A 144,179-nucleotide genomic window follows, 5' to 3' on the forward strand; every position below is an offset into this window, starting at 1 on the left:
GTTGATTTTTGCTCTGTAGCACTAAAAGCCCAAGTAGTCATATCTCCCTGCTAATTCCATGGGGAAGGAAGCAATCCCCCTCAGGCAATTCCCTCACTTGAAGAGATAACAGAAAAAGTGATATCCAAAACCCAAGCCCTGACTGTGACTTACAAATGATGCTGCCCAGTTGTCCAGTAAAGGAAGATATATTGCACTGGTGGTCTCATGAGTAGAAATCCCAGGGCTCATTATGTGTAACACCAAAAAGAAAAAAAGAAAAAAAAGAATGGATATTGTACACTGGCTAACCTCAATTTGGACTCACAAATCCTGGATGCACCACAGTAAGAGCTAGGGCAGGTTCAGTAACCAACCCTTGGAAATGGGCAGCCTGTAATTTAAAGGAAAACTATGGCTGTGAAAAATTTTGGGACATGTGCTTGCTTGAAACCTGACTGGAAGCTCACAGAAAGTGATATCTGAAGTCTGAAATTAATTGGCATGGAAAATTGGATACTATAAAATTCTTACCAGAACTTTCCCCTGGCTGCTAGACCTTCATGGTTGAAAGCTGTTGGAAGCCACTGAAGGAATCCTTTTCTTTTGCCTCTATCAATGCCTCCCCTTTGCATTAGAAAATTAAAAGCACCCATTAAGGCTCCCTGATCTGATCAATTTTAATCTTTTGCCAAGAACTTGTTTCAAAACTCACGTTTTGAAAAAAAAAGTAGGGATTGTAGGAAGTTTGCACCCACCCCTTTCCTGGAAGAGTGAAATATTTTAGGAAATATGAAAAAGGCAGAATATTATATTTCCCTGGATGAGAAATATGAGAAGCATATTTTACAGACAAAGCAGCTCCCACCTTCCTGCCCCCACCCTTTGTCAATGGGCCATTAAGGCCTGGGCCAGTCTATTCTACATAACAAAGATCTGCCTCCTTCAGGCAGAGCCATAGTAGGAATTGCCAAAGATAGGATTAGCCCTCTACACAATAGCAGCAGAAACTCACCACATGTGACCTGGGAAGCACATGTGACCATCAGCCAGCAAGGCCCCCACCCCCTGGGAGTCTGACAACCAATCAGGATACTCTCTCGGGGCCCCAAGAAATGCAGAGCCAGAGAGAGCATAAAAACCCGAGGATTTACTGTATCTGCCCTTTTCTGTTCAGGAACTCAAGCCATGTGATCTTGTCCACCATTAAACCATCTTTCCAAGCAGTCTCCATGTTTCCAGTGTCTGTTTCCCCACTTGGAGCAGAACCTAGAAGGATGTTTCTTCCAACAATACCAAACTAAAAGACTGATTTGGTAATTTGAGACTGTGATTCGATTGGAAGCCTCAAGGTAGTGGAGTTTAAAATCTTTCCTACTCCCAGAGCCTAAACTGAGTGAGGTGGCAGTGAAGTTAGTTGGCAGTTTGAGAAGATTATCAACCTTGGATTATAACTGATTACTGCGATCTGATTTCACCCTGTTTTTAAGACTGGTGAATTTTGAATTTTGACTTACTGTTTGGGAATGTGATCCCCCACAGACCTTGAAAGAAAGAGTGCTGTGCTTCCTTTGATTTTCCTATCTTTGACTTAGTACTAACATTTTCTGTTTTTGAAAAACGCCATTTGTATGAGCAATCACTTTTGAATTTGCTTTTGTTGCAAGAAGAGCTGGAGAACTGGAGAAGTTGGTGTCTGCTGCCATCTAGTGACCAAAATTGCTAACTACACCTAGATTCATTATAGTTGGACTTTTCCACCACCACCCCTTTTTTTTCCCTTTTCCTTTCCTTTCCTATTTCTTTTTAGATAGCCAGTAGGAATTAGATACCCAGTAGGAATTAGTGAGCAAATTTACCCCTAGTATGGTTTGGACATTGGACATAGCGAAGTAAGAGTGAATTTTGATAATAGGTGGTGAAACCATTTGGTGTTGTATGATTGCTTGGAAAGACTTTTTAGGAATATCCAAAATGGCTACCATGACTACTACTTTGAAGAAGAAGGCAATCACAACCTCTTTAGCCTCATCTCCAGCCACTACCTCTGTGACACTACGAAGATCATCTGAAGATGTGGCTACTCCGGGAAAAGCATCGACGCAAGATATTCTCCAGTCTATACAGGAAACATTGATTAAAAATCAAGATTCAACATAAAAAACCTTGGAAGAGCTGAAGAGGAATGTTGAAACGTTAACTATTGAGACAAGGTTGTTTCATGCAAAGTTTGAGGAGGTCCAAAATACTTTGACTAATCATGAGGAACGGATTCAAGCTTCCGAGATAAAGACCGAGAAGGTGACATGTAGGATGGAGAGGCTCAAACTCCGGCAAGCCTTGGCTAATAAAAAAATTGAGGAAGAGATTATCTTCCTCGAAATGGATAGATCTGGCTACTTCTTACAGTTTCAGAATGTCCCTGAAGAGAAAGGTGAGTGCTTGGATGTACTAATGGGAGAGATCGTTGCAGAAATTACTGGAAGAGATTTTGCAGAAGTTTCAAGAGATATTGTCGATGTGTACTGAGCATATACCAGCTATGCTCAGCACAACAAGCTCCCTAAAGAGATCCATGTTCAATTTACTAGAACAGCACTAAGAGAGTGTTTCAGAAAACGAGGGACCAAGCTTTTACCTACAAAGATAACTGACTAACAGTATTGCGCCAGCTCCCGAGACGAGTGCTAGACATTCAGAGGAAATATGACTTTTTGACAACATGGCTGAGGAAGCAAGGGACACGTTATCATTGGCTTCTACCGGAAGGCCTGATGTTTACCTGGCAAGAACAAAGGTTATGATTGGAATCCGTACAGGAAGCACAGGATTTCGCGGAAGCCTATATTAATCTTAGTGACCAAGAGAGTGAAGGTGGTAACCTAGGTAAGAGCCAAGAAGAGGTAGCCCAGGAAACAACAGCCACAGAGCATATTGGACATGACAAAGACACAGCCCAATCTGGAGAAGAAAGAGGAACAAATTTCCAAATCAAGACCAGATCCCAGAAACTCAAGAACGCAGGTAAGTAGAGGTATGGATGAGGTGCTCAACCTGTTTTCCGTTAACATCAATGGCCTGAATGCTCCCACTAAGAGGAAAAAGGTCTGGGCTAAACTTCAAAAAGATAATTATGATATTATATGTTTACAGGAGGCCCACATAAGGAAAGACCACTCTAAGATTTTAATTTATCCTAAACTGGGGAAGTTGTATGTATCCTTGGCCGACCAGAAGAAAAGGGGAGTTGTTGTTTACGATCAGAGAGGCCTGGTGAAACGTCAAGTATATGCAGATATAGAGGGTAGGATACTGATGTTAGAGATTAGTATTGGCCAAAAAATAGTATTGTTAGTAAATATATATGCCCCTAATGTTAACCAAATGGGTTTCTTTAAAGATTTGTATAAGAAAATTAATGAATTAAATTACGAGCATGTATGCATAGTAGGTGACTTCAACGCGATTGCTGATACTTCAATTAATTATGATCCAGGAAAGGGCTCTCCTAAATATAAAAAAGGGCATAGGAAGGTACTCCCTAAAACATGGGATAACCTAAAAACAGAAATAGGGTTAAGAGATGTCTGGCGAGACTTCCATCCTATGCAAAAGCACTTTACATATTTCTCCCCCAGGCACAGATCATGGTCTCGGATAGATATGGTCTAGTCAACATCAGATCTGAAAGAAGACATAAATTCAGTTGAAATAGGGACGAATATATGGGCAGACCACCACCCCCTGGTAATAAAATGGAAGGGGTCCACTAGAAGAGCGAGATGGTCTATGAGGGCTGAGATCATGAAATACGAGGGATTTATAAATATGATTAAAAAAAGAATTAGATCATTTTTTTACCGAAAACAAGAGAGAAGATACTTCCCTTCAAAATATTTGGGATACTGTTAAAGCAGTAGTTAGGGGATTGGTAATAAAATATACAGCTACCAAATGGAGAAAGGAGAAGGCCAAATGGATTGAGTTAATGGCTGAATTGGAGAAAGCTGAAGGAGAGCTGCGTTTAGATCCGCATAATAATTTGATTAAGGAGAAAATTGACTTGATTAGGCATGAGTTATCTATCCTAGATCAAAACGATTTGGCGAATAAAATTTGGAAATGTCGACAAAATCAATTTGAGCATGCTAACAAGCCGGGCCGGTGGTTGTCATATAGATTAAGAAAAGAGGCAGAATCTAGAAAGATTGAATTTTTACAGGACTCTATGGGAAATTTGGTAGGTACTACAGAGCAAAAAGCAAAGGTGGCCCAAGATTTTTATACTTCCTTATATAGCCAAGAAATCTATCAGGAAGATAAACTCAAGAGTTATCTTCAGAATCTACAATTGGAGATGATTCCGGATCACTGTAAAGAAATTTTAAATGCAGAAATTACAGTTGGGGAAATAGCAGTAGCTATCAAGAAACAAGCCAATGGTAAAACTCCAGGACCGGATGGGATTCCTAGTGAATTTTATAAAGGAGTCTTTTGTTGTGGCTCCGTTACCTGAGCCTGTGTCATCGGCAGGAGAGGACTCCGAGAGTGAAGGAGAGGAGTTGGCAAGGCCTCCCTCTCCAGAACCCTCCTCTCTGGCAATGCCTTCGGTGTCCGCTGAAGGGCAAGAGATAGGGCTGGGGCCAAGCACGTCCACGCAGCCACAGATGGACAGTGATGAGGGTAATGAGCCTTGGCTGGATCCACGCCAGCGTCGCAGAGATAAGCGTGCGCAACAGAAGAAAAGGCGTGCCCGAGATTAGGCTGAATCACTGGACCACACCCCACAAGGTATAAAAGGGAGCGTGGTGGCCAGTCAAACCTTGTGATGAACAAAGCTGAAAGCTTCCACGCCATTCTGCATTGCCAGACTTTTGTTATAGACCTTGTTGGATTATCTCTGTAATTGACTCTGTAATTATTGAGCTGTTTCTTTTGATGTACCAGAAGTGGGGAGAAGTTATCTCTCCTCTTCATAAATAATAAACTCTTGGCAGGCAGCCACTAGGTTGTTGCCAAGTTCTGTTATCATAAGGAAAAGGATTTTGCCGGCTGGTTTGGTCTTTAACTCTTGAACGTCTATTGGTGTGTGTGCGTGTGTGACGGGGACAGAACATCTTTGACTCACTTAGTTTGCATATTAAAGATCTATTTAATGAGGTTTTACTATACTCTAAGATACCCCGGTCCTGGACGCAAGCCTACATTTCCCTAATCCCGAAACCCGAAACAGATAAAACTCTGATCCAGAACTATAGACCAATCTCGCTCCTGAATGTGGATTATAAAATTTTTGCGACAATACTAGTTGAGAGACTCCGGGTGTTCCTGTCCCGATTTATCCACCAAGACCAGAATGGTTTCCTGCCTCATAGGCACCTAAGAGATAACGTAAGGGTAGTATTGAATGCCTTAGAATACTATGAGACACACTCTGATAAACCAATGGTAATGATTTTTCTGGATGCCCAAAAGGCTTTTGACGGAGTCAACTGGAATTTTATAATACAACAATTGGAAGTGATGGGTTTTGGGCCTCAATTTACAAGGGCAGTTCAAGCCATCTATTCTAAACAATAGCAAGGCTATTGTTTAATGGATCACTATCAGATGAGATACAGATTTATAAAGGTACCAGACAAGGATGCCCTCTTTCACCGCTGCTATTTATTTTAACACTTGAACCACTTCTTAAGACGATCAGGCAGGATTCGGAAATTAAGGGCTTAAAAGTTAAAGGGGAAGAATACAAACTCCAAGCATTCGCCGACGATTTGGTTTTCATATTAGAAGATCCCCTTAATATGGGACCAAAATTACTTACTAATTTAAAGTAATTACCAAAATTACTTACTAATAATTAGATGAATACGGGAAGGTAGCGGGATTAAAAATCAATAAGGATAAAACCAAAATGTTAACAAAAAATTTGTCAGGTGCCCAAAAGGAACAGATCCAAAGTATTATGGGGATTAAGTGGGTCAAAAAATTTAAATATTTAGGTATTTGGCTTACAAATAGATGTTCTTCTATCAAAGAGCTCAATTATTCTAAATTATTAATAGACACAGCGAATGAAGTGGAGAGATGGCGGCATATTCAGATCTCATTTTTGGGTAGAATTGCCGCGATAAAAGCCCATGTTTACCGAAATGGATCTTTTTATTTCAAACGGCTCCTGCAAGATTGGATAAAAAATTTTTTTAGGAAATTAGACCAAATTCTAAGTAAATTTATTTGGCAGAGTAAAAAACCCTGTATAAAAAGAAAAATGCTGCAAGAGCACAAAACAAGGGGCGGCTTGGGGCTCCCTATGTGGGAGCTTTATTACCAAGCTTCATCCCTGGTTTGGATAAAAGATTGGGTGATCCTCTCAAGAAAGCACATTTTAGCAATTGAAGGATATGATTTGCAGCAGGGATGGCATTCCTTCTTGTGGTCTCAGAAAGACAAACAATCCAAATATTTTACAAATCATTATATTAGAGGAATTTTATTAAGGGTTTGGGAAATGGTAAAGAAGCAAGTTTACACACAGATTCCTAAATGGGTGTCTCTGTTAGAGGCAGTGACCCTTCCGACTGCACAACACAAAGAGGAACTGGGTTTATGGTGACTTGTTGGATGAAGTCGGGAGATTTAGACCTAGAGCCGGTCTCCAAACTAGAGGATTAGATATAGATTGGTGGTCCTATGCGAAAATTCAAACTAGATTCGCTAGGGATAAATAGGAACATGGTATTTCCCTTCATTTACAAACTTTTGACAAACTTCTCCTAGGTGGCTGAAGGAAATTTATTTCCAACATTTACAATTTTCTTCTGTCCAATTTTATGGTGGAGGAGATTGTAAAGGACATGATGATTGCCTGGGGGAGAAATATTGGAACAACAATTCAGCTTGATGCATGGCAAAATGTATGGAACAAAACTATGAAACTGACCCTTTCTTCCCCGTTCAAAGAAAACTTTTATAAGAAGATCTACCGTTGGTATCTCCCCCCCGCCAGAATCGCTAAGATGTTCCCAGGATCCTCTGATAGATGTTGGAAATGTGGGTCGGCCAAGGGTACTTTCTTCCATCAGTGGTGGATTTGTCTGTCAGCTAGACACTATTGGGGGAAAATACAGCAGTGGCTGCTGGAAATAACAGGTGTGAGCTTTCCCCTTCACCCAGACCTCTACTTACTCGGAATAAGACCGGACCACATTGACAACAAGGATTGGTATATATTTGTCCATGTCTCAACAGCGGCGAGAATGGCATTTGCTCAACTGTGGAAAGATGCAGATACGCCCCCTGACCATCTGATAATAAATAAGATTCTTTGATGTGCTGAGATGGACAGGCTAACGTATATCTTAAAAGATAAGAAAGATTCAACATATAATAGAAGTTGGGACAGATGCTTTGTCTGGCTTAAAAAAAGGTTAAACCTAGGAGATAGGTAATAAGATCGTCTAATTAGATTAAATAGATACTTAATAGGCTATATAATTCTTTATAATTTTGAAAAAAACAGGCCAATTGTTTTGCAGATAGTTAAAAGAACTTGATTGTATTGAAATGTTTGGTTAGGATGATATTAGTTAATATTAATTGGAGAATGAGCTTAACTCTCGGTTAGTCATGTTTGTTGTTTCGTTTTAGTTTTGTGTTTATGTGTTCCTACATTTCACTTCTTATATTGTTTTCCAATCATTATTATGTGTTAATTTTACTGTAAATATTTAATAAAGATATTTTTTTTAAAAAAAAGAAAATGTCTCATCCTGTTTACAGACGTACAAATGTATTTTATACTTATCTCTCAGAAAGCTCATGAAATCAGCTTCTCCAGAATATATTGATTTTATTGCCTTCATAGTTCATACCTTTTTGCTAGCATTTTAAAGTCAGCTGATTGAAACTTTGACAAATGTCCATAAGACATCAGAATTTTGTTTTGATACAGCAGTACAATGGAGTCATATTACAATGATGATAACAATCACTTGAAATATTTTCATTTTGTAAATTATCCTTGGATCCAAATTCCTGAAAGAGCATCATGTCCATTTATAGAGGAAATAAAAGATGACCTGGCTAGAAGTGTGGGCATTGTAGTGCAATAATAAATGAAGCCCTCATTTGGGAGAATCTAACCAATGCCAGACTGGGCTATTGGCAAGCAGTACTTAGTTCTTCTTGTGTGTAGTAATTATGCACAATTGTGCACAAAAAGAAAGAGAGGAACTGCACACTTGGTGAAATTAAAGCCCTTCTTCAAAGGGCTGGACTCACCAATATGAGTCCATCCAATATGAGTCCATGAGTCCATCTCGGTAATCTGAGGTCATCTAATGACCACTTTTCTATGTACAGCCAACATATTGAGAATTCCTCTTATTGTAGTAATGGCCTTGCAGAGAAGACTTTTTTGTAACAAGGAACCTTAACTAAGTAGTGGGTGATACTGATACCAGATGTATTAAATAACCAATCCTCAATTGCTACAAGGTCTCAAGAGTTAAAACAGAATGTTAGACCTGTTTGGGTTCCAAATCAGATGTTCCAATCGTTATTTCTTTGTTGAAAATGTTGTATGATTCTCTCTTCATTCTAAAGTGGTCCACAAAATAAAAAAAAGCCAGGTGATCTCTGCCTTTTGGCTCAGAAGTTAAATATGATATAAATGCAGAAAGGAAAGAGGGATGGGAAGGAAAGGAAAGGAAAGGAAAGGAAAGGAAAGGAAAGGAAAGGAAAGGAAAGGAAAGGAAAGGAAAGGAAAGGAAAGGGGGGAAAAACAGAAGATATTTCACATCTATCAGACAGCTGGAGGCAGGGCAGAAGAAGAAAAGCATCAGTGTAATAAACCTTAGTGTGGCCGGCTTCACAGCAACTTTTTGCTATTTTTAGTTGCCCAAACAAAACTAAAGCAGTGGCAGTGATATGATCTCACCCGATTCCCTTGTTGTCTCTTTCTATTTCTGGATAACAAAGCTAAATGAAGAAAATTAGTTTAAACCCTTCTTAGATCCAGGGTTGCCTGGATTATACTGTTCATATAACACATCAGCCCTCCAAACACATGTGTCAACGCTGGGAGTAAATGAACTATCCTGAGTAGGCCTCCTCCAATGTAAATCATGCTGAATTTAAGGCTAACTCAATTACAGTGGAAATGGGCAGGCTGGCAAACCAAGTTCCTCTTTGTTGTCTTTAATAGGCAACTTTTGCATATATTTAAATCTTTCATCTATAGTAGATGGTCAGCAGTTTCCTGGAAGTTTCAAACTCCAGGTGGGAAAATGAATAAGGGAGATTGTCACAGCCCAACATTTATCATTTTCTTCCAAAGATCCTTTCCAGACACATATTTATTATCCATTCCAATTTGAAAATTTTGTAAAGCCTTCACCTTAGACAAGATGGATACTTTCTTGGATGTTTTAAGAGTATTCCTATGCACAGGAATTTATAATCCATGTGGTGATGGTTCAACAGAAACTTTAGATCATGGGCTATTAAACTGTTTCCTATAAACAGATTCTTACATATCCTGTCTTGAAGAAATTTCTAAGAAGGGATATATACTTTTATTCAGTATCTTGTTTGTACAGTATCTGGGCTGTATTACAGTCACAAGGCTGTAATAAATAAATATTAAGGGAGATCTATCACTCGTAAAAATCTATAGTTTTCCTTCAAAAATGCACAGCTCATATTTCACAGGCAATGTTCCTGTTTTGCCAAAACAGAAAGGAAAGGGGAAGGGAGAGAAAGAGACAAACACAGAGAGAAATATTGCTGCAACTAAATAATGGAATACTGGTTTAGCCCAGCCTTTGTTTGAAATGGCAACATTGCTCAAAGACACACTGGCACTAGCATATGGTAAGTCCCTCCTCAAACAAATATTTGAAAGCAATGTCACATATTTATTGTTGTTACAAAATACTCATTGTTTTCAGTGGATCTTGGGGTTATGTGCCTAAGACATGAAAGATTGCAGGCTCAGACTATAAATCTATATGAATCCAGTTTGTGTAGGTACAACAGGGAGCAGGAAAGACATTTGGAGGGACAGGAGCACTTGTTTCTTGGGTACCTCTTGGGACTTGTAGGAGAGGTAGTTTCACGGTGGCAAAAATCCCTTTTAATAAAACATACTGGTCAAAAAAGATGCTACTAAAGCCCTAATTTTTGGAAGAACCAAACACAGCACCTGAATTAATAATGCTGTGAAAGATAGTCTTCAACTTGAGTCAAATTCCAACACTGTTATTCTGTTTTTTAAAAACAGCTCCTATTTACTATGTAGATACAGACAGTGGTGGGTTCCTCCCAGTTCCGCCGAGCCAGTAGCGGTGACGATAGGACATCACTGAATCGGTTCTGCCCCCCAGCCCCCCCTGCATTATTCTTACCTTTTATTTGGCCCCACCCCCAATCTATTGCTGCCTCCTGAGTCCCAGCTGATCGGCTAGAGGGGAAAAAACTGTTTAAACTCTTGCCATGGGGCTTCAAAGGGCCGCCTTACAGCTGATCAGTGTTAAAACAAATGAGTAGACTGGTGCCTGCAAAAATAAATGGGTAGACCAGTGCCTGAAAAAATAAATGAGTAGACCAGTGCCTGCAAAAATAAATGGGTAGACCAGTGCCTCCAAAAACAAATGAATAGATTGGTACAGCTCTGCAAGCAGTTAAAAGCCTGGTAGACCAGTACCTCTGCTAAATCCTAAAGAATTGTCACATGGCCATCAAGCCACGCCCACAAAATAAGCCATACCCACAGAACCGGTAGTAAAAAATTTTAGAACCCACCCCTGGATACAGATATTACTTTTCTAGCAGGAATGCAGAAACAATCTGCCAACACCTTTTTCTCAGATGTTTTTCAACTGCTTTGTGGTCTCCTTTCTAAGCATTTACCAGTTCTGATTTGGTTACTTCTCAAAATCAGCTCAAGTTTGGTAATTTCACCTGCAATGATTTTACACATCATGTTTTCTCCAGCCCTTTCATCCATGTTCAGATAAGTTTTTAATCACAGTTGGGGCAAAAACCCTGATAGGAAAAACTTTTTTTAAAAAAAAAAATCTCTAGTCACTGCATCAATCAAATTCTTTGCTGTGGTAATTTTAAAAAAATGAAAACTAATCACACAGAACTATCTTAGCTGTTGGTAGATGAATATCACTGTGAATTGATTTTAAATGCTGCATGAACCATCTGAGAACTGCCTATATATTAGAATGTATGAGACATAAATATTTATATATATAAATAAAATATAAGAGACAAGGGATTTGATTTCAGGGCAAGTGAATCCATCTCAAGAATTTTATCTTCTGTTAAATATAATTTTGCCACATGAAAGATTCAGTGTGCAAACTATTCAGTCGTGACCTTGAGAAACAGGATGCTATTATTTAGGCCCTTTAAAAATTATTAATGCAATGTTTGCACTCCAACCCGCTCAAAATTCTTTCCTTATTTCTCTCTTTTGCCAGAGTTGGTGATGATGATGATTTTTCTACCAAAACTATTGAAACCTTGTAATGCACATGTCTAGAGATAGGTGAGATTCCCTGCCTTTGTGACTATAGTTGATCCAATTTTCAACCTTCCTTCAGTTCTCCCACACATGCACACCCCTTCAATGTGTGGGTCCCAAAACTACTAATTCTCTTCACTTTTCTCCTAAAAAAAAAAACTAGGCCTTGCACAATACATAAGCAGCAATCACAGCCAGGCTGAGAAAATGGATGCCAGACAGTGCCACACAGTCTCCAGAATGAGACTAAGTGGATGGATTTGGAAACGGCAAAGAACGATAACAGAGAAACAGCATTGGAAGTGACCTTGGTGGTCTTTTAGTCCAACCCCCTGCTCAAGCAGGAGACCCTATACCATTTCAGACAAGTGGCTGTTCAGTCTCTTAAAAACCTCCAGTGTTGGAACAACCCACAACTTCTGAAGGCAAGTCGTTCCACTGATTAATTGTTCTCACTCTCAGGAAATTTCTCCTTAGTTCTAGGTTGGTTCTCTCCTTGGTTAGTTTCCATCCATTGCTTCTTGTCCTGCTTTGGAAAATAGGTTGACCTCATCTTCTTTGTGCCAGCCCCCTAGTTATTGGAAGACTACTATCATGTCATTCCTATTCCTTCTCTTCATTAAACTTGAGCCTAGACATACCCAACTCTGAAAACCATTCTTCATATGTTTTAGCCCCCTATTCATTTTTGTTGTTCGATGGAATAAACCACCACTAGGGGGAAAAGGATTTAATGAATTACATGGCTTCATGGTGGTGACCTTTCTCCATGTTTATTCTGCAGCTCATTAGATGGGACACCCATTGTTTGCCAAAGCTGTGATCAGCAAAGTGTGACCCAAACAGGTCAGATTTGTTTGATGGTGGATTACAGATGCAGCCCAGTGGGTAGAGGAAAGTGCAAGGTCTTCTGTGGAGGGGTTGATCTCAGTGAACAGTTTGGCGTTCACATGTGGTGTCTGTCATTTGTCCCAGTGAAGAATCTTCCATTTCAAGACATTTCAGTCGGTTATTCCTTTTCCCCCTGCAATCCACTGATTTGGGGGGATTCAGTTAGTCCTGTGTGACTTAATTGCAGGAAATACCATGTCACACATCTTCTTGATTAGGCCTGAAAAATGTCTACGTGACACCCTGTAGCAGACATCAACGTGACTTCCACCATCTCCCTTGAGATCTGGCAGTTTCCTTTCCACCTCTTCACTTTTAATCCATAGATTTTGCAAACTTCTATCTTCTGGCATCACCTTGATACAGTACTTTGAGTCCCCTGGAAATACAACAGCTATGATTGTATACTTTAAAAAATGGCAGCTCAAAGGAGCCCTGGACTTGGTTTCGAAGTGTGCCCACCTCCAGAAAAAGAAAAGGCAATGGGAAACAGGGACAATAGTCTCAGTCAATTGATGGGATGCAGGTAAGGTATTGTTATTGTGCGGGAGAGGGTGCAGGATGCAACCCTCTTTGTCTTGTACAGAATAAAGGAGTAATATAAATCTAATAAAGAAAGGAAGAGTCGCCAGGTCCCTTGGCATAAAGAGCTGGAAAGGTGATCCTTTTAAAATATCAATAAAATCGGGATTCTCCACCTCCATCAGCCAAGCTCTGCCTTCCATCCAGAATACCTGCACCGCGAGCGATCCTAAGCGCAGCAACGATTGATCAATCTTCTTTTCTTTTTCTTTCTTTCTATTTTCTAATCCTCATTCTTCGTTGTTCCTCTTTTGGTTCGCAACGCTATAGGCTGGAGCCACGTTCCAAGACAGCCAATCCCGACCCACTGCTTGGCTACTTCAAAAGCGAAGATGCTAATCGGCTCCTCTCGTCGAGGGCCCCGATTGGATGATTGACTGGGATGGGGCGGGATTGACCAGGCGGAGGGTCGATTTCCGAAGCCGTGTGTTGGACGCAACCCCGAGAAAGGAGCTGTAGCTCGGGTCGGTCTCTTCGCTGTGGCTCACTTCGGATTGAGCCGTTCGAAACAGCCGCCCGTGGCCGAGCTGCAATAATCTCCTTCGGAAAGTCTGCCCCGGGGGAAGGAGGATTCCCCGCGATTGGAATGCTGCGTCCCGCTCCAAGGCTGGGCGGAGGACGTGGGCAGAGCGCCTGATAAAGCGAGATTGTCATAGGCACCCCGCGCAGTTCGGGGTATTGTTTGCCTTTCGTTCCGCCAAGCAGCTGCTCTGGGGCCTCTGATGCACCCCTTCCAGTGGTGTAACGGTAAGTCCGCTCGATCCCCAGCAGGGATTAGGAAGGGCAAGCAAGCCCCCTCGCAAGACTCCCATGAAAACACCCTTCTCTTTCCTCCGTCCAGATGGAGGAGGCAGATTCACTCGTGGGAGGGAGCTTCTCCTTTATTGGCAGAGCTGCTAGCCCAAAGGGTGTGTGTGGAATCCCCCCCCCCGCTGTATTTAGGAGATCAAAAGGGGAGCTGAGGCTGGTGGAGGGAAGAGTGATGAGTCCGCCCCTTCCAGAAGCAGATCGGCCGGGTGTTCTTTGTCTCCACTTAAGAAAACAGCACCGCCTTGAGGTTCCCCAACCCTTCCGAACAGCGAGGCTGGAGCGGGTCTATGCGTCGCCGAACGGACGGAGTTGAATGTCTTTGTTGTGGGTCTCCGGCTAGTGTGGCAGGATTAGGGTTCCCTATCCCTATCGGAGGGCAGGTACTGTATGTTCCTATCCACCCTAAACACTGATTTGCGTGGGATCTGCGCGACCCTACCACCAAAGCCTTTGAAGCCAATCCTGTGGTATAGTAACCTTACTAGGTTAGGACTGCAAAGTCTGTACACCTTTGGCACATGAAACCCACATCCAAAATATGCTTGGTAGCTTTGCGCAGCATGGGAGCTCTTGGATTGGATGACCTGGTGTTTATCTTGGCCTGTTAGCTTTTACCACCTTGTGCAAACCCAGCCTTTTTAGTTTATTTAAAATTCTGTATCAGTACAAACTACATTAATCCAGTAACTTGGTTCTGTTGTTCAAAGGTAAAGAAAGGTTGTCAGATAATTAGTCAGTTCCTTTGGGTGCACATTGTTCCCTGTTGAATAGTATCTAGTGCTGCCAATTTTGGACTATGACTCCCATCAGCCACAGCCAAATATTTAAAGAACATGAACACTGAAGTAAAAAGTGGACATGAGGCTGCAGGCCCCCTGATCCGATTCTTTCCCTTAATATTATTTAGTTCCTCTTGATAAAAACAATAAAGCTGGATTTTCTTACAGAGAACTATGTGCAAAACTTTTTTCCCCGTCAAACAAGACAGCAAAGCCAAGCACTTTGAATAGATCCACCAGCCACAGTCTCAAAATGGCAATTGGACAATAAAAACAGCGAAAGGAGGATCTAATGAGATCAGCCAATCTTGTGAATTTTATCCTGGCACTTGCTGCTTAACTACTATCCTATATTCACCTCCAAAAAGTTGCTGAGCTGATCCCATTTTTTGGTTGTTTTTACTCCAAGGAAGATTGCTTGGCTGGCTGGCTGGCAGGCAGGCAAGCAGGCAGGCACATTCCTTTTGCTCAAACTTTTTGCATTTGGCTTTGGGATGTTTCTTTTCCTCCCTCCAAATGAGGAGAGGCAGGTTATAATGAATCCATCTTGGCTGAAGACACAAAGAAGCACAAAACTCTCCCACCCTGGAGTTTAGCCGGGGAAGTTTCTTAAAATCCTATTTTGCGTGTTGCATTTTGTAGCAGGGTGAAGATTGGTTCCCTTCAGAAGCCTAGCAGATGATGACTGCTTTTATCATCAGTTAATTATAAGGGTAAAGCTGAACTTGGGATGAATTACTTCAAGCAGCTTTTGTTGTGTGGCTTCCTTCTTCATTTCCTCTTTTTTATCCCTCCTTCATCTCACCTCTCTATTTCATGAAATTTAACAAACCCACAATCTCTGAGCCATGTGCTTCCCAGACAATGGCAGGGAAGGGAAACAGAAGGAGAGATGGTCTCTTCTGAGTATCCACAAAGACACAGAGTGAAAGTCAGAGACTCAGTTAACCTCTTCTGCTTTGCTTGAAGCAAAGTCAGCTTCTTCCACCACCTGCAGCTTCATGGATAGGATTAGAACAAAGCTGGTTTGGGACAAAAGTCCCACCTCCCACTGTCAGGATTATTTGCAAACAAGATGCAGTAAATAAAGTATGTTTTGGAATCTTTTCAGTAAAATCTAAAACAGTTGTTTTTCAATTGTAGGTTTGCAGGTCTGCTAGCTAAATCAATTTCATTTTTTTTTTCCTTAGGAGGACATATGTTCCTTGTGTTAATCAAGGACTATTTCTATTCTTCCAATTTTGATGGTGGCCCAGCTAATAATGCTTGAACAATCCCCCTTCCTCCTTCCTTTTTCTTCTTCTTCCTCTTCTCTGAATGATACAAATATTAAGAGCTATTATGTGATCAGGACTATGATCTGTCACTATATGTGTGTTTCATGTACAACAATCCTACAACGTAAACAGGTTATTTCTTGTTATTGAAGACAAGGATAAATATGTAAGAATTTCATTATTTTTTTAAAAAATAATAATAATAATATGATCTTATCAGATGAGGCAAATTTCTTCCTTAAACAGGATGAAAAGAAACAAAGATTTGACTATTCCAGGCAGAGCATTTGAAATCTAATTTTTAAAAGTCAGAATTGGAATCATCTTTATGGTGTGGAACAAGAGTTGCTTTCTCTTTTTATCTCTCAGGCTTCTCACCTTTAACAGCTACATGTCAGACAGGAACACCCTGGTTCCTTCCATGCTGAAAGCAATTGTCATCTATTTCTCCTTGGCACTTCAAGGAGGATGAGAATTTAATACTTGGTGATACTAAGATACCATCATTCAGAAACAATTTGAGGTTTTAAACATTTCAGTGGAGAGTAAGCAAAACTCTTTGTGCTCAACTACAAAGTGAGGGATGAAGAGAAAGTTGCTTAGAGTAAAACTAGAATTAACTTGTTCATGGAGATTCTCAATCATCCAGATCATGATTATCCCAAAGGTGCTGTTCAAAAAGCAACTGGACTTTCTCGGTTTTTCTCCTTGAAAACATTTCATTTCTCATCCAAGAAGGTTCTTCAGTTCAACTGAAGAATTGAAGAAGCTTCCTGGATGAGAAGCGAAACGTTTTCAAGGACAAAAACCAAGAAAGTCCAGTTGCCTTTTGAACAGCACCGTTGGGATAGAATTAAAATGATAGAAGTCCAGCAGCAGACACTCATGAGCCAGATGGTGTTCACACATCATCAATTCTTTAGTTTGGGGTTAATGTATCTGATTGATTCATTGAACAATAAATCATGACTTAAAAGTATGAGTTAGCCAGGCCAGATTCACACATACCCCAAAGCTGGTATCAGCATCCTTGGAAGTGAGAGAGTATAGGGCTTGTATTATGACACCATTTTTTTAATCCAGAAAAGGCTACTTACAATTTCCAGAGATCAAGACAGTGACACAGTGACAGTGACTCTTTTACTAAGGATTGGTGATCAGATCAAAATCAAAGCTCTCTATGGTTGCTTTAAAGGGGAAAATGGTTCTCCTCTTATAGATTATCCTTTGTATATCTGGTAAATCTCTTAGAAGTAAAGTCCTGGATAAAACATTTTGGCAGCATCTAAGGAGCTTTGAATAACTGGAGACTGTAAATCTGAAAGACTGGGGAACAAATGGGCTTTTAAGAAATAAGATGAAGCTCAGTGATAAAACAGCAGGTTTCAGGGTAGATCTTGGCTTCTCTAGATCAAAAGGATCAGACAGTGGGAAGATCTAAGAGCTGCTGCAGTTGAAAGAGTTAGAATTGGGTCAAGTTGGTATAATGCACCTTCCAAAATGCCAAGATAAGGAATTACTACAACCAGGCCACAGGACATTTATCCATTGTATCTTGATTTACATTGCTCTTTGTCCAAACAAGCTATTCAGCCCCTGAGTTTTAGAAGTAAATATAAATATGGGCTGTTTTCAATACTAGGGTAGATTGAGCTTGACAAGTATGTTGACAAGAGTCCTTCTTTGAGGTAATGGCTAGTTTTAAAACCTTTGATAGATAAATAAATATAATTTGTGGATTGCCACAGTACTCGGTATCTCTTCTGGGAAGTCACTTCTCCCTCGATAAAGTCAGAGGAGACTTGGTCCTTTTGCTAGAAGATCAGAATGTTCAGATGAGGAACCATTAATGTTTGGGGCCTCAGTCAAGTTACTGTCCTGATCCATTACAGAATGGACTTCTCATCTCATAAGTTTTTTCTCAAGAGGTGAGATTTACTTTAGGGAAATGAAGATGCATCACCTGTCCACCCATGGACAAGCCTACTGTATCAATGTCCATCTTTTTTCAGGCTTTCTTTTTAAAAAGCCTATGGTTCATTCCTGGCATTGTAGCATGGTGACTATCTTTGAATTTGACATTTATTCCACCTTAGTTTGGAATTAGCTAAGCTTATGCTGTGTCCAAGTCTTATCTGGAGTTTATATGAAATTACTGTCTGGATGATTTAATCTGTTGATATTTCTTCTGGGTAGGAATGCTTGGAAGTAGCCTTGCAAGGAACTATCAATTGAATCCCCTCCCCACATTCTGTTGGGTAGAAACAACTAGTTAAGATTGCCTCGCTTAACCCTGAATTTGTCAGTTTCATTCTAGAAAAGAAGGAAGGCCTGGGAAAGAAGAAGTAACACAGGAATGCTCAGTTACATATTGGCTGCAGTCATGCTTTGCAATAAGCCATACTGTGGCATGTTGGTTTTGATTTAGTGGTCTGGGCAAGCCCCGCCCCTATGCTTTCTGATTCACTGACACATCTGAATCATGCTCCTGTCATTAACTCCTATCAATTACTAGTCTCTTGGTCTCTAGTCTAGTCTCTTGGTCTAGTCTCTAGTCTCAATGTGCACAGATGCTTTGTGAAGTCACTTGGGGACAAGATCAACTTAAGGGCAACTTTGCCTTTACAGTTTACATCAAAATTGTACAGCAATTCAGTTACCAACTTTTTTTCTTAAAGGTGATAAATAATGGAAGACAGACTATGCCAAAGCAATCAGACAAACTTCAGAATCCAAAAGAAAATAAAAAAGACATTGTTACTCTCAATGCTGTGTTACTCTACACATTGGTGATCTGAAAGGAACTCTATTTTCTCCCAATTAACCTATTTTTAAGAGAGTCAGAGTGGAAAGGAGGTGGTATCTTAAATTTTCTGGAAATATAGAAAAAGAAAGCTATACATTCTCTAACTTTCCTTTAGGAGAGGTTAATGTTACATTCCGTTCTTTTACCCTGAATTACACAGGTAAACTTTATTGTTGCTATTAAATCATATAGACAAACTGTATTCAAACTGGGAAAAGAAGGAAACTCCTTCTTGTTCCTTGATGCTATACTGATGAGGCAGCCTGCTTCTGGGAACCTTCTTTGCACGCCAAGCAGCCAAGTTTCCATCTGTGCAATCCTCAGTGGACAGTCTTAGGCACCAGGTGGTGGAAGAAACATCAGTCAGCGGTTAGTAAACCACCTATCAGTACCAGTTGTAGCCAGCTAGATGGAGAAATAATCTGAGGTTTCTTCTAATCCTTCTCACCTCCACCACTCATCTATCCACCCCCAATCTTCCTGGTAGCCTATCCTTCTCCTGCTGCCTCCTTGGCTGCTAATGTCCTTGGGTTTTTCCTCTCCTCCTTGCCTGGAACAAAGCAGCTATTTTACTGCATGCATAGACAAAAGACACCTGAAATTTGCATATTTTGATTGGGGCATAGAGTGTGCTTGGAATGTTTTTCTGGCTCCTGCTGGTGGATCATTGCTGTTTGTGCAGGCAGAAGGGAGGGAGATAGGTCAATGGTATGATGTATTGATGCAGAATGGCGCATATGACAAATCTTCTACTCAATGGGCTCCTCCATTTTATTACTTACGGTTATTATTATCGTGTTTCCCCAAAAATAAGACCCTGTCTTATATTTTTTTGAACCCTGAAATAAGCGCTTGGCCTTATTGCCATGCGCTCAAAAGCCCGATTGGGCTTATTATCAGGGGATGTCTTATTTTGGGGGAAACAGGGTATTTACCTGTCATGCTTGACTGCATAACAAATGAACTCTTGCTGTCTCCTTGGGAGCAGTAGTGGAACTTGCTCAGAAAGGGAAGAAAAGTGATTTTTTTTAAAAAAACATATCAGAAAGGATGGTAAGGGAAACCAACCTACTAAACCTGCATCCTTCTGATAAGACTGACTTCTTCAAAATAAAACAACTTTTCTCCTGGTTTGGCATGTGGGCAATCAGAAGCAGTCTTAGTTGTATCAGTAATATCTGTCTTTATGGAATATAATAACTATTTTTAGTCTAAGTGTCAGTGTTTCTCAACCTTAATAACTTTAAGATGTGTGGACTTCCGTTCCCAGAATTCAAGCTTGCTGTGGGATTCTGGGAATTGTTATTCACGCATCTTCAAACTGCTACCATTGAGGAAAACCTTCTGTGTATCTTTCAAATTCTACAGCAGTTGGAAAAATTGTCTTTAGTGCGGAGCAATGGATTTGAATTCTGAACCAAGCTGTTTCTGAGGGTCTACTGTAGAACATATTGCAATAATTGAACTAATCTGTGCCTCCCCCTAGATAACGTGCTTAATCAGCTTTTACTGAAGTGGCCTATTAAAGAAGTAGCAATGTTCCCTTCCTTGTGCAGTTTCCTACTATTATTTGGATAGTCATCTTAAGAGGACAGGTATAACTTCAAAACAAACCAAAGCAGATGTATGGAAATAGTTCTGGTATATTATCAGTTCAGTGATAATTCCTCTATAGCAGGGATCTGCAACCTTAAACACTTAAAGAGCCATTTGGACCCATTTCTCACAGAAAAGAAAACACCAGGAGCCACAAAACCCTTTCCGTGCCTGACTATTTCTTGAGCGGCCACAAAACTAGCATATTCTTATCTTACTTACTTCTTAATTTGATTTATATGCCGCCCTTCTCCGGAGACTCAGGGCGGCTTACAATGCGTTAAGCAATAGCCTTCATTCTTTTGTATATTTTATACAAAGTCAGCTTATTGCCCCCACAAACTGGGTCCTCATTTCACCTACCTTAGAAAGGATGGAAGGCTGAGTCAACCTTGAGCCTTGGAGAGATTCGAACCAGCAGAAATTGCAGGCAGCTGTGTTAATAACAGGGTGCACTAAACCCCTGTACTATCAAGGCTCTATCAAGCATATGTAGTTGAATTAAATGTTCTGTTTTCTTATGAAATTTTTCTTTTCTTGGATTTATCCATGGTTGGCCTACCAGGGGTTGAAAAGCTCAATAAATCGCATGCCGGCGGATTTCGCACATTGGCAGTTGTGACACATATTTTGAGTGACAGGGAGCTGCAGCAGAGGGGTGAAAGAGCCACATGCGGCTCCTGAGCCGCAGGTTGCTGACCCCTGCTCTATAGTCATCTTCCAACTTAGAATATCATGCATTCTTTAAACAGCCATTCCTCAGTCAGGTACCTGCCACAGGTGCTGGGCCTTTGGCCATGTTGATCTAGATTTTGAAGAACCATAATCCCAGTTAACTTGGGTGTTTTCTCTGAATGCAATTTTCCCTTCTCAGAATCCCTGTAGAGGTGATCTTAGGGAAAATAGGAAATGGTTCAGATGTGAAATAGACATATCAGTCTTGCTCAACTATGATTATTCTGGTAGGCAGTAAATTCAATTTTATTGTAACAAGCAAGCTAAGAACAGGCAACACTGTTTATATAATGTAACCTCTAAACTAATAATCATGACAATTCAATAAAAACAAAGAAATAGAGGGGAAAGGCCTCAAAAGTTAGTTTATTTACAGGATACTTTCAAAAAAATATTGTGTTCCTTGCCCTTTTATTGAAGAATTAAAAAATCACATTTGAAAAACAATTCTTGCAGTTCTGTAACCAATATTTGCTTCCTTTTTTATATTCTGTGCATATCTGTGCCATTGGATGCTATCAGAGCTTCATGCTTTTATATGTTGGCAAGATCTTGCAATCAAATGATGCAAGACATCAAATTTAGTGGTTGATTCATTCATAAACCAACATGTGATGTGTGTGTGAAAAAGTAAACACCCCCCTAGATTCTTTGACTGGTTTGCAGAATTCTAACTATAACCAAACCAACCTTTAATAAGCATTTTCTGAGGTGTCCATTACACAAACAACATTTTTGTTGTGTTTATCTCAGTTTAGGATCCTAGGAGACCAATTAAACACTATTTACCAGGAACAAGAACAAGATTGTTAATTTTCTTTAAAATACAAAGCATGGGCCTTTGTTCCTTCAAAATTTCCTACCTTCCCAGAACTTCAGAAGCAGCAAATAGCACGTGGGCCAGTCAAGCTAAAACAGAATTGTTGGAACTAAAGAAACTGTCAAGAAGTACTAGGATGGGTGTTGGCAACCCACGGTTCCTGAGCCACATGTGGCTCTTTGACCCCTCTCCTGCGGCTCCCTGCTGACCCAGTCATGAGACCTGCTCTCTGCCCCGAGACACTGGCCCAACCCGGGTATGGCCAATGCCAACCTTGCTAACACGACAGCTGGTGGGGTGGGAATGGGATCTGGGAGGAGGGTATGATGGAAAGGGGGACAGGTCAGCAGCTGAGGAGGAAGCATGAGCTGCAGCAGCAGCTTCGCAATCCCCTGGCCAGCTGTTGCAGGGCTGGGAGGGCACGCACAAGCGGGGATACCCTCAAGCGAGTGGGGGGTCATGTGAGGAGAAGAAGTATGGTCATCTTCAGCGAAGCTGCCGCCACCCCGGCTTGTGCTCCCTCCTCAGCCAGCCTGGATTTGCCAAGAGGAAAGAAAAGGAATAGCGAAGAACCCCAAGGAGAGCTCGGTGGGTTGGCCCAGCCTCAGCTTTCCGAGAGAGAGAGAAGAGACACAGAGACAGACAGAGGGTGGGGGGAGGGAAGAGAGAGAGAGAGAGAAGGGGAGAAAAACAGAGAAAGAGAGTGAGAGAAATGAGAAGATGATGGAGGGAGAGAAAGAGAGAGGAAAAAGAGAGAGAAACAAAAGAGAGAAGGGGAGAGGGAGAGGGAGAGAGAAATGAGAGAGAGTTAGTTGGAAAGAATGAGAGAGAGAGAAAAGAGCGGGATACAAATGTGAGAGAGAGAAAGAAAGAAAGAGAAAGAAAGAAAGAAGAAAGGAAGGAAGGAAGGAAAGAAAGAAAGAAAGAAAGAAAGAAAGAAAGAAAGAAAGAAAGAAAGAAAGAAAGAAAGAAAGAAAGAAAGAAAGAAAGAAAGAAGAAGGAGGGAGGGAGGGAGAGGAAAAAGAGAGAAAAACAGAAATGAGAGGGAGGGAAGGAAGGAAGGAAGGAGAGAGAGAGAGAGAGAGACCCATTTCCCCCAGAAGACACTGGGAGCCACAAAACCTGGGTAGGCATGGCCGGTGTGTGTGTGTGTGTGTGTCTCTGTCATGTGACTGGGTGGGAGTGACCCAGGTTTTGTGGCTCCCGGTGTTTTCTTTTCTGTGGGAAACGGGTCCAAATGGCCCTTTGAGTGTTTAAGGTTGCAGGCCCCTGTACTAGGAGATAAATCAAACTTTTTTATTCCACAAAGGTTTTTAAACATAGTTTCCTATTTGAGCCAAAGTCAATAGCAGCTTTCAATTGACTTGAGCAAATCATGCCCTCTGTGAGGTATTTTGATTTTCAATTTACTTCCTCGAGTTGGGGACCTGTCATATAATTTTAATAAAGAGAAGTAAAATAAAATCATGTATTTTAATAAGAGAGTGGAAATGAACTCCAGGAATGCTGTTGTCATAGGTGGTGGCCATAATTTCACACTTGTTCAACCTAATGGTTGTGGAAACCTACCACTAGTGGGACACAGGACACGATTAAGGCCAGAGAGATGTCAGAACTGATTCTAACTTTTGGCCTTTTGAGACTCATCATCCTGGCAAACCTCTGCTATGGTTGGGAGAAAGTGAGCTGTTCACCCCTCTGTTTTCATTTCATCAGCCTGCAAATTGGCTTTTGCTACCAAGGTGATTCCCCAACACCACTGAGGAGGAAGCAAGAATGTAGAAGCTCATCCAAGGAAAAGTGTTTTGGAAAAGACAAGGAAGCCTCGCTGTTTTTCTGCAAAATAAGGTCTTTTATCAAAGGAGAACCCCTCTTCCCCTCTTGCTTTGGGACTCAGAACATTCCTGCATTCAGCACCTCAATAAGTACACCAGTTCTCCTTGCTTTTAAAATTCCTGCCTTATTTCTGCCACTTCTGCTCTCTTCAGGGAAAGCAAAGGTCAAGTGCTATATGTACCTATGCTTGTTGTTTGGATAATTAAAACAGTGCATTCATCCTGAAAAATCACCTTTTCTACTCTTCGTTTGTTGCTTGGTGCTGAATGGCTAGCATTTAATTATCTCTGCTTCAAGATGAAATCTCCTCTCTCAATTCATTTGCATACCTTGTTTTTTTTTTTTTTTTAATTTGATTTATATGCCGCCCTTCTCCGGAGACTCAGGGCGGCTTACAATGCGTTAAGCAATAGCCTTCATTCTTTTTGTATATTTTATACAAAGTCAGCTTATTGCCCCCACAAACTGGGTCCTCATTTCACCTACCTTAGAAAGGATGGAAGGCTGAGTCAACCTTGAGCCTTGGAGAGATTCAAACCAGCAGAAATTGCAGGCAGCTGTGTTAATAACAGGGTGCACTAAACCACTGTACTATCAAGGCTCTTATGGGTTTCTGCCTCTAACCTGGTATTGATGCTTTGAGTTGCATTTGTAGGGCTTTTAAGACAGTCTTCCTTTTATTGCTCCTAGATGATCTGTGTTTTGCATGAAATCAACACTTTCTATTTCTTTTTTTTTAAGTTTTTTTATTATTTTTTTAAAAAACATAAACATAAAACACTTCTTTTCAAAACAAAGCTTTTGATCCGGTCACAAATTAATACAAATCACTAACAAATCTTAATTTTCAATTAACATAACTTAATATTTTACTCAGTTATTTCCCTCAAATCTGTCTATTTAACTATGCCATTATCCCCAAAAACCCGTTACTTAAATCTTAAATCCTAACCAATTATCATTTTCCCCTTTTCTCTTTCATTTGCTTAGATGAATATATTTTAAAAGTATAAATCATACAATTATTGTAAACATTCATAAAATATTTAATTCTAACATAATCATTTTATTTTTACTATTGAACTTAACATTTATAATCTTTATTTCTGTTATTAAACCTAATTTATTCATTTCATTTTAACTATTAATCTCAACATACTTCTTATTTTGGCTATCCCACCACATTTTATTTTTGCTATAAAACCCAACATCTTTATCTTTATCTTTGTTGTTAAACCAATCATTTTTATTTCTTGGCTGTTAAACACAGCATAACCATTTTGTTTTTGGCTGTTTAACACAGCATACTCATTTTTGTTTCTTGGCCGTTACACAGCATATCCATTTTTATTTTGGCTGTTACACAGCATAACCATTTTTGTTCGGCTGTTAAACACTGCATACTCATTTTTATTTTTTGGCCATTACACAGCATATTCATTTTTGTTTTGGCTGTTACACAACATTGCCATTTTTGTTTAGCTGTTAAATACAGCATACTCATTTTTGTTTACTGGCTGTTACATAGCATATCTATTTTTATTTTTGGGCTGTTAAACACAGCATAATCATAGTTGGTTTAACTATTGATCCCTTCTTAGTCTTTTCTTTGTTGTTTCCATCCATCTATGCATTGCTTATTTTCAAATAATCATATTTATCCTTATCCTTTTCCATGGCAATTCAACATTGAGACATGTTTCTTGCTTAAGTCATACCTTTAAATATATTTATAAATTCCTTTTAACATTTTTAATTAATCATATTTATCCTTATTCTTTTTCATAACAATTTAACATTGAAACATGGTTCTTGCTTCAAACATACCTTTAAATATATTCTTAATTTCTTAATATTCTTAATTTCTATAAAAACCTCCTTTTTATTATTACAATCCATCTTTACATTATTTTATTTTAAATCACATTGTTTAAATCTTCTTTTTTCTTTTTCCAGTCGTGTTTATCTTACTTCTTCATTTCCTCGCCTGCAAAGATATATTCCTTCCATTTTCAAAGTTTTCAGTTTTGTCCTTCATAAATCATATTAAATCTTTTTCTTATTTTTATTCCAGATATAATGTATTAAGTCTCCCTCTTTTGAGCCTGTGCTTAATCCTTCTTTTGTTCCTGCGCCAATATTTTAGTTATTATTGTTTCAACTATAGGAGTTCCATTATAATTTCCTTTTCTTTTCACCAAAATCCAGCTGCCTGCAGACAGGGAAAAAAAACTCCTCCACAAAGTCCCATGGCTTTTATCGGTAAAGCTCAGAATTTTCCATAACAAAAAAAAGTTACAAAGTTTCTTTTGAAACCAGATGGTGTCTCTACAATCCACATTTTCCATTAGTCATACAAGTATTCATTTTGTGCAATTATTCTTTTTAATTTTAAAAGTATCTAATCTTTTTTTTTAGAATCCAATTCGAATTTTAAAGTATCCAGTCTTTTTACCATATCTCAATAATTAATTCCCTTCATTCTGTTCAAAAATTAATTGTTTCTCAGGTCTTTGTCTCTTTAGGGTTGCAGTTAAAACTTTCCAAAGCCCCTTTGTTGCACAGCTGCTATTTTAGGTTAGGGTCTTCTAAATAATAATATTGCTCCACACATTGTTGCAAGCCTGGGTTTGTTGTCACTCACCCAGCTTCAAAGAGCTCAGTTTCACTCCACTTTCCTCCAGCACTTTTCTTAGCCCAGTTGTCCCAGCTTCGTGGCAGCCTCCATGGCTGCCTCCCCCCGCCGCCGACTCTCAGAGGGTTCCCTCTGACCTCCGAGGAACTTGCCTGTTCCTCTTGGTCATCCGAGGTGCCCCGCCTTTTTCCCCCTCCCTGCAGGATTGTTCCTGTCTGAAGACCCATCGGCGACGGTTTGGCAGCCGGGGTTTTCGCAGGACTCATCAGAGCCCACTATTTCCCCGACTGTCTCGCCATGATGCCAAACCGGAAGTCAACAGTTTCTATTTCTGTACCATTTCTTTAAATAGTTCATTTGACTGGGCTTTCATCATTTCATACTTTGGGCTGGGGGAAGTTGACTCCATTGGCTTCTGTAACTGCTTTCAACCGTGGAAGTCTAATTGCTATGGCCTCCAGCCAGCATGCACCTAACATCTTAGTTGGTGAGGATGATATTTTAATCCAACATATCCAGATTGACTGTAACAAGAGGAGGCAAGGTCTTCTGAGCCTTTAACTGTCATGGTTAAGCTGATGCTGAGGAAAATTCTTTGTTACTATTTTACTTGATGGCCTCGGATACTAGAGTTCTCTTCAAGGCATAGCCATCTGGGTCTGGTTTTGTGGTTAGAAGATATAAACTACCAACACATATACCATATGTTGCATAGTTTTTGTTAGGGAATGGCTATTGCCTAACTGGTTGGGTTGGCAATATATATAAACCATCAATGCATGTTTGCAGTCAAAAGGTATTGTATAGCTTTAAGACTGTAATGCTGTATTGCATCATACTGTATTCTGATTGGCTAGTTCTGTAGCCAATGTCCTTAAGAGGAAGCTTGAATCATGGCTTATTTCTTATTACATTATTATTACATTATTATTGCTACCTCTGCTCCTCTCTGCCTGTTTTCTCTGCATGATCACTGCTTGATGATTGCTACTTGTTATTTTTCTACTATTTTATTGATTGTTTTAATGCTGTACTTGTTCCTGTTTGCAACTACAAAAAGAACTGTTTTATTGCATATGACTACAACAACTGGTAATAAGACTTTGTTCTTGGAGTATCCCTGGATTGACATTTTAACTATCTTTATCTGTGTATGACCTGGATTTTTTATTGGACTTTGCTTTACTTTTTCCTAAAAATAAAAGAATATCACAACTCAGTGTGTCTGCGTATTGACAGTGCTTATTCATTATCACTCTCAGCCGTTTCTCATGTGCACACCCTTGCTACTCAAGGGTTACTCTGCGCATATTCCTCAACTGTTTTGCTACTCAACTCCTTGAGGAAGGAATGCTTTGCTTGGTATTCATGGTCTCTTCCATCTGTCTTTTTCTTTGCCATTTTAAATGTCATAATACCCTGAGCACCATAGGACTATTTAGCTAAATGCATGAAAATAAATGCGCACCCATCTCTGCTTATCATTATAACTGCAATCTTGGTGCCCTCCAATTGTTGATGGATTACCATTGCCAGTAGCATCTATGAAAATGATTAGTATAAGTATAGGTATAAGTATAAGTATAAGTATAAGTATAAGTATAAGTATAAGTATAAGTATAAGTATAAGTATAATTTTATTTCTATACCACCCTTCTCCCAAAGGACTCAGGGCGGTGTACAGCCTATTTAAAAACACAAGACAAACATCAATTAAAAATTAAAAATTATTAAATAAATTTGGCTCAATTTAAAACCCCAGAAATTTAAAATACCCCAATTTAAAATTATTATGTTGATAGCCCGGCCTGGCGGAACAACAGGGTCTTCAGTGCACAGCGAAATACCCGGAGGTCAGAGATCTTACGTATTTCCGGGGGCAGTTCATTCCACAGGGCTGGGGCTACCACAGAGAAGGCCCTACCCCTGGGTGTCGCCAGCCGACATAACTTGGCCGATGGCACCCTGAGGAGACCCTCTCTGTGGGAGTGAACTGGCCGGTGGGAGGCTATTGGTGGCAGAAGTCGGTCTCGAAGGTACCCGGGTCCTATGCCATGGAGCGCTTTAAAGGTGGTGACCAACACCTTGAATTGCACCCGGAAGACCACTGGGAGCCAGTGCAGCTCGCGCAGAAGGGGTGTCACGTGGGCACAACGAGTTGCGCCCATAACCACCCACGCGGCCGCATTCTGGACCAGTTGGAGTCTCTGAGTGCTCTTCAAGGGGAGCCCCATGTAGAGAGCATTACAATAGTCCAGCCAGGAGGTGACAAGGGCATGAGTGACCGTGCGCAAGGCGTCCCGGTCCAGAAAGGGCTGCAACTGGCGAATCAGGCAAACCTGATAAAAGGCCCCCCTGGCCACGGCCGTCATATGCTCTTCTAAAGACAGCCGTGCATTCAGGAGGACGCCCAGATTGCGAGCCCTCTCTGTGGTCTTAGTGATGGGGGATATGAGGAGTTCTACAGCCAGAGAGCCACAGACTCCCCATCTCCGCTTTAGAAGTTGCATGATCAATTGCTGTCCCAATTTCACAAAATTCATTCCTTGGTTTCTTAATGAATTAGCACAAGTAGATTTTCTGGGCATTGTCAAGAGAAGGCTTGTTATGCTTTCACCTTCTCCTCTTCCTGAGGCACCCTTTCTGACTTGACTTAAGGGCAATAGAGTTATCACCCAATCTGTGTTGGTCACCACCTTTTTCAAATTTCCAACAATTTAGAGATCAACAGTGTTCTAAAGGATCATGGGAAATTTACATGGTTTCTCTCAATCTGTTTGTACTTGGTGCCAATGAACCTTGTACTAGTGTTGAGTTCCCAGTAGCCACATAAGAATGTTATGTATGGATATCAGATGTAGCATCAACATAAGTTTCACTTTTTCTGAAATGTTCCAAGCAATATCATGATTAGATAGATAGATAGATAGATAGATAGATAGATAGATAGATGATAGATAGATGATGGATGGATGGATAGATAGATAATATCATGATATATCAATTCTAAAATTAGCTCAACAGACTCTGGGAACTTTGTCCATCCACAAGATTGAGCCTAACTTATTCCAGGCATGTTCTCAGTCATGGAGGAAACGCCGGTCACATGAGGGATGTGACTTATCCAGTTACTCTAGGACCGAACAACAAAAGAAGTCCCGCCTCTTCCTGTATCCAGTTTTTCGACTCGGTCCGGTAGAGGACAGTCGTGTCTGTTTAGCTCTCTCTTCAACTCCACGTGGGAAAGCTTTTTGGCCATTGTTTGCTAATTTCTACCTATTCTGCTTCGTTCTCCTTAATTTGCTGGCGTTTTACAAGAAAAGCGGCTAAACTTAATTGAAATCAGCTGGGGAGCGCTAGAAGCGCTCCGGCAGCCGCAAGCAGCCCCGCAGCAGCGCGCACGTGCATTTGCACCACCGCGCCTATTTACAGCAGTTTTCAGCGATTTTCGGGCGTTTGAAGAGGTTTCCTTGCCTCCTGCTGCTGTTGGAGCATTGTGGCTGCAGACTTGTGGCGCGAAGGCTTTTCCGCGCCTTTAAGCCATTTGGCTAGCGGCCATTCCAGCCTCCTGTTTATCCATCCTGGCTTCTGGATTCTTCTCTGCTTCTCTCCTGGCGCAGTGAGTTACCTGAAACACCAATTATCCCCTGTGGGTGGATTTTTAAGGGTGATTTCCCTCCTTTGCAATTCATTCTGAGCTGTAAAAGTAAATTCCTGCTCCAAAATGGCAGATGCTAGGGGCAATAAATCCCAGAGCAAAGGAAAAAGGGGCCATACTTCTGATCCTAAGGAAGGTTCCTCAGGGGACCCTGTTCCTCCCAAGGCAGCCAGAGTTTCTACTAGATCCACTCATTCCAAGAGTGCTAATCCTGCTGCATCATCAAGGGAAGAGACCAGGAGACATAAGGCCATGGAAAAGGCCTTTCAAAAAGCTGCTTCAGAGGCCTCTTCTCCTGCTGTGGGGCCTTCTAAATCATCTGCCCTCCCCACTTCTAATGTGGCTGTTCCCCCTTCTCAAATTCAAATTGAACATGATTTTTTTCCTGATCAGTCTACTCTGGGGGAGCATGTGGCTGCTGATGCTTCTTCTGTATTTCCTGCTGCTAGGCCTCTATCTCCAATTGTGTCTATTCAAGCCCCTCCAAGGCAAGAACCCCCTGAGACTCCAGCTCAATCCAGCAATCAAGGGGCTGAGGCTCCTTTGTGTTTAACTCCTGCCCTAGCTGAACTTATTTCAGTATCAATTAGGCAGGGTATTGCTGAAGGCCTGCAGCAAAGGGCCTCTTCTGAGGTCTTCAGTTATGTGAGTCAGGAGAGTCGTTCTGTGAGGGCCCAGGCTGTTGCTGATCCTGTGCAATGTGAGGAAAGGGTGGATTCCCAGGAAAATGCAAGTCAAGGTTCCCTATCTGAGGGGGAAATTGCCCCGGATCAAGATCTCTCGGATGATGAAGGTCTGGAACCAGACCAGCCTTCCTTCATTGGGCTTTTCAAGCCTCAGTTATTCAGATCCTTATTATATAAAGCTCAAAATGTTACTGGTCTGGGAAGTTCTTCTGCTTCTTCCACTCAAGGGGTGGCTTCTACATCTTCATCTCAGCATCCCTCTTCATCATTATTATTTCAGGAACCTATTGCTGAGCACATTGTAAGCCGCCCTGAGTCTTCGGAGAAGGGCGGCATATAAATCAAATGAAAAAAAACGAAAAAAAAAACAAAAAAACAAAAAAACCTTCCATTCATGCAGAGGTGGTTCCAGCTCCCAAGCTGTTTTCTGATGTCATCCAAAGACAGTGGTCTTCTCCTAGTTCTGGCCCGGTTCCTAATGGTCTAGATAAAAGATTTTATAATATGGCTTCTGATTTTGCTAACATCCTTCAAGTTCCTTCTGTAGATGCACCTGTCGTGGCTCTCTCTTCTGCATCTCCTCTTACTGGCCCGTCAGAGGAATCCCTGCACCCTGAAGACAAGAAGTTTGAGCGATCCTTGGTCAAGGACCACCAGGCCTCAGCTTGGTCCATTCAGGCCTCCTTGGCCGCTTCCTTTTTTAACAGGGCTTCCATCCTTTGGCTTCGCCAACTGCAGGAACGGCTGCCTTCTTCTGATGTACGATCTCACCAGGACATCAACAAGATCCTAACTGCTGTTGAGTTCTCTGCTGATGCTGCTCTGAATGCTGCCAGGTTTTCAGCGAAGGCTATCGGGGCTTCGGTCACTTCACGACGGCTTCTGTGGCTTCGTCAGTGGCAGGCGGATGTCCGGAACAAGTGGAGGCTTGCATCGGCTCCCTTCTTGGGGAACAACCTCTTCGGCTCAGCATTGGATCCACTTCTCATCGAGACGAAGGATCATCGCAAGATTCTGCCCTCCTTATCGAGGAGATCTGATCCTCGTCAGCATAGTTCCTTTCAAGCCCATTCCTTTCGCTCTGACTTCTCTTCCTTCCAGTCCAGGCCTCAGCGGTACTCTCAGCCCAGGGGTGGACAACAGCAGGATTTCCAGGTCAGGCAGGGGTCCCGTTTCTCTTCCCGCAGGCCCTTCAGGGGGGGGTAGGGGCTGTCCCTTCCGTAGGTCCCATTAGTTCTCCCTCACCTATCCCTGACTCCTTAATTGGAGGTTGGTGAGCATCCTTTGCTGACCAATGGGATATTTCAGTTTCAAACCCCTGGATTAGATGTACGATTAGATTTGGTTTGACCCTTGAGTTCTCTTCTGTTCCTCCTAGCTTGTTTGTCAGGTGCCCAGTTTCCCATGTCAGGGCCAAGCAGGTTCTGCTAGATGAGGCTATTCAACATCTTTTGGAGATTAGGGCTGTTCAATGTGTTCCCCAAGGGGAAGTCGGCCAGGGATTTTACTCTCGTTTGTTTCTAGTTCCCAAGGCTTCAGGAGGCTGGAGGGCCATATTGGATCTTAAATCCTTGAACAAATATATAGTCTATCATCGGTCCAAGATGGAATCCCTCCATACCATTCTCCTTTCTATCCGTCCAGGTGATTTTTTGTCCTCCTTCGACTTGACAGAGGCATATCTTCATGTGCCCATATTTCCGGAACATCAGAAATACCTCCATTTTTGTTCTCAGGGTAGGCATTATCAGTATAGAGCCCTTCCCTTTGGCCTTTCCTCGGCTCCCAGGGTCTTTACGAAAATCATGGCTGCCTTATCAGGCTATATGAGATCTTTTCCTGTTAGAGTTTTATCTAGATGATATTCTTATTTTGTCTAATTCTGAGGTTCGGGGTAATGAGGATGTTCAGGTCACCCTTCAAACCCTGCAGTCCCATGGTTTTTTGGTTAATTGTTCCAAGAGCAACCTAGTTTCTTCCACGTGCATCCAGCATTTGGGGGCTGTTATTGATACTGTCAGGTTGCAGGTTTCCCTTTCTCAAGAACGTCAGGACAGTATTGTTGAACTGGCAGGTCAGGTTAAGGCTTCGTGCTCTTTTTCCCTCCTGGGTCTTTCCCGCTTGTTAGGGAAGATGGTATCTGCCTTCGGCATCATGCCCTGGTCTCGGTTTCATAGCCGGGAACTTCAGTGGTTTTTACTTCCGTTTCAACGGTCTCGCAGGAGCACGTCAGTGGCCAGAGTTCCCTTGACCCCAGCAGTTCTTCGGTCCTTGGCCTGGTGGACCTCTCCGGCTCTTGCTCAGGGGTGCCTGTTCAGAGTTCCTCAGCGAGTGAGCATCACCACGGACGCGAGCCTCTTCAGATGGGGGGCTCACCTGGGGTCTCATCTGGCTCAAGGGCAGTGGTCGGTCCAGGAGAGGGGACTTCACATCAACATCTTGGAGCTCAGAGCCATCTTCCGGGCCCTTCGCAAGTTCGCTCCTCTCCTTCGGGGTCTGGATGTCTTGATCAGAACAGACAACATAGCTGCCAAAGCCCACATCAACCGGCAAGGAGGGACCCACTCCAAGGCTCTTATGAGGGAAGCCTCCCATCTCTTCAGGTGGGCGGAGAGTCACTTGGCCTCCATTCACGCCTCTCACATCTCAGGGTCATCGAATGTACAGGCGGACACCCTCAGTCGCTCAGTGGTGGACCAGACGGAGTGGAGCCTCGATCCACTTCTGTTCCAGAACATTGCTTTGGTCTTCCAGCAGTAGACCTCTTTGCGTCCGAATCCAACCACCAGCTCCCAAGGTTTTAAACAAGGTTTCCTGTCCAGGGGGCCGAGGCTGTGGACGCCTTGATCAGCCCATGGCCTTGTGGTTTTCTTCTCTATGCTTTCCCACCTCTTCCCCTCATCTCCAGGGTCATCAGGAAGCTGTTGCAGGAACAAGCCGAGCTCATCCTTCTGGCACCTTCTGGCCCAGACAACGGATCTGATGGCTCTCTCCGTCGCTCCCCATTGGCAGATTCCGGCCAACAAGATCTCTCTGTGGCAAGGCCGCCTAGCTCACCCAGATCCTCAGTGGCTCCGGCTGACCGCCTGGAGGTTGAGCGGTTCCTCCTGTCCTCGGCCAGGGTTCCTTCGGAAATAATATCTACGATCCAGGCCTCTTGTCGCAGGTCAACAAACCGTATTTACAATGCCACTTGGATGGCCTTGTCTGCCTCGTGTCGACGTAAGAAGGTTCTTCCTACTGGTGCTTCCATTCTTGACATTCTAGGTTTTCTTCAGGATGGCTTCAAGTCGGGACTCTCCCAATACTCTCTGGAGGCAAATCTCTGCCATATCTTCTATCCTCACCTGCGGCACCGCTGAGTCTGTGTCCACTCACCCTCTCATTCGTTCATTCCTCAGAGGCGCTGCCAATCTACGTCCTCCGGCCGTTCATCGGTTTCCGACCTGGGACCTGAACAAGGTTCTATTGGCTCTTACTGGTCTTCCCTTTGAGCCTCTCCAGAAAGTCTCGCTGAAGTTTTTGTCTTTTAAGGTAGCGATCACCTCGGCTCGGAGAATCTCGGAGTTGGCTGCTCTCTCAGTTCGCCAGGATCTCTGTATTATTCATGCTGATCGAGTAGTTTTGCGACTGGATCCAGCTTTTATTCCGAAGATCAATACAGCCTTCCATCGCTCTCAAGAGATCATTCTCCCCAACTTCTGCCCTTCCCCCCGTCATTGCCTGGAGAAGGTGTGGCACAAGCTTGATGTTCATTGGGCTCTCAAGATTTATATCTCCAGGACGTCTTCCTTTCGTTGTTCTGAGGCTCTTTTTGTGTCTTTCCAACCCCAGTCCATGGAGTCAAAGGTTTCTTCCACTACCTTGGGTCGGTGGCTCAGGGCTTCCATTTCCTTAGCTTACGAAGCTCAATCATTGCCAGTGCCTCGTGGTGTTACAGCCCACTCTACCAGGAGCGCAGCTATTTCAGCTGCCTGGTCTACCCAAGCTTCTCTCGAGGAGGTCTGCCGAGCTGCTACACGGACGTCTCCGTCTCCGTTTATCTGGCATTACCGGTTGGATGTTTATGCATCGGCGGAAGCTTCATTTGGGCGACATGTGCTGCAGCGGGTATCCTCCCAGGACCAAGAGCGGTGCTGGCCTTCTCCCTCCCAATAGGTACAGGGGCTTTGGTATATCCCTCATGTGACCGGCGTTTCCTCCGTGACTGAGAATGGGCATTGGTCTTACCTGATACGCCGCTTCTAGTCACTAGGAAACGCCGATCACCCCCTCCCAATTGGTCCAGCACCCCTCGTGCTGGATTTTGGCTGTTGAAGGATGGGGGTGGGTCCTGGGCATTTTTTACTTCTCTTTTATCTTTACAGACACGACAGTCTACCGTTCGTCCTAGTCTCAAACTGGATACAGGAAGAGGCGGGACTTCTTTTGTTGGTAGACTCGGTCCTAGAGTAACTGGATAAGTCACATCCCTCATGTGACCGGCGTTTCCTAGTGACTAGAAGCGGCGTATCAGGTAAGACCAACGCCCATTCAAACAATTGTAGTTAGAGTAGATCTTAGTTTAGCATTAGGTATAAATACAACTTTACCCCCCTCTCTTTCTCATTTCTAGGATGCTTCTGTGGTCTGGGATTGATCTATACCAACAAAACGTGCACCATGCCTCCCATCACTTTCCAGGACTTGCCTCTGAACATCTACATGGTGATTTTTGGCACAGGTGTCTTCATCTTTGTACTCAGCCTTATTTTCTGCTGTTACTTCATTAGGTGAGTCATGTTTCCAAAGGAAGTCATGAGTGCAGATGGCAAAAGAGAGGAAACTCAACAAATGTGCCTAGGCTACTGGCTACAGTTTTGTATCCTCTTGCTATTTTCAGCTGAATCGATTACTTGAAAGTATTGATTTTTCTTCAATCTAATCCCTAGTTAGATTGAAGAAGAATCAATGCTTGCAGTAATTTTAAACCTCTTTGAATTAGAGCAGCAGTTTTCAAACTAAATTCCAAGGTCAACAGTAAGATCCATAGGAGCTTGTTGTAGATTCTTCCATAAAACATTGGTTGGGCTCATATATCATAAGAAGCCACTCTTTCTTTTAATCATGACTTACTAAGCAGAGACTCTTCATAGTCTCAGGCAAAAAGCTCTTTTGCTTGCTAATCTATTTGATTCTGAATGTCAAGGCCAAAACTGAATCTGGATATTTTTGCATGCAAAGAGATTGCCCATGGAAATGTATGATCCTTTGGCATTCAGATCACATGCCGGAGGGGCCAGGATATGAAATCAGCCCTGTTGATTCAAGATAACCAACTGTGCTGTTCTTGATTTTGTCCATCTTCTTTGATTGAAGCCTCCATTATTAAAAATGTAAAAATTGGTGGGTAGAAGGATAGAATATTAGAAAAAATTGCCCATTGTTATGTCAGTTATGCTAATTGATTAGATAGAGAATTAACATATCTGAGTTCTGCAAGATCCCTCATTTTAGTGTTCCTGAAGCAAATACAAAGTAGAAAATTCCAAATGTAATTTGGAGTTTTTGTCATCTTAAACCAAGTCTTGCTCATAAAATTTCCAGGGCAACTCCTGCTACATGCTGGCAAGCCATTTCTGGCTAAACAAAAGATGCTGCTTCTCTTTAGTTTGCTCAAACCAAACTGTTACTCATCAACACACACACCTCCACAATAGACATAAACAATACAGTGGCTGAAAACTTGGTACAAATCTTAAACCGACAGTTCAAATGGTTGCTAAATGAATGACTGTAACTTGAGGTCTACCTGTACTGTAACTTATTATTAGCTGGGAATACTACTCCTGAAAAATTACTTTCTTTTCTTTGCTCACTGATTTAACTGGGCCACCCTAGGGGGTAAGCAACTTTGCTATCCATATGGTTTGGATTTCAACTCCCATCAGGCCTAAAGGGACTGTGGGAAATGTGGTTCAAATAATCTCTGCACACATGCGTTCTTTTTCTCCTTCCAAACTTAAAAATTCCAAAATATTTTCATCATCATTTCTTGAATGAAAGGCGACTTCATCATGATCCTGCAGTTGAGCGTTTAAATCTTTCCAAGGATATAATTGTGACCCAATCCTGAGAATAATTGCCAGCCATTTCAGAGGACTGGTGCTTGTTCAAAAATCTAGCAGGAAACTATAGGAAGTTGGGGGGAAAGGGTCTTATTCAGAAGGCTGGAATAGATCTATTGTCCCTATGGAAGATGTCCTGACTCTTTATCTATTTATGGAAAGCTTATTTTTAAACCTTTGCAGTCATCTGTAGCCAGAATGTCTAGAAAAAGCCTGGTGAATGACACAGAACTGCTGTCATCCAGCTCATTCTGGAGCTTTGGGACCACAGAACATTAAATGGAAAGATACAGGAAATATGTGGTCAGGTTTGCTTTTTTCCAGCTAATCAATATTGGCTTGGGGGTGTGTGTGTTAAGGTCAAACTTCAATTGTCCTAGTTTTGAAGTGTGAACACTGAGCTGTCAGGTTAATAAATCATGACTGATGTTTTCTCAACAATATTTATTGCAAGCTTTTCAAATGTTGTGTTGCTCTGTCAGGGGCTTAGAGTGGTCTTCAGTCTTGCTTTGGTAACTAAGCTCAGATCTTAGGATTTGAAAGTGGATCAACAGACCATCTGTCTCTAATCTGGTACCCTTTGAATGTGGTTGGGCTGCAGTTTCCTCAATTGTGGATGTTGCAATCCAATTGCACACTGCAGAACTGTGTCCACATTGGCACCCCAGATTGGACCCATCACATTTGCTCCAGCTTCATTCTCTCATTTCTTTGGTTAAGAACTGTACAATTATTCATTTTTCTCTGATCATAATCCATATGGCTGAAAGCCCAAGATACATTGAAATGGTTGGCCTTTTATACTAAAGTAGGAAGAGGAGGCACCTTTTCCCTCAGAACACCTTCCAGATGGAAGCTATTGCAGGGAAGTACAGTTTATGATTTACATATGCAGAAGGTTCCCAGATTCAGTCACTGGCAGCTGCAATTCAATGTCTCAAAGAGCAGATGATACAAAAAAAAAATAGACCGTCTTGCTCAAGATGGACCGGTTTCCTGGTCTGATGTAAGGGAGCTTTATATCTTTGTAATATAGCAGGATACATGTCAGTGTTCCAGTGCAGGCAATGGAACAGCCAATGCACATTTATCCTCATTTCCCTAAATTCTGTATGCCAAATAGAACCATAATGCACAAATAAGAGCAGGGAGGGAGGGAGATCTTATCCAGCAATCAATGATGAAGAGAACCAAGAGGAAGAAGCTATGATGTCATCAAGATCTGCTGGAACAAATACAGTTGTACTTGCCACATCCTGTGCTTCTGTCTCAAAGGATTGAAATTCCCTGCATGAAAAATGCATCAGGAGGCAGGGAAAGTGCCATTTCTGGAGCAAAGGATGGCAACTCCCACCTATCTCAGCAGTTGTTTTGTGTTGTTTGTCTAATTTAGTTGCTGATCTCACATACAATGCAGGAGGAGGGTATTATGCATGCTTGCATTGTAGACATTCCAACTATAGAAATTTGCTAAAGAATAAATAACAGAGGTGGAAAGGAGCTTGGAGGACTTCTAGTCCAAACCCCTGCTCAGACAGGAGATCCTATACCATTTCAGACAAATGGTTGTCCAGTCTCTTCTTAAAAACCTCCAATGATGGACCACCCACAACTTATGGAGGGAAGTCTTTCCACTGATTAATTGTTCTGTCTATTTCTTCTTAGATCTAGGTTGCTTGTCTCCTTGATTAGTTTCCATCCATTTCTTCAGTGCTTTGGAGAATAGGCTGACTCCCTCTTCTTTGTGGCAGGTCCTTACATACTGGAACACTGCTATCATGTTGCCCCTAGTCTTTCTTTTCATTAAACCAGTCCCCAAAATGTACCCCTGTAACCCTTTTAACACTACGTAAAGCAACTATTGTTGCTTGTATCCTTCCTTGTGGACTGATTAACATTTTAGATGTGAGATGGCAATAGGTGAGAGCATCTCCTTTGCATACAAAAGTGCCAAATCTAACACCCAGGACCTCCAGGCATGGTTGGGAAATACAAACTGAAAATGGATTCTGAAAGGTGCAGTTACTATCAAAGGAATGAGGTGGGTGAAACAATAATTTGAGAACTGTATTTTTCAGACTATAAGACGCACTTTCCCCCCCCCAAAAAAAAGTGGATGGAAATGACTGTGTGTCTTATATAGCAAATGTTGCCGAAGCCCCACCCACCCACCGATTCCCACCCTTTGGCCTTTTTCAGCCTCCTTGCGTCATGTTTTCGGCCTCCGCATGCCCCATTTTAGACCCATTCCAAGCTGCAGGGATCTCCATAGCACATCGCCGCCTTCACACGTCACCTTTTTGGCCTTCACACACCCCTTTTTGGCTTCCGTGCATTATGTTTTCAACCGGTTCCAGGTGGTGGGGAGCGGGGGTGGCGATCCCTGCTGCTTCGAATGGGCCAAAAACATGATGCAAAGAGGCCAAAAATTCGGCATGCGAAGGCTGAAAATGCGACGCACAGAGGACAAAAACACGATGCACGGAGGCAGCAATTGGCGGCGATGTGCTATGGTGATCCCGGCAGCCTGGAACGCGTCTAAAACAGCATGCAGAGGCCAAAAATGCAATGTGCGGAGGCTAAAAATATGCACAGAGGCGGCGGTGGGCTGTGACGATCCCCACAGCCTGGAACAGCTAATTGGTGGTATTCCGGGAAGCCGATCCAACCGCCAATCAGCTGCTCATGCTGAATCAGGCTGCAATAACATGCTGAAGCTGACCAGGCTGTTTGTTGTTTGCTTCAAGGACCCTAGCCAGATGAATATCGATGGATGCTGATAGGCAGAGGCAGATTTTTTTTTTTTCCTCCCCCAAAACTAATGTGCATCTTATACTCTGGAGCATCTTATACTCCCAAAAATGTGGTATTTCTCAAACTCAGTTCCATAGGCTAGGTATAGCACTCATCCCTTTGGTACTATACACTTAGCATTCCTCAAAATCTTACTACAGGTACTCCTCAATTTATGACCACAATTGAGCCCAAAATTTATGTTGCTAAGTGAGATATTTGTTAAATGAGTTTTACCCCATTTTACAACCTTTCTTGCCACAGCTATTAACTGAATCACTGCAGTTGTTCAGTTAATAGCACAATTTTTAAGTGAATCTGCTTTCCCCATTGACTTTGTTTGTCAGAAAGTCATAAAAAGGGATCACATGATCCCAGGACACTGCAAAGGTCATAAATATGAATCAGTTGTCTGAATTTTGATCACATGACAATGGGATGCTGCAACAGTCATAAGTGTGAAAAAAGTGTGAAAAAGTCACTTTTTTCAGTGATGCTGTAACTTTGAACAGCCATTAAATGAACTGTGGTAAATCGAGGATTACCTGTCCTCAAGTTAATTGGCAATCTCCCATCTCTACCTCAAAAATAACTCTGGTTATTTTATCACTCTATCCCCAACATGTTTACTGCTAAAACATGCCATTTACTTTCCCAAAAGAGCTATTCTTTTCATAGTTGCAGAATGCAACTTTTGGTCTGCGCTCTCTCTCTCTTTAATTTCCTTCAGCAATCCTGCCACCTCACAGAGCAATAGATTAATCTCTTGTCTTCTAGAACAGCCATGGCAACAGCGTCAGTGTTTGTCTCTTATCCTGCCCCTGGCTCCAATTTAGTGTAGCTTGGACACAAAGAAACCTCTGTCCACACCAAACAGAATGATTATTCAGAGTAAATTTTCTGCTTCCTGCAGCTTAGACCAGCTGGTTTGCCTTCCTCAGCAGCAAATGACATTTGACCCCAGCATAATGTTAACTAAGCAGTGACCCAAACTTTCAAGCAGCAGAATACATGCCGGGTTCACTGTTAACGCACTTGGAACCTTTAACTGCCCTGTGGCAGCTGACTTGGGCAGCGCAAGACTGAAGAAAAGCCAAATTCTTGATGACTCATCTCTAGCCATAGTTAGTGGGACAGCAGCAGTGGTGAAATCTGAACCGGTTTACTACCGGTTCGCTGGCTGTGCATGCGCAGTGCGCACTATGCACCAAATGCGAGGTGCTTGCATGCAGTGCATGCCAAAAGGAGGCATGCGGTCAGTAGAATAGTGCACGGGGGGGGGGTGATGAGCTGCTGTGTGCAATTTTTTTTTACTTTTAAATACATTGCTTTTGAAAGTAAAAAAAAAAAAACCTCTGATGATCGCGCGGCTCAGCCGGGCATGGGCGGGGGTGGCAGGGATTTTTGCTACTGGTTCTCCGAACCACCCACCGCCATCACTACCGGATCAGGCAATCTGGTCCGAAACGGGAACATTTCACCCCTGGACAGCAGGGTTAATCCATGTGCCAGGTGCTATCAGCTATCAAGAGGTGAACATCAACCATTTTATTTTTTTAACTTAATGGAACTACTCCAGCCATTATTTATGGCAGGGGTGTCAAACTGAAGGCCCGCAGGCAGGATGCAACACACACAGGCCACACCCACCCTAGCTCTGTGAAGGAAAAAACATCACGAAATGTCACATGATGGCAACGTGATACAGCGAGTTTGACACCTGTGATCTATGGAGATTCTCTGTCATGGTTATCCCAAAGGTGCTTTTTCAAAAGGCAATTGGACTTCAGTTCCGAACTGAAGGAGTTTCTTGGATGAGAAGTGAAATGTCTTTAAGGAAAAAGAAAGTAAGTCCAATTGCCTTTTGAAAAAAAAGCAACTTTGGTAAGTGCAATTGTAGCAATTGATCTCCATTTGGAGGTTCACTGATTGGTTTGTTTGATGGCATTTATTTATTTATTTATTTTGTCGCATTTCTATGCCGCCCAACTCCCAAGACACTCTTTATGGCACTTCTGGGCTGCCCCCCACCCAGTAAACCCTGAGCAATGAGATTCACAGGTTACAGGTAGCCCTTGATTTATGGCCAGTTCCTTAGTGACCTTTGAAGTTTCAATTGATCTACTTGGGGTGGGAGGGTACTTAGAACTTGGATTAAAAGTTCTGATGGTCACCACCATTTCCTGCAATCACTTTGGGCACCTGACAACCAGGTCATCTATGCAGCATCCTGCAGTCACATGACGTTTTTGGATGGCATTTCTGATTTTCTGCAAAACTAGCCCATGGCAAATTATGAGTTTGCTTAACGACTGGTATTTGTTTAACCATCACTGCAAAAAAAGGTTGTAAAATTGGGTTGGTCACATGACTGACTCACTTTATGACCATCAAAAATTACAACTACAGTGAGCAAGCTCCATTATGGTCATAACTCAAGGCAATAGTACTATAGATGTATATACTTCTGAGAGCTCTGATATTTCATGGTTTATTAGCCATATAAATGGATGCAAATAATATTGCAACCTTATTAATAAACATGGAACTCTTTGACTTTTAAGGTTCTGCAGGTTGCTACAAATAGCGGATGAGCATGGTGCAGGTATAAGTAAACATATTTGTTTTGCTTTAGCCACTTCCTGTTTTGTTTTGTTAGTTTGCCTTCCCACCACAAACCACAGGGAGAAATATAGTGGAACTAGGAGCAGACCTGGTGTAGTCTTTGCAATCATGATCAAGTGCATTTATAATATCGGGGTAGCCCTTGGCTTATGATCACAATTGAGTCCAACATTTCTGTTGTTAAGCAAGACATTTGTTAAGTGAGTTCTGCCCCATTTTACTATCTTTTTTTTGCCACAGTTGTTAAATGGTTAAATTAGCAACATGATTGTGAAGCAGATCTGGCTTCCCCATTGACTTCACTTGTCAGAAGGTCACAAAAGGGGATCATATGAAGCTGGAACACTGCAACCCTCATAAATACATGCCAATTGCCAAACATCTGAATTTTGATCACATGACCACAGGGATGCTGCAATGGTTGTAAGTGTGAAAAATTGTCATAAGTCACTTCTTTCAATGCCATTGAAACTGCAAAGGGTCACTAAACAAATGGTTGTAAGATAAGACTGCCTACTCTTGTGATCTATAAGTCCCTTTGTTTCTCATTTGCTTAACATGATTTATCCTTTTGAGTCTGTTTTATGACTCAGTCATAAGACTGAAATTATCCAAGAAGTTTAAGGGAGAATCTAATATCTAATTTTCCCCCATCCTTCAAGTTAGAGACTTCTATCTATCCTTGAAGGAAAGAAAGAATCCCACAACTTTCACTTTCTATTGTATATTTAACCATTATATTTGCAATATTGTAGTCTGAAACATTTTCTCCAGCGTTTTTTATAAAATCCATTATGATTCCTTTATAATTTACCTATAAACTTGATTTTATTAGTGAGGAATTACTCTGAGAATTGGGATTAAATAAGGTAAAATGCCTATGGAATAATAATAAAAGTCAAAATAAACCAGGGACAGTCTTTCCCATGCTGAGTGTGTGCTATTACTAAACTGATCAACACAGTTTCCTTTTTTTTTAAAAAAATACACAAATGTTTAAACATATGTTTAAAGACACAATGGATCGTAATGTTGTCATTCTAGGAAAACTATAATCCATTCAGCAATATTTGCCATCAGGGGGCGATAGCTATTGAAGGCAGGGTTGGACTGGATATATATTTTAGTGTTTTTCCATGACAGATGGCAAAATTGTCAGTTACTGGAACAAAAACTTCTTGCCAGGATTAGAAAAATTTAACTCTAGCTAAAAATGCTGGTACCTCCTAACATATAAAGCAAAGTTTTCAAAGGCAAAAAAACCCCAAATCTAAATCTGGCAAATTCCAAAGAAGCTCATCTTTAACAGCATGACAACGACAACAAAAGATTTTGTAATCCTGAGTTCAAAAAACAAGAATTATCCTCATACATCAGTTGAATTGGAGATGTTCATTGATGATTACTAAAAATATTCCATTTTTTTCCTGCAGCAAACTTCGGCATCAAGCACAAAGTGAAAGATTTGGATACAAAGAGGTAAGTGAGCATTTTGAGTCATTTTCCTTTTTTTCCTTTCAAGAGAAAGGCTTTGTTTACAAGTGGGTAAAGGAAGGAGCCTAAATGTCACCTTCTTGACACATTGTAAGAGTTCCGTCTGTAATTTTGACATTCAAAAACCACTGCAAATTTGTCTTTAAAAACATTTGGATATTCTGATCTTCCTCATACAGCTGGTGGGATTTGTTTATTTGCTTGTTTATTTATATTCTGTCTTTATTGTTTTTATAAATAACTCAAGGTGGCAGACACCCACAATATTCCTCCCTTCTTCTCTTTTCCCCACAATAAGTGCTCCATGGCATTGGACCTGGGTACCTTTGAGACCGTCTTCTGCCACCAGTAGCCTCCCACTGGCCAGTCCGCTCCCACAGAGAGGGTCTCCTCAGGGTGCCATCGGCCAAACTATGTAGGCTGGCGACACCCAGGGGGAGGGCCTTCTCTGTGGGAGCCCCTGCCCTTTGGAATGAACTCCCCCCAGAAATTCGCAAAATCTCTGATCTCCGTGTATTTCGCTGTGCCCTCAAAATGTTGTTCCGCCAGGCTGGGCTATCAATATAATGATTTTAATTGGTTTTAAATTGGGTTTTTAAATTCGGGGTTTTATATTAGGCCTACTATTTAATAATTTTAATCAATTTTAAATACTGTCTGTCTTTGTGTTTTTAATTAGGCTGTACACCGCCCTGAGTCCTTCGGGAGAAGGGTGGTATAGAAATAAAATTAATAAATAATAAATAAATAATAAATAAATGACCCTGTGGGGTAAATTGGACTGAAAAAGAGTGGCCCAAATTCACCCAGCTGTCTTTCTTCTCTAAGGCAGGACTAAAACCGAGTCACCTAGTGATGGGCCCAAAATCACGCAGCTGGCTTTCACACCTGAGACAGGACTAGAACTGAGCCTGGCATAGATGGTTTCATGCTCATCCTATGACTTTCTGAAACATGTCCACCTAGGCTTTGCCCTAGACCATGCCAACTATATACCCATCAACACAAAGCCATCTATGCCGGCAAGATGTTATGGGGTTACATATATACAGAAGTATCCTGCCCAGGCCCTTGCAAGCACATGAACTCTGGTGGAATAAATCAATAAACTCTACTTGAATAAACCAAGTTTCTAAGAGCTCCTGATTGTAACTGCATCAGTGCTAACATATTAATCTGAAGCACTAAGACCTGCCATTCAGTTGCCCTCTAATCTATCATATGCTGGAAACTCTGAAGCTTTTGTTGACCACCTGTTACAGAAAAGGTATCTGATTCACTAGAGCATGTTTACATTTAGAAACTGAGGCTACCTAGTCAGGATCTCTTCCCCCCCTCCCCCTCAATCTGCTGCTTTCCATACAGAGTAGGATTACAACTCCTGGAATTACCAAACTAATATTGACTATGCAGAAATGATTAAATACCATTTAAAACTTAAAAATACCCAAAAATTATTTTGCTAGATGGGAAAAAGAAATCTTATGCATCCTTTTTGGGGAGTGGGGAATTATCCTGCAACCAGCTATGCTGCAAAACAGCATTAATAATAAATTTCAAATAATGTGAGGAAATGACCAAAATGATGCTCTATGCATGAGGGAGGACAGGAAGGCTTGAGAAGTGAGAAACTCTACTACTGTAAATAATGCAAATATAAAGAACTAGCTGAATAGCTGTGGTCCGCTAAGAAACTATGTGATCAGGCTTGATAAATGGACACTTAGAGTTTGAAAATTAATGAGTAGTTACAATCGGCCTCTCCTCTCCCCTTCTCTCCCTTAGGCTAGCCCCATAGAAGCCTCTCCTCTCTATCCCCTTCTCTCCCTCAGGCTGGCAACATAGATCCTCTGGCAGTTAGGAACTCTCTTCCAAAACTGAGAAGTGTTCCTTGCAACCCTGACATCCTCTCCACTCTCCTTCTCTCCCTCAGGCTGGCCCCATAGATCCTTCCTATCCACTTCTCTCCCTCAGGTTGGCCCCATTGATCCTCTCCACTCCCCTTCTCTCCCTCAGGCTGGCCCCATAGATCCTCTCCTCTCGCCTTCTCTCCCTCAGGCTGGCCCCATAGATCCTCTTCTCTCCCCTTCTCTCCCTCAGGCTGGCTCCTTAGATCCTCTTGTAGTTAGGAACTGTCTTCCAAAACTGAGGGGTGTTCCTTGGAACCCTGACATCCTCTCCACTCCCCTTCTCTCCCTCAGGCTGGCCCCATAGATCCTCTCTTCTCCCCATCTCTCCCTCAGGCTGGCCCCATAGATCCTCTCCTATCCAGAATCCGGAAGCGGCGCAGCGTGACTGGCTGGGAAAATGCCGGGCTCCGACAAGCTTGGCGAAATCCAGCCAGATGAACCAGCACCGGGGGGGGGGGGGGGTCGTCTTCGGACCGAAACTGTCCTGTAGGGACAGTGAAGAAGGAGAGGCAGCTCTGTGGCTAAAGAGGGACAGGCAAGTCCCTTGGATAGCCCGAGAAACTCTTCGATCCGGTGACAGGGGTGGCAATCAGGTTGAATCGCCATGAAGCTGGAGCCTCTGGAGCAAGCGATGTGCAGGAGGGAAGATTTGGACAGAGTGTTGGTGCTGGGTGAGTGATTGGCCACTCATAGACAATAAAAAGAACTTCACATATTTAAACTATTAAAATTACCCTGGCGTGGAAATAGCGGCTAAATAGTGACGAGGGGAGATGGTGGATGGAGAGAGAAAGTGGGAATGACAAGCACGCCATAGAAGAATCCCGACCAAAGAATTAAAAGTAATTGATAAATGGAAATGGAAATTTGGAACTTGGATCTAATTTGGATTGAATTACAAACTGATTGGTTGTATATAACTGTGAAAGAAGAACTGGAAAACTGGCCTTTTCTCTTTTTTGACTTGGTAAAAACAGATGTGGATTACAAATAAAATGGCGATTTGTTAATTAGCTGAGTGGAACGGTGGATTATAGGGAGACATCTGTAGGAGAAAGAAGAGCATGACATCGAATTGCCTGTTTTGAGAAAATCTTTGAAAAAGCGAGGAAAAAAAAACTCTTGAACTTTTAAAATGATAACTGGCAAGAACTAAGGATGAAATGTTTTCCTACAAGAGGATACACTTTGATGATTAAAAAAGAAGGACCTTAATGTGATTTAAAACTGGAATAATATTAACCCGGAAAGAATAAAATGGAGCAGGAATTTAACGAACTGATAAAAACGATGTGTTTAGAAATAAAGGAAATGATTATTAATTTGCATGGAAAATCGAAATTCGAGGATGTAAAGACTGAGCTAGAATGCATTGAAGATGAAAAGGAAATGACTAATGAGAAACAAGAAAGAGATGGATAACGAAGAAGACAAAGACAAAGAGATTGACTATGGAAAATTAAACAATTGTAATATTAAGTATGGACAAAAAGAAAAGAAACAAAAAAGGAAAAGAGGGTGGAATAGAAAAATATAAAAAATTTAAATGATTACACTGGGATTTACAGTGAAAATATAAGAAAGAGGGAAAAGAGATGGAGAATAACAGGAAATAAAGGACAAAATAAAAGATTTTATGATTTTAAAATACAAAATAAGTATACTGGGATTAACAATAAAAAGACACATAAAAGGAAAGAGAAAGGAGAAACAATGGAAAATATAGGGCAGAATAGGAGAGTGCAGAATTCTAAAATACAAAAGAAAGGAAGAAGAAGGAAAAAGAAAAGGCAAACAAAGAAAAGAGGATGGAGGAGAAGAAAAAAATATTAAAAACATAAATGATTACACTGGGATTTACAGTGGAAATATAAGAAAGAGGGAAAAGGTATGGAAAACAATGGGAAATAAAGGGCAAAGATTTCATGATTTTAAAACACAAAATAAGTACATTGGGATTAACAATGAAAAGATACGGAAAAGGAAAGGAAAAGCAGAAACAATGGGAAATATAGGGCAGAAAAGGAGAAAGACAGAAAGAAATGAAAATATATTCAGAACTGTAAAATTTAATAGATGAATTTAACGTCAGAAAAAAAGATAAAACAGTGATATTAATTAAGTGATTTTAAAATAAGGGGAGTATAGAGCTGTAAGAAATAAAGGGAATAAGACTTATACTCTATATTTTAAGTTTTAAATATGTTCTACTGAAAACTGGAGAAACTGCAATAAATATCATATGCTTAATAATATTGGAGGTCTATAGAATGATAGGTTTTAATAATATGAATAAACTTGTAGAGGGAAATGCAATAACTGGAATATTTCAAACTATATATCTGAAACATAATCAAAAAGAGAAAAGAAGGCAAATTAAGAATATTTTAAGAACTAATTGGATTGGGTAAAATGAGAAAGGATTAAGATGCACTTTATAAATACTGAATATATTTGAATAAGTGGAAATATATTGTTAAGATACTTTGAGAAATATATTCAATAATTGAAATTGAATGTAAAACTGAATGAAATTGAAATGATAAAAATGATTTAAATGTTATACTTGCAAGAAGCAAAGCCGAAAAAGTACATGGGTAAAAGTAACAAAGACAAAGGATTAGAAGATTGTTTGAGTAAGGGAAGGAAAAAAGGGAACAAGATGAAATATACTGTTAATAATTAAAAGGACAAGGGATCGGGGCTGCCTGGACTCCACAGTGGAAAATATTAAATTGAAAATGAATACAGCAATAGAGAGAGATGAAGGAGGAGAAGAGAGGTGGAAGGGAGGAAGAAGGAGAGAGGGATGGAAGAGTAGGGAGGAAGGAAGGGAAGGAAAATTAGAGTAGGAGAGAAGGTAAAATGGGGGAAGGGAGAAGGAGAAGGGAAGGGGAAGTAGAGAAGGGAAAAGAAAGTAGGAAGGGTTAGGGAAGAAGGAGAGGGAAGGTTTGAGAAGAAAGATTGCTGTACAATAAAAAAGATGAAGTGGAAGAAAGGCAACGCCAAACAAACAAATATAAATATATTAAGATAAAGAATGAACTGTTTAAGAATAAAAGATTCTTAAATTCTTAAAAGATTCTTCTGCCCCTCCTGTTCAACATTTATGTGAAGCCGCTGGGCGAGATCATCCATGGCTTTGGGGTGAGATACCACCAGTACGCTGATGACACCCAGCTGTACATCTCCACCCCAGGCCACCCCAACGATGCCCTTGAAGTGATGTCCCAGTGCCTGGAGGCTGTGCGGATCTGGATGGGGAGGAACAGGCTCAGGCTCAACCCTTCCAAGACTGAGTGGCTGTGGCTCCCGGCATCCCGATATAGTCAGTTGACTCCATCACTGACTATTGGGGGCGAGTCGTTGGCCCCCACAGAGAGGGTTCGCAATCTGGGAGTCCTCCTGGATAGGCAGCTGTCCTTGGAGGAACATCTGACGGCTGTAACCAGGGGGACCTTTTGTCAGGTTCGCCTGATCCGCCAGTTGCGGCCCTTTCTTGATCGGGATTCCCTGTGCACAGTCACTCATGCCCTCGTCACCTCTCGCCTTGACTACTGCAACGCTCTCTACATGGGGCTCCCCTTGAGGAGCACCCGGAGGCTCCAACTGGTCCAGAATGCAGCAGCGCGGGTAGTGACGGGAGCAGCCTGGCGCTCCCATGTAACACCGCTCCTGCGCGAGCTGCACTGGCTCCCAGTGGTCTTCCGGGTGCGCTTCAAGGTGTTGGTTATCACCTTTAAAGCGCTCCATGGCATAGGGCCTAGCTATCTTCGAGACCGCCTGCTGCCACCGACAATCTCCCATCGACCCGTGCGCTCCCACAGAGAGGGCCTCCTCGGGGTGCCATCAGCCAAACAGTGCAGGCTGGTGACCCCCAGGGGGAGGGCCTTCTCTGTGGGGGCACCTACCCTCTGGAATCAATTGCCTCCAGAGATAAGGAGAATCCAAGACCTCGGTGCCTTCCGCCGTGCCCTTAAAACCTTCCTTTTCCAGCAAGCCGGGCTGGCCTAATTTTTTTAAGTGTTTTTAAGTGTTTTGTTTATTGTTTTTAATTAATGGGGCCAAATTTATATATGTATATTTTAACTGTATTTTAATATTTGTACTTGATGTTTTTACTTGGCTGTTCACCGCCCTGAGTCCTCAGGGAGAAGGGCGGTATACAAATTCAAAATAAAATAAAAATAAAATAAAAAATAAAATAAAAGAGAATAAATATGCAGTAAAGTTAGAATTCAGGGACAAATGAAGATGGTGTTTATGTATGCAAGTATAGAAATATTGAGATATGTTTTTAAAAAAAAGAAAAGCGGGGAAACGATTTTGGCAAGAATTGTAATTAAGTAAAATGTATTTGAATTTGATTAATTGTAATAGATAAGAAATGGCCAACACTCTGTTCAAAAAAAAAAAAAAAAAAACGTGGGTGAATGTGGGAGAGGAGATAAAACCATAGAATCCTCCCCCCTTCTCTCCCTCCGGCTGGCCCCAGAGAAATGTCTCCTATACTATCGCCTTCTTTCCCTCAGGCTTTCTAGCCCCTTCTCTCCATGAGGCTTGCCCCACGGAAGCCTGTCCTATGCTATCTCATCCTCTCCAGAGTTATTTTCAAGTTGGGAGGGGGAGTGGAACGTCTAACTAATTAGCATCAGAGCATGTTATAATAATATAGGAAATACTAATGCTCTGATGGTCATTTCAAAAAATCCCTTCTTAGTGAACACCTAGAAGCCAAGCGGAACATATGTGGCAAATTTCAAGTTTGTAGGCATTACGGTTCTGGAGATTTCATGATTAATGCGTGAGTGGTTTTTGCTTTTATATATATAGATTGTAATGTATAGGCTGGGCCGGATCTCCCCAACTCAGAAAGTCTCTCCATGGTTGTACTGTGGTTTCTGCATCAACCAATATTGTTGCTGTTTAGTAACTGTTGCTGTTTGTCTTTGCAATGTTCAATGGGATTGGCTGCTTTGGTCATTCAGCAGCAGTGCTCTGATACTAATCTACTGCCTTCCTTCCTTCCAGGTGGTTTTGAAAGGTGATGCCAGAAAGCTAAACTTACATGGGGTGAGTAAACCCACCAATGAGTCAAAAGAGTTGATTTCTCAGCAAAAATGATACTAAGACATCCTTTCATGTATTTATAGTTTGAACATGTATAGATATGATTATGCAAATATATGTCTGCAGAAGAGAGGTTTGTTGTAGGTTAGCCTGGGATTCTGTCCTGGCCTTTCAATATTTTTATAAATGTGATTAGGAGAGAGAAGGGATGTTTAGAAAATCTGCAGATAACCCAAAGTTGGGGATGAATGTTAATATCTCATAAAACAGGTTCAAAATGATTTTAATAAAGTTTAATTTTGAGTCCTTTCCAGCAAAATTTACTTCAATGATGAGAAATGTATGATGCCACACTTAAATAGGAAAAAATGAAATGTGCAGGTACAAAACAGATGGTACCTGGCTCAACATAACCCCATTTATAGCTGTTTGCAATATGCAGGGTGAAATGAAAAGCATTTTACAAACATGCTGAAAACTAGCACATACTTCTAGGTTTTTTTTGGGGGGGGGGATGTACCATAGCAAACAATGGGTTCACGTAATGACCATGGAATTCCACTGCCCCATTCACTTAACAAATACTACAAAAACATAATGGTAGTAACATTTTACTACTGTTATAATTTACAACCATAATGTGCAGGTTCCATTTGGTCAAAATTCTAGGACTATCTATGCAGTGAGATCTATATATGGAGGACTTTCCTGACTGTTAAGCAGCACCTGGAGTCATGGGTATTCCATCACTCTGAATTTGAAACAATAGTTGGACAGACATTTGTTGGGGATAGTCTGAAAATTCATGATCTGGACAGAGAGTTGGACTAGAAGACCTTCAAAAGTGCTTCCAATGGTATGATTCTATCATTCCATTTAATGATCAGCTAACAAAACAAAATCCACTGCAGAAAACAAAAGAGGAAAAAGCCCAATATGACAACATAGTTGAATGGAGAATTGTATATACTGTATTTTTTGCAATATAAGATGTTCTGACCATAAGATGCACCTAGCTTTTGGGGAGAAAACAAGAAAAAAAAAACTGCCTCTGCCTCCCACCAATTTGCTTTTTTACAGCAAACAGCCTGGTCAGCTTCAGCACAGCCTGATTTAGCACAAGCAGCTGAGTGATGATTGGATCGGCCTCCCAGAATACTGCTGATCAGCTGTTCCAGGCTGTGTGGATTGCCACTAGCCATTGCTGCCATCGCCGCCATCACCGCCACCTTTTACCGCCTCCGCACGCCCTATTTTCAGCCTCTGCATGCCCCATTTTTGGCCTCTGCGCATCCCATTTTTGGCATGTTCCAGGCAGTGGGGATTGCCGCCGCTGTTTGGCGGTGATAGGTGGGATGCGCAGAGACCGAAAACAGGACACATGGAGGCTAAAAATGGGGCATGTGGAGGCAGCGATAGGTAGTGGTGCCTCTGGGCAGTGATGGCGGCAATGGGCAGCAGTGATCTCCATAGCCTGGAACAGCTGATCTGTGGTATTTCAGGAAGCCGATCCAACTGCCAATCAGCTGCTCATGCTAAATCAGGCTGTGTTGAAGCTGACCATGCTGTTTGCTGGAAGGTGGCAAATTGCTGGGAGGCAGAGGCCGAAGGGTGGGGGCCAGCAGGTGGCGGGACTTTGGCAACATTTGCTCTACAAGATATACAGACATTTCCACCCATTTGGGAGGGGGGGGAGTGCATCTTATAGATCGAAATGGGAATATGTGTTATTCCTTTACGAGATATCTCTCTGAGTTTGTTGCAAGAAACAGGTTATCTGAACAGCCTGTTTAAACCGGTTATTGAATTAACCTATTTTCCAGCTTTTCCCAATACATTCTAATAGAATACACTAAGTTGCAAAAATCATAATCAAGGTTAACACTTATCAGGCTTAAATGTTGTACAAATAGAGCTACTACTTCTTCACCTGAAAAGTTTAGATAAACACAACCCTTAAAGGATTCTGAACTCTGAAACCGAATGCCTCTTATTGTCTTTCCAAACAAAAATTATCTTCTGATGACCCATAAAAGCAGCACAATTTAGGAGAGAGGTTAGAGATTCATATTATTACCACTATTTTGAAATCAGAAATCTTCGACAATCCACTGCAAATTACTTTAGATTTGTATGCCTTAATCTATCTTTGAGATGGTAAATGGTAAGGAAAATCTTTTCCAAAAACGTTCAAGAACTGTTGTATGCTAGAATCCATTAGGCTTCTCCAACTGATCTATGTTGGAACTGCCATGTCCAGAATACCCAACCAACACAACCAAACTAGTTGGAAGTTCTAGATATGCAGTACCCATAAATCTAGAAGACATTAAACTGGGGAAGGCTGGATTAGATAATGCTGATAGACCCATAATCAAATATGATACAAAACAATTCTCTAGAACTATTTAGGCTATGTTGATCTCTCAGATCTATACAACCACCTATCCTCAGAAGATTTTATATACTGCAAAGATAGTTTCTGGATTGTGGATGATTCATTTGTAGACCAATTCTATTGAATAAGCCCAGATACTTGCTGATCTGCCTTGATATCCAAGGAACCTTGAACCTTGAACCATGAAGTAAGTAATTTTGTATCCAATAAATCATTATTAGAAGCAAATGACTGGGCAGAACTTTTTTTTTTTAATTTGATTTATATGCCGCCCTTCTCCGGAGACTCAGGGCGGCTTACAATATGCTAAGCAATAGCCTTCATCCTTTTGTATATTTATACAAAGTCAGCTTATTGCCCCCACAACTGGGTCCTCAATTTACCTACCTTAGAAAGGATGGAAGGCTGAGTCAATCTTGAGCCTGGTGAGATTCGAACCTGCAGTAATTGCAGGCAGCTGGTCTTAATAACAGGGTGCTTTAGACCACTGTACTACCAAGGCTCCTTTGCTTTGGTAGTACAGTGAACTTTGCCTCTTGAACACTCCCATTCTAAGCTTTTCCTTCTGTTTCCCACCAAAAGTATTGATCTGCCACCCAAAAATCAGCCATAGTTTGCTGTGGATTCTACAACAGGTAAGCATGCAATAATTCCTGCTTTGAGGGGTCTTCAGTGCTTTCTGAGCTTGGTGAGTTTCTTACAGACATTTTATTACCCAAACTAAGTAACATCATCAGTGCTAGTCTATGTTATAACTAGCACAGATGATGTTACCTAGTTTGGGTAATGAAACATCTGCAAGCTCAGAGAATACCAAGGAGCCCTCCCTTTCAACCCTGAGCTACAACCCTATTCTCCTTTACTGATGTTTTGTGGTGCTTTGTGATGTTTGCCCATTCTTTCCTCCGCCTCTTTCTCCGCAGCAGACTTGTGCCGTCTGCCTGGAAGACTTTAAAGTGAAAGATGAACTGGGAGTGTTGCCATGCCAACATGCCTTCCACAGAAAGTGAGTAGAAGCCAAGGACAGCCCCAAAAAGCTGCCTTGTGCCTCTCATCTTGGCGAGTAGCCACAATATTCATCCAGCATCCAGCATGCCCGTGGTGGTGGTGAGGAGGTGGACGCCAAGGATGATAAAGAGGGAGGCTGTTTGTTGTATTTTGAGATATTTGAGCCAAGGGACAGCAAATGGGAAAGGAGATTAAGCACAGACCTGAATTAAATGGATAAAAACCTATCAGAGTTAATTCATCACACTCGGGAATTGTGCCAGGACGCTGTAGCCAAGAGCCTGAAGCAAACAATGAAGCCAAGAACATCTAGGCCTAGGCTTTTTGTGTCTTGCGAGTTCACTTGAATTGTGGGGGGGAGGCATTTAGACTTGGCTCCAAAGTGGGAAGGATGAGTGAGTTGGATCAGGGACGAAGAAAAAAAAATATTCTTTTAAGACGGGAGGGAGGGGAACATTAATTTTCCCAAGCAGTCAAATGAGAAATTGGGACTGTTGTGGAACACCAGCCAATAGGGCTATGAAGGTGTATAGGCATGCATGCACACACATACGTACATTTTTTAAAAAGTAGCTGTCAACTTCAAAATAAAAGCAATCCACACAGGCCTAGCAGGGACAGTCAAAGGGCCAGATATTGCCTGGGGGCCATAAAATGCCCAGATCAGTTCTAAGGGAATGCAAATCTAGTGAAGGATACACATCTGCATCTTCTGTTTCAGGACAGATCTGTGTTTTGCAGATATCCAGCAGATCTGATTTAGAAGCAATATTTTTAGAGTGAAATGTCTATGGAGATTATCAGTCATCCAGGTGATGGTTGTCCCAAAGGTGCTTTTTTAAAAGGCAACTGGATTTTGTTTTTCCTTGAAGATGTGCCAAGAAGCTTCTTCAGTTCTGACTGAATGGTAGAGAATTGAAGGATTTTTATTCCTTACAGTCATCACTTGGAGGTTTATCTGTGTCCTTAGGGTCACAGATTTAGGGTGAAATAATCCTGTTGTTTTACTTTGGTGTCCCATTTCTTCTTCATAGCACAACTCAAAGTGACTCAGATGGAGTTGTTAAAATATTTCCCATCTTAGCATATACCAGGCTCAAATATGCTTAGCTTTAATTACTGGCAAGATCAGATGTTCTCCCTGACATCCATGGTACTGACAACAGCAGCTGGGAAAGGGGCTTTTCAGTTCATACCTCATCTGAAACCAGCATGGATGGCTGTTGCTTTCAGTTTACCTGGTTTCATACGAAAGTCCAGATATGGAAGCTTTAACTGGAGCATGTCCACGTATTATAATAAATCTTGTTCCTGTTTCTTGTTAAAAGGAACAGAAAATTGGGTAATTGCTGGGCTAAAAGCCGATTGAGAGTGAGTTACAAATTCATTTTAAGGGTTTGCCTGCCTGCCTGCCTGCCTCCCTCCCTTCCTTCCTTCTTATAACCAAGTCTGGACGGCTCCCAATCAAAAGTAAAAACACCATAAAAACCATAACAAAACTATAAAACTAAGCACATTAAAAGCAACAAAAATCTGATGTCAAGCCATATCATCTCTTATCCAAGCCCTTTGGAGGGAAAGCCAGGTCTTCAAAACTTCATCTTGCCCACTTTCTTAACTTAAGTCCTTATTCCTTTCTCATATGCAGTCCCAAAGAATGTGCAGTGGAATTTTGTCCCAAGGATGTAACAGAGTTGTCACTGGAATTCCAGCATCTGCTGCACTGGAAAAACCTAAGAGTTAAATAATAGCAGATTTCCTGAATATTTTTTTCTGACTATAGCCAAGCTGGGCCTATTTTATCAGAAATTTTCTATGTTCCAACTGGGAAACCTTAGTTATGTGCAGCTGCCCTATGCGGAGCCACTAGCACTGTGGTTTGAAGCATGTTTCATCAAAATTTAAATCTTATGACTAGTTTATTATTGGTCCTGCTAGGCTGAAAGACCTTTAAGTAGGTTTCCTTTTTGGACTGAAAACCCTGACCCTAATTCAACAGTTCATGTGCAAAGGTGGCTGTTTCAGTTATCTGTCTGACCAATTTTTGCATAAGGCTTCTCAGCTCTTTGAAGTATGCCAGAGAAAGACCACAAGGAATATTAGAACTCTATTTTATTGTTATTAGGTGTCATAATCAAATCTTGAAGACTGACAGAATTTCCTTTCGCCTTTCCTGTATTAAAGAGAATCAAGATGGGGATATCTTGAATTTATTTCTCATCCACTCTTCTTTTCCAGGACCAAATTTACTCAATTGTTCTTGCATTCCATCTTCAAAGTTAGTTTCAAATTTCTCAGGAGGGCTGCAATATGTGGTTCCCTGTACTCTCTGCACTGATGATGTTACCTAGTTTGGTAATGAAATATCTGCAAGAAAATAACCGAGCTCAGTGAGCACAAAAGACCATCCCTCCCCATAATCTCTTAATGTACAAAATATAGCTAAATAAATCCTTAACTTTTAGAAATCATATGATCAGATTAATAAGATTTTTACATTTTGGCTGATTGCATAGATTTTCTTTGCTAAAAAAGCAAATATTGAATTGATACTCATCTCAAAGTAAATATGCTTTGAGATGTTGAAAGCATTTGAATACATTTTTTTGGGATAGTGATATAAGGAAGACAGAATAAAATGGTAATATTAGATTCTGTGTACAGCTATTTACTGATGCTGGGTAAATCTAATCTAACCTGTAAATTGGCTTCCAAAACTTGAGGCTTAGGGAATTGTAATGCAACACATTTGAGAGCAGGAAATTAAGTAAAATTGCTGCAAATTAAAAAAGAAAAAAATACTCTATAAATACAGTACCCTCATAATTTAGTCATTCAGCCAAAATAAGGTATGTTAATGCATCACCAGGAGCAATCTTTAAGATGGGCATGAGCACTTCAATGGGAAGTGGCCCAACATCAGTTGGTCCAGGAAAGGGAGGGTAAAAATGGGAAGGGATGCTCATCAGAAAGCAGATGCTGTTTAGGGTCTTCTCAGAATGTCATAATCAAGCTTTTAGATCTGTATTTTCAAATTATACCTCCCCATCTCTTGACACTCCCACCCCCATTTTGTATGCAGGTGCCTTGTCAAGTGGTTAGAAGTTCGATGTGTTTGTCCCATGTGCAATAAGCCTATAGGAGGTCCCTCGGAGCCTCATCAGAACATTGGAATTCTCCTGGATGAACTAGTGTGACAATCTTCCTGCCCATGTCCCCCCCCCCAAGAGCCTTTATTGACACTGATTATTGCCTTGGGATTGTGAACTTCAACACACAGTCACAGTCTGAGATTGTTTCCAAGTGGATGTTCATCTTAACCTTCTTAGAAGGCAGCGTGGACCATTCCGAGTGCCAAGATGGAAAGCAAGCTGGCCTTGTTCTCCATCTACCATCTGGGAGCTATTTCTGGGGAAGGCTGATCAGAAGTGCATGGGAATCTCTATTTCGGATGATTAACCAATGAAGAACTTGAAACAAGAATGTCTGAACTTTCCCAGGATAACCCTGGTGAACAATTGAACTCTAGCACCAGGTTTCAGCAACCATTTGTTGTGATGCCAACTGTGAGATCAAAGTCTTCCCTTTTTCTAGGACTTGCTGGTCAGAATCCACAGATGGTGATACAGCCTCTCCGATTTCTAATTAGACTTTTCTTTTTATAGTAAGTCAGCTCCTGACATTTGGACTATCTTGATTTCTGCTCCTTAGGGATCCCTTCTGCAATTTGAAAACAAGAGCTATTGCCGACTTTGGCTAGATCCTTCTCTGCAAAATCTACAGTGTTTACATAAGCCTCCCGCAGGCTGTAGAAGGGGCACCAGTCAGCTAACACCATCAACCCAGCAGAGCTGCAAATAGCCCATCTTCTCCAATATTGTGGAGAAAGGGAGCCAAGTTGTGGCATTTGGGTCACCCATATAGGTGGCAAAGTGACGAAGGTAGGGGCATGAAAACTTCTCTTAGTTTTCAGATGAGTGGGACTATTTTCGTAAGTGGCCTTTTAACTTTTTTTTGTCTATTCTGTCCTTGTATAGAAAAATAAAAGTACTTTCTCTGAAACTGGATTTTTCCCTTTTGATTATATGTTTGCATCATGAGTAATCACTTAGCAGGAAGGAGGGATTAAGGCAACATGTTACATTAAAGGGTTGTTGAAACATTGTATCATTTTCCCCCAACACACATGAACTAGGACAAAGATTCAGATATGATACCAAGAAGATACTCTGGAGTACATGGAGATAAAAACATAGTTGAGCACACAATTTTAATACTCATCCATCCCCAGAAGTAGAAATGCAGCTCAGCCACAGGTGGTTTGCAGCCAGTTCGGACCGGTTGAGGCGAACTGGTTAAGATTCTGCAGAGTTTGGCTATGTTCTGTCCCCGTCTCACACACGCACACAAACAGATAGCCAGGGGTTAAATAAAACTGGCAGACAACAAATTCTTTCAATAAGAGGATTGGCAGCAACCCAGTAGCTGCTTGCCAAGAACTTTACTCATAGAGGGAGGGGTTGTTCCTCCGACAGATAAACCCAAACAAGATACACACAGTTCAAGAATTGTCAAGTCCAGTCCGTAGTAAATCAAAGGCAGATAACGTTGTTTCAAAGATACAATGTGACTCACTAGTAGATAGTTTTGTCCGTCACAGAGTCTGAATGGCCACCTTACCCCCCTTTTATCCCATGGGGTGTGGTCCAGTGACTCAGCTTAATCTCTGGCATGCCTCCTTTTCTGCTGCTTGAGCTTGTCTCTCCGACACTGGCGTGGATCCAGCCAAGACTTATCTCCGTCACTGTCCGACTGCGAGGAGATACCTAGCTCCTGGCCAATCTCTTCTCCTTCAGGAGACACCTGAGGCATTGCCAGAGAGGAGGGTCCTGGAGAGGGAGGCCTGGCCAACTCCTCTCCTTCATGTTCGGAGCCTTCTCGCTCCGATAAATCTGCCTCGGGGGTCAGAGTCACAACAGGCTAACCAGAAATTCCCACCACTGCCTGGCCCTGCCCCGCCCAGTCACTCCTTATCTTGCCTGCTTGCCTAGCATAGCTGATGCTGCTCTCTGTCTGGCTCCCTCGCTTGCCTCGACCACACGGTCTCTGGGCCAGCCAGCTTGCCTGGGTGAGCCTGCGAGCAAGGCCCGAATCCCGGCCTATCTGCCTCCCACGTGGGTCAGCCAGCTGGCCTGCCTTCCACCATGGCTGCATCCCACACGGTGCTCTCCCCGTGGCCCAGCTGAGCGGCCCTGATTGCCTGGGTGAGGTAAGAGGTAAGTGCAGCTAGGCGCCTCTTTGGGGAAGTGGGACTGGGAAGAGTGCTCGTCTCCAAAGCCTCCTGTTTCTCTCGCCCTCCGCCTCCTACCACTTCTCTCAGCCTTACTCCATTTCTCTGCCTCCTATCGTTTCTCTCCCTGTGCCTCGTACTGCTTCTCAAGGCCCAAGACAAAGCGCCTGGTCTGGGCACACAACCCTCCAGAGAGCCCTTCCTGGGGAGCAAAGCCTTGGACAATCTGATCTGTCCTGAAGGCCTCAAGGAGCTCCAGACTTTCCACGCGTCTCCACCAGCCCGAATGCCCTGCCCTTTACAGATCCCAGTGGGGCCAGCACCTGGCAGCAGTGTTCCAGAAGGACAGGCAGATGTCCCAGGGTTGCATGCGCGCACCCCAGTGGAGCAGCAGTCTTGGCCCCAGTGTGGCGTCTCCCCCAAGGGCTGCCTGCCACCAGCCTTACCTTCACAGGCAGCCGTGCGCTGGCCCCATTAGGATCTGAATGGCAGGGCGTTCAGGCCGACGGAAGCGCATGAAAGCTCTGGAAGGTAAGGCCAATGCTGATAGTGGGAGAGGGAGACCCGTTGTGCTCAGCCAAAGAGCTGCCTTTTGGGCTTGACATGCTCAGTTTCCGCGGGGCCTCCAGGCAACTGCTACTTGCTCGCCTCCCCCTTCGCCTCGGGTCCCGCATCCAGCCCATGATGGGGGGACGCACCACTTCCAAGCCTTGCCAGCCAGCAGGTGGGCAGGCAGCCCTCAGTAGAGATGCCATGCTGGGGCAGAGACTGCTGCTCTGCTGTGGTGCATGTGTGCAGGCCCGGGACATCCACCCACCCTTCCAGAGCGCCACCGCCACTGGCAGCACTCTGGATCTCGCTTTCCACTTTTTTTTTTTTAATTTGATTTATATGCTGCCCTTCTCCGGAGACTCAGGGCGGCTTACAGTGCGTTAAGCAATAGCCTTCATACTTTTGTATATTTATACAAGGTCAGCTTATTGCCCCCACAAACTGGGTCCTCATTTAACCTACCTTAGAAAGAATGGAAGGCTGAGTCAACCTTGAGCCTGGTAAGATTCGAACCTGCAGAAATTGCAGGCAGCTTTGTTAATAACAGGGTGCATTAAACCACTGTACTACCAAGGCACTTCCACCACCACCACTCTGGAGCTCAGCTTCTGCCTTCCGCCACTGCTACCACCGCCACTTTGGAGCTCGCCTTCCGCCACCATCGCCCTGGAGCTCCGCTTCTGCCTTCCGCCGCCACCACTCTGGAGCTCCACTTCTGCCACTGCCACCGCCACTACTATGAGGCTTGCATTCTGCTGCATGCACGGGAGGCAGGATGCATGCATGGGGGACGCACACACATGCATGGGGACAGGGCACATGCATGGTAGGCGATCGCATTGCATTTTGGGGGTTCGGGCACGCACATGCTTTAGGCACTCAGCACCAAAAAGGTTAACCATCACTGATCTATAATATGTAGATTCAGATAATAAAGTTGAAAAAAGGTGAACAACAATTTTACAGAACTATAGATACATTGAGGCCAGGCGTGACAAGGAGTGGCTGGGAGGGGAGGGGTCAGTCGAGACACCCTTTGACGTGAGTGATGTTGAGTTGGCCATGCCCACCCAGTCACATGACTACCCAGCCACACCCACCCAGTCATTAGGCAGAGAACCGGTTGTTAAAAAAATTGCAGCCCACCACTGAGCTCAGCTACCAAAATTTCCTACATGAAACCCTGGGAAGCTATGATTCTAACTATATTTGCATAACACAGTGACAAACTAAACACATTTTAGCCTAGGATGTTTTGCAAATTCAACCTATAATGGGGTTTCTTAATTTAATGTAATGTACAGAAAATTGGATTAACAGACTAAACTAAGGTTATGTTACTCTTGTAAAATAAACAGCTGTTTTCCTCTAGTTGACTTCAACAGTGGGCACTGGGAGTCAGGCAGCATATACATTTAAAGAAAGAAATAAACTTTCATTTTTCATGTCAGCAATACCAAAGTGGTTGGTCACTGCTCCTGCCTGGAAATGTTTAGAGATTTTCCATCAAAGTACTAGCCCTTTTTAACATCCATGAAGGTGAGTTACATGCTAGTCAGTCATCCCCTCAGTCGACTAAAATTTGATCCACAAAAAAAACAATATGAGGAATGAAGACAGGAAAAATGTTTTACAGGCTTGGTAACAGAATTTAGAGCATGAGTAGTTGGGCACTAAAACTTAGTGGAGATAATGAACTATGAGAATACATCTAGTGACAGAAAGGCCATTGATCATGCAATTCGAAAAACTATCTTTTTAGAAAACAGATACAGAAGCAGATGAAGGAAAAGAAAACAATAGGGTAGCATATATTGGATTATATGCATAAGGGAGAAAGAAGAATAGAAAATAAGTCACAGATCTAGGTCTTTTAGAGAACTTGCTTCATCTGAATTTAAGGTCCTCAGCAAAACCTTCATATAAAAGTCTGCTTAATACTGTATTAAACTTTTAAAGTGTAGGGTCAGTTCTGATTTACTCTAAATATTTTATTACATTGTGCTGTTAAAAAACTAAGACATATATGAACATGAAACAGAAGCATAAGGCTTCTGGACACCTCTGGAAGCATGCCTTGTTCAGTGAAGAGCAGAGGTGACCAAGCCAAAACAGAGCTGTTGTTAAATGAAACATGGAGACAGAAATTCTGACTGGCAACAGAGTAGGACAAAGGTATTTTCAGGCACATTTAAAGAGACATATCTACATTAAGCTGCTCCTTTTTTGGGGTGGGTGCCTACTATACATTGGAAGTACCTTGTTTCCTGCTGTGCAAAGCAGCAAATCCTAGAACAGTGCTCATGTTTAATTCAGACATGCATAATTATTTGCTATCCTTCACAACCAGATGACCAAATAAATATATACTCAAGATCACAGGGCAGAATCAGAAACCATATATCTTGAACTGCATTTTTTCTGTGTCTTGGGACAAAGGAACCACTTTTTTTAACAATGTTGCATTTGTACTCAGTGTTCTGTGCAGAACAATGAACTTGGCAAAAGTTAATGTCTTGTGTTATCCTCCCTAAAACTTCAGATAGACTTGATTGATCAATATCGCCTGGCCAAATATCAGCTCTCCCCTTCGTAATTGTTAGAACATCTAATGCAGATATCATGTCTTCAACACTTTTTCTGTTTAAATGTTGATGCTTTTCCTTCATTGCCTGCCACTTAAGTCTCTGGGTCGCCATAAGTTTTAATTGTTTTAAAGCAGCGGTCACCAAGTGGTGGCCAGTGGTCCATGAGAAAATTTTGGTGGTCCGCAGAAAAATTATTTGCATTTTTTATATTGCACTAAATCAGGGGTCCTCAAACTACAGCCCCTGGGACAGATACATGCAATGAACATTTGTGTTGCTACAGAGAGTCTCCCCCTTTGGGGTCTTTTTGTGTGGGTTGGAAAGGGACAGAATTTCCGACTTGGGATCTGCTTCAGCCTCCTGGTGCGGGGCTTTGGGCAAGGGCTGGAGGGAAGTACCGCTGGTGGCGAAGAGCCAGAGGACCTTGTTCCAGTGGGACTGCATCATGGCCTGGAACTGGCTGACCATCTCAGCCCACTGAGCATACAGGCACCTGTACCTGGCCTTGCACTCCCACAGGTCTTCCCTCTGATTGGAAAGCCTATGCTCGTAGTCCTCAGTGAGGTGCTTCTACTGAGCCTCCTTCTCAGTCAGATCCAATCTGAACTGAGCTGTTTTGCCAACTCTTTCTCGTGGTGGCTCCCTAGCTCCAACAACTGCTTCCTGTTGGGGCCCTAAGGAGCCCAGGCGAGGAGACAAGGAGTGGCTGGGGAGGGGGGTGAATAGAGGCTGGCGAAGCGCCCCTCCATGTGATTGACATCGAGTTGGCCACGCCCACCCAGTCACATGACCACCTAGCCATGCCCACCCAGCTGGTCATTAGGCAGATCATATTAGTGGTCCGCGGGATTTAAAATTATGAATTTAGTGGTCCCTGAGGGCCGAAAAGTTGGTGACCGCTGTTTTAAAGGATTCATATACTAAACACAAATAAATCATATAAAGATACCCAGTCATTTCCAGATTAAGCCACATTTGCAGCTTGGATTTACTGGCACCCATTGTGCTGAGAAAAGCCACAGCACAGCAGCCAAAAAAATCAACTAATTCACACACTAAAAGAAACAATAAGATGATGGACTCAACCACAACCAACCAAGTAATTTACACACTAAAAAAAATAATATGAAGTTGGATACAGTGCAAGCATCCATTCAAGCTGTTAAAACAAAGGGTTTAATATGCAACACAACCACAACTAACTCACATACTAAAAGAGACAATAACAAAAACACAACCCTATTCCATAACTAGAACAACTCTCTAGGTTCTGATCAGATGGGTACTGTGCCCCGTCGTAACATTTGGGACGGCACATCTCACGCATGCGCATGAACACCCCACTCATCATATGAAAGAACCTGAAGGATCGGAAAAACATTCTAAAACCACGCTAGCAAAGCCATGCCGCTGGCTTTCAGGTTATGATGAACCCGCTCTTAACCACTCTGTCCCAAATTTGGAATCTTGAGTTAAAAACACAAGCAGGGCCTCTTGGTTTCTCTCGTTGAGTCTTGGCGTTTCTTGTTTCCCCCACAGAAACCAATATCGGGCGCTCTCATTACATATGCTAATATATTCGCCGGCAGCCCCGCCTCCGGATACTCTTGGCAACGAGGGGTGCTGTTTTTCAGACAAGGGCTCAATGATTAAGGGAAAGCGGAAGTGTCAAACCTTTGCAGAGGAAATTCTGCAATAGAATCAGCTTCGACTGAGGAAAGCGACATAGGAAAACAGTCAGGAGAAAACGGCGGAGCCGCCGAGGAAACTTAGAGAAAATATAGACTGACTCAAAGTCACCCATTTCCGCTCAGATCCGAAAGCATATGTTTCGTCCGTTATGAGCCCCGATTCACGCAGAATGAAAAGAAAGCGCTTCTTTTCCTATGTTTTTGGTTTAAAGGAAAACACAGTTTCCGGTGGGCCCAAATTGTAGAACTACCGCTCCTCGGAGCCTCTTGACCGTTCACGTAACACTTTTTTCTGTACTTTCCTATGTCTGAGGAAAGAAGACCATATTTCCGCTTCCGGTGGAAAGCGGCAATCCCGATGGACTTCCGTTTTGCTGCAAGCGGGCTGCTTCTGCGGTTCGTTCCATGAGTCTCGTAGGGATTGGACCTCTCCGGCGTAATCGGCTTGAGTCCGGATGGCGCTGAGAACGGTTCGAATTGAAACCCAGGAAATCCAAAGAAGGAAGCCCGAACTTTAAAGTTTGGAGACAGCCGGGACTGTGAGGCGGGGACTCGGGAGGAGAATCAACGGGAGAGGCTGGGAGTCGGCGCTGGGGAGCGTGAGGCCTTCGCAGGCCGCTATGTCAGGGGACAAGGCCCGTCCCAGCCCTGCGGGGCAGCACCTCTCGGTGGGTCTTGCCACGGGGAACCTGGGGGACCCCGCTTCTTCCCCAGCAGAACAGGTTCTCCCCCGGTTCTTGCGGCTCTTTGGAAGCGGGGCTTCCTGCACAGCCAAGCTGGGGCTCGTCAGAGACCTTTCCGCCCTGCTGGACGCTGCGGACTCTCGGTGGCTGTTTGGGGCCGCTCCGGCCCTGCTTCAGGAACTGGTGGTTGCCCTGAGCCGCTACGCAGCGCCTCTCCAGTGGGAGCCACAGGGAGAAAGATCCCCCAGGGAAAACCCTTTTGGTGCAGCAGGAGCTGAGCGAGCAGTGGAAGTCAGCCTGGTTTTCTGCAACATCCTGGCCAAAGTAGAAGAGGCGAAAGACTTTGAGGGGTTGGACTCTGCAGTTACCAGTTCAATCCTTCACCAAGTGGCAGGACCCATCTTCATCTGCGCAGTGACCCATGGGGCAGAGAGGCCATGGACCCAGCCCAGGAGTCAGTGTGGGGCTCAGGAGCTCTTGGATGCTCTGTTGCGTGTTTTGGAGTATAAATCAATACCCGAGTTCCTCAGAGGCACACGTGAAGGTGAACGTGGCTGGTTTGTTGTGGTGATGCAGTGCCTGAAGCCAGAACTAACCAAGTGAGTGAGAGTGTTGATCTCTGAAAACAAAGATGTAGGTTCTATTGTAGCCTAAAATAAAGTCTGAAATGTCCTTCAGTACAGGTACAGTACAGGTCAAGGACTACCTGTAATCTTGTAATTGAACTTGACTGTGTGATTGAGCTTATAGATCAGGACACATCATTTGTATAGTTTTACTTTGAAAGAGACCACTGAGAAACCTTATGGGAGTGATGATTTAGGATTGGGAATATGCTATTTTCTCTGGTCTAGGATCATGTTTGCCTTCAAATGTTCTGCCAAAAATTATCTTCTTAAGAAGTGGATAGGGTCAGCGCTCAGAAGTGAATGTAATCAGAATAAATGGAGTTTTGATTTTAAACTGAAATAGGATGAGAAATTTCTAGATTGATAATACCACATGTAAAAAGGAATATTGCTGTTGAATATGTCAGCAGTGTTTCATAGTTGCTAAAAAGGCAAATGTGGTTTTATTCTGCATCAATACAAACAAAATTCACTTTATTTTCTGCAGTGGCTAAATAATATGGTCCCCTTTAAATACATTTTCAGAAAACTTCAGAGAAGCTGAAATAGGTTTAAAGAAGAGCAAAAAAAGGTGAACTCTGGACTAACAAAAAGAATGTCAGGCTTGGAAGCCATCTTTTGCATTAGGCCTTCAGACCTGCCACATTTACTATTGTGGGAAACAGGGAGGGGGGGGTTGTATGGAGCAGGGGTGATGTATAGTCATAATAACATTCCTTTCTCAGAAAGTCAAGAACAACTTGCCCTGGACCTGGGAGGCATCTCCAGTTGGGACGATGTTTGATTGGACCATGTGATGGACTTATGGGTGTTGGGCAGGGACTTGAACTTTTCTTTGGGTGGGGAAAACCTGGAAACTTTCAGATTCAGGTTTTCCCAGATGTGCCAATATGGTATCTCTAATAAAATATAACTTTGAGGAAACTCAGCCTTGGAGATTTATTTCGTTGGGGATGTTACTTAGAACCCTGACATAGAAATTGAGAAGTAGATGTTTAGGCTTGAGAAAATTCAATGAAGTTGGAATGCAATTGCATTCTCAAAGTACCTGAGGGAACATCATGCAGAGGTTCAAGACCTGTTCTATCTATCATTCCTAAAAGCAAGACCCAGAATAGTAAACTTAAGTTATAGAAAGGCAATATTGATTGTTAGAAAAATCTTCCAAATAATAAGAGCAATTTGACAGGTCATCCACTTACCAGGCAAAGTAGTGGACTATTTGGAGGGTGCATTGAAAAAGAGATTGTACAGAGATGATTTACAATAATCTGGTTTCTTTCATGCCTACTGTGAATTTGAAGTCCAATGAAATGAATTTCAAATAAGTAATTATTTGTTCTTCCTCTTGGCACCATTTTCACTTTCAAATGCAATGAAATCTATATAGAAGTAGTCCCACAAGGTAGAGTTTAGTTTTTTTGTTTTTTTTGTTTTAATTTGATTTATATGCCGCCCTTCTCCGGAGACTCAGTTCACTGACAAAATCAGCTTTCAAGAAAAATAGTCTCTGCCATCTCAGTTTAAAAGAATCATGTACTAAGGGGTGGGGAATTCTCTTTGTCTAACCCTTATTTTCTTTCTTTGATTCAGAGAAACATGGCAGTGTAACCCAGCAACAAAGTATGTGTTTTGCTTCGTGCTCCAGGAGATTCAGAGACCTTGGCTTGGTGATCACCTGGAAAAAGTTCTGCCACCTTCACTACTGCTGTCAGATGACTACCGAGTAGAAAATAAAATTCTGGGTGTACGGTGCCTACATCATATTATTCAAAATGTGGTAAGGAGAAACTGCATGCCTACACTATTTTGCCCTTCCCCTGCAAAAACATGCAGTGGCTATAGTCTCCTAAATTCTCTTCTCTCCAGACAGATAAATAAGATGGGGGAAATGGCTATTAAATCTCAGCTGATTAGAACAAAGAATTATTCTCCTATATCAGCCTGAAGCAGACACAACTAAAAACATTAAGGTGTCTTGAAAATTGTTTTATGACATTGAAATAGTAATGAGAATAAGCAGCATTAGACAGATAGGGTTAGCGTTAGGGTTAGTCTTTGATTTAAATCACTTATTCAACTCAGTTTTCAACATCCCTATTTCACTAACTCAGTCTTTGTGGAAAGGAGATGTTTATGGCTGCTTTTTTAGATTTAAATGGGGATAAACATGCATAGACAGGAGCTAATAAGTAGACAGTATTAATGGAGATAAATATTGTATTTATGCAGAAAAGAGATATATGCAATCTGATTATTTCCACATGCCTCTTCCTCCTAGGAACAGGAGTTTAAATAAGCAAAAGGGAAAACAATATGCAAAACCTAGCATATGAACCAATGCTCTTAAAACTGTTATATTAAAACCTCAGTTGTATGTTTAGTGCCTTCCTAGTCTTCTTCAATTTTAGCATAAATATAACAAAAAAGGAATGTTAGATGTGTATTTGCATGTACCTGTAAATTTCATAATGTCATAAAATGATTCTGTTGCATAACCCAGCTAAATATACCTCCAGCTGAGATAATCATATGGATGTACTCTTGTTGCAGCCAGCAGCTGTCCTCGGCCAATTTAACAGAGTTCAGGTTGTGTATCATGCTCTCTTTAACCATCTCTACAGCAGGGAGGCTCAACTTGTGCAGGTAATGTACAGCATAATCCTCTGCAAGTATTTATTCAAAAATAATTGTCATTGATTTTAGCTGGGCTCATTCCTTATCTAAACAACTCTAGAATTTCAACCTTAACTTTGCTTATACAAGCCATCCCATCTCAACATATTCCGGTCATAGAGAAATGATAAGTCTTTAGATTGCTGCTCTCTTCTCAACATCCCTATTTGAAAATGATTAATCCATATTTATCATATAATTGCTGTTGGGCTGAATTTGGACCCCTTGAAAGAAATGCCCTGCAACTCTGCTGTTCCTCTCTTGACATAAAACTTGCTTGTTCTTTTGGCTGCCCAGTTAATCAAGAGATGTACAGAGCATGGCATTCTCAAGACAAGGTCCACTATGGTGTTTGCTGAGGTGCAAAGCTGAATCTTGGATGAGAATGGAGAAGGCTCTTTTAGAAATCTTGCCATTGGTTTTTCTAGAATGGTAATGGTAGTTGTGCTCTTTTTTATTTTAAATTTTTGACTTTCCAGATTCTGTGAATTAAATCTGGGACTTTCTTCACATAAACATCTCCCTAAATGGAAAAGTAAGGAAGACAAGTATTTAAAATTCCACCTTCAAGTAAACCTTTGAGAATTATTTTACTTCTGGATAATTGTGATCAAGCCTGTGCAATAAAAACAGTGGCCGAGTTCACCCAAGGTGTATTTAATATAAATACTGTGTTTACCTGACTTATACTTATTACTTGGGCAAGTGTTTTGATTTTGCCAGATTCTGTACTGCATCTTCCAAGACAGCGCACATTAGCTCGAACATATAATTTCAACCACCTGCTAAGTATGTCAGGCTTAGAGGGTGACAAGCTAACTGAATATCATGGCAGGGAATCTCATGACAGAATAAAAGAAGAGAATTCACCTCTCAGCCACTCTTTCTGGACATCTGTCCCAAGCAGATGCTCAGATACAGCTGTTCTCATCCCTAACCCAGGTTGTGTTGCTGTGCATACTGGACGTGCTGCTAGTCTTGGAAAGAGCCCCACAGCAGTTGTCCCCTAAACCCCGACGTGTTACAGCCTCTGACAGAGTCCTCCAGCTGTTACTGACCCACATGGAAGCAGAGAGCCAGCTTTCTTTGCGGAGAATATATGCCAAGAGCCTGCCTGCCTTTGTTGAGAGGTAAAAAATGCCCCATCTATTCATCTTCATTGCTTGGTAAGGAGGGATGCCCTCTTGTCACATGGCTTCTAATTCTGAACCAATTTATCTTTTGAGAGGCTCGGCATCCGGATTGTTCATCATCTGAAGCGGCTGCAGCGAGTGATTGTGGGATACCTGGAAATCCCTGATGGACCAGAGGAAGCTGCTCGGATTGCAATGTTAGAAACACTGAAGTATACGATAGAGTACGCCTGGCCTAGGTATTTAAGAAGAGGCATGAACCCTAAAAGCTTTGGGTGCCTCCCTTACAGAGCCAGAGAAAATCGCCACAAAACTTGATAGATGTGTATATATGCATTGTATATCAGAAGGGGAGAATTGTGGAATAAATGCTCAGTAATCCTATGAGGCAGAAGCATTTGGGGTACAGTTCAGTGGGGAAAAAAGTCCCCAAACTGCTGCTTTAGAATCAAAGGGGCATTCATGCCAAGAAAACATGCTGAAAAGTAGATCCTTTTATTCCAGCTCAGTCAATCGGGGTCCCCAACCCTGGGCCCCAGCTATTGGGCCATGGCTATTCAGAACCAGGCCACGCAAGCATGCACTGAGATAAGTTGAGCTACGCAGGTGTGCATGCACACGCCAGCCTGCTGCTCACACAGCCCAGTTCCCCTCTCCTTCCCAGCTGGGTCACTAAGCCCCAGAGGTCGGGGATCGCTGCACTAAATAATTGGTCAAGGCTACAGTGGTTATCTTGACTATTATAATGGTCATAGGCCATCCTGTGTCAGTAGATCCCAGGCATGTAGCTTTTCCAGCTAGGTTGGATTTGGGTTCCCAGGTACACCAGGGGATCATTTGTCTCCAGAAATAGTCCTACCAACCAAATCTCCATCTTCCTGCCACAGAATGACTTGTCGTCTTGCTATAATTCTCAAGGCTTTGCTGAGGATGATGTGGGATGTGGTCACAGATAGGAGCACCATCCCTGAACCTGTGAAAGCAACTTTGCTTCAGAGAGCCACCAAATGCCTCCTCTTGTTGAATCACTGTTCCCAAGGACAGGTGAAGGTGAGCCAAGTTTCATTCCTAAGGTGAACCGAAGGTATGGAAAAAGCAACTTAGGTTTTCAACAGAAGAGAAGGAAACTTTGGGGGATAAGTTTGATTTGTATATCTATTTGCTAAGAGTTGATCTAACATGCTCAGAATTCCTCTCATTTTGTAGAAGTCTAAATATACACATCTATTAAAAACCCATTTAGAAGCATTCTTAATATTCTCCTTATTTGAACTTGCAAAGGGACCTCAGGATATTTTTCCTGGTCTTAAAAAATGTCCCTCCCCTCCCTCCGGAAGGTATCTCTTCCAGGGCACAGCCTGGTAAGATGACAAGAATTCAGGACAGAAAGCATGAAATCTAATGTGAGAGCATAGACAGTTATAAACTAAGTCAGTATTTTTCAAACTTTGGCAACTCTTAAGATATGAGAACTTGAACTTCCAGAACTCTTCATCTCCACCAGCATGGGGAATTCTGGGAGTTTGAAGTCCATCCATCTTTTAAAGTTACGAAGTCTGAAAAGTTTATCAGTGATCTAAGTGTGTGATGCTGCCTGGGAAACAAACAGGACAGAGCAAAAAGCAATAGATAATCTCTTCCTCCTTCTCTGCCAGGTCCTATTGCAAGGAGTCTACCAAAGCTGTGAAAATGAACACCTCAAGGAATGCCTACAGCAAATACAAGAGGATCCTGTCACAAGTTTGTCTGCTGAAAAACTCCAGAGAGATGTTGGTGAAGGGGATGCCTGTTTTTTGAACCTGGACGGAAAAACTTCAGTTTTTTAAGAATGAGAGAATGTTCTTGCTCTTCAACAGTAACAGTAAAAGAAAATAACTTTTTTTTTTTTTTTTTGCACGTCTGCTTGTTGGGAAGGACAGCAGAAGCAAATACTAAAAACAGAAAGCCACTGACTCACTTGTTCTAGTTTGCTTATTCCTTCATCTTTTATACAAAAAGCCTCCAGGCAGTTCCATGGTGAAGACATGTACAATTATTTCACAGTCCAAGTATTTTTTTGTCCTCAACTCCCAAGTAATGTCTCTTTGGACTTGGACAGAGGTTCCACTTCCTGCTCGTACTCTATTTCAACATAAGCTCGTTTCTGCCTAAATGGCCCTTTCAGTGGAGTTTTCCCCTTAGACTTGGGTTCTAATTCTTTCTCTTCCTCCTCGCTGCATGTCGCCTCCTCGCTACTTGACTCCAGTTTATCCATTTCCTTCAATAGAAAAAAAAATGGAAGGTTAGAAACACAGGGAGGCAATCCAAACACATTTTACTTACTCCCAACACTGTATATTTCCTTGCTGCCAACATTCTCCACCAAATGGCTGCACTGCAGGAACTACCAATTCTGAAAGTCATTGCTTTCAATTTGAGGTCTCTTTGATCCCCAGAGACAATAAGATTAACATTAAAATTACTTCATTGCTGTTCTTGGATGATCTTGGCGTCTTATAAATTGTTGAATTGCAATCTTCAATGGGCTGCACTTACCTCAAAATCGCTGAGATCACTCTCATCAACTTCTACATATTCCCTCTTGTTCAAATCCTACAAGGAAAGCATAAAAAAAGATAACTGATCCACAGAGCAGTAGCACTTGTTCATGTATAACAACCATTCCTTTCTCTGTTCATATCTTGATTTGTTATCTCTGTCATCTTTGTTCTCATTTTCTGTTGTTTTCTTGTATTTTTTTAACAATTTGTAAACCACTAAAAAGCAAAATATTTTTTACTAGGACTTATGGACAGTCAACTAGAAAAGTCTCATGGACCAGTTTTATATATAGTATACAGCTGTTACATGCACAAAGATGGAAGACTCCAGACATATCCATAATGAAGATGGCTGAGTATGCAGAGATGGCTAAATTGACTTGTTTAAGTAGAACTACAGTTACTTTTGTAAAAGGCTGGAAACTATGGACTTTTTGCTGAAAATCAATAAAAATGAAATGAAACTGAAATGATTTTTGGTTTAAAAGGTCCATTTATGGGGGGAAAGAACCACAAAATGTGATTTGGAATAGTGGAGATGGCAATTACTATGAAGACACTTATTTAAATACCTTTTTTTCTTTCTCTTTTGTTCTTTTACATTTTACTTTCTCTTCCTACCTTTTATATTTCTAGTTGTTTAAACTTATGTAAAATCTTATGATAAAATTTTTAAAGAATAATTTGTAAACCATCCAGAATTGCTCAGAATCAGGTAGCATATAAATGTAATGTTGCTTATTGATTTATTTAATATGGGAATATTTATGGATTTTCCTACCTTTTATGTTTCTGTAGTTTTTTAAACATGTAACATTTTTAATAATAAAAATTACTTAAAAACAATTTGTAAGCCCCCCCCCCCGCCCTGTTGCTCAGAATCAGGCAGCATATAAATTTTATTTGATATTTCAACCCCCAATTCCCAGCCTTCAAGGAAGGAAATAGGAGCATCTTTGTGGACACCTCATTTGGGGAAGCAGGATGCATCAAGTTAATTAACCTGCTGTACTGCAGCCATTATGAAGCTTGGCTTTTTTAACACAATCTAAAGTTCTGGGTTAGCCATAAAGTAGGGCCCCAGACACTATTCTACCATCTTACCCTCCTCTGAAGTGCCAAGTTAGGACTACAGATCCTAGAATCCCCAGACAGATTATCTCTGCCTTCTGGGGGGTGCAATCCTAATTGGTGGAAACTTTATATTTACTGACTGGATGTTTATTCTTTCTGTTACTCTCAGTAAGACCTCCCAACAGAAGAGCAGATTATGACGACGATGCAATAGAAAGCTGTACATTGTAGACTTTTTTTCCTTCAATACATGCAATCCCCCACTGCTGCAGGTACATATATGTGTTCAGCACTCTTCCCCATCCACTGGTTGAAGAAAATCAGCAAGAATTTTAAAAGCTTTACTTGTTCCTCCTCTGCCTCTTTCTCCACCTCTGAGTCACTTTCGCTTTCAGCTTCGTGCTGCTTCAGAGCTTTGTCAAAAGCATGGATGGGGAAGTTGTAGATATCGCCGTACTAATGAAAATGTCAAGAACAGGAACACGTTAAGACAACTTCCGAAGATCTGTAACAGTGCTAATTTCCACTGAAGTCACTTTAGAATGCATTGCTGCATCTTGCCTTATAGTGAAGCTTTGATTTAAGGCAGGGGTGTCAAACTCGTGGCGTCACGTGATGTATCGGGACTTTTTCCCCCTTCACTAAACCGGGCAGGGGTGAGGCCAACACATGACGCATCCGGCCCGTGAGTTTGACAGCCCTGATTTAAGGGATTGAGGGGACCCACTATTCTCAGATGTTTGTTAAATCATAAGTTACATCCTTCACAATGATCTTCATAAATCAAATAGCCTAAAATTAACTGCTTCACCTGGTCTATCTACTTTGACAATAAGATTGGTTCTCCATATGGTAATTTCTAAAGGTTAACTATATGTTTCATACTTTTTTTTTCTTTTATGTATCCTTTATTGGAGGGTTTTGGAATCCTGAATAGATTCGCCACCACTATATCTTAACTCTTTTATTTCTCTAACAACTAACAGCAGGGGTGTCAAACTCAAAGCCCGGGGGCCAGATCTGGCCCGTGGGGTGCTTAGATCTGGCCCACAGGGCCGCCCTGGAAACAGCGAAGGAACGGCCTGCAGTGTCTCTGTCAGAGAAAATGTAGCTTGCGAAGGCTCCGTTTTCACTGGCAGAGGATTACAAGAGGCCATCACAGCCGAAAATGGAGATCAAGGGCCACGGGTGGCACTCCCAAGCTCTGTTTTTGCTGGCAGAGGGTTGCAGGTTGTCGCAGCCAAAACAGAACTTGGGAGCCTGTTTTCGCTGGCAGAGCGCTCAGGCCACCACAGACACCCCCAACACAAGTGATGTTGGCCACACCGACACTGGCCATGCCCATCCTGGCCCCCCAAGGCCAAACACAACCCTGATATGGCCTTCAATGAAATTGAGTTTTGACACCCCTGACTTAGAGGAAGCCTGGGAATCTCCAGTCCAGACTACTTGCCAGCTGTTGAGTAAACTCTTCCTGAATTCCAGGGATTATTTTCTGCTCCCTCTCAGAATCTGTTGCTTAAGCTAAATATCACAATTCAGCTCTTGCCTCTGAGACATAAAGGCCAGAGCAGATAAGCTACCTGAGTGCCTTTCCTCCACACTATGTAAATGGCCTGGCAACCCAACTCCTTTTTGATCTTCCTGCTAAGAGATCATACCGTATCTTGCTTGAGTCTCTCCAGTAATTCCTTTTCAATTGCATTGTCCAGCTGAGCAGCAATTAAGGCTTTTTCCTAGTAGACAAAAACGAACAAGTCAACGGGACAGTGGAAGATGAAATACAGTACTATGTGAGAATGGGTTGGTTCCTTCCATCCTCCTCAAAAAAAAAAAAAAAAGGCTTTTCCAAAGGCCATTTTTTTAAAAAAAAAACTTTAGCGTCATGCATATGTACTTTTGGTTATCATGCTCAATACAACTCCGTATAAACAGATACATTCCAAAGGGGTGGACAGGGTGAAATCTTAGCGCTCTAAACTGGAACATCATCTGAGGATTTGTTCATCAAGTAGGCGAACTCCTGGAGTTTATGGGGCAAGGGTGTCCACTAGGTGCCAGCATCCAGAGCTTATGGTCAAAATGTTGCAACAACTAAAAACAGCAGCAGAGCCTGGGAATTTCTACAGGGGCTGCTTTGAGAGCCAAAACAGCAAAGCCTTGCTGGCGCAGCAGACTAAAGTACTATTAAGTAGCACCAGCTGCCTGCAATTACTGCAAGTCCAAATCTCACCAGGCTCAAGGTTGACTCAGCCTTCCATCCTTTCGAGGTAGGTAGAATGAGGACCCGGATTGTGGGGGCAATAAGCTGGCTTATTGTATAAAAACAAACACCGCTTGGGGGGGCCGAAAGCCCTACTAGGCAGGTATATACAAAAGTATGAAGGCTATTGCTTAACGCATTGTAAGCCGCCCTGAGTCTCCGGAAAAGGGCGGCATATAAATCGAAGAAAGAAAGAAAAGAAAGAAAGAAAGAAAGAAAGAAAGAAAGAAAGAAAGAAAGAAAGAAAGAAGAAAGAAAGAAAGAAAGAAAAGAAAGAAAGAAAGAAAGAAAGAAAGAAAGAAAGAAAGAAAGAAAGAAAGAAAGAAGAAAGAAAGAAAGAAAGAAAGAAAGAAAGAAAGAAAGAGAGGAATCTGTGTGCCAGATAAGGTGTTTTACCTCTCGTCTTTTTTCACGCCTTTCAATCTTTTTGCTTAACGGAACAAGTTTCCTCCTGAAAGAGACAGATGTTGTCGATAGAACAGATGTCAAACAAACCAGGTGTCAAGAAGCTGCAGCTCTCTCAGGCCAGCAACAGGCCTGTCTCACACTTATAGCGGTAACCCCTGCTGAACTGGACAAGCCTAGGCAACGCCACTTACTGCCTCTTCAGTGTCAGCTTGCGGATTCGGATCAGGTACTGGGTGATCTTGGTAAAGCGCTGCTTGCATTTGTGCCGGATGAAGCGAGGCCAGTAGATGAGATTCTCATCAATCTCCTCTAATGCTTTCTCGTAGTTTTTGCTCAATCGGACCTGCCAGAAATGAAAGAAGAGGAGGCATGCAGCAAAGAGCCATGGTGGCGCAGTAGTTGGAATGCAGTATTGCAGGCTGACTCTCTGCCTACTGCCAGGAATTTGATTCTGACTGGCTCAAAGTTGACTCTGTCTTTTATCTTTCCAAGGTCAGTAAATTGAGGACCCAGACTGATGGGGGCAATATGCTGACTCTGTAAACCAGTTAGAGAAGGCTGTAAAGCACTATGAAGTGGTATATAGGTATGTATAAGTGCTATTGCTATTTCTGAGAAAGGGCAACACTAAAACCTGAAGCAGAATGAGTATCTACAATATCAGCAGGAAGCAGGAGAACATTATTTTTTTAGAGATGGGACAACAGGAAGTAAATAAGGGTCACATACACACCATAGATTTGTGTGCATCAACATTAACTTTCACAGAAATACCGATGGTCGATATATTTTCCAAGTCAATAATGCCAGCAATCAGATCCCTACAACTGGACACTTCTTCATGCTTTCTTTACTGAATATCTTTTTTTAAAAAAAGGCTATCATTGTCTACAGGGGTAGTCAGTCCCAACTGTAAACTTAAAAGGAATTTTTTAAAAGATCCCAAATTCAGTCCTGGCACATACAAAAGAACTTACTCGTTCCCAGAGCCGATTGGGAAAAGCAGACCGTTCAATGGTCTTCATGTAAAGGTAACATTGTCCTAAAACATGAGCAAAAATAAGCAGTGATATGAAACATTTTGCCACATTCTTACTTACAGATAACAAGCTATCTGCCCCCAAAAGCATTAACCCGTACATTCTACAGGTTCCTGTGATTGATGCTCACAACATCCCAGCCTTTTCCCAGGAAATTATCTTCAGGGTAAATGCCTTATTCTGGGCTCCATCAATTAAAGAATGCCATCAATTTGGACCTCAGAAGTGCACCTTCTCTGTCACGGCACCTGCCATCTGGAATGAGTTTCCCCCTGAGATTTAAAGAGGTCACACCCTGCTGGTATTTCAAAGGGCCTTAAAAGACCTGGCTCTTCAGCCAGGCTTTTGGTGAGGACAACTGACATCCCTTTCTTTCTTTTCCTTGTTCCCTTTCATGTTTGTTTCCTTTCCTATCTTTTGTCTTGAACTGTTTCTGTATTTTTGTATTATTCTTTGTTATTAACAGCAGTAATCACCCAGTCACTGTCAGCATGTAAATTCGTATACTATTATTGCTTTTGCAGCAATCTAAGTTGCCGTTTAATTTTCTTTCAAATCTTACTGTTGATGGACCTTAACAAGTCCTGCTCTATTAAAGCAAAAATACTATGATATTGAAAAGCCACAGTAAGAACACTTACCTTTCTCTTCCTTAACAGTAGCATATTGACTGTTGGCTAAGGGACAGGATGAGCGATTGCACAGGCCTGTTATATTATATTCATTTCGGCAAAAGCTCTGAGTTTTTGTTCTGTAAAGGGAAAAGTTGTAAAGGTAGTCCCTTTTAAATACCATGCATTATTTCTCATCTTCATTATTGAATATTACCACAGAATCACTAGGCCTAATAACAAATTGCAATCCAGGTGCTTTGGGACTGCAATATCCAAAATCCCCATGGTCCAAATGCACCTTTGTATATAGGAAGAATGCCAAGAAAAATAAATCCTTAAAAATTCACTACTGCTCCCTATGTAGATATACTGTAATTTGAGTAATGCAAAAACACGATTTCTGGATAGTACAAAGATTCTAAAAGGTAAGTGTCCTCAGGTCCCAGTCCTGCCTTTCTACAATTTCTTCAGCAACATAATGAAAGTGGTTTAGCATTACATTCCTCCAGGATGTTTTAAAACTCTCCATTTCAGCAAACCACCCTGGAATTCACAAGCAGTCTCCCATACAAGTCCTGACCAAGGCTGGCCTTGCTTACTGTGTAAAATCAGTCAAAGTGGGCTAGGTGTTGCTTTGAGATATGGCATTAAGGATTCTACTCAACTGCAAACAGATATTTCTGGGCTGAGATGAGCTGAGGTGATTCAGCAGTTAAAGAATGCAGTATTGCAGGTTAATTCTGCAGATTGACAGCCATTAGATCCTGACCAGTTCAAGGTTGACTCGGCCTTCCATCCTTCTGAGGTTGGTAAAATGAGGACTCAGATTGTTGGGGGAAATATGCTGACCCTATAAACCGCTTAGAGAAGGCTGTAAAGGACTATGAAACAGTCTGTGCTATTGCTGATAATTTTTATAACAGTCTCCTTACAAGCATGCTGTTTGAGGAAAATGTGAGTGAATTCATTATTCAAATTCATTGTACAAAAAAATCCAGCCCAAGAGAAAACCACCTGGAGTGTCTCAAATGTTCTGACCATAAATCTCATAAAACCTAATCACTGGCATGGCGCCTGAGATAGATCAATCATGTAATCCAGAACATTAGAAGACACTAGTTATCTTCCCTTCAGTTTTAACCCTTGAATTCAGCATATATAGTAAAAATACTCACTTGATCTTAAACGAGCAGAACTGTTTATTTCCAAGAGTATCCCAAACAATCTAAGAGGAAAAGACAGTGTTACTGATTCTTCCCATTCTTTTCAACTGAAAACGTAGACATCTTGGTGAGGTTCTTTTGGTGAACCAAACAAATTATCTTTTAACAATGATGCACACTTGATGCCATTGTTTTAGTTTACCGATTTTCATCTTACATTAGCTACCTTGGGCACTCTACTAATAGGGACATACAATTTCCTTAATAAAATAGCAGGAAGATGTCATGTGGCTACAACATTATTCAAGCAGAACAACGAAGCAATGCAGTTCTAGGGATCTACCGTATTAGTATATTAAAATACATATGTTGTATGCAATTGGCAATATGTACAACAGGGAGCAATATAGACTAAAAGGCCATCAAAGCAAGCATATATAAAGCATATCTGTACCTTATATAGTTGAGCTTTCTATTGAAATGTAAACATGTTTTGCCTTTTTTGTCTTTTGTCTTCAAATTTCCACACACACATTCTGGTTGCTCTTCTTTCCTCTCCTCTCCTCTCCACACCCAGATCTTAATGCTAGAGTCAGGTATACAGCAATAGCATTCTGTACATGCTTAGAGTTAGTGTCTACACCCAGACCCTAATGCTGGAGTCGTGGATAAAACCGTACATGCTACCGCATTCTCTTCTCTTGAGGCTGTAGTTAGGAAGAATAGGGCTCTTGGCAAGTACTCGCCCTAAAAGCTCAATGCAGCCCAGGCGCGTCCAGCCTCAACAAGCTCCGCTCCCACGTGGAAGGAGGAAGCCCATCTGGGAGCGACAGCGCAGCTGGCGGTCCCCGTAGCCTCCGAACGGAACCACGTCCGTTTCCCACAATAACTCCTCCCCGCCCACCCGGGATCTCCGGTCACCTCTCCCCCAACTCACGTCGTCTGAATGCATCTCACCGCCGCGAAGCAACCGCGTCCGGAAGACGAGGATGGAAGCCTGGACGCGGAAATCTCGCGAGAACTCAGAAGGCAAACTCCGCGAGGCAGGGCGACGACTGCGCATGCTCCACCATAGATTTTGGAAGACGTGCGCGCCGTGGTGCACGGGTGGGTTCAGTGGAACTTTATCCTGCTCGCTTCTTCCCCTATTAGAAATCAGTTCTATTGATTTTCGCCCACCTTGGGGCCTTATCTCCCCTGACAAAAAAAATCTATTTAAGGCATCTCATATTAAATTAAAGACACTTCTTTTTCTTAACTTGGGGTTAATTTTATGCCAGGATAAGATGAAAACATTACTTGAAAGTCGCTTCAGAGAGATGGATGGAAAAAGCAGACTGGGGCACATTCATGTTCCTGGTTAGGAGTGAGGATGTCTGAATAGAGCTTGTTCTTGGAAAGATGCAAAAGAGATATCCAAAGCCTTCCAAAACTGGGCAGAGAAGAAAGCTATCTAGGATTGTATAATTGGATGGGTTTTTTTTTAATTTCAGGAACAAACAATATATTTTAAAAATCCCATGGTTGAGAAGTCAAAATGCATGTTTGGGGGTGGGGTGTGTGTGGAAATAAAGCACACCACTTCCATATTGTTTGCAAGAATATTATATAGAGATGTTTATGCAGTCAGCATTGGAGCTTGACTCACCTTTCATCTTTCCATTATAAATCTTGTTTTGTGACAATTGAGACCAGCCTCAGTCATTAAGCAAAGAAGTCATGAAGTGAAAATGCTTCTGTGCTTATGATCTGACTTCAGCTTTCCTTTGCTTTAGAGTCCTGCGAAAGTTGTAAGAGGGACGTTTGGTCATAAAGTTACCTTTTCATCAATATTATAAATGTAAATGGTCACTAAATGAGGCAATTGCTAAACAAGGATGATTTGCATAGGAAACATGAGAGGCCCAATGCTCTTTCTGTGTTTGGCCACTGGGGATGGCAGAAATCCTTGCAGTGGCTTCTCCTGCTTAGAGTTACTAACTGTCTGATAAAAAGAGTCCATGTATCCGGCAGGTATAGCTTCAAAATCAAACATTGTCCAACTTTTTGAATATCAAGCTGCCTTTTCTCTGAGGGGCAAATCTTTCTTAATTAGTGATAAGGCACTTTAATACTGTAAGTGACCTTAATTCAAGGGGTCTTTAGTGCTCTCTGAGCTTGGTTATTTTCTTGCAAACGTTCATTATCCAAACTAAGTCACATCATCAGTGCAAAGATTCTATTTCAAACCTGTGTCACAAATATTATTCTTTATGGTTGACCTTAATTTGTTGATTAGTACTCTACCTGCCAGTTTTTGCAGCTGCCTGAAACACCTTAATCAGTTACCACCCCCTGAAGGCTTTTGCCTCCTAACACTCCAGCACCTTTCTGGGATTGAAAACCTAGCCTTTCTGGTGCTGGAAAAAAATGTAATTTCTTATAGGTCTTTGAGAGGGGCAGCTTTTCACCATAATTTTTGTTGCAAAGGCCAAGAAAATTAAAAGGGTTTCAGCATCCTCTTTTCTCCAATTTCTCCTCTTTTCTAATCGTCTGCAACCTCTTTTGCTTGTTCAGATCTCTACTGCTGCTCCACTTCTCAAGTCAAATTGGTAAATGAATCATAAGGCAACAGGATTGAGCATATTTTATTACAAGTATTTTTTTAATTTCAGGACAAACAGTATAATGGTTATTTCCCTCCCTGCTCCACATGCAAGCAGTCCAAAGAAATTAATGTACAAGAGTGCCTCTGAGTATACCTTCTTTGCTTTCCATCAACTTGATGAGCATTCATGTTTTAAGCTTATTAAAAGTTAATTCACCAAATAGCTCATACATAGGTTTGATGAACCTGCGCTGATCAATTCATCCACAAGAGGGCATCAACATGCATTTGTAGAATATACCATATTCTGTAAAAAATAAATAATAGAATTATACTGTACGTAAAGATGGGAAGGAAAACATAACTAAGAAATATCTTTATTGGGATTACCCAAAATATCACAAAATCTGTGTAAAACAAAATTTTTGAGAATGAGAGAAATGCTGCCTCTAACATTCAAATATGCTTCCAGCATCATTTATACACAGGCATCTGTAATAGAATAGAATTAGAATAGAATTCTTTATTGTCCAAGTGTGATTGGACACACAAGGAATTTGTCTTTGGTGTATATGCTCTCAGTGTGCATAAGGAATAAAATACATTCATCAAAAATAAAAAGATAAGGAGAGAAGGTCAAAAATGTCAGACTTTGCACTCCTAATATTTTGCACAATGACATGAGCCATTTGTTTTCACTAAGAGATCATGACAATCTATAACAGTTGTCACTCTGCCAATAAATGCTTGGAGCTGGGTTGGGCTGCAGAATTGATGGGAAGTGGACAAATGTATCTCAGACTTGCTGAGAAAATTCCAAGGACATGTAAAAGCTGAGCTCAACTTGAGGGCAATTTTTCTCTTTCTGCAGTGCATATTTTGCTACAGTGCCAATCATGTGGAAGCTGTGCAAGCTCCTGTTAAATCAGTGAGGCAGCTAAGAGTGTTAAGAAAAAGTTCTGTCAAATATTGTTCTGAGATGAGGGTAGAAAGGCCTACAGTACAGTAGGCCTCCCTCTCAGAACTGAAAATCACTCCCTAAATAAACAACTTATAGCCATAACATTCTGAAAGAAATGTCTCAGAGTTTTTTCTTATTTGGTCATTCAACAAGCTACAGCAATGGAGTTTGCCAGGGAAAAATACAGGATAAAGTTAATAGAAGAGGATTTGGAAGAGAGAAAGAAGGGGGAAAGTGGATCCCTCTTTTTAGAAATCTGTTTCGTTTTCTTCATCGCTGTTGTCTGTGAGTGGGAACTCTTGAAGGGTCTTTTGAGTGATGGAACTTCTGAACTGCATGGAACACTCCTGGCTTAGAATTGCCTGAGAGAGAAGACAGGGAGAAGGGAAGCAAAAGATGATAATGAGCATCATTGTTACACCCGGTGATATCAATCTAGAGTTTGTTTTTCAAAGGATCTGTTATGGTATCTAAAATCACTTATTTCCTCAGCCTGCCCTCCCTCCCTCCCACAAAGAAGAACAATTTGAGAAAAAGTTGAACTTCAGGCTCTTGCTTTAGGACAGTCATCAGCCAGCTCAAAAAAGAAAGAAAGAAAACAAAATGTGAACAAAACCACAGAAAAAAAACCAATTGTTATTAAAGGTGTGTCATCATTTGTGATGTATTTTGCAAATGGAAAAGCAAAACCAAGTATGAGGGATTGTGTTTACAAAGGGGAAGATGGTATGAAGGACCATAGTGAGGTGGCAGTTTCCCAGGATGGAGGGAGCACAATTTGAGGAGGCAGTGGATGAGATAAGACACAACAGGATCCAGAACTGGATCAGGGAAAGAGGAAGGGATTTAAAACAACTATTCCTTAAAATCTCTAAGGGATTTTACAATGAGAGTGGTAAAGGTTGAGATTCTCTCTGTAAAATGTAAGCAAATAAAGAACTAAACTTGGCTAGATTCTTCTATCACCATTCTTGGGATGGGCCTAACATCAATTTTAAATAGATAATTAGTTATCTAATAATTAAAAATAAAATAAATTATTAAGAATGGTTAATCAATTAATAATTAATAAATTAGTTAATAATATTGTCCTTGGATATTTATTCTTTATTCCCCTTGGGGTTCAACCACCAGAGAACCACCACCACCCCATTTTTATTCAAACTCACAATCTTCTCCTCTTTGGCTGGGGGACTTCGTAGAAACCAACACAGAGGCGCGTATGCAAAGTTGATCCCTGCAATGATGGCCATGAGCCAAGGGAAGCCAATGGCTCGTATGAGAGCACCCCCTGTAGAAGGACCTGTCAAAAACAATACATTATTCTGACTGTGGAGAACTATCCTTAGTTTAGTCAATGAAGACAGTGAAGGAAGACTGTGCAGCGATTCTCTACTTTTAAAATGTGTTTCTCTATAACACAGCATAGTTTTCAAGTGTTGTTACTTATTGGCTTGTTTTTGGGCAGAAAATTAAAATGTGAAAAAAAAATGATTTTAAAAAACCTAAGAGTGGATTTAGAGTTCAGGATTCTTTCTGAGAAAAGAATCACCAATCTTTAAAAAAGTAAATTCCGCAATCAAGCAGCAGCATCTATACGCTGCCCAGAAGAATCAGCAATTTGGGGAGAGCTGTAAAAGTGCTAAAGTGCAGATCTTTTTTAGGAATTCATATGTTTCAAACAGCTGGTAAAGATTCCACCCCTTCATTTCTGTTCTTCTCATATAGAGACAATGAACTAAGCATTGTTCATAGAGAGACAATGAACTAAGCATTCATTAGAGGAGATTCAGTCGTGGGGTCAACATGGGTGACTTCAGCCCAATCACTCCCTCTTTGCCCAGCCTTTTTTTTTGTGGGGAAATTGAAGGAAAGATAGCACTTTCAATTCCTGTATGAATGTCAGGATGTAACAAACACAGTAATTAATTCATAATAATTCCCACTTCTCTGTCTTCCAGAAAATTGCATCTTATCAATTCAAAACTTACAAACTTACTTCTAACAAACTAAACATCCATCCCACCCACTCCCTCTCTCTCCAGTTAGACCAAGACTTAATGATGCATGCATAGACTGATTGAAATTCATTTAAAAAAGTTACCCATGATAACATTCTGTGTTGATTGGAATGAGTCTCCTTGAAGCATAACTAAATCTGGCTTTTGCTTTCGTTCTTTTTCTGTCATGCACATGCTAAACAATGTTATTTTTGTAAATATACAATTAGTCAATTAGTCTTCTAGGAATTGCCAGCATACAGATGAAACAAAAAAGTAATTTATATCATTATGATTCATATTAGTCCATACCAATAGCAAAGCCCAGACAGAAAGCCACATCAGCAATGGCATAGACACTGCCATAAACAGAAGTATGGCGAAGATCCACCAAGTATCCCATGATAGGCATCATTGATGAATCCACCATGCCTGTCCGCAAAATAAAACATAAAAATCTGATAAGAAATAGCATTTCATCCCCCATTCATGTTTCATGAACAACAAGCCATGATACTTCCAAAATATGCTTGCATTCCCTAAATCTGGAATGAAATAGCCATCACAAACAATCTGAAATATACAGTCAGGTCCATAAATATTGGGACATCGACACAATTCTAACATCTTTGGCTCTATTCACCACCACAATGGAGTTGGAATGAAACAAACACAATGTGCGTTAACTGCAGACTGTCAGCTTTAATTTGAGGGTATGTACATCCAACTCAGGTGAACGGTGTACGACTTACAGCAGTTTGCATATGTGCCTCCCACTTGTTAAGGGACCAAAAGTAATGGGACAGAATAATAATCATAAATCAAACTTTCCCTTCTTAATACTTGGTTGAAAATCCTTTGCAGTCAATCACAGCCTGAAGTCTGGAACACATAGACATCACCAGACGCTGGGTTTCATCCCTGGTGATGCTCTGCCAGGCCTCTACTGCAACTGTCTTCAGTTTCTGCTTGTTCTTGGGGCATTTTCCCTTCAGTTTTGTCTTCAGCAAGTGAAATGCATGCTCAATGGGATTCAGGTCAGGTGATTGACTTGGCCATTGCATAACATTCCACTTCTGTCCCTTCAAAAACTCTTTGGTTGCTTTTGCAGTATGCTTTGGGTCATTGTCCATCTGCACTGTGAAGCACCGTCCAATGAGTTCTGCAGCATTTGGCTGAATGTGAGCAGATAATATTGCCCGAAACACTTCAGAATTCATCCTGCTGCTTTTGTCAGCAATCACATCATCAATAAATACAAGAGAACCAGTTCCATTGGCAGCCATACATGCCCACGCCGTGACACTACCACCACCATGCTTCACTGATGAGATGGTATGCTTAGAATCATGAGCAGTTCCTTTCCTTCTCCATACTCTTCTCTTCCCATCACTCTGGTAAAAGTTGATCTTGGTCTCATCTGTCCATAGGATCTTGTTCCAGAACTGTGAAGGCTTTGTTAGATGTTGTTTGGCAAACTCTAATCTGGCCTTCCTGTTTTTGAGGCTCACCAATGGTTTACATCTTATGGTGAACCCTCTGTATTCACTCTGGTAAAGTCTTCTCTTGACTGTTGACTTTGACACACGTACACCTACCTCCTGGAGAGTGTTCTTGATCTGGCCAACTATTGTGAAGGGTGTTTTCTTCACCAGGGAAAGAATTCTTCGGTCATCCACCACACTTGTTTTCCATGGTCTCCCAGGTCTTTTGGTGTTGCTGAGCTCACCGGTGCATTCCTTCTTTTTGAGAATGTTTCAAACAGTTGTTTTGGCCACACCTAATGTTCTTGCTATCTCTCTGATGGGTTTGTTTTGTTTCTTCAGCCTAATGATGGCTTGCTTCACTGATAGTGACAGCTCTTTGGATCTCATCTTGAGAGTTGACAGCAACAGATTCCAAATGCAAATAGAACACTTGAAATGAACTCTCGGCCTTTTATCTGCACATTGTAATTGGGGTAATGAGGGAATATCACACACCTGGCCATGGAACAGCTGAGAAGCCAATTGTCCCATTACTTTTGGTCCCTTAACAAGTGGGAGGCACATATACAAACTGCTGTAAATCCTACACCGTTCACCTGAGTTGGATGTACAAACCCTCAAATTAAAGCTGACAGTCTGCAGTTAACGCACATTGTGTTTGTTTCATTCCAACTCCATTGTGGTGGTGTATAGAGCCAAAGATGTTAGAATTGTGTCGATGTCCCAATATTTATGGACCTGACTGTACATTGTACTCCCTTCAGTTTTGAACCTCAGAATAGTGGCTCTTCCCCACCCCCATAGTAAAATCTTCTGCCAAGAATTAGTGTGCCTATAAAATTACTCAGCTGGGCTTGACTGCAGGAAGGTTTCTCTTCCTTTTCTACAACAATTCAGTTCCATCTGTACCTAGTAAAATTAACTGTCCTGTATTGGTTTGTCACGGGTTATCAAGTCTTTGAAAATCTTACCAAGGGCAAAACCAAGTCCACTGTTAGGTCCAATGAGTCCATAGATATTATGAGCCAGGGGAATCTATGGTGCACAAGAGAAAGGACTGTTATTTCTGATGAAAACTTAAGGTGTCAAGTTCAAAGTGTGATTATGCTGTTGCAGCCATTTTTGCTTCTCAGCTTGCCACAGAACCAGAGGGGAGGGAAAACTAGGTTTGGAATGCCAGTTCCAGAAGATGGAGGGGGAGTGAAGAAACTATTCTTTAACTATGCTAAAACTGCTGTGCTGAAATGATGTAGTCAATAAAGTTTTGCATTAAGAGATTGGATCGTCTCAACAGTGCTTGCTTGCTTGGGTTTGTCTGTTGGAACCTTGACATTAAACCAGCTCTGCCAAAATCCAACTAAACAAACCAAAATTTGGGTCCCTGAGTCCCAGCAGCCTGTCCAGTCACCTCTGGAAGAGTGCGAAGACTCAGGGATGATCGCAGAGATGGAGTGCAAAGGAAGTCCCAAGGGCAGCCCAGGCAGATTTTGGAACCCAGGCGATGGCAACCTGCCCGAAAGCCCAAATGGAGAAAGTTAAGTGATAGATAGTGCGGGACGAGGGCACGGCACCTGGGGAACTCTGCCAGGCAGAGGAAGAATTCTGATGGAGCAGAGCACCAAAGGCAGCCAAAGCCAAGTTCCCATTGATTTCCCCTAGAAAGAAGAAACTTTCTTCCTAAATCAGGTGTGAGCACACCTAGACCGATATGCCCTGGCATACCCTAACAAGGTAACGATGGTAAATGTCATTGTCACTAATCTCGAAGGGGATGCAGCAGATTGGGTGCTGGAGCTCCACCACAAAGGGACACTGGAATTAGGGAATGCTGATGCTTTTCTGGTGGAGCTCAGACCCAAATTTGAGGATCACACTAAATCTGGCTAGCAGAATAGGAGATGCAAACCATCGGGCAAGAGAAACGACAGGTAATGGAGTACATTTGTGAGTTCTGGAGAATTGCAGGGAAACTGAGGCACCGGCTGGAGCACCTGCTGGTCTACCATTTTAGAGATGGCTTGAATCAGGAGCTCTTCCATACCTGCTTGACCCAGGGAATATCCAACTGGATCCGTGACTGGTATCGATTGGCGACAGTGGTGGAACTCGATATAAAGGAATACAAGAGGCATGGGGGAGTGAAATCTGGCCAAAAAAGAGTCAGAAGTGACGTCCATTGGGAAGGAGCCCACCACCTGTATCAACACCAGCCCCCTGGAGGCCCCAAGGCACATATCCATCTTGTGCTTCCCATGTGGCCAGGAAGGCCATCGAGCAGCTGTGGCAGTGGTGAAATCTGAACCGGTTTACAACTGGTTCGCTGGCCAGGCATGTGTGCCATGCGCCAAATGCGCACTGTGCATGGGCAATGCACACAAAATGTGAGCTGTGAGCACTCACGCACAGTGCGTGCCAAAAGGAGGCTTGGGAACATAAGTAGAACAGTGCAGGGGGGTGATCAGCTGTGGAGTGTGTGGGAACCTTTTTGAAAACTTTTTAAAAGCATTTTTTTACTACCGGCTCGGGCGAATAGGTAGTAAAAAACTGCTTTAAAAAAGTAAAAAAAAAAGGCTCCAGCTATCGCGCAGCGGAAAATGCACCATATCCTGTAGGTCTTGGGAATATTATATACAACAACAAAAAGAGAGAGGGAAATGGAGTGGAGTGGAAGGGAGTAGGAGAGGAGGGAAGAAAGAATAATGGTAGAGAGGGAAAAGAAGAGAGGGAAGTGGAGGGGAGGAGAAAAATAGAAAGGGAAGGAGAAGGAAGCGGAGAATAAGAGAAAGGAGAAATAGAGAGGGGAGAGGAGAAGGAGAGAAGGAAAGAGGGAAGTAGAGAGAAAGAGAGGGGAGAAGGGAAGAGAGGGAGGAGAAAGAAGAGGAAAGGAGATGGATTGTTATTGTAAAATTGGGAAATGTGTACAGGAGAATGTGTACAGGAGAAAAGAAAACAGTTTCTTATTTTTTTCTACTTGAGGGTTATACTATTGAAATTATAACAAAAGATAATACAGTGGACGTTAAAGCATATCTATTTAGATGTTATTGCATACTTGTTAATATTTATATGAAAATAAAAGTTTTGTGTAAAAGATGGGGTAAATAATATGGAATAAGGAAAACGGAATGTAATAATTATGAATATATTTATCTGTATTGAAATGTATGATACTCAAACACCACGCCATCCACATAATGATATGTATAATTTAAAAAAAAATAAAAAAATAAAAACTTGATGGGAAAAAAAGCATGATTATGCTGTTTCAGCCATTTTCGCTTCTCAGCTTGCCACAGAACCAGGGAGGAGGAAAAACTAGGTTTGGAATGCCAGTTCCAGATGACAAGAAGAAATTGTGACATGGGAACCAAGGTCATTTAACCAGATGGTCGGCAAGGACCTGGACAAGGACCATAACAAGGTTAAGAGCCTTGGTGGCGCAGCAGACTAAAGCACTGTTAAGTAACACCAGCTGCCTGCAATTACTGCAAGTTCAAATCTCACCAGGCTCAAGGTTGACTCAGGCTTCCATCCTTTCGAGGTAGGTAAAATGAGGACCCGGTTTGTGGGGCAATAAGCTGGCTTTGTATAAAAAAGAACACTGCTTTGGGGGGGGGCAAAAGCCCTACTAAGCAGGTATATACAAAAGTATGAAGGCTATTGCTTAACGCATTATAAGTCGCCCTGAGTCTCCGGAAAAGAGCGGCATATAAATCGAACCAATAAATAAATAAATAAATAAATAAATAAATAAATAAATAAATAACAATACCTAGACGTCTAATTGGACAATGTGACCTGCACTAATGGAGGGGGGAGGAAGAAACTATTCTTTAACTATGCTAAAACCATGGGAATGAAGTAGAACTGGTTTTGGTTTCAATCTGTGCTGAAATGATGTAGCCAATAAAGTTTTGCATTAAGAGATTGGATTGTCTCAACAGTGCTTGCCTCCTTGGGTTCATCAGTTGGAACACTGGCAGCAGAAATATTGATACAACATGTGGCGAAGGTTGTTGAGAGTGTGGTGGTGCGACAATTCCCCCAGTACCTGGATGAAGCTGTCTATCTAGATCCGTACTAGTTGGGCTTCAGGCACGGAAACGGCATTGGTCGCATTTGTTGATGATCTCTGGAGGGCTTGGGACAGGGGTTGTTCCTGTGTCCTGGTCCTATTGGATCTTTCAGCGGCTTTTGATACCATCGACCCTGGTATCATGCTGTGCCGGTTGAAGGGGTTAGGAGTGGGGGGCACTGTGTTGCGGTGGTTCTTCTCCTTCCTCTCTGACCACACGCAGTCTGTGTTGGCAGGGGACAGAGGTCGACCCCAAGGCACCTTGTTTGTGGGGTGCTGCAAGGGTCGGTCCTCTCGCCCCTCCTGTTCAACATTTATGTGAAGCCGCTGGGTGAGATCATCCATGGTTTTGGGGTGAAGTTCCACCAGTACGCTGATGATACTCAGCTGTACATCTCCACCCCGGACCACCCCAATGATGCCCTTGACATGATGTCCCGGTGCCTGGAGGCCGTGCGGATCTGGATGGGGAGAAACAGGCTCAGACTTAACCCCTCCAAGACCGAGTGGCTGTGGTTTCCGGTGTACCGGTATAGCCAGCTGGTTCCATCGCTGACTATTGGGGGTGAGATCTTGGCCCCCTCAGAGAGGGCTCGTAACTTGGGCATCCTCCTGGATGCACAGCTGTCCTTAGAAGATCATGTGACGGCTGTGGCCAGGGGGGCTTTTTATCAGGTTCGTCTGATTTACCAGTTGCGTCCCTTTCTGGACCGGAACGCCTTGCACACGGTCACTCATGCCCTCGTCACTTCCCGTCTGGACTACTGTAATGCTCCCTTGAAGAGCATTCGGAGGTTCCAGCTGGTCCACAATGAGGCCGCATGGGTGATTATGGGAGCGACATGGCGCACCCATGTAACACCTCTCCTGCGCGAGCTGCACTGGCTCCCGGTGGTCTTCCAGGTGCGATTCAAGGTGCTGGTTACCATCTTTAAAGCGCTCCATGGCTTAGGACCTGGGTACTTACAAGATCGCCTTCTGCCACCGATAACCTCCCACCGGTCAATACAGAGAGGGACTCCTCAGGGTGCCGTCGGTCAAACAATGCCGACTGGTGACTTCCAGGGGGAGAGCCTTCTCTGTGGGGAATGAATTGCCCCCAGAGATACGTATGATCCCTGACCTACACACTTTTTGCCGGGCCCTCAAGACGCTTTTATTTCATCAAGCTGGGCTGGCCTAAATACTAAATTTTAATGGGTTGTTTCTGTTTTTAACACGTGGCAGCCAGATTATTTAATATGTTTTTTAAACTGTTTTTTAACTTTTATATATTTGTTGGTTTTATTTTTTGGCTGTGCACTGCCCTGAGTCCTTCGGGAGAAGGGCGGTATAAAAATTTAATAAATAAATATAAATAAATAAACATTCAATCATTAGACAGAATGAGGTGAAGTCAGCTCCAATCCTTAAAACCTCTTAAAAAACCCTCAAAATGTACTTTTCTATCAGTCCTGAGCAGGGATGAAATCTACTTACCTTCCCTACCAGTTCAGAAGTGCACGCGCCATGCATGCACCCTCTGTGCATGCGCAAACCCTTCTATGTATGCACAGAGGATAAAAAACAGGTTACTTCCTGGTTAAAACCAGGAAGTAACGACAACCGGGCAGGTGGGTGGAGCCTCACGCTGCCATCACTACGGTTCAGCCGAACCAGTCTGAACTGGTAGCATTTCACCCCTGGTCCTGAGGATCTCCTGGCACATCACACCAAGATATGATTTGTTTAGTCATGGTTTAATCAAACTAACTGGAGTACACAATAAATCATGGTTTCTAAACTATAGTGAGTTGATTTGCATAAGACACTAAGGAGAATAAAACATGGTTGCTTAGCTAGGTTTATGTCCTAACCAGGTCAGATTCTAGTTAATTTGAAGGAGTTCACTAGACTAGAACCATGAAGGTCCAGAGAAGAAACTGGTGACATAGGATGGGAAAATCACACAAGAAATGGGTGAAAGAATGTGAAAAAAATTTTTCCTTCACTTTTAAATTTTCCCATGTTTTGCCATTGTTTACTAGTATATATCTTTTCTCATAAAATTCTGTTAGGATGCAGGCTGCCACCTCCATATCCTCTTTGAAATTCCTGTGCTACCTGCAACAATGTTGGCAGATATTAAGCTGGAATTAAGACTTTTTGCTTGGTTTCTCCAATTTTGGGTTATGCAATGTGTTGTCATACTCACACAGAGGAGGCTGACTCCTATGACCATCATCCCAATCAATGAACACAGCCAGCTGCCAAGAAAAGCAATGAACAAACAATATTGAAGGCTGTTTGAAAGTTTCATCTTGCAAATTCAATAAAGCCATCAATACTGGGATACCTTTCTTTGCAGAAATTAGCAATAGATTCCCCTGTTAGAAGTGTCCTAAAATACCTGCAATACATCTCTGTGGAATTCTAACCAATAGGTAGGTAGGTACAGTAGGTAGGTAGGTTGATCTTTTACTGCAGGTAAGCTAAAGAATGCAGGATAGATATATAAGGGATGGATAGATACATAAGTAGATGGGTTAGGAATGGATGGAGATGATAGATAGATAGATAGATAGATAGATAGATAGATAGATAGATAGATGATAGAGTTAAATCCTGATTTTTTTTCTCCTGTACATCACAAAGGAAACACTCCCAAGAATCACTCCCTTCTTCATGACAACACCATCGAAGATGCAACTGTAAGGATCTGCCTCTCCTCCTTTCCCAAGAAAGTATATAGACTTTTGTAACATGGTATTTCAAAAGGAACCTTTTATTGAAAAGAAGTGATAGCAGAACAGGCAAAGCAGACTCTAAGTTCCCTCCCAAACTACACAGTTAGAAATAGGGCTTTAGAATCCCTCCCTCCTATCTGAATGTGGATTTAACCAATCCAAAGGTGTGAAGATGTTTATTGTAATGGCCGTCTTGAGAAACAGATAAGGAGCCATTCCCAGGATCTTCTTCCACCTTCAGCAAACTGAAACAATCCACATGGCCCTCCCTCCTTATTACATTCCAAAAAAGGTGAGAATACTGCAGGGCACTTAGATGCCAGGAAAAAGGTTATAAAATATAGTTTATCCCCATGCTCCCCCCTCCCTCCATTTGAATGGCAATATCATGTTAGGGATCTAACAGCAACAATAATTCACAATACTTCAACATTCAAAAATCTTTTGAACTTCTCTACTTACCGCCCCATTTTATTGGCCAGTATCCCAAAGAGATTGGTCCCAATTAGATAAGAGATACTGGCGGGCAGAAAAGCTACACCTGTAAAACAAAAGAAAGCCATCTGAAAGGAAGGCACACCATTTCCAAGGACAGAAGTCCCTCCTGAGCCTTTGCTTAGAATCCTATTGTGTATGTGTGAGTTTATGTGTCTGTACACAAATTAGTCGAATGCAAAAGAAAGACATATTCTTCAACAAAAATAAGGAACCAGAGTGTCACTCCAGGTTGTCCTATAAAGAAACTCAGTGTTCAGTTGAAAGTAGACAATGTATGGAGCTCAGTTCTAACAAAAGATACTAAGCATGATAATTCAACTCAATCTCTAGAGGCAGCATCCAGTTGCTAAGAAATAGCTACTTCCTGGCTGAACTACAAAATTTATCTAGTGCTTCATAAAATTCATTGTATTCAAAACAAGTTTCATGGTCAGGTCCTTGCAGGCATTGACCTACTCTATATTAAGCCCATCCCTTCCTCCCTCATTTCTACTTTACATGCTGCACCAATCAAAGAATAATTTGCTTTGCAGTTATAATTGAACCAAAATCAAATATTTGACAGGCTGTTGCTTATCATTAATTTATTCTCCTGCATATGACATATGTTATCACCAGCAAGCATCTCTGTTTGCCTGAAAATGACAGAATTGGTTTATAGAAACTTTGATGTTTAATTTCCTATAGATTTTTACTTGTTTTGCAGGTCCTCTGGGGAAATTTACATTCTTTTCATTTTGCTAAGAAACAGCAGGTTGAGCAAATTAAAAAAAAAAGTATTAATTGTTCAAACTACTCAGTGTGTAAATTTCAGCCAATAGTGTCAACCTGATTTTGTAGCATATCTTTTCAATGTATTTATATTGCATATTGAAGATCCATTGTATATAATTATAAGGTTTTTTATTAAAGAAACAAACAAAAGTGTTCTAATATTTATAATTGTGGATTGGAGATCCTTGAATATGAAATGAAATATGATTCTTTTATAGCTGAAATGGTGTTGAAGTGCAATTCTTAACTTCCCCATCCATTAAAAAAATCATAATCTGAGCCACGTGGAGATGGTTTTTTTTTTTCAATTAGTCTGCTCTAAATGACATTAAATCTGGATCTCATCCATTGCTATTTCAATTGTTAAGCAAAACTAATACATGTTTTGGCTTTCCTTTTTCCATGAAATTCATCCTGGTTCAATTTTCATTTTATCTTCATCTTTACTTGATAGATTAGAATTGACTAAGAAAGAAAATGTGGCTCAGGGTCACTCAGTGAATATAGTGACAAAGCAAGGATTTGAACATCTGTGCAAGAAACAATGACAAGTGGTAGACAAGAGCCAAGAGTTTCTATTGGTGATGTGTCTTTTGTTATTGTTGTTTTAATCAGGGTGACATGGATTATATGTTGCGTTGATGGTCTTAATCTGGGTCAGTGATTTAGGGTCACTGCTATGAGATGGACAGTTTTATAAATCAAATAAATAAATAAGTGTGCCATTTGGCTCAAGATCAAAGCATTGCTCCATTTCCCCCACCCCAGGTCTATTCAGGAAGAGGGAAGCACCTGGGAGAACAAGCTAGGATAGACTCCAGCATAGACACTTTAAATTTCTGCTATATTTTGTGAATGCAAGTTATCATTTTAGAGCTCTCCAAGGTCCTGAAATACCGGTTTTATCAGCAATCCTTAGATCCATAATGGCAAACCTATGGCACGCGTGCCACAGGTGGCATGCAGAGCCCTCTCTACGGGCACACCAGCTGCCGGTCCAGCCCAGCTCCACTGTGCATGGCCATGCTCCTCCCGCCAGCCAGCTGGATTTCGGGTCTCTGCCACGAAATGGGGCATAGGGTGCTGAGTGCTAACATTTTTGGTGCTGAGTGCCCACCTTTTTGGTGCTGAGTGCCCAAGACGCACGCGCATGCCCGAACCCCCAAAATGCAATGTGAGCACCCCCTGTGCATGCATCCTGGCCCCCATGCATAAACCCCCCCACATGCACCGCGGCCCCCGCACCCCCCATTTTGGCTTCCAGGTTGGTGCAGGAGGCTTTCCAAGCCCAAAATCAGGCACAGGGGGTTTGGGCCTGAAAAGCCTCCTGCACCAACCTGGAAGCTAAAATGGGGGGCATGGGGGCCGGGGTGCATGTGGGGGGGTTATGCATGGGGGCTGGGATGCATGCGCAGGGGGCACTCACATTGCATTTTGGGGGTTCGGGCATGCGCGTGCGTCTTGGGCACTCAGCACCAAAAACGTTAACCATCAGTACCTTAGATGATTAATGTACTGCACAGAATGTTCCTTCTGGTAATGACCAGAGGAACTGCTCAGATTCATACTACTTGGGGATCCACATATTTATTGTTTGCATTTTTTAAAAAAAAAAATCAATGTGGATTCTACCAAAGGCATTCAGGATAAAACAAAGGTGCCATGCACAAGTGAAGCAAAGCAAATATCAAGGGATATAAAAATAAGGAGAATGGATATAGGAAATAAGTAATGGGACAATATTCCAAAACTAGGGGAGCACAGGTCTAGAAAGATTGTGGAGAATTTGTCTTGCATTGATGTGTCTCCAGTCTCAGAGTGGGCACCACTTCACCATCATCATCCCTATATTTGCCATCCTCTTGATAACAACTTCACCCATCTCCCCCTTGCTGTTTTTTCAGAAAGGCATAAAGAAGGTGGCAAGTCATCCTCAAAGACCCTCCGTCTTATCAAGAGTTTCTCCTGGCTGCTTAGTTTTAGCCAGCCTTTAAACTGATTAGCAACCCTCAGTCACTCGGCTAAGCCAAGGTAGCAATTCAATTGTGGCAGAAAGTGTCATTGAGAGCATTAGTCTTCCATAAATTCAATTTCAGTGCCTTTTACAGAACAACACAGTTATTTCATCTCATTATTCCATCTCTGTGGTGGCACATAATTGCTGTATGCTGAATCACCAACTCTCTGCCTCTAAAGAAGCTTTTTCCTTAATCAGTAGGGAACTCTTCAGTAACCATAGGCCCACATTTCACTCTTTCTTTTTCTTTCTCTCTCGACTGTATCAGTTTTCATTAATAAATAAAGAAAGACCTTTTTTAAAAATTTAATATTGCATTACTCATATGCATCGGCACGCATGAGCCTACAGGTGCTGCTGCCAAGATGACACTGAATGATAAGGCAGACAGATATGAGACTAGGAATAAAGCTGAGAGACATACAAATCCATACAAGCATTAGAAAGATCACTGTGGTTTGGGCAAGGCTGCAGCCCAAACAGGAAATTTACAATAGCATTTCTTTTCCAGGTGAGGCTAACAGCCAATCTGCATGAACAGGTCCCATTTTGAGCCTGTTTCATACAGGAAAAAATTTATGGTTCTTCCAACTTACTCAAAACTGATGCATCAAAGATACAATACAGTACCTCTTTGTGTAACTAGTGAACACCCTGAATACTTTGTCGATATCACATTGTATTGAGGCTCTGTCTACTTCCAGGGCTCCTGCTACCATCTCCCCCACGATCTCATCCAGTCTTTCTCCCTTATCTTCTGCCATGTTCTGGAGCCTAAGAAAAAAGGAGGATTTTTCCATCTCGAGAAAGATGATCTCATCTTCAAGCTCCCTGTTAGGCATCACTTGTTTTTTTCCCATCCATCTATCCGTTGTTCACACCTTTCTGTCCTTGTCTCCACCTCCCACATCCTTTCCTCCTGTTAAATTATTGCCTGTTGCAGTTCTCCAAGCCTCTCACCCATCGGCTAGATCGGCTAGACAATGTCAGCTGGCGACTCCTAGGGGTAGAGCCTTCTCTGTGAGTGCCCCCACCCTTTGGAATCAATTTCCCTTGGGGCTCCAGTTGGCCCCTGACCTTCACACCTTCCGCTGTGAATTGAAAACCTGGCTATTTATGTCCCCCGGCCTGAACTGATCGGGTAGTATATTTTAAAAAAATTTAAAAAAAAAATTCTTGATTTTTATGTATATTCGTTGTTTTTAACAGTCGCTTGGTCAACTGTCATTGTGAGCCGCCCTGAGTCCTTGGAGATAGGGCAGCATACAAATTTTATAAAAAAATTTAAAAAAATAAATAAAATAAATAAATTTGCTTAACCTCTTCTCTGACTCCTCCCATCTCACTCTTAACATCCGTTCTCAAGTCTTCAAAATTCCTAAACTTCATTTCCTGATTCTTGGTCATCGAATCCTGGATAGTCTGGAGCATAGCTTGGAAACCCTGTATAGAGGAAGACTTTCCAACCGATGACATATCTTCAGCAGATCTTGTTGAAGTCAATGGAGATGCAGGTGCAGGGAAAGCCAGGGTCTTCTTATTCACTTTAGTAACCGTAGACGTTGTGGACATTTCTGGGTCACGCCAGAATTTCTTCCAAATCAGCATAGGCTATAACCCTAAAAAAACTATTTCCAACACAAGCCAGTTAATTCTCTTTCTCAGTGACTCAGATTTTCTCTTCCCTGCTGTACCAGTTTCAGCCACAAGGTGGAAAAAGAACTCTTCCAGTTGTAGACAACTCCGACAATAATGATCAGAAAGCGAAAGGGAAAAATGTCAAGTCACTATGTATCCCTCAGTCCAGCACGCACCAGGAGCTCTTTAAACAGAGAAATCTCAAGAGAGTCTCAAATAAGAAGCCAAAAGGAAATAACCACGGCTAACTCCAATCACTCCACTGCCACTGTTCCAAAAAAAAAAAACCAGCTGGCTCCACACCACAAAAGTAAAAAATGGCCAGTCTTCGCTCCACTCCAGCCTCTCACTTTCACTTGGCCAATACAGTTCAAAGAGGCTAGTATTGTTCTCTTCTCTTCCACTCACTCAGCACAGCAATCTCAGTCCAATAGTTTACACTGTGACAGATTGGCTTCCCTTTCCAAGAGGATCAGTCACTGCTTCGGAGAGGCGTTCTGCCGCCTCTTCCTACAAAGGCACCCTGGGGGGTTTCTTCAGCGTGTGGAAGATGCTACCTCCACACATGCCTTGGTATCCTCTCTCCTTCGCAAACCTCTCCGCGGTTTGCGATGGCTAAATAAAGCCGCCGTTTGTAGAAAAGGGAAAGCTGGATATAGAGCTTTCACTCTTTCCAGCCATCCATTGCAGTGACGTCACTGGAGGCACAATCTCCCTCGTGAAGTTCATGTGCATTTTAATAAGAAGGCCCTATGCGAGGAATTTTTCTGACGCACGAGAGATCAGACTATTACTTATAGGAGCCACCAAGTGACAATCCTAAAGCAAATTCCGAGATGGGTCAGAGAGCAAAGAAGGAGGTACCAATTCCTCACTTTACATTTGAGGAAGAATGCAATCCCCTACCGTTGGCTCCTACCAGAAGGATTGCTGGTGACTTGGTGAGATAGACGAATCAGAATAAGGAACTTGCAGGACGCGAAAGAGTTTTTTGAACAACAACTTAATGTTGTGACTCCGACCCCCGAGCCCGTCTTATCAGAGGGAGAAGACTCCGAAGGTGAAGGAGAGGAGTTGGCCAGGCCTCCCTCTCCAGGACCCTCCTCTCTGGCAATGCCTCAGGTGTCTCCCGAGGGAGAAGAGATTGGCCAGGAGCCAGGTATCTCCGAACAGTCGGACGTGATGGAGATAAGTCTTGGCTGGATCCACGCCAGCGTCGGAGAGACAAGCGCACGCAGCAGAAAAGGAGGCATGCCAGAGATTAAGCTGAGTCACTGGACCACACCCCACAGGGGATAAAAGGGGGTGTGGTGGCCATTCAGGCTCTGTGACGGACAAAACTAAACAACTAGTGAGTCGCATTGTATCTCTGAAACTACGTTATCTGCCTGCCTTGGATTTAATTCAGACTGGACTTGACAATTCTTTGACTTTGTGTATTTGTTTTGGTTTATCTGACGGAGGAGGAACACCTTCCTCTGTGAGTAAAGTTCTTGGCAAGCAGCTACTGGGTTGCTGCCAATCCTGTTATCGAAGGAATTTATTGTCTGCAAGTTTTATTTAACCCTTGGCTGACTGTTTGTGTGCGTGTGTGAGATGGGGACAGAACACTTAATATGGTGGGTTTGGATATGGAGGAGGAGGTAGAAAGTAGAAGTTTGGAGAAGTCTCAAGAAGAGGATAATATGAGAACTGGTGAAGGTAAAAGCGAGAGAAAAATGGAAAGGAGAACTGAGGAAGAGGAGGAACAGTGACGGCACAAAGAGAGACAAGACAGATGAAAAAAGTCCCAACAGCGGGAAAGTAAGGGCTGACTAGGAGGAAAGGGATGGGAGAAAATGTACGCTTGCTATCAGTAAACATTAATGATTTAAATGCTCCTATTAAAAGAAAAAAGATAATGAATAAATTAAGAAAATGTAAATATGATATTATTTGTCTACAAGAGACGCATATAAAAAAGTCTCAAGATAATTTATTAGAAAATTCTAGATTAGGTAAAAAATTTACCTCATTAGCTGATCAAAAAAAAAAAAAAAGAGGAGTGGTGATTTATGTGCAGCATTATTTGGTGGCCAAGGAAGTATTCGCAGATCAGGAAGGTATTAATGGTGGAATTGGAGATTGGTCAGCGGAAGTGTCTTATTAGTTTGTATTTATGCCCCCAACTGTAACCAACGGACCTTTTATGAAAATTTATATAACAAATTCGCAGAAATGGAATATCAATATATTTGCCTGCTGGGTGCTATAATGCTGTTATAGATAAGGCCAAAGATTATGTCCTGGGGAAAAGGAAAGGAGGAGGGAGAGATGTGAAGAGGGTACTACCAAGGATATGTGAGAATATAAGAGAGGAATTTTGTATATATGATGTCTGGAGGTTACAGAACCCTGGAAGGAAACAATATACCTACTTCTCCCCCAGGCATCATTCATGGTCATGTATTGATATGATTTGGATGTCTCCTGACTTGAATGAGATAACCTCAGAGGTAGAAATTGGTGCTAATGAATGAGCCGACCATAACCCTTTAATGTTGACTTGGAAAATATTGAGCCAAAAAAGGAATAGATGGAGAATGAATGTAGGGATTTTGAAAGAGGAAGAATTTATAAATACAGTATGTTCAAGAAAGAGATGCGGCTTTTTTAAAATGAAAATAAAAAAGAAAACACCTCAATATATAATACTTGGGATACAGCCAAAGCAGTGATGAGGGGACTGGCGATTAAATATTTGGCGGGCAAATGTAAGACTCAAAGAAAGCAGAGGGAAGCCTTCCTGAGCAGTTTACAAAAAGCTGAAAAGGCAATGCAAAGGGGTCAGGAAACTGGAAATTGGATAGAAGAGAGGAATTTTTGGCAACATCAAATTAGGCTGTTGGATCAGGAAGAATTAGCCAATAAAATAAAATGGGCAAAGCAAAATCATTTGGAGAATGCCAATAAGCCAGGGAAGTGGTTAGCCTATCGCCTAAGAAAGGAGAGAGAAAATCGAAGAATAGAAGGGTTAAAAGATAAGGGTGGAAGGTTGCATGTTAACATGGAAGGTAAGAGAAGGGTGGTGCAAGAATTTTTTACTTAGCTGTATAAAAGGGGTGAAGAAGGGGAGCAAGATATTTGGACATATTTAGAGAGGACAGACTTGCCCAAAATTACTGGGACAATGAAACAATTGCTTAACGCAGAAATTACTGAGGGTGAGGTAGAATTGATGGATGGATTACCTGTAGAATTATACAAGATGAGTTTTGAGGTGCTGGGTAAGCACATGGTGGAACTATTTAATGAGGTGATGAAAGATTCCCAAATACCGGCATCTTGGTCAGAGGCCTATATATCTATTCTACTGAAGGAAGGCATTGATTTGACACTTATTAAAAATTACAGACCAATTTCATTGCTTAATTTGGACTATTAAATATTTACGGCACTTCTGGCCGCGAGACTTGGACGTTTCCTTAACCAATTTATACACCCAGATCAGAATGGATTCCTGCCCAACCGACAGCTACATGATAATATGAGAATGGTGATGAATATTTTAGAGTATTATGAAAATTGTCCGGACAAATAGTTATCCTTGATTTTTGTTGACGCCCAAAAGGCATTTAGAGTGAGCTGGGACTTTATGATTTCTCCGATGAAATACATGGATTTCGATGAGAGGTTCATGGGAGAAGTGCAAGCAATCTAACGTGAACAGCTAGCAAAAATATTAATCAATGGGGAGGAAACAGAGAAGATTTGGATTGGTAGGGGTACACGGCAGGGTTGTCGACTCTCTCTGCTATTATTTGTGCTAACACTAGAACCATTGCTTAGGGAGGTTAGGAGAAACACGGAAGTAAGAGGAATGAGGGTTAGGCACCAGGAGGTGAAAGCTCAAGCATATGCGGATGATCTAGTTTTCATCCTGGAGGATCCATCAGAATCAGGACTGAAGCTATTACAGATACTTAGGGATTTTGGGAGAGTAGCAGGATTACTAATTAACGAGGAAAAAATGAAAATATTAGTTAAAAACATGATGCAGAAGCAGAGAAGTCAGTTGGAGGGACTCCTGGGGATGCAGATAACTAATAGAATAAAATATTTGGGAATTTGGCTGACAGCAAGGTGTTCATCGGTAAAGGAAGATAATTATGTTCCCCTTTATAACCAGACAGTTAGAGATTTGGAGAGGTGGAAAAATTTACAGCTATCACTTATGGGAAGGATTGCTGCCGTCAAAATGTACGCTCTCCCCAAATGGTTGTTTTTGTTCCAAACTGCCCCGGTAAGTTTGGATAGGGAATTCTTCAACACCTTGAACAGAGTTATTTCTAAATTTATTTGGCAAAGTAAAAAATCAAGGATTAAGCTCAGGATGATGCAGGAACCTAAAATTAGAGGGGGATTTGGACTCCCAAATTGGGAGCTTTACCATCAAGCAGCCCTTCTGATATGGGTGAAGGACTGGACTGCCCTGAAAAGGAGGCGGCTATTGGCGGCAGAAGGTTACGGCCTTCAACACGGCACCACTTTTTATGGCCAGGACAGTCAGCCCAACCGAGGTATTTTCGGAATCATTATTTATGTAAGATCCTAGGGGATACCTGGAAAAGACTTAGGAGAAAGTTGTATCTGAAGATACCATGTTGGATCTCGATTCAGGAGGCCCTGGTATACCTGACATTATATAAAGGAGAGAAGGTCTTGACCTATGAAGATATTTTGGATACTCGGGACAGGCTGAAGACACGGGAACAACTGAGGTTGGAGGGGTGTAACATAGACTGGTGGGCCTACACCCAAATACACTCAAGGTGGAAGAAAGATCAGGAGAGTGTAGGGATATATCATGGAAAACAGGAATTGGATAAAATCTTATTAGGTAATGACAAGAAAGTCTTATTGAAATGCTATTCTTACCTATTATCATTGAAAGCGGGGGAGGAAGTCATTAAAGACTCCATGATTGCTTTGGGGCGAAATATGGGTTATTCATTGGATCTTCAAAAATGGGAGGAGATTTGGCTTAAAAATTTAAAATTAACTATGGCATCCTCTTATAAAGAGAATATTTATAAGATGGTTTATCGATGGCACATATCTCCAGCAAAATTAGCTAAAATGTTCCCCGGGACATCCTCACAGTGCTGGAAATGTGGGCATAGCAATGGAACTTACTTCCACCAATGGTGGACATGCCCGCTGGCAGCTAAATATTGGATGAAAATACAATGATGGTTGCTTGAAATCACATACTGTAGAGTGGAACTGAAACCGGAAATCTTTTTGTTGGGGGTTAGACCCGCAAATATTGGATTGACTAAATGGTATTTGATGCTGCACATAATTATTGCAGGGAGACTGGAATTCGCACAAGAATGGAAGAATGAGGACTTACCAACGGACTCAAAAATAATTTATAAAATCATGGAATGTGATAGGCTTACAAAACTGATCAAGGGTAAAAGAGACTCAGACTTTTATGGTAGTTGGAATATGTGGTATGATTGGACCCAGAAACGATGGGAGAGAGACAAAGGATAATGTTGGATTATAATTATAGATGATGATATATTTATAGTAATCAATAAGTATTGAAAATGTAAATTTGTATACAAGAATCTGTAAATATTTTCTATTTTTACTCTCTGATTATTGGTGTATATATATATATGGATATTTTGGCGATGTTACACCATGATAGAAAAATTATTATACATTTGTTTTTGATTTTTTTTTGAACTATAACAAAATGCTCTAATAATTTTTTTTTTTTAAAAAGATACAATACAATAACTGTCCCAGACTTCCTTTACAATTTCTACTGAATACTTTTCATTGGACAGAAGAGAAAATTATCTTTTTTACAAGCAGTATTTTCATTTCAATTAAATATTTTAATTTCAATAATAAACACAATTAAAACAAATCTATTTACTCCTGACCCATATGTTATTTTTGAAGTATGGTTTCTAGCTTGCCATTCAAAGACCAAGTCCATCCCAAGAAACACAAATGGTTTTGAAGTCCTCCTGAATTGATTTTAAATATATACAATTTGCATCTTAGTGTAAAATTTAAAGACTAAATTAATCTAAACATACACTGCTCAAAAAAATAAAGGGAACACAAGCAGAAGACATCCGAGATCTGAATGAATGAAATAGCCTTATTAAATACTTTATTCGTTACATACAGTAGTTTTGTGTTCCCTTTAGTTGTTTGAGCAGTGTATAAACTACTGTATGTAAAGAACAAAGTATTTAATAAGGCTATTTCATTCATTCAGATCTCGGATGTCTTCTGCTTGTGTTCCCTTTATTTTTTTGAGCAGTATATTTTATTACCATCCAATTCCTATGACAATTATTTCTTTTAAAAAACTTACCAAGTTGCCATTCTGGGGAGCACATAGTTTGTATCATCCAAATGGGCAAAGTAGCCTCTAAAATAGCAACTCCCATGTTTCCAAAGCAAATTGAACCTGGAAGAAGAGAAAAGATGCAGACCCTTTATAAGTTTTCTATCAATTAGCAGAGCATCAGCCAGACTCCCAACTCAATTAAGTGTTCAGTTGAGAGCATCACATTTGAAGAAAGACATAGGGAAAGTAGATGGAAAGAAAGGCCCTCTTGGCATGATTGGGAGATTGGAAGCCAACAATGAGGGATGGAGGGAACTGATATGTTCTTGGACTTGCAAAACCTCAAGTGAGCATGGACATGAGAGCCCTTATTCAGTAACTAAAGGCTCTCCCAGAGAAAAAGACCAAGAAATGCAGCCTTTGCTCTAACCCAAGAGGGCAAATGCAAAATATGAAATAACACCTTTCAGACAGAGAGAATTTTAGGAAAACTTCCTAAAAACTTTCCTATAATTCTTCTATTAGTTTGACAATGGAACCTTCTACACAGGCTGAGCTCACATTTATTTGATGTGTTGAATGAGAAGTTGGACAGCAATTAATTTGGAAAGCCGCACTGCATGCAATGACTTAATACTGTCAGATGCAAAGAATCAGGACCATATGTTAAGTTGCAGTGAAGAAGATTTATTGGACAAGCCTATACACAAGAATCTAGTCAACTAATGTTCAGCACTAAATTGATACTAGAGAATTCAAGAAGTGTTGGTCTATTTGTGCAAAGAAAACAACTCTAGGCTGATGACCCATTTAACTCTGCCCCTGGCTCTGCCTGCTCTTCTCCTACAAATACCCCCTTTAGACTCTCTGATTCTACATTTGCTACATAGGACAGTAGAAAGAGTAGGGTGCATTTTGCTTGGAGAGATGTAAAACCATCCCCAACTATACAGCAGACAACCATGCTTTATTCTTCCAGCAGGCAGGACCAGAAACAATAAGCAATGCTGATGATCAGAAGAATCTTTTCTAAACCCACCTCAGTTCCACGGAAGCTAAGTTGAGATGGTGGTTATTGTATCCTCAAGACCAAATGCCCATAACAGAGGCACTAAAACTTACCTGCTGCAATCAAAATATAGGGATCCCACAACAAGGTCATCAAGGAGGTTCCTTTGATACTCTAGAAAACATACAGGGAAGACAGATATGCTTCAGAGGAAGATGTTAATTAGAGTTGTTTTGTTTTGTTTTGTGTTTTGTTTTGTTTTGTTGCAAAAAGCCTGCTTTTCTAGCAGCTTTCAGAGTTCCTGTATTTTTGCTCTTGAGTAAAATGCTTGTTTTGCTCTTGATTTTATAACTCCTAATCTGATATTTTACACTGCAGCTTTTAAACAGTCATTTTATTTTGCATTAAAAAGTAAAAGTAAATAGATGTGTAGAGACTTTGCATCAACAAGTAGGGTAAAATATTTTAGTACATATATAAAAGGAAACATGAATGGGTATTTTTGTCCTACCTCGGGTGAAATCTTTGTTGGATGCAGGATACAAAGCTGCAAAGCTTAAACAAAAATATAATTATTTCATGCTTAGAAATATCTTTCCACCTTTCCTACTAATTATGTTCAACCTTATTTCTATTCAGTAGCTCAGTTCTCCCTTGAGCCTGCCATCTTCTTAGGATGTTTTCTGAGAAGTAAGCCCCACTATGGTCAGTGGGATTTACTTCACAGAAAAATTGGCGTCTGGAGCTGTCTTTTCCAACTCAATGATTCAAGGTGGGCCCTGACCTGACTACTTCAAAGGATGACTTACCTCCATCTAAGAGAGCCAAGACTGCCAGGATCAGAAAAGGAGATGATTTCCCAACAAACTCATACATCACACTTCCAAATGGAGCTCCCACTGCAAAGAAAACACATCAGTGGTGCTAATATGAAAAGGGACACACATCAAAAAAACAAGTATGAATATAGACTATGTTGCATTTGGGGTTGGTTGCTTAACAAACTGTTCTTTTCCTGATTCATTTCTGTTTTTTAGACCAAACAGTCCAACCACTTTACTATTTCCAATAGTATCAAACAATAAAAACACGCTTTCTTAACAGGATGTGATTGAACTTGACCATAAAACTCATCAATTTCCTTGTCTTCTGCATCAGTGGATAACCTAGACAAGGGTTGTCCATGAGGTCTACCTGATAATATTTGGCCATTGATTATACATTATGGCCAAGAACTGTCTTTACTATATCTTTTCTGACTATCAAAGCTACAATATTCCTTCTTCGTTGTCACTGTTGTCGTGCTATGTAATAAACAGTGTGATCTTCTGACTAAATGTTTCCAGTTCCAACCTATTGCAGTTCATATCATTTCACACACCTGTCAGTGTGTTGCCAATTCATTTCATATTTGATTGTGTTGAACTTCCCCATGTTCATGCTTCTAATATTTCATGTTTCCATTGCAATTCTGATTTTGCAGGTTTGGATTTTCTCTTCCTGCATATCAACATAGCTTTACCAGAGTCGCCTTATCAGTGAGATGGGCAGCATATAAATTTAATAAACAAATAGATAAAAATATTACCAACAATATGCATTATAAGCACCACTAATACTTCAAAAGTTAGGGGTAGGGGGCACCGTGTTGCGGTGGTTCTCCTCCTTTCTCTCTGATCGGTCACAGTCTGTGTTGACAGGGGGGCAGAGGTCGACCCCGAGGCCCCTTGTATGTGGGGTGCCACAGGGGTCGGTTCTCTCACCCCTTCTGTTCAACATTTATGTGAAGCCGCTGGGTGAGATCATCCGTGGTTTTGGGGTGAAGTATCATCAGTATGCTGATGATACTCAGCTATACATCTCCACCCCAGACCACCCCAATGATGCCCTTAAAGTGATGTCCCAGTGCCTGGAGGCTGTACGGATCTGGATAGGGAGGAACAGACTCAGGCTCAACCCATCCAAGACCGAGTGGCTGTGGTTTCCGACGTCCCGATATAGTCAGTTGGTGCCATCACTGACTATTGGGGATGAGTCATTGCCCCCCACGGAGAGGGTTCGCAACTTAGGCGTCCTCTTGGACTCACGGGTGTCTTTAGAAGAACACTTGACGGCTGTGGCCAGGAGGTCTTTTTATCAGGTTCGCCTGATTTGCCAGTTGCGTCCCTTTCTGGATCGGGACTCGTTAAATACGGTCACTCATGCCCTCGTCACTTCACACCTGGAATACTGTAATGCTCTCTACATGGGGTTCCCCTTGAGAAGCACCCGGAGGCTCCAGCTGGTCCAGAATGCGGCCGCGTGGGTAGTTATGGGAGCAGCATGGCGCTCCCATGTGGCTCCCCTCCTGCGCGAGCTGCACTGGCTCCCTGTGGTCTTCCGGGTGTGCTTCAAGGTCTTAGTTACCACCTTTAGAGCGCTCCATGGCTTAGGACCGGGATACTTATGAGACCGCCTTCTGCCACCAATAGTCTCTCACCGCCCAGTACGCTCCCATAGAGAGGGGCTTCTCAGGGTGCCGTCAGCCAAACAGTGTCGACTGGCGGCCCCCAGGGGGAGAGCCTTTTCTGTGAGGGCACCCACCATCTGGAACGAGCTCCCCCCAGAGATACAGAAGATTCCGGATCTGCGCACTTTCCGCAGTGCCCTCAAAACATTCCTGTTTCAGCAGGCCAGCCTGGCCTAACTTTCCCTTTATATTGCTTTTGATTTTATTTTAAACTGGGATGTCTTGAATTATCTAGGACCAGAGTGTTTAGTATATTTTAATTGGTTTTTTTATTAACGTTTGTATTACATGTATTTTTATCGTTCGCTGTTCACCGCCCTGAGTCCCTCAGGAATAGGGCGGTATATAAATTTAATAAATAAAATAAATAATAAAAGAACTTCAGCTTCTCCCCAGTAGCATGTTGAGCATCATCTAATATATGACACTATATTGTCCAGCCATTTAGTTTTCTTGGTCAGATACAGGAGTGGTTTATCATTGCCTTCTCCCAGCAGGTTGAAAATGATATCTTTACTATTATCACTAAAGTGACCTTCCAGTATTTTCCTATATCCTTGCCACCCAATATGGATCCCCACTTGTGTTTGGGAGGGAGGGACTAGAGTGAGCTTCATGCCTTGGGTGACCTTATTAGAAGTATCTACTCTTGAGTATCTACACTCCAATGTTCTTCACTTATTCTCTTCCAGGAATGCTAACCAATAATCCATAGTAAATTGTGCTTACATGCAAAGACCCATTTGGATATAAGCAGATCTATCTTTTTCCAGCTTAACTGTTGGGAAATGAACTAAAGACAAAGACAATTGAATAATGAACAGAGTCTTAAAAGGAAGCAGCTGGGGAGATGCACGAAAGTAAGCTCTGCATGAGTTCCTACGTGCCCTAAACAGTATTAAATGTACATTTACTCACCCAGCACTCCCAAAGCCAGACCTCCCAATGCTATTCCCATTGCATTTCCCCTCTCACAGTCATCAGGGTACACACTTGCAAGCATCCCCAGACCTGCAGGCAGAGACAGAGTGGAGCCAATCAGTTTTGAATTGCTGAAAATAAGCAACAGGCATGGGTTAGTGTTAGCATTATTGCACTGTACAGAAGTGAAAGACTGAGACTACCTTCATGGTCTATGGAATTCTTCTTTTCCCCTGGTTTTTACCACCAGCTGTTGTGGAAGCTGTAATTTCATCTGTGATAAGGGAGAAAGTATGCTTCCCCAATATTCCACCCCAAAGCTCCTCCAATATTGAAGATTTTCTTTTTAAAAATTTCTTTTATCACCACAAACCTTTCAACTCAATAAACAGATTTTCCCTTTATAATTTCAGCATCAGTCTCTTTACTCCAAAAAGTAAAGTAGAACTGATATAGAAATTATACGTTGCAAGAGGTATATCCTTCTTGGTCCCTTGTTTGAGAACAAGGAATGAGATCTTTGGTCATCCAGCTAAGCGATGTGAATAGGAACAATCAAAGATTCCAGGTGGGCAACTTTCCTGTCCATCACTGGAGATACCAAATGTAAACAAGAACTTTCACTTTCAAGATGTAATATTCTCCCAACCTATCAGAGTGGGAAGGCAAGGAATGTTGCAGGTCCCATCTATTAAAGAAGTAGACCTAATAGAGCCTAGAAAAGGGGCCTTCTCTGTAGTGGCTTCTTCCCTTTGGAACATCATTCCCCTTAAATAAGGTTGACTCTCCTCCTTGCTACTTTTTTGGAAGCCCTGAAGACATGATTTTGTCAGTCAGTCTGGAGACTTCAGGTTCATTTGGAGCTGATTGTGTGGTTTGTATGATCATGTTTATCACCACTGCAATGAGTGTGTGTGTGTGGGGGGGGGGGGTTGTATTGTTGATTTTTAATATAATATGCTGGCCAGAGTCACCAAGTGTGAGTTGGGCAGCCATATAAATCTATTTAATTAATAAATAGGTGCCTCCTGGCACTCCAGGATATTGTCCCAGCTGTGCAAGATCTATAGCATTGCCAATAATACCTGCCAGCATGTTTACCTGCAACAGATGAGCAGGAAGAACCAAAGCCTTGCAGTGCTCGAGCGATGAACATCAAGGTGTAACTCCTTGAAAAAGCAAACACTAAAGGAAGAAAAAGGCACAGAATCAGATTACTGGAATTATGGATGCTTTCAAAAAAGGATTTTTGGAGAGAACTTGATTGCCTCATTGCTAAATAGCAGTAGTACTTAGACTTATATACTACTTCATGGTGCTTTACAGAGCCCTTGGTTGTTTACAGAGTCAGCATATTTCCCCCAACAATTTGGGTCCTCATTTTACCAACCTCGGAAGGATGGAAGGCTGAGTCAATCTTGAGCCGATCAGGATTGAACTCCTGGCACTGAATGGATGATTGCAGTTTATGAATTGGTCTGATTTGCCAAAGCAATTCATGAACCTCAATACCTTTATGTGCCAAAACCTGCATTTTTCAGATTTTTTTTTTCAATGTTCAGAACAAAAAAGTTAAATGAAAGGAATTAAGAATAAAAATGTATTACATTAGGAGAAGATTACTTACAAAAAGTGTTATATAGGAGGAAAATTACATACAGCAATGCAGATCAGAAGAAATGCATATGCTGGAATTTTCATATAGAGTTTTTAAAAATAAATTGATGGCAGCCTAAGCCAACATTGATTTTATTTTGGGAAATGAGGAATAAAACAGAAACTGCTAGTTATCCATTCAATAGACTAATTGAGTAATAACAGTCATTTGTAAAATAACAAGAACAACCAATTTACATTTAAAGACAAAGTACATTGAAATTCTGGTTACATATTATTTTATTGAATTATATTGGACAAATATCAAGATGAAGCCAACTGAGCTGTTCTAATATTTTAGTCTCTCAGCATCTGTAGTCAGTATAACTTAAGGCAAAGATATTATGGGTTTTGAAACCAAAATATTTGCAGGACGCTAGATTGCCTGCCCCAGAACCAAAACTATTCAATATTATTCCACAAACATAGAATCGGGGGACTGGAAGGGATTTCAAAGGTCTTCTAATCCAACCCTCTGCACAGGAAGACCTTATACCATTATACCATCCCACTCTAGTGATTGTCCAGTCTATTCTTAAAAACTTCTAGCAATGGAGTCTCTGCAACTCCAGGAGGCAAACTGTTCCACTGATTAATTGTACTCACTGTCAAAAAATTTCTCCTTACTTCTAGATTGAATCTGTCCTTAACAAGCTCCCACCCATTACTTCTTGTCCTGGCCTTGGTGCTTTGGAGAATAATTCAATCCCCTTTTCTCTGTGACAGCCCCTCAAACAATAGAAGACAGCTACCATGCCCCACCTCCAATCCGTCTCGTAGGCTAGACCTACTTAGCTCCCTCAACTGTTCATCATACAATTTAGCCTCTAGACCCTTCATCATCTTTGTTATTCTTCTCTGTACACTTTCTAAACTTAAAGAATAGGTTTCTGTATTATCCACATCTCTATTCTGTAAACATAGTTGAATGGTACTGTAAACAGGGTCTGTTGTATTCTACTCCCATGGGTTCAAATCCAGCAACATCAGAGGAGATACATGTTGTGTACATGTTGTGTAGGTGTTCATACTTACATAGTGTAGAGACGAACATAATAATAAATCCAAGAAACATGGGGATATGGTATCCTATCCTACAGGGACCAAAAAATGGTTTTGAGTTCACTGTACAACACAAGCTACTTCATAACATTTCTTGAATGACTGGGAGGAAGAAGGAAACAAGATTTTCTATGTGTCTGAGCACTCATCATAGTAGGGGACACAATTTTCATTTCCTGAAAGGTTGATCTAATATCAGATCAAATCAGGTATTGGAGATGCTTTAAAACAGCAGGTTGCAGTTGCCTGCTTTAGTTGCCATTACGCATGTCTTCTGTTGTGAATCATCATAGAGGCCCTATTGCAAATATGGCAACAGTATCAGGCTTAAGAAGTAAGAGGAATAGGAAGAAAAGCTGCAAGATAATGGTCAGATAGAAGAAATATGGGTCCAGGGCAGAAATATAGTTTGAAAAAGCATCTCAGACAGGACCCTCCCCAGTTTTTGCAAAATTAACAAGAAGTCCTGCCTTGGGCATGAAGCCAATTCTTTCTTGGCAAGACTTCAGAAGTAACTTGCCATTGTTTCCTTCCTAAGGCCAAGAATGAGTGACTGGCCTAAGGCAAGACTAGAAGTCAGAGTCTCCTGTTTGCTAGCCTGATGCTTAACCACTAGCCGAAACTAGCTCCTACTGAATATTTAGAAAGTTTACAAATTGAGTGTGTTGCAGTACAGAAAGTCTTTCTGATTTGTTTGTTTAAAAACTGACCTACCTGTTGGTCAAGGGTCCCACAAAGGGATTTGCTATGAGTTGCATCAAAGCTTTTGAGGCAAAGATCAGCCCAACACGAACATTTTCATTTGAAAGAGAGTCCATTCCAGCTGTACAACTATGGTTGAAAGCATCCATGGGGAAAGGGGAGGCAATTGTTCCTTCTTGGCTCCCACTGACACTGACTAGAGTATCACGGCTTGAGACTGTTGTGATGTTGTCATAGTCCAACAAGCCCGAAGTAGAGGGATCAGCTGAGAAAGGCACAGGAATCCTGGGAAATGTGGCCTGAATTGCAGAGTGGCTGATATTTTTGTGTGCGGCATATAGAAATGAAGGGATGATTGGCACTGAAAAAAAAAGAACAGCTAGACAATATTTCTCCTGCAAAAAAAAAAAAGTTTGCCTTTTTGTTTTTATCTTAAATGTATTTGCTTTCTGCCTTCTACCAACTGCTTTTTTATCTATGCACACAAACACATACATAGAGATGCCCAACCTTGGCAATTTTAAGACTTGTGCATGGTTGGCTGGGGAATTTTGGAAGTTGGTCCACAAGTCTTAAAATTGCCAAGGTTGGACACCCCTGACATACACACTAACTATATTGCAGGGCTATCTGATTAGGTTTGGGATGATGGCAGTCAAATACAAACTTGGGGTATAAACTTGTATAAACTTTGGGATAAACTTGAAATTTTTAGGTACTAAAATGCACCCCCCCAAATAGGGTTTGGCTTATTTACAGATGGACGTATCCACAGTTACATATAATGGCACTTTTTTAAAAGTACAGCATTCATATTTTCCATATGCATATACACCCATCCACAGATAAGCAAACCCTTGAATTTTTAACCAATATACTGTACCATGAAAAATAGGGTGTGGCATATCCACTTATCCACAAGTATATATTGTAACTAATAAGGTTATCTGCTTGTACATGAATATATACAGCAACTAATATCATTCCAACTGGCAGCCAATATTATTTTATTCAGAATGCCCTTGAACAATCTATGAGGAATTCTGGGTAAATTGAATGGATACTATTAAGAAGCGGCTGCTGAAATAAGCTGCTGTGTGAGGGAAAGCAATATAAAAGGCTCCACATTTAAGAAGAATGAGCAAACCAAAACACTACATACCCACAACTGTGAAAAGCATATTGTCTACTAGCAGAGCCACAAACACAACCAGTAAAACCAAGTTCCGGGATTCTCTTCCCTCTTTTAACAAGAGCCACAGGGAGCATTCAGTTGCTAGCTTAGGAAAGAGTTGAATCTTCATTTCCGAATTTCTTTTCACTGCTCCTTAGAATTTAAATTTTTGTGTATCCTGTAAGGGAAAGATTTTAACAAAATGTCCACCCAAATTCCAGCATCAATAATATATCTAAAAGGACAGTTCCAAAATTGACTTAAGGACAACCTTAAGGCACAAAACAGCAGGCAAAACTTTCCAGAAATGTTTATCAAGGATGTAAAAATCTTGCATTTTATTTCATGCCAGTGAGTTGAATAAATAAAGATATTGACCTAATAGGAATATTGATTCCCACACCTTTCACAGATATGCGGACTGCTCTCTCATTCAGCTTTCCAAAAGAAAGAATGAAAAAATAACAACAGAAAATTATGGTAGCCAGTCAACTGCTGCTCTCATTACCTCTGATCCAAATTATTGTGAAACATCCATATAAAAGTCCAAAATGATTCCTGAAAGAATCTTCTGAAAAGAGCATATTAGAAAACAAAAAAGGGAAAATAAATATACAGACCTGAATGACTGTTAAAGTATCATTTTAAATTAGTTTACTTATTCTGGATCCTGAACGAGCATGGAGCATCACCAAAATATGAATGTTTTTTTTTAAAAAAAAATTAACTAACAATAAGAAGGTTGGATTTCAGCTTCTGCCTTCTTCAGTTGTTCTGGTGTGAATCAGACAGCATTATAACCAAGTACATTCTTACAAACGTACACAAACACATATATTATTGTTTTTTTTAATCTTTGATGCAGTATGAATTGAAAACTATTCAGCATGAGCAGTTAGCAGAGACTTATTCTTTTAGGTTTGATCAATCCTGACAAGCTTATTTAAAAAAAGTTACAAGTGGCAATCACTGGTCTTCTCCATCACCACAGTTTACAAAACATTAAATCACAAAAGAATCTCTATAGGTAAAACTTGAAAGTTTGCATACTAGTTGTGCCAAATTAATTCAACTTCCTGTATTGTCCTAACATACCCTTTCTTTAAAGAAAGGCTCTAGTAAACCACAGGGGTAACTAGAGTTGTATAACCTAAAAGCATTGTCTTTTAATAAGATTTGTGTTTTAGAAGTTTCATAATATTACTCATAGGAAGGATATTGGAAATTAGTACAACTCATTGGATTTGAGTTTATGCAAGTGTCAAATTACACTTTTAACCTTCCAGCCTTCCTTCCTTCCTTCCTTCCTTCCTTCCTTCCTTCCTTCCTTCCTTCCTTCCTTCCTTCCTTCCATTAGGCTTCTAGTGGTCTCATTAGTTTCCACTCTGTCATACCTCCCAATATTGAGAAATGGAGATTCCTTACCATTCTTGAATATATTACTGTTTGTCTTCCTGGTGCTTTCTCACAGTGCTCCGAAAATGCTTCGCCAAGTGAATTTAATATTCCTTTTTATCTGAAAAGGATATGAGGATTTCTTGACCAGGAAAGCATAATTGATAGCTCAAACATGCCCCAATCAGTTCAGCAGCTCCATCTGCGTCATAGCCAGGGAAATGGGAGTTAGACTACTGAGATGATTGGCATTAAGAGCCACCGCAAAAATACCCAATTTTAAAGTCAGAGTTTATCATTCAAAAGTACATACGTCTATCCTAGCTCAAAGAGGGACAGATAACAAAATTCCAGTTCCCATAGGAATATTCAGAGGACTCTGATATTCTTCTCTGTACAATATTCCTTCTCTACATCCTCTTTCTAAATATTTTTAGCAAAATTACTGATTTACAGAATTGAAGGGAATTAAACAATCTTATCTTGGACATTCTAGGAGAAGCCAGTTCTCCAGAAACTGCTAAGTTACCATTTCTAGTTGCCCCCAAATAATAAGGGCTGTGGTGAGCAACATCTGGAATGTGAATTTGATTGCCCTTGATCTAGTTCATTCCCTTCTTTTAAGCAACAACTATTCTACCCAATTCATTCTGATAGAGTAGTTTAATCCAAGAAAAACATGACAGGAATAGTTTTGTGCTGGGAAGAGCAGCCTTTGACAAACAGATTGTAACAATGCTATTGTTGTTTTCCCAACATAGTTAGGTATTTTAGCAGTCATTTCAGAGGAAAAAAGAATAGCAGAATCTGCATCAGCCCTGCAGAGAATCAGCTCCACTGGATTTTGCCTCTCCATAATCCACTGGATTTGATGTTTCTCAATAGCTTTAAGATGTGTGGACTTCAATTCCCAGAAGTTGAGTGCTGGCTGGGGAATTCTGAGAGTTGAAGTACATACATCTTCAAGTTCCTAAGGTTGAGCAACCCTGTGCAGCTGTTCCATTCAGCTAAAGCAAAGAGCTAAAGGAAATAAGATTATTGTATGAGCTCATCTGAAAAGCCAGCAAACTTTGTCCCTTCCAATCTTAAACTATAGAAGTCCAACTGGTGCTGTAAACAACCCCCTCTTCCCTTTATATTTATACCACTCACTCTGCACTCTGTTGTGCATAAAAGGTGTTAGATCGGCACAGGAAAAGGAAGACGCGACCAGCTCTGGTCCATTCAGTACCTTTATTTCAGCTCTGAATGAAGATGGCTGTGCTGCCGGAGCTCTTTTATACGCTTCGGCAGACTCAGCTGTCCAATGACAGTTGTTTGAATCTCCCGTCGGTGGATTAGCCAATCCCCGGCAGATGTCCTTATAAGGACATAACACCCCTCCCCTCCTAGTTCGAAGTCTGTCTATCAGTGCGAATGAAAGTCACATAGTCACACAGGTAGGCGGGACGCTTGATGGTCCTGGCTGACCTGCGCAGTTCCATTTGGGTTTTGCCGCCGGCTGGAGCAGGCAGAGCTCCTGTCCCCTCCGGCTCTCGACCCAGAAGGGTCTGGGGTCCGGCCGTCGAGGGTGCGGGCCCTGTCCCAGCACCTTCGGCCACATCGTCTGGATTTACCCGCTGGTGGCACTGGTCCTTCCCCTGACTGGGATCCCTGGAACCTCACGGCTGGGCATCGCTATCAACCCGGGGGTGACGACTGATGTCCGGTAAGTCCATTTTATTGTCTTTTGCCCCTTGCGGCTTCTGTTGGTGGCTCTGTTGTCTCAGTTGTTGTTGCTGTTGTTGTTGTTGTTGTTGTTGTTGTTGTTGTTGCACGTCGGCTTGTCATGGTGGGTGGCCAACCCCGCCAGGGGGTCGTCCATCTACCGTGTCGGGCTGTTGCAGGTCGACCCTGCCAGGGTGGTGATGGTGGTCTCCCTCACGGGGGAATCATTAGCTGGCTCTGTGGGGGCATTGTGGGTCTCCCTCCCTGGGTTGTCCCCGGTCTACTACCTTGCATCGGTGGTGGTCTCCCTCACCGGGGTGTGGCGGGTCGCCCTTGCCAGGGGGTTGCGAATCTCCCTCTGTGCGTTGTCCCCAGTCTACTTCGTCATGGAGGTGGAGATCTCCCTCGTGGGGGTGGTGAATGGCCTCCTCATCGGCGCAGTGCTGACTCCCCTCAGGCTGCGGGTACTGGTCTACTCCCTTGGATCGGTGATGGCTTGACTTGCTGAGGTGGAGCGGGTCTACCTCGCCGGGGTGTCGCCGTCCTTCCTCGCTGGGGTGTGGTAGGCCTACCTCTCTGGGGTGTGGTAGGCCTACCTCGTCGGGGTGTGGTAGGCCTACCTCATCGGGGTGTTGTAGGTCTACCTCGTCAGGCTGGTTTCCTTCTGCTTCCCCCTACCTTTTCCAGAGCTGGTCGATGTGACGTCTACAGACCTGTCCATCTTCCAGCTCCACTCTATAAGACTTCGGGCCTATTGTGCTCTCAATTCTTCCTTTCAGCCATTTCAGAAACCCATGGAAATTGATCGCGAAGACCGGGTCTCCTATGGCAAAGGCGCGGGGGGCGGGGCAGCTGGCATCGGATGGCACCTCCCAGTTGTACAGGGGGTACAGCCGGTCCAGATGTGACCTCAGTCTTCTGCCCATCAGCAGTTCGGCCGGGCTCTTGTGCGTCGTTGAGTGTGGCGTGATGTGTTGAGTGAGGAGGAACTGGTCAATCCTTTCTTGCCAGTCGCCAGTGCCCATCTTGGTGAGGGCTTCTTTGGTGAGCCTCACCATCCTTTCAACTTGCCCATTTCTGGCTGGACTGTAGGGGGCAATCAGGGCATGACGGATGCCCAGTCCTGCCAGGAACATTTCCATGGGCTTGAATGTGAGCTGCGGCCCATTATCGGAAACAAGGACATCCGGTAGCCCGTGCGTGGCGAATAGTCTCCGGAGTGCCTTGGTGGTGGCTTCTGTTGTTGTGCATGCCATGGGCACGACCTCCAGCCACTTCGAGAAGGCATCCACGACGATGAGGAGGTTTCTTCCGCTCATCAGACCCGCGAAGTCTATGTGGATTCTCGACCATGGATTGCTGGGAGCCTCCCACTCTGTGGACTGGGCACGGGGTGGCGCTGGGCGGACTTCCTGGCACGGGTCACATCTGGCCACCCAGGTCTCTATATCCTTGTCCAGCATTGGCCACCACACGTAGCTTCGTGCCAGCCCCTTCATGCGAACGATGCCTGGGTGCCCCCTATGCAGAGTCTCTAGAGTCATGTTGGAGTGATCTGGGAATCACGACCCTGTCGCCCCACAGGAGGCAGCCTTTCATAGTGGCTAGTTCTTGCTGCTTTCTGGCAAATGGGGTGAATTCTTCTGCCATCTTCCCCATGGGTCACCTGCGCAGAACCCAAGATAGTATCTGCTTGAGCATTCGGTCCTTCTGGGTCTGTGAGGCCACATCAGCGGAGGTGACTGGGCAAGTGAGGTCATTGTCAATGTGGAATAGTCCGAGTGTGGGGGCTGGGTCTTCCACCGGCTCCTGGGATGGGCATCTACTAAGGGCATCAGCGTTTCCAATGGTCTTGCCGGGTCTGTGGGTTAGTGTGTATGAGTACCCGGCAAGGAAGATTGCCCAGCATGTCATCCCAGCTTATGGTCTGTGATAACTGTAAAGTTCCGACGATACAGGTACTCATGGAAGCACTTGATGCCCGCAACGATGGCCAAGGCTTCCTTGTCCAGCTGACTATAGTTCCTTTTGGTGCTGGACATGATTTTTGAGAAGTAGGCGATGGGTGCCTCTGTTCCATTTGGGAGTTGATGACTGAGGACTGCTCCAATCCCGTATGGTGACGCATCGCAGGTCAGCAGGAGGGGCAGCGTCTCGTGATATTGCATTAAGACGCTGTCTGAAGAGAGCAGTCCTTTGATGTTTTTGAAGGCTGTTTCCTCCTCTGTCCCCCATTTCCACGGAACCGCTTTCCCCAACAGGCGATGGAGTGGTTCAGCAGCTGTGGCTTTCTGTTTTAAAAAGACACTGTAAAAATTCAGTAGTCCCAAGAAAGCCTGAAACTCCGCTTTGTTTTGGGGGCTGGAGTTTCGTGGATAGCCTTAACTTTAGATTTGGTGGGGTGGATGCCAGTTCTATCAATGAGATAGCCCAGGAACTCGACCTCCTGGACCCCAATGATGCACTTGTCTCTCCTGACTTTCAAACCCTTCTCCTTAAAGCGCTGCAGAACTAACTTCAGTCGCTCAAGTAGCTGGGTTTTAGAGTGGCCAGAGATTAAGACATCATCGAAGTACGGCACCACCCCTGGAATGCCTTGAAGAAGGCGTTCCATCATAGATTGAAAAATTCCTGGGGCTGCGCTGACTCCAAATTGGAGACGGTTACATTTAAATGTGCTCCAGTGGGTGACAATTGTTTGTGCCTCCGCTGTTTTTTCATCTACTGGCAGTTGCTGGTAAGCCTGGACCAGGTCCAGTTTGGCAAATATTGACCCACTCCCTAGTGAATGCAGCAGATGTTGCACCACTGGAACTGGGTATGCACTCTGTTGCAAAGCCTTGTTGATTGAACATTTATAGTCGGCACAGATGTGCACAGATCCATCATGCTTCATGGGGGTCACAATGGGGTCTCCCATGCTGCATGATCGATTGGCTCCAATACGCCTTGGGCGATCAGCTTATCTAGCTGAGCATCTACTTTGGGCCTCAAGGCAAACGGAACTCTGCGGGGCTTAAGCCTAATTGGTGTAATTGCCTTATCTAAATTGAAGGAAATGGGCTTCCCCACAAATTTCCCCAGCTTACCATCGAAGACTTCCTTGAACTCTTCGAGGAGGGTGTCAAGTTCGTCCTGTCTGATTTGGTGAACCCCTCTGATCTCGAGCCCTTGTGGCTTGAACCATTCCATGCCTAGTAGGTTCGGGCGGCTGTTCTGGACAATGGTGATGGGGAGGTCGCCCTGGAAGTTGTAGTAGGAAATCCGCAGTGATGTTCTTCCCAGGACTCCGATTGGGTTTCCTCCAAAATCGACCAGCCTTGACTGTAAGGGCTTCAGATCTCTCTTGGAGACTCCAGGCTTGAGGTGCTTCAGCTGCTGCCAGTCCATGATGGAGTAGATTGATCCCAAGTCTACTTCCATGGAACATGGGGTTCCTTCCACGTGCACCGTCACGTGGCACTTGGTGGTGTTGTCGTCATCTGAGTGGTCTATGGTTGTCTGATGGACTGCTTTCCTCTGGCCGCCGTCACTTTCTCCCCATCTGGGCTGGTAGTAGGACCGTCTAGATGATCTCGCATAGTCGTCACGATTTTCGCGCAGCCAGTGGCTGGACGGTTCTGGGGCTGGATCCTCGGCTCTGCAGGCTTCGGCGATGTGACCCCTCTTGTTGCAGTGTCTGCAAGTCGCATCTCTCCACCTGCACTTGGCCCTGGCATGGTCTCCTCTGCAGCTGGCACAACGCTCCCCCCGATCGCCATTTTGAGCGGTTTCCCGCCTCGGGGGTCTGGAGACCTTATGCACAGCCATCTCTTCCTCCGAATCCGATCCATCAGCTGACTCCTCTGTGGAAGACTGGGGTGCCCTCTGGATCTTGTGGATCCCTTTGGCTCTTAGCATCGCGACTGCCGCTTTTTCGGATGTTTTGGCAGCTGTGGCTTCTTCCACGACATCCTTGAGCACTAACTTCTTTCTGCTCAAGAATTTTTTCTGGAGGGCCCTGTTCCTCATACCAAACACAATGCGGTCACTGATGGCATTGTCCACATTGTCGAATTTGCAGTTGGCTGCGATTTGGCACAGGGCGGCCATGAATTCTTTGATGGATTCGCCTTCACGTTAGTCCCTCTGGTGGAAGGTGAATCGGTTGGCAACCGGGGTTCCCGTCGGTGCGTAGTGGTCTTGGAGCACTTGCTGCAGATCCGTCCATGACATCTCTTCGATGTCCCTCGGCGCCACGAGGTCAACGGCCATCTCCAGGACTTGGGCCAGGAACAGGGCTCTTCTGCGGTCATCGTCCACATCTCGAATGTTGTTGCCGCTCAGGAACTGGCGAAACCGGATCATATAGGATGTCCATTTTTCCTTTCCTGGATGGAAAGGGGCTAGTGTCAGCAATGCGGTTTCTGGTGCCGCCATAGCTTCAGGTGACTTCAGTCGGTGACTTCAGCTCAGTGACTAGCTCTTTTGTGGTGTTGGCAGGGTGCCATGAGGTTCGTCGCTTTGGTCCTAGGTACCTTCGTCGCCAGTGTTAGATCGGCACAGGGAAAGGAAGACGCGACCAGCTCTGGTCCATTCAGTACCTTTATTTCAGCTCTGAATGAAGACGGACGGCTGTGCTGCCGGAGCTCTTTTATTTGCTTCGGCAGACTCAGCCGTCCAATGACAGTTGTTTGAATCTCCCGCCGGTGGATTAGCCAATCCCCGGCGGATGTCCTTATAAGGACATAACAAAAGGTTCTATAGAACCTTAAGAATTGGCCCTGATTTGGGTTATTTTCCTCTTCCCTCCCCATTTCTTTTTCCTTTTGTTATTGTTTGCTTTAGAGTGTAAATATAAATGCAGAGGTGGCCTTCTTCCCCCTCCCCTCCACTCTTTTATTAACTAAATCCAGAAAAATAAAGAAAAAAATAGACACAATTATAAAAGAAGAAAAAAGCTAAAATTGCTTCAGATTTGCTTTTTTATATATATAAACAGGTTATATATTCACAGGCACAAACAGCTCAGTTATATTGATAAATTATTGAATTGTAAATTGATGGTAACATCAGGGCCAACTGGCTGAAGAGTAGGATGGAAATGCTTTAAATCAATCATCTGAAATCCTTTTAGCTGGGGTGAAGAGGGACAGGCTGGTGCAGCAACTGACGTTAACCAAATGTACACTGAAGAGGGTAGCATTGTCATTGCAAATTATAATAGGAGCCAGACACTGTTATTACTCAGATATTGGATTAGATATCAGTCATAAGAATAATAAACCTCTGAAGAACAAACATACTGTTATAAATTGTAGACGAGTGGGAAAGATAACCTGGAAGATGACAGCCCATCTGCCCATACAGAGAAACTACATAAATAAAATGAGGGAGGAAATGAATTTGCAAAGAGAATCATATCTAAATGTATCCTGCTGATGTATACATAAGCTGGGTTGCTACACAGGAGAAGCTGTGTTTGAAGGAAACAAAATCATGGCTTACATTATATATTTTTCTGTTTGCTTTAAAATGGATATTGTAGTGTGAACCTTATGTGCAGTTGCTATTGGTAAGCAGGTCTAAATTCTCTATCTAACTCTTAGATTTTCTCCAAGCATTGTACCTACCTTCTCTTAGGTAGAGAAGAGCACTTCCTCTTCACCCTATTCCATATCAACCAAGGGTTAGATTGGGTTTACAGATTACAGATTAACAGAATTGGAAGGAACCTTGTAGATCATCTAGTCCAACCCCCACCCAAGCAGGAGACCCTATACCATTTCTGACAAATGGCAGTCCAATCTCTTCTTGAAAGCCTCCAGTGATTAAGCTCCCACAACTTCCAAAGGCAAGCTGTTCCAGTGGTTGATTGTTCTCACTGTCAGAAAATGTATCCTTATTTCTAAATTGAATCTCTCCTTGATCAGTTTCCATCCATTATTCCTAGCTTCACCCCTTCCTCTCTGTGGCAGGCCCTCAAATATTGGAACACTGCTATCACGTCTTCCCTAGTCCTTCTCTTCACTAGACTAGCCATGCCCAGTTCCTGCAACCATTCTTCATATGTTTAATCTCCAGTCTCCTAATCATCCTGGTTGCTGTTCAGTGATATCAGACACAGGGAATGGGTCTCTGTGTTCCCTGTGCTGAGTTCTTCCTGTTCATGGGCTCCAAGAGGAGCCAAAGCTTCCCTCTAGGGGTGGTGAAGCAAAGAGGGGCACCCTGTGTGTTTGAAGAGAGACACAGCTCTCCTGTCAGACCCGGGGGGTTTCTTTCCCTCTCAGCCATGGCAAGAAGAAGAAGCAGCCTAAAGATGGTTGCTACAAAGCTGGGACAACTGAAGAACAACAACTATGACTGGTGCTGGAGCAAAGTAGGTGAACAGTGACTGGAACAGGGGGAGAGGATTTTTTTTTTTTGCCTTAAACTTATCCCAAGGAATAATTTGGAACTATTTGCTCAGAACTATTTGTTTAAGTGACCTTCAAGCATTCTGAGAAATACCAGACCGGAGGAGGAGGGCACAAGAGAGAAAAATAATAAATTTTGAAATGTATAGAAAATTGGACTCTTGAATTGGGAAGACATGGTACTGGGAAGGCATTTTACAATGCTGGAATTATTAACTGTCAGATGTTGCAGCAGCAATCACATCCAGAAAGCACACACGGGTAACTGATTCAGCAGGATTCATTAACTTCTCTTTATATATAATAGAACACATGAAAATAAATATATAATACCAATGGCTGATTCTTCCAACATGGTAGAGAGTACAAGCAAACACAGGCAGAGGAGAGAACAGCAGCATATTGGTTTCAATTCAGCAGACTAGTGCTAAGCTGTCTGAATCAGCAAACAGTCCTCATTGGCTGACCTTGTTGCCATGTCTATTCATTGGCTGACCTTGTTACCATGTCTTCCCAGTCATGAACTCTCACACACACTGACATTTACCTATAAAACTTATTCTGCTTTTATAATTGATTTATAACTAAAATGATAATTGCCGAGTGGTAATATTGAAATCTAAGATGAGAGTGCCACCTGCTGACAAATGGGAAAACTACAAGCTTAGAAATACTTATGAAAAAAACTGTGAAAATATCTATTGGATTATCCCCAGCTACCCCAGGACGACTAGAGATTTAAATATGAAAATAAGCAAGCTACTTAATTAAACGGACCCCTGAAAGACTTCTGATAACTTCTGGGACTATTCAAATGGAACTGACTATCTTTGGGATATAAAGAACTGTGATTAGCTCATCCCTTGAAGGACACCTTAAGGACTGAATAAATAGCTCTTGGACTGTTGAATAAAAGTGGAATTTTTTCTTAAAAACAAAATAAGATGCTTTATAAGGAAAAAACAAATGGAAGATTGAAGGAGATTGAAGGAGATTGAAGGAGATATGGAGATATGGAGCAAGGAGCAAGGAGATATGGAGATATGGAGCAAGGATTTAAGGAGATTATGGAAAAAATGGAAAATGCTATACAAGGGATGATGAGCAAAGATCAAGACACCCAGGAAAGGGAGGAGCTAACAATAGAAATGGTGGAAAAGACTGAGATGAAGAACCAGAAAATAAAAGAAGAAGACAAAGAGGAGACAACAAAGAAAATAACAGTGATGGATGAATCAAACCAGGGGAAAATATATTAAGGGAGTTGAAAAGAGAATTGGAGATACAGGAAGATACCTTTGGAAGGGAGATAGGAGCATGGGCAGAAATCTTGGAAACTAGGCAGTGGAGGAGGAGGGTAGAGGTGGGAAAAATACTCAGATTGAACAGCTAAGAAGCAGATGTAGAAAGAGATAAAGATCTTAGAGTGGAATATGGAAGACAATTCAAAAAGAAAAAAAGCATAGCAATTAAAGTATTGAAGCAGACAAGAGATGATGGATAGATGATGTCCATCTTTGGCGTTTGTTTTGATTTGCCTTCCTTTTCCTCTCTCTTTCTTTTCTTTCTTTCTTTTTTTGTAGATAGGTGACAGGATTAGAAGTTAGGTAGGATAGAAAGAAAATGTTTTTTTTAACAAAGGATGATATGATTAAAAGTTGGAATAAGATAGAAATAAGAGAAAAGGGGAATATTAGTGTACACAGTTTTATATAACAAAATAAGAGTAATAATAAGAGAAAACATGGAATAATTGAATAATGAAAGTGCAACTTCATATAAATATGTATCACTATTAGAAATATATAAATTGGATTGAAAGTAATAATTATGACTAAAGATGTCAGTTTTATTTGTATTAGAATATAATAAAATAAGAGTAATAATAAGAGAAAACATGGAATAATTGAATAAGGATCGATTGCAACTTTATATAAATATGTATTACTATTAGAAATATATGTTGGATTGAAACTAATAACTAATGCTATTATTTCTATTTGTATTAGAATGTATGACACCCAGGCGCTACATTGTCCACACATTGATTGATATGTTTGTAAAAAAAAAAAAAAAAGTAAAAAACTTTTTAAAAAATCATCCTGGTTGCTCTTTGTCAGTGTGTGAGAGTTCATGAATTGGAATAGACATGGTAACAGGTCAGCCAATGGGGACTGTTTGGTGACCCAGATGGCTCGGAGCCTGGGCGTGGTTTAGATTCATCTATCTATCTATCTATCTATCTATCTATCTATCTATCTATCTATCTATCTATCTATCTATCTATCATCTATCTATCATCTATCTATCTATCTATCTATCTGAGTGCTTCTGTGATTATTGATTCTGTACTTCTGGATTCTGAGTTCTGATTCTAGCTTCTGCTGTATGGTATTGTATATAAAGAAATTTCTTATATAAACAAATCCTGCTGAATTCTTTACTAGTGTGCTGGTTGGATTGCTGCAAACTCTAACACTCTTCTCTGCACTTTTTCTAGAGTCTCAACATCTTTTTTATAGTGTGGTGACCAAAACTGGATGTAGTACTCCAATCTCTCCCTCCTCCCCCCCCCCCCGGTTTGTTGGCAAGCTGTGAAGCAGTAAAAGTGAAAGCAGCCTGAATGTCAGCCTTTGCTTTTTCTTTACTTGCTTGCTTGGCTGCCATTGTAATGGGGGGAGGGGGGAGCTATTGGAATGTCTGGCAGGGGGGAAATGAGCTGGTGGAGAAGAGCAGAGAAAGTTTTCTTCAGCGTTTTCTTTGAAGCTGATAACAACTTAAGGTCCACCGTCGTGGCAGAACAGGAGGATGGCACCATTGGACGTTGCACCCCACATGACCCCTGGGTAAATGTGGATTGGATAATTTTCACTGGACGGTTGGGGGAAGGGTTTTGGGGATGCTTTCTATATATATATTTTTCGCGCCTTTTGCCTCAGACCTTGCTTTCCTTTGGTTGCATTCAGTTCATACTCAGTAAAAGTACCTTTCTCTATGAAAATGGAGTCGGGGTTTTTCTTTCTTGGGTATTGAAAGGAGGCAAACCTGACATTAAGCAAGGTCTGAGTTTAACAGTCATCCCAGAAAACTATCGTAAGGGCTGAGCAAACAATGTCTGACCAAGACAGTGACCAGGAACAGATGGGAGCAGCCGGCTCAGCAACTTCATCTGCACAGCCTGCCTGGGAAGCATCGGACTGGATGGCTAATTTACAACTGGAGCCAGAGAGAGCCAAATGGTCCATGGGCGTGGGGAGGTTACCGGAGCTGGAGAAGACCCCCCAAGGAGTAACAACTACCAGACGCTGAGGTGGAGCAGCTGCCTGGCAGCAAGAGCAGAAAGAAAATCTTCTGGTCGCACAGGCTCTGCAATTACTGAGAAAAGCTGAAGAGAGCTGCAAAAGCTATGAAAGGTTTGAATGCCTTGCCAGGAGGGAGGATGTTACTTATTTGATTATTCTGGTTAGGCCCAATATAATAGACTGGAGGTTTCTTATAACAAGGGTATTTATTTATTTCTTGTCTTCCTCAGGATTACATTTGGACAGCAGGGGCTATCTTTGGCCTATTGCCTCGGAAGCTGATATATCTATTGCTGCTTTATTATCTTCATTGATGATAATGGGATAAATGGGTTCAGCCCATATATTAGACAACAAATCATCAAACCAGGTTAGGTTATTGGCTGCCTTAGATAGGCAAACGTATTCAGCTTCTGCTGTAGAGGTGGCAATTAAATTTTGTTTGCCAGTATACCAATGTACCGCGCAACCATTTATAAGGAAAACATAACTGGAGGTACTTTTTCGACTCTTTGGGTCTCCAGTCCAATCTGCATCAGCATAACAGGTCAAAGTGGGCTTTTCTGAAATAAATGGTTCTAAATATAAACAGACATCAGCATTAAATTTTAGATACCTTAGAATTCTTTTGATTCCTTCCCAGGGATATACACTAGGGCTGCTTACGTGTCTTGACAATAGATTAACAGCAAGAGTGATATCTGGTCTGGTCCAATTAGAAATATACAGTAATGATCCAATAATAGATCTATACAAAGTGTTTTCTTTGAATGGCTCGTGTTCGTTGTGCATGTTTCTAGTGAAGTCAGTTGACATGGGGGTCTCGCAAGTTTTTGAATTTATCATATTGCACTTTTGTATAAGTTCTATATTTTTTTTCTTTTTGGGACAATTTGAACCCCTTATCGGTTTTATCAATTTGGACTCCTAAATATTTATTTACTTTTCCTAATATTTTTAAGTTGAAGTGTTTACCCAATTGTTCAGCAAATTCATCACATTTGATTTTATCTTGTCCGAAATACAATATGTCATCAACATAGATTAGTACATATTCAATAGAATTATTCTTTCTTTTAGTGAAAAAACATAGATCCGATGAAGTAGCTATAAAACCCATATCTTTAAGTATTTTTGACAGACATTCATACCATCATTTACCAGACTGTTTTAATCCGTATAAACTCTTATTTAACAACCAAATTTCTCCTTTTTTTGTATTCTTTCCTGGGGGTGCCTTTACATATATTTCCTTATCAAGATTAGCATGTAGATATGCAGTTTGTACATCAAACTGATACACGTCTAAATTTAAAATGGAAGCTAGTACTAACGCAGTCTTTACACTCTCTGCTCTAACAGTAGGAGAATATGTGTCTTCATAGTCATAAGGGAATCTTTGGGCAAATCCTTGAGCTACTAATCTAGCTTTATACAGGAATTTGTCATCTTCTAGCTCCTTGATTTTAAATATCCATTTAGTACCAATGGGGGACTTATCTGCAGGGGGATCTGCTGGTGTGTACACATTTAGTTCCTTCAAACTATCTATCTCCTTTTTCATTGCTTCCTCCCATTTAGTTTTCTCTTCCAGAGGTAATTTAAGTATGTCATCATATGTATTGGGTGTTAATTTTTTGGCATTGAGAGATAGTACATAGTCATCAAATCTTTTTGGAATTGTACCCCATTTGATCTAATGGGTCTATCAGGAGGAGATTCATCACCTTGCATAAACTTTGCTTCCTTCTCAGTTAACGGGTCTACTTTTAAGATAGGATGCCCTTTTTTCCATTCCTCATTAATTTCCTTTTAGTAATTGTGTTTGCCTGTCTTTATGACCTTGGGCTCAGTAACTGGTGAATTGAGTTTTTTGTGAGTGGGTGTAGTGTTCTCTGACTCGGGGCATAATTCGTTAAGGTGTATTTTGGACCAATTAGAGTGTTCATGGAACACAGCAGATCTAGACACAATGAAATGGTTATTTTTATCTATGAAACGATATCCCTTAGTTCCTGATTCATACCCCATGAATCTTAGTCTTTTAGATACTTTTTCGCCTTTGTGTCTCAACTGTTTAGGCACATACATATCTGCAGTTACGCCAAATATTTGTAGATGTCCAATTTTTGGTTTTTTCTTGTACATGAGTTCATATGGAGTTTTATTAATTACACTGGACCATAATCAATTTAGGGTATAATTAGAATAAGTAAGGGCTTCTGCCCAGAAGGATTGATTTAAACTAGCATCGTCTAACACACATCTAACCATGGTTTGTAATAAACCATTTTTTCTCTCTACGACTCCGTTCTGGAAGGGTGAAAAGGGACAAGATTTAAAGTGTAATATTCCCTGCATTTTTAACCAATTGGAAAATTTGTTAGACAAAAATTCTGATCCTCTGTCAGTCATTATTTGCTTGATTCTTACATTATGTTGAGTTTCTACCCTTTTAAAGAATTCTTTGAATTTTTTGAAAACTTCACTTTTATGGTTAAGAGTGTACACGAACCCAAACCTGCTGTAATCATCGACTATAGTTAGGAAATATTTTTTTCTGTATTTGACTGATGGTTTCATTGGGCCTACGACATCCATATGTACCAATTGAAAAATGGATTGTGTGGTGCGAGTGGCTTTTTTGGGCTTAGGTTTGTTTTTGAGCTTAGATGATTTACATACCGAACACTCCAAATAATTTTTAAAACTTTTTACTTTTATGTCTTCGGAACATTCTAACATTTTCTGTATAAAAGGGAAACTTGCATGTCCTAGCTTTCTGTGAAGTAAATGGGTACAGTTGTCGTGTATAAGTTTACCATTGCATAATTTTTCTGATATAATGGGTTCAACTGTTGACATATTATCACTCCCTCCATGACTATCGGATTCTGCCTCTTTGCTTTTTAACTGAGTGTGTGCACAGATTAACTCGTTATTTTGTGGCAGTAGATATGTTAGTCCTTCTTTAGTGAATAGTTTGTCTATGTTCCTATTGTTTTTAGTCATGAATACTTTCCCATTTTTGAATGTGGTCTCTACTCCATTTTCTATGCTTAGTTTTAGAGTTGCCAATATATTATGTGGAATTTCGGGTATAAATAGTACCCCCTCTATTTTCCCTATACCTTTTATATGAGTGTTACCTACTCCTCTTACTAGAACTTCATTTTGATTTGCTACTTTTATGTAATACTCCCTTTCTGTGAAGTTGTTGAGAATTTTTCTATAGTGAGTTGGTGGCTTGTGGCTCCAGAGTCAATGAGCCATGTGTTGAATGAATCTGATGTTGATTGATTACTGTCTTTTACTCCATATAGTGATCCATATCTGTTTTCCCTAGAGTTGTCTCTGTATCTTTTTCTGTCCTTTGAATAGGGTGATTCCTTGTGTTTATATCTGTAGTCAGGAGAAGTTCTATCTGAGAAATGGATTCTTCTATCTGACCTATCTTTGTGATAATATGTATCTCTATATCCTGCGTTCTTGGGGCAGTCTCTTTTCTGATGTTTTTCAGATCCACATATTGTGCATTCAGGTGGGTATCTATCTCTGACTCTGAAATCTACTCTTTTTTGGTTTCTGCCTTCCCTTTGATGTATAGATCGTTCCCTTCTAAGTTTGTCTTCAGCTATAAGTTTATTGGTAAGATTTTCTAAGGTAAGATGTTCTAAACTTAAGCTATCAAGTAAAGTAATGTAATTATCCCAGCTGGTGTCTAATGAATTGATTATAATACTTTTCATAGTGCCATCAGATATATTCTCCCCCCTTTGGATGAGCTGTGCTCTGGTTGCATTCAGATTTAGAATGTGTTCACTCATAGGGGTACCATGCTTTAGCCTGGCAGAGTGGAATCCCTTGAAATTCTAGTAGTTGTGGCTACACTTTTGCTATAAAATAAATTAAATAATTTTTGGAATACTTCAGATACAGTTAGATTATGTTCAAGGCTAGGAAAAATACTTGGGGATATAGAAGCAATGAGTATATAATAAGCCTTATGATGGAGGCAGTCCATTTCATAAGTCCAGGGTTTGTCTGGGGGATCATTAATAAAAAACAAAATGTTTTCTCTCAAATATATGATCTGGAGCTGCTGGCTCCATTCCATCAGATTATTTCCATTTAAATTTAATTTTATAAAGTCTGTAGGTAGTGTCTCAGAGCGTTGTGAGAAGTTACTTACATTCAGGAGCTGTCCATGGTTTAAAACCTTAGCATACTCACAATAAGGCAGAGGTATACTAGAGGCATGTCTGTATTGACTTATCTCTATGTTTTGGCTGGATCTGTGCTGACTTGTATTTATGTCTCCTTCTTTTTTCTTTGCAGGTTCGTTCTGCGCATGCTCAGATCTCATTCTTCCCCAGCAGTCAACGAGAGAGGATCCTGTGCTTGCGGCTCCCGGGATGAAGTCCCAGTCGGCCTTCTGGTCTTCGGCTTTGTCTCTGGAAGGCCTCTGTTGGCTGAAAATTGTCCGGGATGCTGTCCAGCTCGTCGGGAAGTCTCCAGAACCGCAGCGATCGGCGAAATGATCATCGGAGGCTTGGCGGCCTTGTTTCTCGATGCGGCTGGAAAACGGAGCCCAATTCGGACTTTCAGTGGCGGTGAAGTTGGATCGCTTGGCGAGGTGTTCTGCGACAGGCAAGTATGTTACTTTAAATTTTGGGTCTTGGTTGTCCTGTGTGGGCCTCGGGTGGTATTTTTCAGGGTATGATTGCCAGTGTGTTTTTTCTTGGGTGGCTAGTTCTTCCTCTGGGTAGTCTAATTCTTTTTGACTTTTGTTAGTTGTTAGTTCGGAGAGTTTTCTTGTGTCTTCTGATTGAGAGTTTGATAATTTTAGCTTAGCTCTGACTGCTGCGGTTAACACCTGCATGGCATTATTTATTTCTAGTTCATTAGGTTGGTTAGTATATTTGCTCCATAGTTGTTTTCTGTTTATTTCTGAAATCGGTGAGTTATTTTCTTTGTAGGTTCCGTTTCCCGCCTGGTAATTTGAATTTCGGAAGTCTTTTAGTGACTGGTCGGCCATTTTAGAAGGAATAGATGGATAAGATGGCCGCCATGAAAAAGGTGGGAAACCATTGCCAGCTTCATTGTTAGTGTTGTAGTCAGGTGTTGACTTTCTTACCGTGGATTTTTTATGTTTATTATGTTCGATCACTTCATCTGATGCTGCTCCGTGATTGTTTGCTAGGCTGTGGAGTTTTGCGATCAGACTTGAATCATCTGGAGTCATTTGTATTAAGTCTAGTATTTTTCTTTTTATGTCACCTTCCCTGTTTGAGGCTGAGGAAGCGACTTCTGTTTCATCTATTGATTGTTTGGAGTTTGTCAGGAATTCCTTTTCTTGGAATTGTGTATATTTCTTCATTTCTTCAGTTAGTGTATTTTTTTCAGGAGTCAGCTGGGCTGCCATTCTTTTCATTAGATATCTAGTGATAGGTCTTCTTTTTTCATTTTGTGATTCTTGCATTTTTAGGTTGGTTGGGCCTACCAAACCATCCTCTTGCTACCAATTTGTTACTTATTTGATTATTCTGGTTAGGCCCAATATAATAGACTGGAGGCTTTCTTATAACAAGGGTATTTATTTATTTCTTGTCTTCCTCAGGATTACATTTGGACAGCAGGGGCTCAGTTAATTCATGGCCCCACTCACACAGGGGGACACACTCTGGACTTAGTTTTTGTCTCTGGTCAGTGGTTGAATGGCCTTGATATAAGGGATATAGCCATTGAACCCTTGTCATGGTCTGACCACTCGCTCCTTCGACTGGACCTTCTAACCGCTGCATCCCGCCACAGGGAGGCGGGACCGACCAGGTGGTTCCACCCCAGGCGCCTGATGGACCCTGATAGGTTCCAGACGGAGCTTGGGCCATTTCCTGAGACTCTGGTTCATGACTCGGCTGAAGACCTGGTGGCCGCCTGGGATAGTGCGGCTGCCGGGGCCTTGGACCGTGTCGTGCCTTTGCGGCCTCTGACCCGGCACCGAACTCACCTAGCTCCTTGGTTCTCCGAGGAGCTTAGGGAGATGAAGCGCCGGAAAAGATGCCTGGAGAGCAGTTGGAGGACCAGTCGCTCCGAATCTGACCGAACACTGGTGAGGTCTCATATTAAGACCTACCTAGTGGCGATAAAAGCGGCGAAAACTAGCTGTTTTGCCGCTCTTATCGCGTTATCAGATAATCGCCTGGCCGCCCTGTTTAGGGTGACCCACTCCATCCTCCATCTGGAAGTGCGGGATGACCCCTTGCAGGGCCGAGCTGAGGATTTTGTGCAATATCTGTATGACAAAATCGCTCAGACTGGGTATGTCCGGACGGGATGACTGAGGTAGGTCTTGAGAGTGTTATCTGGGGGGAGTTCGATCCTGTGGCTCCCGAGGACATGGACAGGGTCCTGGGATGGCTGAACGCGACCACATGTTTATTGGACCTGTGCCCCTCCTGGTTGGTACTGGCTTCCCGGGAGGTGACACGAGTCTGGCTCCAGAAGATTGTTAACGCTTCTTTGAGTGAGGGGGTCCTACCGGCCGCTTTGAAAGAAGCAGTTGTGAGGCCCCTCCTCAAGAAGCCCTCTCTGGATCCAGCTGTTTTGGCTAACTATCGTCCAGTCTCCAACCTTCGCTTTGTTGCGAAGGTTGTTGAGAGTGTGGTAGCGCAACAGCTTCCCCGGTACCTGGATGAAGCTGTCTATCTAGACCCGCTCCAGTCCGGCTTCTGGCCTGGGCACAGCACGGAAACGGCAATGGTTGCATTGGTGATCTCTGGAGGGCTCGGGATAGGGGTTGCTCCTCTATCCTGGTCCTGTTAGACCTCTCAGCAGCTTTTGATACCATCGACCATGGTATCATGTTGCACTGGTTGGCGGGGTTGGGGGTGGGGGGCACCGTTCTGCGGTGGTTCTCCTCTTACCTCTCTGACCGGTCGCAATCTGTGTTGACAGGGGGGCAGCGGTCGACCCCGAGGCACCTTGCTTGTGGGTGCCACAAGGGTCGGTCCTCTCGCCCCTTCTGTTCAACATTTATGTGAAGCCGCTGGGTGAGATCATCCGTGGCTTCGGGGTGGAGTTCCATCAGTACGCTGATGACACCCAGCTGTACATCTCCACCCCAGGCCACCCCAACGATGCCCTTAAAGTGATGTCCCAGTGCCTGGAGGCCGTGCGGGCCTGGATGGGGAGAAACAGGCTCTGACTCAACCCCTCCAAGACCAAGTGGCTGTGGCTTCCAGCGTCCCGATATAGTCAGCTGATGCCATCGCTGGCTATTGGGGGTGAATCACTCGCCCCCACGGAGAGGGCTCGTAACTTGGGCGTCCTCCTGGACGCATGGCTGTCTTTAGAAGATCATTTGACGGCCGTGGCCAGGGGGGCTTTTTATCAGGTTCGCCTGATACGCCAGTTACACCCCTTTCTAGATCGGGACTCCCTACACACAGTCACTCAGGCACTTGTCACTTCCCGCCTGGACTACTGCAATGCTCTCTACATGGGGCTCCCTCTGGGGTGCACCCGGAGGTTCCAGCTGGTCCAGAACGCGGCCGCGCGGGTGATTATGGGGGCGACGAGGCGCTCCCATGTGACACCTCTCCTGCGCGAGCTGCATTGGCTCCCGGTGGTCTTCCGGGTGTGCTTCAAGGTGTTGGTGACCACCTTTAAAGCGCTCCATGGCTTAGGACTGGGGTATCTACGAGACCGCCTTCTGCCACCAATAGCCTCCCACCGGCCAGTACGCTCGCACAGAGTGGGCCTCCTCCGGGTGCCGTCCACCAGACAATGTCGGCTGGCGACCCCCAGGGGGAGAGCCTTCTCTGTGGTGGTGCCCACCCTCTGGAACAACCTCCCCCCAGAGATACGTACAATAACAGACCTCCGGATTTTCCGTCGGGCCCTGAAAACCTATTTATTTCAACTAGCTGGGCTGGCTTGAGTTAAATTTTAAATTGATTTTAAATCGGATTGTTTTAATTTACGGCCAAAATATTTAATTATTTTAAACTGTTTTTTAAATTTTGTATGTTCTGTTTTTTACTTTGGCTGTTCACCGCCCTGAGTCCTAATTGGAGAAGGGCGGTATAGAAATGGAAACAAATAAATAAATAAATAAATAAAGGCCGTAATGGGGATGGCAGGGTTAAAACCAAAATCCTCCATGTGTTTCATATGTGGAAAGGAGGGGCACCGAGCCACTGAGTGCTTCTCCAAGCCTGGACCCAAGGCGCCCTCTACCAGAGGAAAGAGAGCCGATAAAGCACCTGTGAGAGCCTGTGAGACCACCCTAAAAGGAGTAGAAGTTGTTGAAACAGGGTGAGTTGGGAACTCCGACCATCACCGACAACAGCGAAACTGAAACCGATTCCAATGAAGACCTCCTGGTAAGTCAAAATGGGGGCCCCATGTCCATCCCAGTAGAACTAAAAGTACTATCCACTGGGGCCCACGGGCAGATGCTAGCCCTTCTAGATTCAGGATGCACCAGATGTGTCATCAGCCCAGACATTGTAGAACAGATGGGTCTAAGACTAAAAATGATGAAAAGGCCTATCGCATTCTATCAGCTAGACGGATTGGTGGCTGATGGGGGCAGCCCATTTTGTGACCAAACCAATCGAGATGAGGATGGGGGATCACCTAGAGACTCTGAGTTTTATTGTGGCCCCAGGCATGGAACGGCCCCTCCTACTTGGGTTGCCCTGGCTCCGAAAATGGAACCTGCGCATAAACTGGAAAACGGGCATGTTGCGCATCCGTTCCAAGCAACAAGGGAAGAGAGGGGAGGAACCCCATTGCGTGACTGAAGGGGCGAGCGAAGGGGCCGCAACTGTGACAGACCATATTGTGGGGGAAGAAAAGATCCCAAAAGAGTACCGGGACCTTCGGGAGATGTTCAGTGAAAGGGCGTCAGACGTGCTGCCCCCCCCGGCCAACGGACTGTACCATTGAAATCTTCCCTGGGGTAGAACTCCCTAAACCAAAAATCTATCCCATGACCCCTCAGGAGTTGGGGGAACTACAAGACTTTATCGACAAAAATCTAAAACACAGCTTTATCCAACCGGCTAGACCGCGGGTCAGCCTTCACTTTTTCTTTACTTGCTTGCTCGGCTGCCATTGTAATGGAGGGAGGGGGGAGCTATTGGAATGTCTGGCAGGGGGAAATGAGCTGGTGGAGAAGAGCAGAGAAAGTTTTCTTCAGCGTTTTCTTTGAAGCTGATAACAACTCAAGGTCGACTGTCGTGGCAGAGCAGGAGGATGGCACCATCGGACGTTGCACCCCACATGACCCCTGGGGAAATGTGGATTGGATAATTTTCGCTGGATGGTTGGGGGAAGGGTTTTGGGGATGCTTTCTATATGTATTTTCCACGCCTTTTGCCTCAGACCTTGCTTTCCTTTGGTTGCATTCAGTTCATACTCAGTAAAAGTACCTTTCTCTATGAAAATGGAGTTGGGGTTTTTCTTTCTTGGGTATTGAAAGAAGGCATATCTGACACCTCGAAGCTTGACAGCAATATTATGGGAGTTATTAATACATGTGCATGAAGGAGGATTAGACAACATTATGTTTTTGTGTTGTTGTTCAATTGCTATGTCGTGTCTGACTTTTCGTGACCCCATGTACCAGAATACACTAGGTCCCACTGTCCTCCACTGTCTCCTGGGTTTTGCCCAAATTCATGTTCATTGTGTTGATCACACTAACCATCTCATCCTCTACCACTTCCTTCTCCTTTTGCCTTCAGTCTTTCCCAACTTCAGGGTCTTTTCCAAAGAGTCCTCTCTTCTCATTAGGTGGCCAAAATATTTGAGCCATTCAGTAGCTGTCCTCCCAAAGAATAGAGTTGAATATTTCATCTAATTTTTGTCTAATAAAAATAGACAATATTTTTAAAAGGAGTTATATTAATACTCAGTGATCATTGTGTTATTCTAACTAACTATTAATTACAAATTATACATACATACATACATACATACATACATACATACATACATACATACACTAGTTTCTGCAGGACCTTGTTTTTGTAAAAGAATTTTAAATTCAATTTAGTAACATGTTTTTAAAAGTGACTGCTTCAAGTTGGAAAATAATAAAATGGGTGAAATAAATCCTTTGTGTGAGAGTCCAATTGAAGTTATAGATCAGTTATGCAACATTCAACAGCTCCACTTATTGTGATAATTGATGTGCATGTTTTTTTAATTAAATTATGTAATCTGTTCAATCATAAGAAAAAAGAAGAGGAAGAGTATTTTGGACTTAGATACCTATAAGAAAACTATCCTACCATGATAAATAAACGTGTAAGCAGCCTGCAATGGTTATAGGTGTGAGGACCTGTCATGGGTCACTTTTTCGGTACCATTGTAAGAATGGTTGTAAGTCGAGGACTATCTGTATGTTTCAAACCAAACGCATGAACATTTATTCCATTGGGACACATTTGTGAGTCTGAAACATGCATCACTCCTCCAGAGGAAGAAGTGGATGGCACTTAGCCGGTTGTCCATATGCAAATTAAGGGAAGTAGGATGGTGATTCATCCTTTCCTTTTCTGCTTCTCTGAATTTGTAATATGGAAGAATCCTACTTGAGTGGGTCAAGCGTATAGGTCAAGATCTGAAGGCCTGCTTTGAATACAGAAAGTCCTAAATTCAATTCCCATCTTCCTCAAGAATGTTCCCTACCTAAATCCTTTCAAAACATCCTTCTCAACAGGTATAACCCCCATATAACAAAGTAGATCCTTGTCATGAATGCTCACCAGAATGAGCATTATATTCCAATGCTTCTGAACGGCTTCAAGAGGATAGCTGTAGGAAGCAATAGTGACTGATACAGTGCAGTCCAATGATGTGACCAGGCATAAGGAAGCTTTTTAAACCTATTTGCTTCTACTCGCTGCTGAATGAGATTGGAAAACACATAGTTTTATACATGTATACCCAGCTAGAGGGGAAGAAAATGCAAAAACAGAGTGGAAAAGAGAAAAGATCTTGCCTTTATTATTAATGCTAGTCACACTAGGAATTTATTAGCAATGGAGATATCAGTCTTTCCTTAGCTAACAAAGCAAAAAACCTTTGAGATTTCCAAGGACAAAAACAAAAAAAGCTAAGAAAAGTTCATGCTGTCAAGACATAGGACCACGTCCAGCCGAGCTTCTTCCCGCTGAGCTCCAACGTTGGAATTTAATTCTTTGTTTCAGCAAAGCTTGCTTATTGACTTTATACAGCCGCTCACCTTGCTTGCTTGTGACTCTGAGCAGTGCAGACAATTAAAAGAAAAACTGAACGATCAACATAATTATCCCCTTCCTCTGCTTGCTTTTGGCCCTATGGCAAAGGAGGTGTGGAGGATAACATTCCCTCTTCTGTCTTGTTGGTAACGCACATATGACAATAATTAATTTTATCTTGGGGAGGATGTGCATGTGTGTATGTGAGGGGGTGTTGGGATGGAAGGGATGGGTTTGAAGTGGGTGAATTTGGGGAGAATGACGGAGCCGGGGGCAAGGAATGGAGCCCCCTCTGCTGAGTGTGCAATCAGAAGCAGATGGGGGCTCAGATATGACCCTCGGCTCGGTATGAGTGGGGTGCCTTGCCTGCCAGGGAGGAGGGGGGCCATTGAGGTGGGGGAGGGGATTTCTGGGGTGTTGGAGAGCTGGAGTATTGCGGTTATGACTGGGAGAGGTAGATATGGCGGGAGCCGAGGGGTAGGCCGCTCTCGGGGAACTAGGACTCGCTGTCTCAAAGCGATTACTTGTTCCGGCCCCTCTGGTTCTGGTTCACCGGGCTCACCTCGTATACCTGGTGACTCGGGATGTCAGGGCCCTGGCCTCAGGCTGCTGCTGTTTAATGCCAGGTCTGTTGTTAACAAGACCCCCCTCATTCGGGACTTAATCCTGGAGGAGGGGGCTGACCTGGCATGCATAACTGAGACCTGGCTGGGCCAGGAGGGGTGTGTGCCCCTCTCAGAAATGTGCCCAGACGAGTTCCAGATATTGCATCAGCCACAACTCCAGGGAAGGGGTGGAGGAATGGCAGCTATTGTCCGGAAGAGTCTTTGCCCTCGCAGGATCCCTGCCCCTGAGATTCTTGGGTATGAGTGTCTCCTCTTAAGGTTGGATTCAGGGGTTCAGTTGGGCTTGTTACTGATGTACCTGCCTCCCAGCTGCGTTACAACAGCCCTGCCTCTGCTGCTAGAGGCGGTAGCTGGGCTGGCGATGGAGTTCCCCAGGCTTATGGTACTGGGGGACTTCAATTTGCTGTCACTTGGCGAATCCTCAGATGTGGCTCAGGAGTTCATGGCTTCCATGACAACCATGGACCTGACCCAAGTAGTTCAGGGTCCGACTCATGGGGGGGGACACACATTTGACTTGGTGTTTCTCTCAGGGCAGTGGAGATATGATCTGGATTTAAGGGGTATAGATGCTTCTCCCTTGTCATGGTCAGATCATTTCCTGCTGAGGTTGGACTTCAGGACACTACTCCTTCATCGCAGGGAGGCAGAACTGATTACGTGGTGCCGCCCCACGCGCCTAATGGACCCTGAAGGGTTCCAGAAGGAGCTTGGGGAGATACCTGACTTCCTTGTCCACAGTCTGGCTGAGTCCCTGGTGGCTGCCTGGAATAGGGTGGCATCTAGGGCACTGGACCATATTGTGCCTTTGCACCTCTCCATGGCGGTGGATCCAGGAAAGCTTCCTGGTTTACCAAGGAGCTCTGGGAGATGAAGCACCAGAAGAGATGTCTAGAGCGACGCTGGAGGACTAGTAACTCCGAATCTGACCGAACACTCTTAAGAGCCTTTATTAGGATTTATTTAGTGGCGATACAGGCGGCAAAACGTTTGCATTTTTCCACACTTATTGCATCCGCTGATTCGCGCCCAGCCACCCTATTTAGGGTGACTCCCTCCCTCCTTAATGTAGGGGGAGTGGAGGAGCCCTTGCAGGGTAGAGCTAAGGAGTTTGTGCAGTTCCTGTCAGATAAAGTCATTCAGATTCAGATGGACCTGGACTCTGATTGGGCAATTCCGACCGAGATGATGGGGGCAGGTCTTAGTCCTATTGTGTGGGATGAGTTTGAGCCTGTAACTCCTGAGGAAGTGGACAAGGCTGTAGGAGCAATGAGTTCCTCCACTTGTTTGTTGGACCCGTGCCCCTCCTGGCTGGTTTCGGGCAGCAGGGAGGTGACACGAGGTTGGCTCCAGATTTTAGTTAACGCATCCTTGAGGGAAGGGGCCTTCCCGCAACCATTAAAGGAAGCGGTTGTAAGGCCCCTCCTCAAGAAGCTTTCCCTGGATCCAACAGAATTAAAGAACTTTCATCCAGTCTCCAACCTACCCTTTGTGGGAAAGGTTGTAGAGAAAGTGGTGGCACTTCAGCTCCTGTGGTCATTGGAGGAAATGGATTATCTAGACCTTTTTCAGTCTGGCTTCAGGCCTGGCTACAGCATGGAAACTGCTTTGGTCACGCTGATGGATGATCTCTGGTCATTCCTCCATCTTGGTGCTACTTGACCTCTCAGCGGCTTTCGATACCATTGACCATGGTATCCTTTGGGACGACTAAGGGAGCTGGGAGTGGGAGGCACCGTGTTACGGTGGTTCTCCTCCTATCTCTCTGGTTGGTTACAGTCGGTGTTGGTAGGAGGACAGAGGTTGACCCCTAGGCCCCTCATTTGTGGGGTGTCTCAGGGCTCGGTCCTCTCTCCCCTCCTATTTAACATCTACATGAAGCCACTGGGTGAGATCATCCGACGATATGAGGTGAGGTATCAGCAATACGCTGATGATACCCAGCTGTATATCTCTAACCTGCGTCAATTCAGTGATGCGGTGGATGTGATGTGCCAGTGCCTGGAGGCTGTGAGGGTCTGGATGGGAGTCAACAGGCTCAGACTTAACCCAGACAAGACCGAGTGGCTGTGGGTATTGCCTCCTAAAGACTATGTCGATTGTCCATCCTTGGTTCTGGGGGGGCGGAGAAATTGTCCCCCTCAGAACGGGCTCACAATTTGGGTGTCCTCTTAGACTCACAGCTAAGATTAGAGCAACATCTGACAGCTGTGGCTAGGGGGGCCTTTGCACAGGTTCGCCTGGTGCACCAATTGCGACCCTACTTGGATCAGGAGGCTCTCCTCACTGTCACTCATGCCCTTGTCACCTCATGGTTAGATTATTGCAACATGCTCTACATGGGGCTACCCTTGAAAAGTGTTCGGAGACTACAGTTGGTCCAGAAAACAGCCGCGCGAGCTGTCATGGGTGCATCTAGGTACACCCACATTATACCAATTCTCCGCAAGCTGCACTGGCTCCCTATTGGTCTCCGGTCACAATTCAAGGTGTTGGTTATTACCTTAAAGCCCTACATGGCTCAGGGCCAGGTTATCTTCGAGACCGCCTTCTACCGCATAGCTCCCAGCGACCAGTAAGATCCCACAGAGTTGGTCTCCTCCGGGTCCCGTCAGCTAAACAATGCTGGCTGGCGGGCCCACGGGGGAGGACCTTCTCTGTGGTTGCTCCAGCTCTTTGGAACCAGTTACCTCCTTAGGTCCGGACCATCCCCACCCTATTGGCCTTCCGAAAAGCGGTGAAGATCTGGCTTTTCCAGCAGGCCTGGGGCCGTTGATCTCGCTTTGTGATCTGACAAGATCCGGCCATGAATGGTGTGAATGGGTTTTAATGTCTTTAATGTTTTTAATTTTTAGGTGTTTTTATAGTGATATTTTGAGTGTATTGTGAGCTGCCCCGGGTCTTCGGAGAGGGGCGGCATATTAATTGAATAAATATAAATATAAATATAAATATAAATATAATATAAATATAATATTATATATATATATATATATATATATATATATATATATATATATATATATATAAAAATCTATATAATATAAATTAATCTATATAATATAAAAATTAATCTATATAATATATATATATATATATATATATATATATATATATATATATACATACATACATACATACATACATACATACATACATACATATATATTAATCAAGACAGCATTCTGCACAAACTGAAAAATATCCACCATCCTAAGAAACCCCAAAGACAAAATTGAGTTAGAAAATCAAGGAGTATATGAAATCCCATGCACCGCCTGCCCCACCACATACATCAGACAAACCAACAGAAGAATAAGTGCATGCATTGAAGAACACAAGAACTCAGTCAGAAAAGAGGAACCAACTTCTTCCCTGGTCCAATACCTCAAAGCCACAGGACATGATATTGACTATCGCCAAAACTGAACATTTTAACAACAGAATAATCAGAGAAGCCACCGAGATAGAAAAACCTCCACACAGCATGAATAAACGAGATGATACCTTCCGCCTACCAGCCATTTGGAAACCCGCCCTTATTGACAAACGAGTCCCTAACACAAAGAATGACACCAGACCCACATTCACAAGAGCCACACAGGATGTAACCACCACACCCACGCAGAAAGCAGACTCAAACCCAGACTGATGATGAGGCACGACCATGGACCAGAAGCCAGACCACAGCTGCATCATTAGCCATTTTAAACCCCTCCAATCCATACATGAAGCAGACTGACAACCACCATGAAGAGGTGGCACGGCCACGAACATGAAGCCAAACAACAGCAACACAGCTCACCAGCTCAAATCCCCCTGCTACTCAGACTAACCTGAGCACAACCAAGCTTCACCTAAACAGAACACACACCCAGCCAATCAGGGCACAGCCAACCCCACATCCAATCAGAGCACAACCAAACCCCCAGCCAATCAGAACACACCTCCACCCAATCAGAACGCAGCCAAGCTCCCACCCAATCAATTCACACCCCCACTGGCAGTTAAAAGGAAGAAACAGCTGCAATCACACACATTGCTCCTAGAAGCATGAAGCCGAAAATACCAGCCTGAAGATGACGAATGAGACTTCATCGAAACGTTGCCAAGAAACCTCCAATTTTATGCGGGAGAAAACCCAAATAACCAAAGACCTACATACAAACACCCGCGAAAACCTCAGAAAACACACACACACACACACATATATATTATGTATAATATTATACATAATATATAATATAAATAATTCCAGTGATGGCTGTATATCAAATATAAACCAGTGGTGAAATGCTACCGGTTCGCATCAGTTCGGCCGAACCAGTAGTGATAAAAACTACCAGTTCGTGCGAACTGTTAGTAAAAAAAGCTACCAATTCCTCTGAACTGGTATTTCCAACGATCAGCTGTGCCGCGCAATTTAAAATCGCTAGAAAGCAGGAAATCCTGCTTTCTAGTGAATCTAAATTGCATGGCACAACTGTCCCCTCCTCTTGCTGTTCTACTTACCTTCCCAAGCCTTTTTCTGTGCAAAGCACATGTTTGGTGCGTACTGCGCATGTGCACATGCACAGTGTGCATTCCGTGTGCACTGTGCATGCACACGCAGCTGTGTTTGTCTCACACTGTGCTTGCGTGTGCATGCAGCACGTGTTGGCACACACTGCACATGCGTGGCCAGTGAACCGGTGGCAAACCGGTTCAGATTTCACCACTGATATAAACCCAATTTGTATTCTAATTCTTATGCTGCTTTCTCCTGCCAGGCAAATGCAACAGACTGAATGACCTTCTCTTCATCCAGTTTCCATCTGTCTCTTGCTTTGGTGCCAGGGTATTTACTTTTGTTTACTAGCTCTCAGAACAAAAATGTGCTCTGTGCTATTTCTTTGAAACATTTTTCCCAAACCCAATAAACTCCCATCAGCCCCAGATAGCAAGATCTCTGGATACAGTAGCTGGGACTCATTTCCACCGACTACTCTAAGAGAAGGATATTGAGACTGGCAGTCACTACAGTAATGGTCTTTTCCCACCCTGTTTCTACCCCTACCTGCAGACCTATTGACATAGACTCTCCTATGGTAAAAAAAAAAATCCTATAATATTTCTTTTTCTCTCCTATTGCTTGTATTTTATTTGCAACTGTTTATATTGCTTATAATTCACTTTGAAAGGACTGCTGATAACCTGAGAGGTAGACAAGACTACCTTAATCTGATTAAGGTACCTTGATACCTTAATCACTCAAGAGTGATCTTGAGATAGGAGACATAGTCATCGAGCCCTTGTCATGGTCGGATCACTCTCTCCTTCGCCTTGACCTTCGAACCGCGGTACCCCGCCACAGGGAGGCGGAACCAGTAAGATGGTACCGCCCCAGGTGCCTGATGGAACCTGATAGGTTCCAGATGGAGCTTGGGCGAATCCCCGAGGATCTCGCTCACGCCTCGACTGGAGACCTAGTGGCCACCTGGGACAGGGCAGCCGCTGGAGCTCTGGATCGAGTCGTGCCTTTGCAGCCTCTGACCCGGCGCCGATCTCACCTGACTCCTTGGTTCACCGAGGAGCTGAGGGAATGACGCCTAGAGAGTAGTTGGAGGGCTAGTCTTTCTGAATCGGACTGGACACTGGTAAGATCTCATATTAAGAATTACCTAGTGGTGATAAAAGTACATGGGTACATTTTGCTGCTCTTATTGCGTCATCAGATAATTGCCCGGCTGCCCTGTTTAGGGTGACCCGCTCCCTGTTCCACCAGGAAGCACGGGAGCACCCCTTGGAGGGAAGATTTTGTTTAATATCTGCATGACAAAATCACTCAGATTCGGGAAGGTCTGGACTCCGACTGGGTAGGTCCAGTGAGGGTGACAGAGGCAGGTCTTGAGAATGTTATCTGGGATGAGTTTGATCCTGTGACCCCAGATGACATGGACAGGATTCTGGGTAGATTGAACGCGACCACATGTTTGTTGGACCCGTGTCCCTCCTGGTTAGTGCTGGCTTCCTGGGAGGTGACACGAGGCTGGCACCCAATGCTTCATTGGGTGAGGGTGCCTTCCCTGCCACCTTGAAGGAGGCGGTGGTGAGGCCTCTCCTCAAGAAGCCCTTCCTGGACCCAGCAGTATTGGCTAATTATGGTCCAGTCTCCAACCTCCGCTTTGTCATGAAGGTTGTTGAGAGTGTGGTTGTGCGACAGCTTCCCCAGTACCTGGATGAAACGTTGTATCTGGATCCGTTCCAGTCGGGTTTCAGGCCTGGGTACAGCACGAAAACGGCATTGGTCACGTTGGTTGATGATCTCTGGAGGGCTTGCTCCTCTAACCTGGTCCTGTTAGATCTCTCAGCGGCTTTTGATACCATCGACCATGGTATCATGCTGCACCGGTTGGAAGAGTTGGGGGTGGGAGGCACCGTACTACGGTGGTTCTCCTCCTTTCTCTCTGACCAGTCGCAGTCTGGTTGACAGGGGGGCAGAGGTCAACCCCGAGGCCCCTTATATGTGGGGTGCCACAGGGATCGGTCCTCTCACCCCTTTTGTTCAACATTTATGTAAAGCTGCTGGGCGAGATCATCCATGGTTTCGGGGTGAAGTACCATCAGTACGCTGACGACACCCAGCTGTACATCTCCACCCTGGACCACCCCAACGATGCCCTTGAAGTGATGTCCCGGTGCCTGGAGGCCGTACGGATCTGGATGGGGAGAAACAGGCTCAGGCTCAACCCATCCAAGACAGAGTGGCTGTGGTTCCGACGTCCCGATATAGTCAGCTGGTGCCATTGCTGACTATTGGGGGGGCGAATCATTGACCCCCATGGAAAGGGCTCGCAATGTGAGCGTCCTCCTGGATTCACGGCTGTCTTTAGAAGAGCACTTGACGGCCATGACCGGGAGGATTTTTCATCAGGTTCGCCTGATCCGCCAGTTGCGTCCCTTTCTAGATCGGGATTCTCTATAC

General features: G+C 42.5%; 4 protein-coding genes and 1 non-coding gene across 7 annotated transcripts; 2 read left to right on the forward strand and 3 right to left on the reverse strand.

Annotated features, from left to right (window-relative positions):
• Positions 1-13,452: 13,452 nt before the first annotated feature.
• Positions 13,453-58,052, forward strand: RNF122 (ring finger protein 122). 3 transcript variants are annotated; one of them, XM_070952374.1, is made up of 7 exons: positions 14,151-14,181; positions 34,997-35,145; positions 35,245-35,401; positions 43,588-43,633; positions 50,590-50,631; positions 53,950-54,032; positions 57,117-58,052. In XM_070952374.1, exons 3-7 carry the CDS (start codon positions 35,292-35,294, stop codon positions 57,229-57,231), a joined length of 396 nt encoding a protein of 131 aa, XP_070808475.1. In that variant the 5' UTR covers positions 14,151-14,181; positions 34,997-35,145; positions 35,245-35,291; the 3' UTR covers positions 57,232-58,052. The 3 variants fall into 3 exon arrangements, with proteins under 3 accessions (XP_070808473.1, XP_070808474.1, XP_070808475.1); XM_070952372.1 differs by lacking the exons at positions 14,151-14,181; positions 34,997-35,145 and adding an exon at positions 13,453-13,738; XM_070952373.1 differs by lacking the exons at positions 14,151-14,181; positions 34,997-35,145 and adding an exon at positions 13,453-13,738 and having other exon boundaries at positions 53,953-54,032.
• Positions 58,053-63,736: 5,684 nt separating this feature from the next.
• LOC139323335 (small nucleolar RNA U13) lies at positions 63,737-63,834 on the reverse strand. The gene has a single exon (XR_011600979.1). It is a non-coding gene; the product is annotated as a small nucleolar RNA U13 (small nucleolar RNA).
• A 674-nt stretch (positions 63,835-64,508) lies between these two features.
• TTI2 (TELO2 interacting protein 2) lies at positions 64,509-72,289 on the forward strand. The gene is made up of 7 exons (XM_070952337.1): positions 64,509-65,437; positions 67,061-67,247; positions 68,021-68,113; positions 69,086-69,273; positions 69,372-69,515; positions 70,164-70,326; positions 70,932-72,289. The coding sequence occupies exons 1-7, from the start codon at positions 64,776-64,778 to the stop codon at positions 71,100-71,102; spliced, it is 1,608 nt and encodes a 535-aa protein (XP_070808438.1). The 5' UTR covers positions 64,509-64,775; the 3' UTR covers positions 71,103-72,289.
• Positions 71,234-79,380, reverse strand: MAK16 (MAK16 homolog). Its single transcript, XM_070952339.1, has 10 exons — positions 79,316-79,380; positions 78,391-78,440; positions 77,243-77,352; positions 76,539-76,603; positions 75,753-75,904; positions 75,550-75,604; positions 74,552-74,626; positions 73,236-73,346; positions 71,812-71,868; positions 71,234-71,533 (listed from the first exon to the last, which is right to left on the reverse strand). The coding sequence occupies exons 1-10, from the start codon at positions 79,328-79,330 to the stop codon at positions 71,339-71,341; spliced, it is 885 nt and encodes a 294-aa protein (XP_070808440.1). The 5' UTR covers positions 79,331-79,380; the 3' UTR covers positions 71,234-71,338.
• A 2,794-nt stretch (positions 79,381-82,174) lies between these two features.
• SLC18A1 (solute carrier family 18 member A1) lies at positions 82,175-112,665 on the reverse strand. Its single transcript, XM_070952360.1, has 15 exons — positions 112,524-112,665; positions 111,374-111,722; positions 110,633-110,691; positions 109,043-109,126; positions 107,939-108,031; positions 105,321-105,410; positions 105,023-105,066; positions 104,625-104,685; positions 103,527-103,622; positions 92,677-92,755; positions 91,683-91,734; positions 86,385-86,448; positions 84,239-84,358; positions 83,096-83,229; positions 82,175-82,288 (listed from the first exon to the last, which is right to left on the reverse strand). Exons 1-15 carry the CDS (start codon positions 112,663-112,665, stop codon positions 82,175-82,177), a joined length of 1,581 nt encoding a protein of 526 aa, XP_070808461.1.
• Positions 112,666-144,179: the final 31,514 nt, after the last annotated feature.

The sequence above is a fragment of the Pituophis catenifer genome, unplaced genomic scaffold (genome assembly GCF_029215685.1).
Source record: "Pituophis catenifer annectens isolate HBS135680 unplaced genomic scaffold, rPitCat1.0.hap2 SCAF_12, whole genome shotgun sequence".
NCBI lineage: Eukaryota > Metazoa > Chordata > Lepidosauria > Squamata > Colubridae > Pituophis > Pituophis catenifer.

Excerpts from the sequence above, each read along its gene's own strand:
- TTI2 (XM_070952337.1), top strand. The coding sequence starts at position 64,776 with ATGTCAGGGGACAAGGCCCGTCCCAGCCCTGCGGGGCAGCACCTCTCG. Across the intron at positions 67,248-68,020 it reads ATCATATTATTCAAAATGTG|CCAGCAGCTGTCCTCGGCCA; the intron begins GTAAGGAGAAAC and ends CTCTTGTTGCAG. Across the intron at positions 69,274-69,371 it reads CTGCCTGCCTTTGTTGAGAG|GCTCGGCATCCGGATTGTTC; the intron begins GTAAAAAATGCC and ends ATCTTTTGAGAG.
- SLC18A1 (XM_070952360.1), bottom strand. The coding sequence starts at position 112,665 with ATGAAGATTCAACTCTTTCCTAAGCTAGCAACTGAATGCTCCCTGTGG. Across the intron at positions 105,411-107,938 it reads TCTGGCTTTGGGAGTGCTGG|TGGGAGCTCCATTTGGAAGT; the intron begins GTGAGTAAATGT and ends TTTTCTTTGCAG. Across the intron at positions 86,449-91,682 it reads TAGGAGTCAGCCTCCTCTGT|ATTCCCCTGGCTCATAATAT; the intron begins GTGAGTATGACA and ends TGTGCACCATAG.
- MAK16 (XM_070952339.1), bottom strand. Across the intron at positions 75,605-75,752 it reads AAGCTGACACTGAAGAGGCA|GAGGAAACTTGTTCCGTTAA; the intron begins GTAAGTGGCGTT and ends TGTCTCTTTCAG. Across the intron at positions 73,347-74,551 it reads AGAGACTCAAGCAAGATACG|TACGGCGATATCTACAACTT; the intron begins GTATGATCTCTT and ends CATTTTCATTAG.
- RNF122 (XM_070952372.1), top strand. The coding sequence starts at position 13,714 with ATGCACCCCTTCCAGTGGTGTAACG. Across the intron at positions 50,632-53,949 it reads GAAAGCTAAACTTACATGGG|CAGACTTGTGCCGTCTGCCT; the intron begins GTGAGTAAACCC and ends CTTTCTCCGCAG. Across the intron at positions 54,033-57,116 it reads CAACATGCCTTCCACAGAAA|GTGCCTTGTCAAGTGGTTAG; the intron begins GTGAGTAGAAGC and ends TTTTGTATGCAG.